General features: G+C 39.4%; 1 protein-coding gene and 2 long non-coding RNA genes across 7 annotated transcripts; 2 read left to right on the top strand and 1 right to left on the bottom strand.

Annotated features, from left to right (window-relative positions):
* Positions 1 to 2,086: 2,086 nt before the first annotated feature.
* Positions 2,087 to 71,997, bottom strand: GPRIN3 (GPRIN family member 3). 5 transcript variants are annotated; one of them, XM_025424881.3, is made up of 2 exons: positions 71,786 to 71,997; positions 2,087 to 13,704 (listed from the first exon to the last, which is right to left on the bottom strand). In XM_025424881.3, exon 2 carries the CDS (start codon positions 13,587 to 13,589, stop codon positions 11,259 to 11,261), a length of 2,331 nt encoding a protein of 776 aa, XP_025280666.3. In that variant the 5' UTR covers positions 13,590 to 13,704; positions 71,786 to 71,997; the 3' UTR covers positions 2,087 to 11,258. The 5 variants fall into 5 exon arrangements, 4 of the variants coding, with proteins under 4 accessions (XP_025280666.3, XP_025280670.3, XP_035565485.2 ...); XM_025424885.3 differs by lacking the exon at positions 71,786 to 71,997 and adding an exon at positions 71,558 to 71,698; XM_035709592.2 differs by lacking the exon at positions 71,786 to 71,997 and adding an exon at positions 71,507 to 71,693.
* LOC112645429 (uncharacterized) lies at positions 11,061 to 18,005 on the top strand. The gene is made up of 3 exons (XR_007407715.1): positions 11,061 to 11,193; positions 11,454 to 13,576; positions 16,149 to 18,005. It is a non-coding gene; the product is annotated as an uncharacterized LOC112645429 (long non-coding RNA).
* A 541-nt stretch (positions 71,998 to 72,538) lies between the features above and the next one.
* On the top strand, positions 72,539 to 77,631 carry LOC112645407 (uncharacterized). The gene is made up of 4 exons (XR_007407801.1): positions 72,539 to 72,771; positions 74,440 to 74,972; positions 75,816 to 75,914; positions 76,626 to 77,631. It is a non-coding gene; the product is annotated as an uncharacterized LOC112645407 (long non-coding RNA).
* The last annotated feature ends 66,548 nt before the right edge of the window (positions 77,632 to 144,179 follow it).

A 144,179-nucleotide genomic window follows, 5' to 3' on the forward strand; every position in this document is an offset into this window, starting at 1 on the left:
ATGCTTGAATGTATTATCCTCATGCTTTAAACAAAAGGGAAATACATTTAAAGTCACAATGTAGGTATTTCATGTAATATTTAAAAACATTCTTAGTAGTTATCTAGATCTATTTTAAAAACTTAGTAAATAGAAGAAAATGGCAAAATGCCAGCCTTTTTACAATTGAGTGATAAAGTTCAAGCAAAGAAGAAAGGAGAAGGAACTCACATTTGTTTTGCCTATGTTATTTGATCCATACAATTTCGCAAAGTATGTACTGCTATCCTCAATTTACAGATGGGTGCACTGAGCCTCAAAAAAGACTAAATGATTTGGCCAAGGAATTTAGGTTTAAAGCTGAAATTTGAAACCAGGTTTCCCTGGTTCTAAGCCTGGGTATTTACCACTATATCCCTTTGAATATCCAATTTATATGTCTCAAGTATCTACTCTGAAAAAAATTTGACTGTAAAACAGTGTGCATTTATATACAATGCCTCCCAAGAGTGAAAACATATGTGGAAATGCCCAGCAGAATGTTTGGCACATAGCTATTATTCTTTGTATTGACTTCGGGCAAAAAGAACGTAGATAACAGGCAAATACTTTCCAGCCCTTTAAGAAATCTTATCTTGCTTCTAAACACCTGTAATATCTTTGACAATGACATTCTGCTTAGATTTTTTTTTTTTTTTTTTTTAATGGCAGGCCAAGGTTCCTGTTTGGTTTGATTGAGAGGTGTCAAGTGGCTCTACAAAAAAGATGTAGGGAAATAATCATCCCCGAGATGCCAGTACTCCCACCAGAAATCTTTCAGGCACTTTCAGCTTCCATCCTGACAATTTGAATTTCAACTATGTTAGTCCTCTATGATATATTTAGAAAAACTGGCTGTGGAACATTAAAATAGTTTTAAGGTCTAAAGATTTTAGAACCCTGTACATTAGCTGACTAACAGTGCAGGATGGCATTGAGGAAAATTAAACAATGTTGGTAATCATTAAGAATGTAGTAAACTGAATGTGATCCTATGTGGTTTACAAAGCAGATTCTTCCCAGGAAACAAGAGGTATCTTAAGTTCACAATCAGTCCAACGAAGCCAGATTATGCTAAGAAGGCTGCTCTTGTGTTCACTACTCAGCATTAAAGATGTGGATGGGTGAGAACATTTGGCTGGAAATGGCATCTAATGAGACAAAACACCCGGTCGGTAGGACAGAAACAACTACAGGCATAAGACAAACTCTGGGGCCCCCCGGAGGACCTTTGTGTGGTCTAACTTTCCCACAGCGCTATTTACATCTTTGGAAATGCAAGAGGTTTAATTTTGCCAAGAATGAATGTCTATGTATATGAGAGTTAGATAATGGCAGCTCTATTTTAGGCCCAAATAGTGTGTATTTATACGCACAGAGTAGTTGGAGGTTTTGAAACAATCATTGTTTAAAGTTCATAGAAAATTCACTAAAGCATTTTCTGAGAGTTGGAGTTCATAAATCCTACACCTCTTCCTCTCTACAGTTCCTTGATGAAGACAGATCCAAGGAGGCACAGAGAGATTACTTAGTTTTATAATGATTAAGCTAGATTGGAGGACATGGCTGGGCTATCTTCTTCTAGGAACTTGGACTTCAGGACCCTAACCTAATTACCCAGGAATAAGCAGACGGGCTGCACCTACACAGCACATACCTGGGTGGCTCTGGGCAAGAGGCCGCTAAGCCTAGATGTGAAATAATATCAGCTTGGATATAGGTGTTCCATGCTGCCAAAAGTGCAGATGTGCTCTGTACCCCCACCCACTCTTGTATTTCCATCAATGTCGAGCTCTCATCACTTTCACCTACAAAAGTATCTATACACACACACTCACATGTGTGCTATGTCAACAGCAGGAAAAATCAGATTCTGATGACTTGCATGTGTTTGTTGATTCTATTTTAATTAAAGAAAAAAAAAGCCTTTCATTGTTAAATACTTTCAGTTCCACCGCAGATTTTTAGCAGAAGTGTGTCACGTTGAAAATCAATTATTCTAAACATCTAAAGCTAAAAGAATATTTTCAACAGCAGTGGCAACAACAATAAAAAACCCCAAAGTCAGTAAATTTTAATCTATATAAGGTTTATTATGGAAAACGAAATGCAAAAAATCATACTTAAAATTTTTTGAGGGTAAAATAAGTCATCCATTGAATTTCCTTCCTTCCTTCATTAAAAAATAAAGTCCAAAAATGAGAGTGGAACTGTACATAATTCCAAAATCTTGATCTAATATAAATTGTAACATTCCATCTTTTTTCTAGAAAATGAAAAAATTGGTAGGTCAATTTCTGGAGGATGCGGCTTTCTTGAATAAACCATTTTATGACTTTCATATATAGACATCATGAAAAGACATTTAGATTCTAATATTGGTACATTCATAAATAGAATCATTTTGAATATTACTGTTTCTTCAGAGATTTAACATTACACTTTTGGTCTTTCTCAGCTGAGCATTTACACACATAAATAAATGATTTTCACATTGACAGCTATAGTTTTTCTGGCTGGCATTTAAATTAATAAACATCTTCCAAAGTAATTACGTGAACTTATCTTTTAAGCAACTTAAGTAAATATTGACAAACATCATAATTCCAGGTATCCTGCTCTTAGAAACAATTATGTTTTTATTAAATAAACACAGCCAGCTATAGTTATAATTGTAGTGTTCTTATGATTGGTTAACCTTTTATTTTTATCTAAGACATAAAGATGGCACATTCATTCTCTAAAACATAAATATGTATTAAATATTATTAACTTTTTACTGACAAGTGGTTATATTTGCACTTTGCCACACCAAATTCTCTATTAATGGACACTCTCGCATTTCCATTTATATCTTCAACCTGATACTTAGCCAATATACTTTGTAGTGTCAGGGAGCCAGGGTCAAATTATAGTAGATTTTAGGAACCAGATCAGCCTTTCTGATCACTAATAAAACATGAGAGAACCTCAAGCAACATCAGTTAAATGATTGGAATTGGGTTAAATTGATAAATGTTGTCCAGTGTCAACATTTGCTGGCTAATGTCTTTCATCTTGTTATCTAGTTATCCACACAGCATTACCTCGTTATCAATAATAGTAATTACATGGGCCCATTTTAAGGAGCTCCCGAATACTCATATCCCATTATCCTACCAAAATCAGTTGTTAATTTTTTTTTTTAATTTACTCTTTGACTTCTTTGGTGTTGCTAAACACTGTTTTGCCCATCTCAAGAGAATGCCTACAATCATTTTCCACTTTGATTATACACTATTTTGAAATCTAGAGATACATCTCTTAAAAAAAGTAGAGCTTTTATCAGCCCGTGCAAATAAATACACTAATAAATGTACAAGTGAAGCCTACAAAACATAATTGATTTTCCCCAGTGTTTGTCATTACCAGATATAAAATTAGGTGCTTAAACAACAGCATGAAACCTTTGAAGCTGCTCAGGTACCAGTCTATGCCTGAGTAAGACACTAACTAGATTTTCATAGTGAGGCTGGGCTTTCCTAAGCACCAAATCTGCTACCAAGGAGAATAACATCATTTAATGGGGAGCATTTGATTCAATATCAATGTATGTGAAACAGAACAGTCATGGAAAGATGCAGTTTTCAGTTAGTTGTTTTAATTTGTGACTTATTTAAATATTAACATGAATAAAATGCATTTGTGAGTGTGTATATATATACGTGAGTAAGCTATTTACAGTTATGCCATGTATACATTTTTATGTGTAGAAAATGAAAATACTCATTGATTAGCCCTTTTGAGGCTTTTGAACACCTGTTTCTTCTTCCTGCTTTCCTACAACTCTGAGGATTTAGATAATTCATACAAGGTATGTACACAATCACACCCATAGTATGTACATCCTAGTCACACACTTAACATGGAGAGGATGTGTGAGGAATGTAAATCATCCTGGTGGTCAAAGAACTGACCTTACCTGTGACTAATGGCATGGTTAATTAACCTGGCATATTTAGTAAGATGCCAATGTACTGCCAATGTATCCAGCCTTTGTGATAATTAGTTATCTACTCTCATAGATGACTAAAAAAAACAAAAACAAAAACAAAAAAACCCAGCCCTTTCTGACTTTCAAAAATTAAAAGGACAAATTGTGTTACTGAATACATATGCACACTTCTGTTAGCTTTATTCATTTTGTACATGTGCCTACCTGATGACGGAACTTGGTTTTGAAATGGGACACAGCATGTTATTTTTTTTCTACACATAAAAATAGAAAACCAACCACTCACAGACTGTACACACTTACAAAATGTATTGACATACCACAACCAGCTACAGTATTATGCACAACATATTGTTCACACATTAGTACAGCAGAGATAAATACATCTAGAAATTTAGTAATTATTATTTTATATTTCTTTCTTGAGCTTCAGGCCCTGTTAACCTTTCTCAGCCTCAGGAAAAGCTATCTCCAGATGTCCTTAAACAAAAATTAGTCTCTCCTCTAGGGATTGAGGAGCGTGACTCTAATCCTGCAATCTTCTGATTTACTGACATTGTTTTAAGATGTGATGGAAAACATGAAAAAAAATTTACTCAAAGGTGTGGCCTAAAATAAATGCTAAAAAATCTCAAATCATTAAGAGAGTCTGATAAACATGGGTTAGCCCCTTCTACCTATTTAACAGATTGCTCTATACATAGTCTTCACATATTAAAGCAATGATATGAATCAGAAAAAGTTGTTTATCTGCTTAAAAGTTTTGTTAAAGAATAGACAATTTAATTTTCTAAACAAAGAGTAATGCTAGCCGCAATGTCAAAAAGCAAGCTATAATTTTTGCCCTGCAAATAAATGGGTGACATCTCCACATCATAAGACATTAGGAAAGAAGCTAGCATTTCTCTCCCAATTATTACTCCTAAACACAAATCACTAGGGTATTTCTCATCATAATTATCACCATGCTGGTTGATTATCAGTATCTTTTTTGAAGTGTAAAGTATGTGACTTATTCCTACCGTTTTGCAGCCGATTCTGAACTTGAACTGAAAAAGGACTCGATGAAGGATCAGTGTTTAGAAACACCCATCTGGAATATAATTTTCTGTAAGGCATTATTTGAGGCCCCTTTTGAAATGAGTACTCATGTTTTAGTTATTTTATATTTGGAACTCATTTTTCATAGCTAAGGCTGGTAATCCTCTAGGCAGAGTTAACTGAATTGCTTTTCCACATGCAAGTGTCCGGGAAGAGTAATTACTGTAACCCCTCCATTTCAACAAAGTTTCTGGTTGTAGCCATCTTGAATTCTAAGCTAGCAAGACTTTTTGACTCCTTTTTTTTTGTCTTGGCTATAATTAAGACAGAGATGTCAACCATATCCCTAACAACACTCACCAATGCTATACCTCTTTATAGAACGCCTAAACAAGTTTTTCTATCTAGAAAAATTTGCCTTTGCTTATTTTATCCTGTGGGTTACAGTCTTCATGGAGCAAACCATATTATATAATGGTGTACCCATATAGATGCACTTGCTGGTATAACTGCCTCTTTTGGGCACATTATTGCTTGGCTTTAATTTCATTTTCAACAGTCTTTATTCTCATGATGAGTAGCTGAGATATCTGGGTCTTAAAAAAAACAAACAAAAAACCAAACTTGTGAATAACATCTTGTTGCACCATTCTGGCCTCCACGGTCATTTCACCAAGGCCCACGGTTATTTAAATGTTCTTTATAATTATCATCACCTTGATTTAACTAATAGTCAACAGTAATTTTTCAGGATTTTTTCTCGTTTCTATCTACATATATATATACAGATGTATTGGATCTACTTTGAGAGAGGTTATTTGGTTGTGGCAAGTGAGTAGTTTAGCTGGTGAGTGTTCACAGTTAAAAGTAGCTGTAATGACCTCTGACAGATGTCACTGATTACTTGTGAGACAGAATTTTTCCACCTCAATCCATCTTCATTATTGTCCTTGGTCATTGCAAATCAAGTTTATCTGATTTCTGTAGCCAAGGAGATTTTTTTTCCCCTAAGAGTAGGATAAAGTTCATGGAAATGTTTCAGTATTTACAAGACTATTTTTCCCCTTTTGCAAAAATGTCTAAAATTTTGTAGACCTCCTTAAGCCCATGTGTCTGCACAGATGACACTTCTAATTACTCAGCCAGTTGCAGAATTTCATGAAGAAGGATATTGTTACAAGAATGGACAGGAGATTTAGCATATCACCTGTTACTTGCCAGGTGGCAGCAGCTGACCCACATTTGGAGAGATTCAACCAAAAGGGCCACACACGGCATCAAAGAACATCGCTAACAGAAAACAAAATGCTCAGATATCAATATAAAATAGCAAACACTGAAGCAGACATGGATAAGCCTTCTGATTCACTGTGTAGACAAAACAGGGGCGGGGACAAGATGGTCAGCTCATTTATCCAAGATACTGCTGAGTTCACCACGTTATTATCACAAAGGGAAATTCACAGGCCTCATTTCTCAAATACCATTTAGGACAAAGCAGGAGAGAGTAAACAGCGTCATCTCCATGGCAGCATTGTAGACAACGAGTAAATCAGACAGGTAGAGGCCTACACAAGGCTACAAGGGCCCAGTTTTCAGTAAAAACACATATACATATATGCAAACCTTACCCTAAGGTATTGTTTTTCTTTATAATGATTCTTAAAAGTAGACAGGGGATGTAGTGAATTATATGGTACTAGAAATGAACAAATTTTTTTAACACTTGCACAATATGTAGGAAGAATAGAAGATATTTTCTCACATTTTGGCAGCAAAACAGTAACAGCAGATACAGCAAAGGCCAAACAATTTACATTAACAGCATACTCATATATATCCTCTGTAAACAAATTTTAAAGTCACATTATATTATATTCTTCATGTGGTATATATAAGTACTCCCAGAATGATAGGAACTCCCAGAAATGAGAGGAATAATATTAGAATAAGCTAGGAACAATAAAACCACAATACTCTGGGATGCAACCAAAAGTCATTTTCTTCTTCTGTTTTCTACTTTAAAATGGCAAGCTCCTATTGAGGATTTGGTTCTAAAATTCAACCTCTAGGGTATATGTTATACATGCTTATTTACTTCAGTCTATTTAAAATTTGATATGTAAGCTATAGCATGAAGAATACTGGTATCCAAAATAACAATTATCAGACAATTCTAAAGATTAAGGAATCATCAAAAATCAAACTATATTCAATATAGCTGAACTTGTCAAGGTAGGAAAACATACCAATATATTTTATAAATACTTCATTTTGGATGCAAACAAAAAGGTTTCTTTGATCTAATGCCTTTGACTTATGCCTTTGGTCCAAAACACAAATGTAAATAAGAATTTTACTGTATGTAAAGCAGTTGGTCTGTGGCATCAAAGCCAAAAATCTAGAAAGAGATAATTAGGAAAGCACTGAAGATAAACATATGACAGCTGAAGCAATGACATTTTTCTTGTGGTCATTAAAATAGAAAAATCAATATTTAAATTCTAGTATTCACTTAGTAAGCTGTATAGCATCTGAACATTTTAAATGTCTCATTATCTTCCGACACTGTGTTCTAATTCATCTCTCTCACACTACTGGGTTAAGAAACATTTTATGTGTATTTACTCAATAAAATATTTCCTCCATATATTTCAATGACTAAACAGCATTTAAAAGGAACAAAACATCTAAAAGAAATTAAGGACAAAACCAACTTTCAACCTGGTATCTGTCATGCAGGGTAGCTAAGGAATTGCCAAACAAGTTCAAAGAGTCTGCCGCCCACTTTTATGTGTTGAATGAACCTCAGGAGTCATGAATCATGTATTGAATGTCAATGCTGTGTCACAGATTGAAGGGAAGGAGGGACGCCTGAGTGGCTCAGTGGTTGAGCATCTCTGCCTTTGGCTCAGGTCATGATCCCGGGGTCCTGGGATTGAGTCCCACATCGGGCTCCCCACAGGGAGCCTGCTTCTCCCTCTGCCTATGTCTCTGCCTCTCTGTCTCCCATGAGTAAATAAATAAAATCTTAAAAAAAGAAATGGTGGGGGAGGAAGGAAAATTTCAAATCAAGGTTTTATGGTGGGAGTACTTAGGGTATCATAAAGCAAATGCATGGCTGGTCTTTAATGGGCTCTTTCTTTATCTGTTTGAAGATCTATTTCATACCTGTTCTGAAAAGCTGTCCCTTCTTTAAGATTCAATAAACAACCAAACAAGAAAGGTTTTGTACTATTTTCTGACAATTTCTGGAGTGTGGTAGGAGTAAAGATGAAGTACAAAACAATTAAAGATTAAGAAGGAAAGGCCAGTTCCAGTACCAAAGAAAACGAGTTAAAGTTCCTTCATCAAACATGAAGTCTTACATTGAAGGGCACAACCACAGCACTAAATTTAGTTTTAAGTAATTCAATGTAATTTTCTTAATTTGTTTATTTAATGTGCAACAAATGACAGCAACTCTCTTAGGCCTCTGCTTCATTTTTAACTTGAACTACTTATAATTTATGAATTTTATAACTTACAAATTTATAGCTACAAATTTGTAATTTAACTTTAGCTCTTTATCATTCACGTGGTTACTCCAGACTCATGAAGATAAATATTATTACCAGATGCTAAATTATTCTTTCTTCCCCTCTTTTAATGTAGTAACAGCCTATTCCAGTAACTTCACAGCAGAGGATTACCTGGGGCCCACCCATCTGGAGCGGATACTGTTGCCAGCTGCTACTGTGTACACAGGGTGTTCTCTGTGTATACACAGCGTGTGTGCCAATGTGTGAGGGAGTCAGGCAGTGAGGCAAGGGTAGGAGTGAGATTACATCCTGGCAAAGACATCTCCAACAAAAGCTACATGAACACTCCTACGAATGGGTATTCAAGGCCAAAAGAGAATTTTAGACAAAATTTCTAACCATTAATAGTAATTTGATTGCTAATTTCATGGCAATTTCTACTTCAGGTAGTATTCTTTTTTTTAAATTTTTTTTTTTTTTATTTATTTGTGATAGTCACAGAGAGAGAGAGAGAATGAGGCAGAGACACAGGCAGAGGGAGAAGCAGGCTCCATGCACCGGGAGCCCGACGTGGGATTCGATCCCGGGTCTCCAGGATCGTGCCCTGGGCCAAAGGCAGGCGCCAAACCGCTGCGCCACCCAGGGATCCCTTCAGGTAGTATTCTTAATAGAGGCCAATTGGTAAGAAACCGGAAAACGCACCTCATTACAAAATTCATTACAAATTCCAAGTCTAACAACTGCAATTTTACCATTCTCAGGCTCTGAGAGTACTATGACTGGAGTCTATTTATGAGGTCTTCATATATAGTCCAATTGCTTTGAAAGAAACCAGTGGCTATATACTAATTTAGGCTGTGCCTTGTTTAGCATCTGGTATTAAAGTTTAGGTATGATTTCCCCCTATATGTTCAGAATCTGCAAAAGAGAATTCAAAAAAAAAAAAAAAAAAGCCAAAACGGAAATTGTCAACTTAATGCACAAATGACATTTATGAGTCTCCAGAGAGAGAGAGAGAGAGAATAATAGCCAGACACCCTTTTCTGGCTCATCAAGGAGAACAATCTCAGAGAAGGCAAACAGCGAGCACCCCACCCACCATGTTTAACAATCTGATTTTCTAAATGCAAAGTGGAAACAGTGATCTCCCTACAATGAATCTAGCGAGGGGACGCTTTTCTAGTGTCCTATCTCATTTCCATCTTCCAGACTCCCCCCAAATCTCAAACCAATGCTCATCTTCCCAGCTCAGTGCCCTGCAATACACTCACGGGTACGAAGGACACACTCCTTTTCCGGAGATAGGTGAGTGCTGAGCTCAAACAGGTGTCTATGTTCTCAAAAACTATAGCCCACCCGAAGCTCAAACCATGTTTTAGTAAAGGCCTCTTTTATTGGGTTTGAAGTATGAGATATGATGGTATTTCTCTTAAAGTCAGTAAGTCTGCACAGGCTACCTTTTTACTACAGATTAGAAACTTAAGCAATTAGATGATATTAGTGTACATACAAAAACTGAGGAAGCTTCTGCTCTATTTGGTGCTGACTACATTTTCTATCGGAAGCTACTGGACAAGCAAGTCAAAAGAAAAATATAAACTATCTCATTTACAGGAATCAAAATTAAATATATTGCTTTTGTTACTTCTTTTTCTTCAACACAGCAAAGAGGGTGTTTGGTAGACTGGCTATTTATAATTCCTTACCAAAATCTTAACACTCTCAGTTGAATGTTTTTGGAGAACACCTGTACAACACAAACTTTAGTATTATTAATAATTCGATGACTCCTTCTAAGAATTCAGTTGCACTGTAGGGAGATCACTGTTTCCACTTCTGCACTTTCTCCAGAGTAAAGAAATACGAATTTAGTCAGAAGCATAGTGTTGTTCCTCCCTTCTAGTGCAGGGAAATCCGTCTACATAAATTCATGTTTTATGTGGGCATTATTCATATTCAATAGCTTGGTTAACTTTCCTAACAGAACTTTCTTAATATTTGATAACGGTGTAACAAGGTTTACAGAAACAATGGCCTGCTGATGTTTACAAATATTAATTCATGTTTGGTATTTTATGCATTTAAATGCTTTTACTTAATGTCACCTGCCCTAAGAGTGAGTCAAATCTGTTTTCACATTTTAACTATAGTTCTTATCATCTGTTTAAATTTTGTGTGGTCATAGCATTCTCATTGCAATACGACTAGAACGACCTAACAGTGTTTTCGCTAGTAGTGGTTTTGCTATGCGGGGATTTTTAATATTAATATTTAATATTAAGCGGGGATTTGATTGGCAATACCACAGGGTGATAAATTGAGGCAGTCATACGGAACGACCTACGTGGAACAATAATGCTAGTTCCAGAAGCAACATAATAATAATAATAATAATAATAATAATAATAAACCCAGTGAATATGATCTCCTCTTAATTACGGTCGTTAACCTTCATTGAAGCTTCCTCCTTTTCTCCCGTTCTTTCTGTCGACTTGAACTATTTCTATTTACGGAGCCCCCAATCGAAGGACCCAACAGTCCTTAAGCGCAACTTCCGGTCGTTAATACTCGCTTCCTCTTCCTGGTCTCTCGGGAAAAGAAAGCGAAAGAGAAACCCAGGTAAGCCTGGGCCCCCGAGACCCCCGGGAGTGCCGCGGCCGCAGACAAGGCCGGACGCGCTCGCCTCAGTCCAGCACGGAGGAGGGGGCCGGGCGGACGCAGCAGTTGGGGCGGCGGAAGGTCTGCAGCACCGACTGCAACACGCTGTGCTGCCTGCCTTTGAGCTTCTTATTTGAGGAAGTATCTGAGGAAATGGATCTCCGGGCCTGGCTGCTTTGCGCCTTGATTAATTTCTCGTGTTCCCTGATCTGTCTCTGCAGGTGGTTCTGGATGGCGATTCCCAGGGACTCCGGGTCCAGGGAGGCCCCGTACACTTCCCAGGTCATGCCCTGCTCATCCCACACCACGTCCCTGACGCGCTTGGACTGCTTCAGCTGCAGCTTGGAGTCGGGGCCGAGCTGCTTCTTCTTCTCTCCCGGGGTGAGCCCCACCTGCGCGGCGGCCGCCGTCACGTTGAGCTTTTGCTCCCTGAGGAACTCGCTGACGCGGCTGGCGCGGCGCGGGCTGGCTTTGGCCAAGCGAGAAGGGGTCCTCTTGCCGGAACCCGGACTGGAGTCGCCCACGGCGGCGTCACACGGCAGGCTCAGGCTGGCGGCCGCCTTGGGCGCTCGGCTTTCTTCCGACGCCGCCTCCTGGCTGCGCCTCACGGGGGACGGCGTAGCACCGGCGGCGGGCGCGGGGCCTCCACCTTCCCGAGACTTCGGGGTGAGCAGCAGCGTCTCGGCGTCCGCCCGGGCCCCGCCGTCCAGGCTCTCGGTGCCCCGACGCGCCGGCCGCTTTCCTGCCTGAGGAGAGGCGCGCTGCCCGTCCCCCGCGGCGCCCCAGCTCTCGGCCCTGGCAGGGCCGCCGGACGCCCGGAGCTGGCGGTGTGCGTCTGTTCTGTGGCCATCCGCGCTGTTCACCGCCAGCTCGGCCGGCTCGGATTCAGAGCCCCCCAGTCGGTGGCCTGTCGCCGTGTGACTTCCTGCGCTGACAGAAATCTGGTCGCTGGCGCTGGCTTTTGGGGAGCCAGACTTCACACTCGAGAGCCGTGTGGAGGTGGGCGCCTCCCTGCTTGGGGTCATTCCTGCTGACCTCCCCGCTTCCTTACACGTACTCTGAGCATCGCCCGCTGCCGCCGCGGTCGGTGACACGGTAAGGACCTCCCCCGGTAGCCTCACCGAGTTACCTTCTCCTTGGAAAGCCGTGGAAACGGCAGTAGGCGCCTGGCCGTGCGCCTCCGGTGTGATGCCTGGACACTGACCTGGCTCCTGGGGGCCCAGGAGGTCGTCAGACACCTCCACGGTGCGGCTCCCACTGCCACCCCCATGGCAGACGACACGAAGCTGCTCCTGTGGTTCCAAACGCTCAGGAACGGGCATTTCCTTTAAGAATGCTGTGAGGATGCTGGGGCTGGTGGACACGGACCTGCTCTCGACACTTGCCACCGCCTGCACCTCGGCGTCTTGCTGAGCCCTGCTGGGAACTTCCCTGACCTCACCTGCAGCTTGGTTGGTCATTGTACTCGCTTCTTTGAACCGTAACACCTGGTGCTGCGCTGGCAGCGGCACCTTTCCCAGGTCCAGAGGAAATGTGGAGCCTTGACTAGTGAGGTGGGATAGTTGAGTTGTCACGGGAGTCACACTCTGGCTGTCCGAGGTGGTGGCAGGGGGCTGTTTGTTCCCAGAGCATCCATCTTCTCTTGCTGGAGGTTCACAGGACCTTGTCCGGGGGTCACACATAGCTCCTGGCCTTTCCCCTTCAGGTCCGCCTACGGGAGAGGAGGTGTGAATGAACGCCCTGGCTGCCATATTTGCAGTTTGTACCGTTTCCTGGATTGTTTCTGGAGAAGGAGAATCACAGGGCACTTGAGCTTCGCTGTTGCCCCGGGTGCTGCCCGCCGGACAGCTTGACGTTTCAGCTTGCTCTCCTTCTGAGGAAGTTCTCAGTGTTTTCAGCAGTGTATCTTCAGGTCCTGATGAGGGGCTGGCCTTGAGCTGGGCACCTGGGATGGCCTGGTAGGCATGCTGACTGGCTGGCATGGTCAATGCTTCATCTAGATCCTTTCCTGCTGTAGAACACGGGGCTGGCGCTGTGGGCTCGCAGCTTCCTGGCAGCTGGGTATGGCCAGGAGAGTTGCACGCGGAAGACACTTTTTCCACCTCATTGAAGATACCAGGAGAAGACATGTCCGGCTGGGTGGTCTCATGCTCACAGGCCTGCATCAGGGCCTCAGCAGCTGCCCTGGGGCTGAGGACTGGCTCTTCAGGAGGCCCAGAGAGGCCATTGGTGTTCTTACACAGGAGGGCTGGTGGAGCCCGAGGTGAGGCAGGCTGCACTTCTAGATCCTCCTCTTTTCCAGAAGCTGTGATCAAGGAAGTTTTAGCCGATCTCAAAGGGTCAGGTACAGTCCCCATGGAATTTTTCTTCAGAAAAATCTCGGAGCTCTCTGGTGCAGTGCTCCCTCAGGGAAGCAGTCTTAGCTCAGTGTGAAGACTCAGTCAGGGATGATGACCTTTCTGAAGGGTCAATCTGCGAATAAAGGAGACGGTATCATTAATACACTACAGCATTTAAGGACTGAAAATACACCAAACTGTCACTGTCATTTGTAGATCTTATGAGCAGGGCGCCTGGGTGGCTCAGTTAATTAAGCATCTGCCTTCAGCTCAGGTCGTGACCCCACGATCCCGAGATCCAGCCCCACATTGGGCTCCCTGCTCAGTGAGGAGCCTGCTTCTCTCTCTCCTGGGGCCCTTCCCCCTTGGGCTCTCTTTTGCTCTCTGTCTCTCAAATAAATAAATGGATAAATAAATAAAATCTTAAAAAAAAACCTTATAAGCACATTAAACCTTTTTCTCCTACATCTGTTGCTATAAAAATAGATCTTGGGAAGAAAGATTTTGAAGAAAATAGTTTAATTATACAAGTATTATTTTGGTATAGTAGCCTCTGCTTGCATCCCACTGCTGTCTAGTAAATACGTTTTAAATGTATTTTACCTGAGCAGATGATAAGTACCCAAAAGTCATTTGTGTAGTCTGATTTACCAGATATCAGAAAATCCTATAAAGCTACTATAATCAAATCAGTAAGTTGAAATAGGCCTAAACAAATATGTGAAATAGAATATCTAAAAATAGATCCAGATATAAATGAAGGTTTAATATATGACAAGGGAGGCATTTCAATTTAGGGGCAAAATGATGGATTACTTAATATATGGGGCTGGCAAACTGTTAATACATCTGGAAGAAAATTAGATCTTTATCTTACACCAACTCCAAAAATAAATCCTAGATGGATTTAGATGGATTAAAGGTTAAAATATAAAATAAATAAATAAATAAAAATCCTGTAAGAAAACCTAGGAAACATAAATATAATCCAGGGGCAGAAAGAATAGGCTTCTTTTGGCAAGGGAGAAAATACAGAAACTATAAGAAAAACTAAATATAAGTGATCAAATAAAACCCAAAAGTTTTGTATAGCCAAAGATACTATAAAAATACAACAGATTTGAAAAACAAATGTTTAAAACTGTAGGGAACAGGTAAAAGTATCTATACTATAGCAGATCTTTTTTTTTTTTTTTAAGATTTTATTTATTTATCTATCAGAGAGAGAGAGAGGCAGAGACACAGGCAGAGGGAGAAGCAGGCTCCATGTAGGGAGCCTGATGTGGGACTCGATCCTGGATCTCCAGGATCAGGCTCTGGGTTGAAGGCAGCGCTAAACTGCTGAGCCACCCGGGCTGCCCCTATGGCAGAAGATCTTAAAAGTTTATAGGAGTTGAGGCACCTGGGTGGCTCAGTTAGTTAAGCATCTGTGTCTTGATTTTAACTCAGGTCATGATCTCCAGGTCATGAGACTGAACCCCATGTGGGCTCACACCTAGTGTGGAGCCTGCTTAAGATTCTCTCAGTCTCCCTCTGTCCCTTCCCCCGCCCCTGCTTGTTGCATGGGCTCTCTCTCTCTCTCTTTCTCTCCCAAAAAAATAAATTTATAGGGAGACAAAGTTCATTGGAAAAATGGACACAGAACACAAAAATGCAACTTATAGGAAACCCAACAAGCTCGTGGAAAGAAGATCAAATTCATTTTTAGTCAAAGAAGTGCAAGTAAAGTAACTGAGATTTTACGTCAATAGCACTTGCAAAATCTTAAAAAAGAAAAAAAAAGCATTATGACCTGGGGAGACCTACTGAAAGGCAGTTTTTTCATTAATTGTAGGTGCAAACTGTGTACTCTTACAGTTTTCTTTAGGAAGCAGTTTAGTGTTTTGTTTTGTTTTGTTTTTAGATTTTATTTATTTATTCATGAGAGACACAGAGAGAGAGAGAGAGAGAGAGAGAGAGAGAGAGAGAGCACGCGGCAGAGACACAGGCAGAGGGAGAAGCAGGCTCCATGCAGGGAGCCCGACGTGGGCCTCAATCCCAGGTCTCTGGGATCACACCCTGGGCTGTAGGCAGCGCTAAACTGCTGAGCCACCCAGGCTGCCCAGCAGTTTAGTTTTTAAAAGGAAAAACACACATGTCCTTGACCCGGCGACCCCAACTCTATCAACAGAAATAAAATACCAGCATATCTAGATAGAGATACCAGTATGCTTATTGAGGTACTATTTGTAGGAGCAAAAAAACGAAGCCAACTGATCTCCATGAATAGGAGGAATACGGGAACAGATAACAAAATATATCTGTACTGTGGAGTGTTATGCAACCATTAAAAGAACCAGCTAATTGGGCTGTAAGTGTTCACTTGGGAGGGATTTCCCCAAGGTATGGCTGAGAGAGAAAAGCAAGGTAAGGAAAAGAATATATACATTTTCATTTTTTGTAAAACAATGACCTCAAACACTACACGAAAACACACACTGACCTAAATCACGCCCTGTGGGTGTGTGTGCAGACATGGTTGTATGTGATTACATAAATTCTAAAGATATTTATTTATTTATCTTTTTTTTTCTAAAGATACTTAGAATGAGACATGTTACGTCTTAATGGAGGGAGTGTGATGAGTTGAAGACAGAAAATGAGACATGGAGAGACTGAAAGGTGGGAAAAGACTAGATTCTGAAAAGTATATCTGAATTTTAATGTATATTCAGCTTATTTTCTCCTCCAAACCAGCTCTTACAAGTAACTTCATCACTCATATTGATGGGTTGAATATTTTCCCATCCTTGGTCTGTCTTGACTACTCTCTGCTCACTCAAATCCTTTCCATGTCTTCCTTATTGGAGATTTCTGTTGCAGTGGCTGGGCCCCAACCCCCTCTTACCTTCTCTCCTCTTCTCACCTGCCTTTATTGTGCCTTTCCTCCCACTCTCTGCTATCCTCCTTAGAAAGCCTACCTGTTCTTCAAGGCTCCACTTAAATCTCATTTTCTTTCTGAAGGCCTCTGATGCTTTCAAGTCATAAAGTCTCCTTTTAAAATCATACAGCTATAGTTATCTGGGTCCTTCTTATGCACTGTTTTTGTACCGTTGTACTTGTATAAATGTTGTATTTCTCCAAAGGTACTTCAAGTTCCAGGAGGGAAGAAGACAAGCTTATTGATTCTTTTCTGTTCACTCCACAGGAGACAGTGCCAAGTCTTGTGCATAAAAAGGTGTTAATTGATCCCATTTCCCTCCAAAATGGCCATTATTAAAGCCCTGCCAAACTTCAAAATAATAGGAAATTTCAACCCATGATGTATTAATCAAAACGTAATTTAAAAAAAGAGTGCTATTTTTGAAAGAAAATGGTTGTATCTTATTTATGAAACTTTATCTGTAATTCCATGTTAGACAATTAAAAACAAGTCCAGTGGACATCTGCTACAAAAGCTGGAAGGTTTCATAAAGCCAGAAGGACAGAACATCGCCTATGTTATATAGCGGGAGCAAAGAAACCTGGTTTGCCAAAGATAACTGAAATATAAACAGCTCAAGGTTCAGCAACTGAAGTTCGAAGACTCAGAAAAACATGATGGATTTCAGAAAAACTCTCAGAATTCACTACATTAACTTCCATTTTTTACAGATAGCTAGCTGCTGATACTAGCTTAACTGTGAAAGGGTGTTTTGTTTATTTATTAATAGAGGTATAAAACTATTCATCAACTTAAGAATCAAAAAGAAATACCAGATTGCTCGGCTAATACCTGTAATTCGAAATCTCTTGATTCATGGGGAGATAAGACATCAACACTTCTCTCAAACATGTCTGCTAAAGTAATTGTCACAGCATCTTCATGCACCCAGAAAAAAACCATCTCCCCTTTCCAACCAAAAGCAGAAATCTATAGTCTCTAATAGGTTAGACAAATAGGACATTTTAAAAGTGTAATTACTTGGTGGCTTAGAGTGAGGAGTACATATCTTTTAAACCAAGCTGAGTCCATTAAGGTAAGATTTAATAACCTCTAAAAATGAAATTACAAACAGGTAGCCTGCGGCTGAATGAATCTCTGCTGCAGGTGTGTATGTGTGTGTGTGAGAGAGCGAGAGAACGCAAATGCACATGGTACAAGGGCAGGAGGCAGGGTGTATATACTGCATGGTTTCCCCTTTTCTTCCCTTTCTTCCCACCTCCGGTCTCTTTTCCCCTCTCTCCTTCCCTTCCCTCCCCCCCCCCCCCCCCCCCCCATTGAAGAGATCTTTCATAAAAGACATAAAAGATTTCTTGAGGCACCTGGGTGGCTCAGTGGTTGAGTGTCTGCTTTTGGCTCAGGTTATGATCCCGGGGTCCTGGGATGGAGTCCCACATCGGGCTCCTTGCAGGGAATCTGCTTCTCCCTCTGCCTATGTCTCTGCCTCTCTCTCTGTGTCTCTCATGAATAAATAAAATCTTTTTTAAAAAAGTCAGATTTCTCTTTTCGCTAGTCTTTAAAAACTCAGAAGGTATGCATTTCTAGACAGCAACCACTAGGTGGTGACAATGAGGACTGGTCACCTTGAGGAGCATGGACCTTCCAGGTGGTGTATTCCCCACAGGCCTTGCTTTCCTAGTTGATAGTACTTACCCTGGACTTGTGAGGGCAGCTAAATTTGAGAACTTTGTTCTAAGAACACTGACAGAGTCGACTTCCCAACCTAAGTTTTAGTCCTTGGGGGGCAGTTTGGTATTGTGTTTAAGAATATGAACCCTGGGGCCAGAACTCCTGGATTAGAGTATTCGTTCCACTAGCTAGCTCCAGCTCTGAGTGTTTGGGCAAGTAAATTAACCTCTGGAGGAACCCCTTTAATCTGTAAATTAAGGATAATAATAATAGTACTGACTCACTGGGATGTTGTGAGGAATAGATTTTGGCATTTAGAGCAAACAGCATCTTGGCACATATTAAACACCTATTGAGCATCAGCTTCTTTGGAAAACCACGATATTTAGGCTTTGATCTGTGTTAAAGAAAAAATTATTCTGACACTTGTGAAGATGGTAAGGAGGACTTTATTCAGGACTACTGGGCTAGGTGTCAAGATCATTGCATAAGGAGAGACAGATCAAGTTCAACTCCAAATACGATGGCAAAGCTAAGTAGGATTTATAACTAAGAAGCAGATAAGGAGGGTGGCAGCGGATGCAAAATTACTAAAAGACATTAAAGGTAGGGAGATTCTTACTGAATGCAGACCAGGTGATCAGCTCAGAGATGGTAGGAGGATGAGAAATTTGATCTGTTATTGAGGATATCAGATATCTTCAATAGATTCTCTCTAAAGAGAATCTCTAGAGATCCCTAGAAGGATTCTCTCTAAACTGGCTTAGCAGGATTCTTGCTAAAACTGGATGCTATAAGGACAAGCATGGAAGCCCAAGATGGAGGCCTAGTCAAGAAGAGGGCTCAGAGGAGGCTGACTACAGTTTATTCAAGTGGGAGTCCTTGTCATCTTTGTCATCTGCACTGGTGAATATGGATTTTCTTATGAGACACTTTGCAGCAAAATGAATTCCTTCCGAATTGGCCACACATCACACAGGAGCTAATGGACCCTCTGAGTTTGTCTTTAAGTTTGATGGGTACTAAACTATTAATAGCATGTCCCTTTGGTCCTTCTGCCCTTAAAATCATGAGCAAGGATTTAAGGCCTCATTGCAACAATGCAGTAAGCCTGCAAGGCACTACTCACCTTATACAGGGAGGGAAACTGAGATCCAGAGGTTAAGTAACTTACTCAAAGCTGAATACCTGTAATTTCTATTGAACTGAATTTTACCGATGCAAATGCCTGAGCTCCTGTACTGCTGCCGTATTATCTGTAACTCTGGAAAGAAAATGGAAAGAAAGGAAAAAAATATATATGTATATATAATCTCCAGAGGAGAGAGAGACTTCTGTTTTTGCAAGTGGCTTGCAACTCAGGGGCAGCCTGGATGGCATTAACACAGACTACAATGACATTCCTAACTGGTCACTTTATGAAATACCCACTCTGTTGAAGGCTGCCACTGCCACCATTCATCCTGAAAATAGTGGGTTCCACTACTATGCCACGCTGCCTATTTTCATAACAGACACCCACGCTTAATAAGACAAACAGCAGGGAAACTCAGTCCTTTGTGATTTGCTCCAAAATTGCTCTGGTGGAAAGAGCATTAGAGAGCCAGAGGGAGGGTTGGCAGTCTCAGACCAGCAGGATGCTGATATGCTGCAGGTCACGGTGATAATCCTGTGGGCGGCAGTTACCCTTGCCCACTTCAGAACTGCCGCATTGCTAGAACAAGGGCTTCAGGATGTCATCGCATCTCTTTAGCGACATTTTTAGGCAAGTGTTACAGGGATCTTGGTGATCCCTCTATCCCCAGATACCTGACAGCAGCTTTTGGCCTTCATGTGGATATGCAAAGACCTTTGAAGAACAAGTGAGGTTAAGAGGTAAGGGACTATTAATCCTTAAGAAAAGGATAAAGAAAAAAAATGTCATCTGGCATCCTATTCAACCTGATTTTTTTTTTTTTTTGCTCCCTTTTATTGAGAACCTTTGCCTACATATTTGCATTCTGAGCCTAGCAGATCCTGCTGGTGCGCAGTTTGAAGGAGACGTGATTCAATCCCAAGAAACACCCACAAGCTAGGAAAAGCAGCTAGTTTTTTCTTTAAAAATTCATACCTTCACACTAACAGCTGCCTCAAATGCACTTCAAAGATCTAGCTGAAAAACTGGTTCTTCCCTTGGAACCGCGTCTAAAGCAAATCAGAACGGCTGAAGAGACAAGAAGGTCGCTTTGCTGAGTGCCTCTCACAGTGCCAGGCAGACCCTCAGCCCTACTGGTTACTTTAATAAAGGCACAGGAGAAACAAGTTACATCCCCCCTCTCCTTGTTTGGCTCTTTTGTTTAACCCTCCTCTAGGAAAACAAACGCATAGCTTATTATTATCTCATTGAATTCCACTGTAAGCAGGGCCAGATGAAGACTAAGAAGGAAAAAAAGGGCTTTAAGAAGCATGAAGACCCCACGTATATCCCCGCTGTTTTGTCAAACACAAAACCTGAACAGGAGGCTTCTAAATTCACAACAGAATCACAGAGCCTGGCAGGTGCTTCCTTATTTGCTCTCTTATTTGTGTTCCTGACACTGTTCTCTAGAAGAAGGTGTTTCATCCTCAGAATAACTCTCCGAGGATGGACCTACTCCGAGTTCCACTTTGCAAGTGAGTAAGGGATAGGCAGGGCTACGGAGGGAGAGATAGGTAGGGGACTTTGTGATCAGACTCACAGAAATCCCCAAAATGCTGAGGTATAAGGAAACCAGAGAGAAGGGAACAAACCTGATCACCTTGCCCTAGATGTGTGTGTGTGGGGGGGGGGGGGGGGGGATAGGGGGGATGGGAGTGGTGGTGGTGGTATCTTTTTTATGACAGTCACCTGTGACCAACAAAGAATAACCAGACCTAAGAAAGAAGCCCTTAAAGATGTTATCACCACCAGTCCTTACTCAAGCCAAAACATCACAAGAGTGATAAGGCCACAAGCTCCCTAGTCAGTTCTAAATTAAAGACTGTCAGTGGAAGCCCAGGTTGGCAACCCTGACCAGACTCTTCACTCCTGAGACCTCTCTCTGTATCCTCAGTTAATAAAACTCTATCACTGTGCTTGCTCTCCTGTGTGTCCGGGAGATTCCTTCTTCCACTCTGTGAGACAGAACCTAGCTCTTCCACTTCACAGATCTGGAAACTGAGGCAGGACAACACAAGCGATAAATGTTGGAGACCAGATTTAAATCCAGACCCTCTGCCTCCAAAGTCTGTGTTGTTAACCAGTTTCACACAGCAGGGAATAGGGCACTTTTCATGGAGGCAAGCTCTAGGAGCCAGGAAGGAAGCATCATCAGACAATAAAGGGAGCAACAGAAAATTCAGAAGACATAGCCTTGAAACTGATGAGGGAGCAGAAGACAAGCTGAAGACAAGTACAAACCGACGCCCTGTAATCCCCCCTTCCAGGTGGGATGTGTGTGACATTCCTCAGGCATCCCTGGCTGCCCTAAAGCTAAGGGGAGGAAAAACAAATGGCCACTTGACAGAGATCACAATCCTGCACGACAAGAGTCTCCCTCAGTCTACAAATGTCTTAGTGATTTACAAGAAAAAAAGGTTATTGATAAGAATGACCTAACTTCCAGAAGGAAATGTAGATAAAATTAAAGGTCCTTATAATCTGCAGCCAATTGACAAATACTTGAGGCAGCAGAGTATAATGTTCCTCCAGGAAGCTCCCACTGTCTTCATGTTAATATGCTTTGCTAGAGGGAAAAACAACCTTAACTTGACATTGGCAAGGCCTCCAGTATCTTGTATGTCCTATTTAGCAAAAGAAAGTTCTTTGACACCTGGGTGGTTCAGCGGTTGGGCATCTGCCTTCGGCTCAGCGTGTGATCCCATGGTCCCCGGATCGAGTCCCACATCAGGCTCCCTGCATGGAACCTGCTTCTCCCTCTGCCTATGTCTCTGCCTGCCTCTCTCTCTCTGTCTCTCATGAATAAATAAATAAAATCTTAAAAAAAAAAAAAAGAAAGTTCTTTGAAAACCTCCTTTTTTCCTTACCTTCCCCAACTCCCAAGTATATCATCAGCCACCCCTTATAACCCTGGGGCAGCAGCTCTTCCTGCCCCCGGGTCCTGTCCCCAGGTTTTAATAAAACCACCATTTTGCACCAAAGATATCTCAAGAATTCCTTCTTGGCCTTAGGCTCTGGACCTCACCTACATTCAAAACTACATCACTCTCACTCCTGAGAGCTTTTTCTGTATTCTCACTTAATAAAACTCTACTGCGTACTCACTTTGCTTTGTCGGAGAGGTTCATTCTTCTATTCTGTGAGACAAGAACCTTGCTCTCCTGCTTCAAAACCCTCCTACTAATTCAAACAAATAGAAGTAAACTGGACAACACAAAAATTCCTGCTCTTTGTAATGATTAATCCAACTTGGACATTTTAAGGGCCACAGGCTTTTCTGAGAAGCTGATGAAAATAGGACCCCTCTAGAAAAAAAGATGTGCACACACACACATTTGCAGATAATTTTAAAGGGTTCATCCCTGGAAACCTTCCCCTGACTATCCATTAATATCCTTTTATTTAAGGAAAAATTTGATGAAATTAGTTTACCTGCCTCACCTTGCTGTTGTGGCATTTAAAGGAAATAAATACTAAGCATAGTTTTGGGAAGATAACAGATGCATAATCACGAATTTTTATTATTTTTAAAAGTTATTATCTTGGCATCATTTACCTAAGAAGGCAGGAACTGTGCAATATATTTTATAGAGTCTGTTTTAAATGGTCCAGTGGAAATGTTTACTTTTTATATTCTCCCAAACCCCTGTCTAAAGACTATCATTTGAAGAGGGCACTTTTAGCTAATTCAAAAATAAACACAATAACGAGGTCTATTATTTTTAGATCATGTGTGAGACATGAACTTTTGGGTTCTTTCTCAACAAAATCAAGACTCAGGTTTTAATAACCCGAGTTATTAAAAAATTAGCTCAATAGCTCCATTTTCCTACCTGTGGAGATAAGTCAGAGCTAAGTATCAAAGCTGCTGTTTAAAAATGCCTAAATAAGTTTTTTTTTTTCCCATTGGAAAAATGATTAGAATATTTGTGTTGTTATTGTCTCCCTTCTCTAATCAAGCTGGCTCTTCTCATTTACTTGGTCTGCCTGATAGATATTCAAATCTGTTTCCCTCTTCTTTTGCAGCTCCAGCTTTGAAGGACTTCAATTGCGAACCTATTTTAATTGCAAAGAGAATGCCATAGGATCTCGGGGCTAACGGTTAAACAACACGCTATTAGCAATAAACTAAGCAGCTCTGCATTTGCATTTTAAAATCCTGCGTGAGATATGATCAAAGCTGCCCTGCATCCCAATTTTCCCAGGATATATTTAGCACCACACAGCCTTACAAACAAGTATTGTCCTCCTTGCTTCGTTCCTCCCTGACCTTGCCTTTTTCCTTGGCTGCTGCACACCCCCCCAACACACACACCCCGTGGCCATCTCACCGGACCGGGCCTCGGTCCCCCTGCTCCCCCCTGGCAAAGGCAGCTCCGGTGCGCGGAGTGGGAGCCTGGGCGGGGGCCTCGTTATCCAGCTGCGGCCGAAAGCTTATTAGTGATTTCTGCTTTTAGCTCAGGTCAGACCACGGCCAGGAGTCTCTCCTCCCACCCTCGGGTCTTTAATCATGTTGAACGATGGGAACATGCCTGGTGGCCCTACTTGGGGTGAAGGAAATAGATGTGAAAAAAGGCTGGGCACGGGGCTGGTCAGCTGGGGTTCCTGTGCTCCTGTAGACAGAGAAACCAGGGAGAGGGCAACGTGTGAAGCAGGCAGATTCCTCGGGGCTTCAAGTCTGGTGGACCTTCTGCGGTGGGTGCTGCCTTTTTGGTGTTTGCAAGGACCTGAGTTGTGGAGTGAGAGTGCTCTGCTCTTGAGAATGAGCAGTTTCTTTGCTGAGGTCAGAATCTTCTTTGGGTTTGGTCTGTGAGATGTGATTAAAAAGAATAGGAAGAAGAGGAAGAGGGAAGAAGAGGAGGAAGAGGAAGAAGAATCATCAAACAACCTGTCACTCTCCTGCTTTCCAGTCTATGAAAGGTTGTGTTCGGCACCCTGAGGTCCGTACAAGTTTTGAGTTTTGCCCTTAAGGACATCTCAATCCACTGAGGAGATAAGACAAATTCAGTCGGAAGTTATAAATGAACAAGATGGGATATAATTAAGTGACTAACGCTGTGGTAATAAACTCGACAGTAGTTCAAATCAGGGGAAAGGCCACTACTTTTGATTCAATTGACATTTCCTGGTACAGTGTTTTCGTAGGCTAGAAAAAATTGCCTCTGTAGTCTACAGAAAAATGGGTGGGTGAAATTAAAAGAAAGGTGAAGCAAGTGATAGTAACAAAGAACAGTCTTTGATTAATAAGAAAATAATCCCTTAAATCACAGGGGGACAAACAGGAAGTACTGTTAAATCCAGTCATTCTCTTAATAAGCCAAGTGCCTTCTTTGTGCCAGATATTCAGGATACAAATATAAATAAGATATATTCACAGTTTTGAGGAGCCTAAAGTTCCTACACATCATTAATTTCAATACAATATAAATGTTGTAACAGAAACAAAAAAAATTTTAAAAAGGTACCATGGAAGCACTTCATTTTATTTGGCATATATCTTAGATTAGAGAGAGAGTGAAGAATCCTAAGGTTGAAAAGATGTATTTAATGTGATGGAGAGGAGGCAGATGTTTATCTAGCTCAGAGTTTCTCATGTCTGCACCACTGACATTTTGGACCAGGTACCTTTGTGAGGAGGGAAAGAGGGGTAGACTGTCTAGTGCGCTGTAAGTGTTTCACAGCATCTCTGGCCTCTACCCACAAGATGCCAGCAGCACCACCACCCTCCCATTTGTGACAATCAAACATGTCTCTAGACATTGCCAAATGGCTACTGGGAGGCAAAACTGTTGGCAGGTGAGAACCACTGATTTAGAATGTGAGTGTATTCACCTTTGATAATAAGGAACATCCTTAGAATAAAGACCTGTGAGTTGATGTAAGAGACTCTGAACTTACTCCAGCTAGGTAGGAATTAATGATACAGCTTTCTGCTCTCCCGTTAAAGATAGTGTTCTTTGTAGTCCACCAGTGAGAATGCAAATTAGCACAACTTCTAGAGAGAACAATTTGCTAATACTTGTCAAAAAGACAAGGTCACATACACATTGACTCAGCGATTCCACATTAGGCGCTAACCTTAGGAGTAAAATAAATAAATTTACTTATTGATATATGTACAAGGTTATTCATTGCATGAAATAAAAGATTAGAAGCAGTCTAAAAGTCCATTAATAGGGAGAGGGTCAGTTATAAAAATTATGGTGCTTCCATATAATGGTATACTAAGCACCTATATTTAATAAGGAAAAACTCTTTGGGTACTGATACAAAACAATCTCCAAGATATATTAGGTAAAACAACAATTAAACAACAAAAACTTAGTGATTACTAAAAAAAAAACCTTAAGATATAGAGCAGTATGTTTAATATGCATTTGTATAAAAGGGGAAAAAGAATATCTTTTACTTGTATACACATCAAATATCTCTGTAAGGGTAAATAAGAAATTGCTGTCAGAGGAGGGAAACTGGGTACCTGGGGGACAGGATGCATGGAAGACTTTTCACTCTATAGCCTTTTGTACTTTTTGAATTTTAAACTATATACATGTATTGCCTATTCAAAAATAATAAAAAAAATTAAAAGTTGGTCCTCCTCAACTAGGCAACACTGAACATTCACATGTGCTAAAGCTTTTCTATCAGTGATGATGGATTTATACTGGTCTGTCCTTCCCCGCTCTTTCCATCTGCTCTTTGCTATGCAAGCAGGTTAGCCTGGCCATGAAACTGGTTAAAGGAAACAATAATTTCCTTATCTATCCTGGTTATCTACAAGCTCCAAGCTAGGCAATGTAATTATTTTTCAAAGTAAACAGCTGAAAAATGCTTTTTTAAAGTGATGCCTGTCCGGCCACTGAAAAAAAAAAGTTTACTTAAGTTTCTTTTCCCAGACTCTCTGACTCCTGTTTATCAGTTGATTTCTTTTTCCCCCTCTTTCCTATTGCTAGTAGCTCTAGCAGCTGGTTCTCAAATTATACATATCCTTCAAACAATAAATCCAAGAATGGCCTAAAGCCAAATTCTATGAAATTGGGTAAAAAGATCGATGAAAATGATTAATTTACTTATTTTGTCTCTCTCTCTATATATATTTTTAAAATATTTTGTCTATATAATGAGATCTGACTAGATAGAAAGATAAAAAATTTAGAATACACACTTTAATTGCCACTTATCAAGTCCACCTCTTTAAACACTACCAGGTTTTCCTGAATGGATTGTATCTCAGCATAATGCAGTAACATGCTACTTTACCTGCTCTTGATTCATCAGTTCCAAAAACTTACCCTCCACTTGATGCTAATGTTATCTTTCTAAAACAAACAGATATGACACTTATCAGTGCAAAAACAATTTAATGGTTCCCCATTACCTATAAATAAGATACAGTCTCCTTAGCACAGTTTAAAAAACTGTCCTTCATTATCTGATTCATTTCCCTTTCAAGACTGGTGTCCCCTCTCATTATTGCTTGCCAGACCTCATATGTTACTCTGCTTACGACAAACTTCAAAGAGGTTTATCTTCATTTTTACAGAGGAGGAAACTGAGGCTCAGAAAAATCCAGCTCACCCAAGTTGTATGTTTAAGAAATGGAAGAGTCAGAATTTAAAACCAAGTGAGTCGGATTCCCAAATTCTACTGCCTCCAAGAGAATGGGAACAAGAGGTCAAAATGAACTCATGATATATGCAGATGAAAGAAAAGATAGCAAGTGAGTACATCTGAAAAGCATTTTTGAAAGATAGTTCCCCCCCAAGACCTTCCCTGCCAACATCAACCAAAAGCAACTGTCCAGTCTCTCATCTCCTGTAGCAGCTTATTGTTTTACCAACCTCACGGCCTCATTCTTGGTTCTCTAGGTAGAAGGCACAGCCCATGCAAAGATAGAAGCTGTGGGGAAGCGTGAAGAGTGTAACCTGACAGCTGGAGCTGTGTAGGAGGGGAGGTTAGAGAACTAAGCTGGAGGGATCACACAGGGCTTCCTTACGTCTTTCCACACGTGTCACTCTCTCACGAAAGTCCTCCTAGCTGAGGCTACTGTTGAAATCTCAAGTCTTCTTCTTCTTCTTTTTTTAAAAAAGATTTTATTTATTTATTTATGAGAGACACAGAGAGAGAGGGAGAGACATAGAGGAGAAGCAGGCTCCCCTTGGGAGCCTGATGTGGGACTCCCATCCCAGGATCCCGGGATAATGACCTGAGCCGAAGGCAGACGCTCAACACTGGAGCCACTCAGGTGCCCCAATCACAAGTCTTCTGACTTCCACTCTCTCTCACTTTGAAAGTTCTACTATGTTTACTTACTGCTTTTTTTTTCCTCCATAGCACTAATCACTTTTTAAAACACTGAAACATTTACCCACTTATTGTATCATATATTGACTGTCTTCCCCTGCTAGAACGCAAGCTCTAAGAGGATAGCACTTTTATCTACTGTTGCTTATTTATATACCCCAAGTGCTTTGTGAAATGAATGGCCCATAATAAGCTCTCAAACATGTGTTGAATGAGTTGAATATTGCCTTTTGCATTTTAGCCTAACTTCATCGTATGCCATAGTTTCTATGATTTTCATTTAGTTTCTACTAGCATTTGAAGATAGATTTTAACTGGAAGACATACATATACAGCCAAGGTAACCATATATTCTTGATGTTTTGGGGCAGGAGTGTAGTTAAAAATACTGAGTTCTATTGCCACCATTACATACTTTACAAGTATGTACATAATTTACGTACTTTTAAAGTACATACTTTACCATATTTAAGATGTGGTCTTAACAAAAAGGGACGCACACACACAATATGTATATATATACATATCTTCTGTTCTTTTTTCCTGTTGGCTAATTTAGACAACAAATTCTATTCCTCCAAAGACATCTACTGTGTATGGAGATGGGCATCTTCTTATTTCATCTCTAGATGGGGTATGTCTTATTTGGGAGATTGTAAGTAACTGATTACAATGTCTCTTTTTGCTTAAAATATCAAGGAGAGCATTGTATAAATAAATTCATAGAAAAATACTAAGCATTAAACATAATTGTTTCCAACCTAGGGAATACTTATATTTGTTCTTCAGATCTTTTTTGGAACATTTAAAACATTTTAAAACTTTGTGATGAATTCACTAAGGTCATAGTGGCTAGAAACATATGCTAACACTAGAATCCCAGATTACTATGATTTGGTACAAATTTAAATGTTAAAATGTTTGATTTCCAGTAACATTTCAGCTGATGCTTATTTTCTATACTCTCGTTGGAACAACCTTCCTTCTTTCCCTTTTTCCCTCCTCTTCTCCCCCTCCCACTTTTTTTTTAAGTTGGTATAAGTCTAATATAATTTATTTGCCAATACTTTATAGTACATTATAAAGCAATAAAATAAATTAATATGCTGCTTTTTATTAAAATAAATTAATAAGATGCTTTTATAACCATCTTATATACTCTGTAGCCAAAATTATAAGACAGGAAATTTTTTTTAAGATTTTGTTTATTTATTCATGAGAGACACACAGAGAGAGGCAGAGACACAGGCAGAGAGAGAAGCAGGCTCCTCCATGCAGGAGACCTATGTGGGACTTGATCCCAGTATTCTAGGATCATGCCCTGGGCTGAAGGCAGATGTGCAATGGCTGAGCCACCCAGGCATCCCAAGATAGGAAAATTTTTAAGAAGGTGAAGTTGACAAGTCTACAGAGTCAAGAACTACCTACCATATTATATCATAACATCTTCAGGTATATCAACACAAAACACCGTATTTGCTTAATTGGCAAAGATTAAAAATAATGTTCAATATTTGCAAGCGTGGGGTGAGAATGACATTTTCGGACATGTTTAGGTGCACAAATTGATGGAGAACATTGCAAATACCTATACTCTTTGAACCAATAAGTCTACCAGGAATTGAGCCTAAGAAAAGCTAACAAAATAACTGGTAAGGGTTTATGACCAGTGGGTTTCATTGTAGGGTAGTACATAGAAGCTCTCTAAATAACCTCCACCTAGTTGATGAGCTTTCTACAACCAGTGTAAGATTTATGGATGGAGCCCATGACTCATGGAACCTTGGCAGCTAGTGAACCTGCCTCGTTCTGCTCCTATTACTCATGCTGTATGAAAACCAAGAGTTAGTGGCTCTTCTTGAACTGTTCATACCAGTTGTTTTTGTTGTCACCATATAATTTGAATATATTATATATAAAAAGATGAAACTAGAGTGCAAAAGTGTTTTTGTTTCTTTGAAACTAAGTTGAATACTTGGATAAAAACCTGACAAAGGTAGGTTCTTAAAAAAATGTAGTTATTGAATTAGGACTGAGACAGCTGTAAGAGAGGAAAATAAGTATAAACACTTAATATTCTTATTCTTAATTAAGAATATTTTGCTTCAAAAAATAAAAAATAAAATAAAAAAAGAATATTTTGCTTCACTGTAACAAAACTGAACAGAGAAATATTGAGGAGCCAGCATGTATTTAATTATGAAAGAGGATACAAAACTCCAACCAGTGGTTCCATTCTCAAAGAAAACATCTGCCCTGTGTCCAAAGGCTAGTGAATAATGCAAATTCAAATGTTGTAAATTGGAATAAAAATCTTAAGAATATATGTATTATTTTTATAATTCCACATTTTCTCTAATTGTTGATCACTTGCATCAACAAAGTATGATGCTCTAGGCTGCAAGAAGTATACATCTAATATAATATGTAGAAAATACATATGTAGAAAAAATATTAGAAGGAAATATACTAAAATATATGGGGTCAATTATGGTGGGATTATGGGTGCTCTTAAAACTTTATTCTTTAATTAGGTGTATTTTTAAAACCTTGTAAACATAGCCTTATTTCAAGTGTAAAATGTAGCAAAAAATGTAAAGAGTAAGAATGGAGAAACAAGATTCCTGGCCAAAATGGTTTCCCATTTTATAATCCTATTAAATCTCTGAGCTTCCCCTTGCTAAGAATATTCACAGTGCAAAAAGTGGGAAGATTGTTCCTCCTTGAAGCTGCACTTCTAGATCTTGTTTTATCTCAATGCTCTCTTTCTCAGTTTTCAGATACTACACCAGCTCTCTGCTTAAACCAAGTGAGTCCCAAGCACATAATCAGACTCCACTAGGTATGTGGGAAGAAATCTGGAGTTAAGCTTGCTCGATTGAGGTAGTCCTACATGTTGCTGCTTTAGAGTACTCACTCACCCAGTGAGTGTTAGAAGGTCAACAATCACCCTGACCTAGAGGCACGTGATGGCTCTGATTCAAGAGCATTAACAAGCCTTTGCTGGGAGTTGCTTATCACTGCTTCTCATTGGTCCTTGACATTCTTTTCTATCAGGCCCCAGTCAGTCTCTGGCATCTGGTTTAAGGCATTTAGATGCCACAGTTATTTCTTTTCTACTTCTGGCTTTAAGAAGTATTATCTTCTTTTTCTGCTCTTAATGTCTATAAGTGCTACATGCTTTGACCTTGAATGGGAATATTTGAGCTTCACAGGAGGAAGGAAAACTCACAAGGAGAAAGTTGCAGATATGGGAGAATATACCACTCATTCAGGGAAGGGTGGGTTGTCCTGGAAGTTTAAACACTGTACTCATAAGCAGGGGTATCACTGAAAATATTTATCAGCTAGTACACACCTGGATGAGCCTGACTTATCAGTTTGGATGCTATTCATAAAACAACTGATACTGGTACGTAGTTACATAACAGTGGCTACTCAGAACTAAAAGTTGCGATGTTAGACTGGCTGAGACCAGAAAGCCTTGATGGCATTGTTAACAAATTTGGGTTTTTCAGTAGGCAGTAGGAAACTACTACGTGATTTCCAACAGGCCAGTGAAGCAATTAGGAAGTTTATAAAGGGAGCACGTTTTAATTTGTATCGACTAGCAGGGAAGAGTCCACAGGTAGGGAGATCAATTATGAGGCTATTGCTACATAAGAGGTCAGGAGGAATCCATTGACATTGCTACAATAAAGTATTAAAGAAAAAAGGTATATGAAAACTATGGCTGAGGTGGCACTGGAGTGTCTAATGACTGGTGGCACGTAAGAAGCAAGGCTGGGGAAAAAAAAATCAAGGATGATTCCAAGATTTCAAATCAGAGTGATTAGGAGAATGTCGAGGGAGGCTGCCAAGATGACTTAAAATAGGAAAGAAAGCTGGACTACATTCCTAATAGGTAGCTGTGGCCACAGTGGATGAATGGCATGCAAGGGGAGCTTCAGCCATTCTCTATCTCCAACTCACTCCTAATAAACATATAATCCAATAACGATAGTTCACTTAATATGCAGCCTCCATTTCCTGTTATGTTGGTCCTGCAATTCCCTTTTATGTAAAAATTCTGGAGCCATTACTAAGATGCATGAGCAGTGAATGATGGATATTGTAGGCTTATAGCCAAAGTGTGCTGGAGCTGGCTCACACAACTAGTTGTATTCATCTCTTCCCTACTTTGTCATCAGGAACATCATATAGGTAGCCTGAAATTGGCCATGGCGGGAATATTTATACCACAGCAGTTGGCCAACTCTGCAAATCTGGATATTTTTCTCCCAGAGGGCCTGATGTTGAATATTTATACCTCTCTTGAGCAATCAGCTATGAAAAAAATTTTTTAAAGATTTTATTTATTCATGAAACACAGAGAGAGAGAGAGAGAGAGAGAGAGGCAGAGACATAGGCAGAGGGAGAAGCAGGCTCCACGCGGAGAGCCCGATGTGGGACTTGATCCCGGATCCCAGGATCACGCCCTGAGCCGAAGGCAGACACTCAACCGCTGAGCCACCCAGGTGTCCCTGAAAATTTTTTAAAAAGTGAAATTTTATAAAAGTTCTTGAATGATCATAAGGCAATCCTTAAAATACCAGTTGGAAGGAGAAGAAGGAGCAGCACATATGATTTTGAGGTCAGGTATAGCCATCTTGCTATACATGGCTATCAAGGTTCATGAAAGGTGGGATGGTGGGATTTACTGTCACCCAGAGGGATCTCTGAACATTTCCAAGTTAGAAATGGTTCCCTGAGGAAAAAAATTCTTCTGACTTTTCAAACCATATTTAATACTTTGGCATAAATTATGTTTTTCAAGGATGACCACTGTGGGTGGTTCCTGCTCTCATGTTCCCTACTGCAATGATCTTACTGGATTTCCTCTACAAATTTGGTTAACAATTCAACTGAGCAATAATGAATTTTTTCAGCAGGCAAGCATGCTGTATATGTGAAACAGTTATTAAAGAGCAAATCACCTCAATACTGTATACCACTAAACTTTTTCAGGGCGCCTTTCTGGAACTAGGTCTATGTTAAAATGTCTACCCCACCCCAACACAACCTCATTTGCTTGATCTTCTCCTCCCACCTCCAAAAGGTTATTGTAGGTCGTATTCACTCTTATTACAACAAATCGTTTCTAAGGCCTAAACCCTCAGCTGTGAAATTTATTACAGAAATTGTTAACTAGAGCAGGAGGGATACAAGAGGTGATTATGCCTGGATGACCTTTTGGTTGGATTAAGGTTAAGATATGCATTATTTAGAACTATATTCTCCTACACAGGGCTAAATGCAGTTCTTCAAGCATACTGAAGTATTTGAAAAAACAATAGATTGTGCAAGGGATTCCCATTTATTCTCAAGGAAATTATTAGGTGCTACAAAAGAATCCAATATCTTGCTATGCGACTTCATACAAAACTGGGGCTCAAAAATGTTTCTGAAAATAAAGGAATATTTTTCTGTAGCAGTAGGGTTCCACTGCACTAAGCTTTAAACAAATATTTAAGGAACCAAGGGAATAAACATCCCTTTCACCTGAAATAGTATTTTAGAACTGTCAGACAAATTTAATCAATAGCATGGAAATCTTGAGCATTTGTTCATTCTCTTAGTCATCCTGAGTATCTTTATTTCTCATTTGAGGAGAAAGTATTTCACAAGATTGGCTGATTAATTATCATTTTAAAATTACCAAAATAGAACAGATAGTGACATTAAAAAGTATAAAGGAAGTGAAGAAGGGTAGGTCGTAAATTTATTCACCATAAAAAGGACAAAGGAGTGGGAGAAAAGGGATAAAAGGGCTTCTCTTTATCTGGTGGTGATAGTATAGCCTGCTTCCCAGGGATGAAGAAGGTGTATTAACACTGATGACTTCTGAGATCTATATAAAATCTGGTAACTAGATAAGCCTCCCTGTGATTTGCTTTTATACTAAGGAAACAAGGGTGAGTTAACTAAAATCAAATAACTTACCAAAATTACCAGACAAATGTGGTAACTCACTGACTTTAGAAATACAAATGGGGATCCCTGGGTGGCGCAGCGGTTTGGCGCCTGCCTTTGGCCCAGGGCGCGATCCTGGAGACCCGGGATCGAATCCCACGTCGGGCTCCCGGTGCATGGAGCCTGCTTCTCCCTCTGCCTGTGTCTTTGTCTCTCTCCCTCTGTGTGACTATCATAAATAAATAAATAAATAAATGAATGAAAGAAAGAAAGAAAGAAAGAAAGAAAGAAAGAAAGAAAGAAATACAAATGGTTGGGCAGCCCAGGTGGCTCCATGGTTTAGTGCCTGCCTTCGGCCCAGGGCCTGGTCCTGGAGACCTGGGATCGAGTCCCACATCGGGCTCCCTGCCTGGAGCCTGCTTCTCCCTCTGCCTGTGTCTCTGCCTCTCTCTCTCTCTCTGTCTCTCATGAATGAATAAATAAAATCTTAAAAAAAAAAAAAGAAATACAAACGGTTTATTCCTATTCTTGTAAACACTTTGTTTTTCCTGTATGTTTCTCATCATATTTGGCATTTTAAATGTTTGCTTACCATGGCAATCCCCCTACAAATCTCATGCACAATGATACACATAGGAGAAATAATAACTAGTCACATATATTACTAATGGCCAAATGAATGGAACAAAACATGAAGTATGATGCAGAAGGTGGAGGTAGGTGCAGCTGAGAAAGATGTGTGCATTGGCAATGGAGGGAGAAACATTTCAGAGGTGCAATGCTCAGGGTTAGGTATTGTGGTCAGTCTGTGAATAAGAGGATTTTATTAATATGTATTGTATACTTATACAATATTGTATATTTATACAATATATCAGAGTAAGGCAAGTTGAAATATTGTCTTGAAGAGTGTATACTCCATCACATAGATTAGTGTTGTGTTATGATGTGGAAACATATTTTATTGAGCACTTACTATGCTCCAGGTTTTCTCATGTCCTAAAGACTTCATAAGCATTATCTCATTTAAAACTTACAATAATCTTATGAGGTAGTACTCATTTAATGCACATTTTATAGTTGATGAAGCTCAGGAAATTTAATTAACTTACCCAAGGTCAATAGCTAGTAAGCAATACCACCAACTTCAGAGTTCAAATTCTCTCAGCTTATGGAAATGAATAAGAACAATAAGAAATGAAACACACAGGATAAGAATGGCAGCATGAAGGCTAAGAAATGAAACGCACAGATTAAGAATGGCAGCATGAAGACCAGTTGGCAGTACAGGGGAAATACGGGATATTTTAGGGGGTACGAGTAAAGACAACGGACAAGTGGTTAAAACAATGTTCTGGGCCAACAGTGAGAACAGAAGTGGAAAGAGAAAAACATGGATGCAGCATATCTTCTGAAGGAAGAATTACTAGGACTTGAACTCTTACTGGCTAGGGAGGATCATGGAGAAAACAAGGACCTGGAGTCTGGACCTAGATATTGTTGGGAAGGCTGTGGAAATAGTTTTTAAATAGAAGACTGCAGGAAGTGGATGGAAAGGGGAAGGCAGTAGAGTCACAAAATAGCAATTGCTGGTGTTGGGTGTTGAGATTGGTCATGCTGTACCACACCACATACATCTCTACTAGCCCCATAAGGAATTTTATTTTTTCAGTTTTTATGGTCAGCCATACCATTATGGTCATGATAATGATAGCATTAAAATTTTAAGAGTTACAAACATGAAATGTTCTTTTCACATTCTCAATTGTTTCTGGGGTACTTAAACTTCCATTTCTCCTATTTTGTTTGGTACTTTTCTGATGGCATGTTTCTAATTATTTAAAAATGATTGTAGTTAACGGGAATTTTGCTTCAATGGAATACTTAGGATATCACAAACTTTTTTGTTTTTTTCTGTAAATATATCAGCTATACCAGTGGATTTCAAACTTTTTGGACACAATCCAATATATAAAAAATTATATCACAACCCAGTACACACATTAATATCCAAATGATTAGTCTACTAAAATAAAATGTTACTAAAAACAGTACTTACGTTCTGATATTTTCTATTCAATTTCATTCCATTTAACAATGCTGACTAAAACCTACCAAACTGATATCCATAGTGAGCCACAGACAGAAAAGCAGGGAGCTTAACTCAGAGCTCCATATAAGAGATAGCCATGTGTTTCATTTGGGCCTCTGGTGCCTAGCACAGAATCTAACACATAGAGCTTTTGAAATGATGAAAACAAGAAAGAGGGAGGGAATCACAATTTTGGGGGGTAGGTCATTTATTTTTCTTAATTTAAAAAAGATTTGGTAAATCCATTATATGGCAGTTTTACTCAGTTTACTTCATCTGCAAATTTAGTAAGTTTGTTCCCAAGTCCTACACTCAAGTTAATGGATAATCCCAATTATAGCATCAGTCTGAAAGTTACCACAAATTGAGATTTAAATCTTGAGAAGGTCATGGACAGGCATGGGAGCTACGGATGTGGCTATAGGAGCTATAGCCTCTTGGGTAAGCACTATGTCCTGGTGACTTCTACATTTCCCAATTGTGTGTGTGTGTGTGTATGTGTGTGTGTACACGCCCGTGCATGTGTGTGTGTGCATGCCCACACATGGAGCTATAGGGGGGTAGAAGGCAACTAATCTAAGAGCCATTGTCTAAGAAGAGAGCTTGAATACAAGATAGGGTTGGTCCTCCGATTTAAGTAATAGAACAGAAGCTGAATATCTAATTTTACATTTTTACCAATGATGTCTACATTTTACTGTTCAAGATATTATAATTAATGACAAAATAATAACATCCTGCCTAAAGCCAGCAGCTGCTTAACGCTAGAGGGAATTAGCACATTCTTTGACCTTTGGTTGTATTTAAGTATCTTGGAATCAGTAGAAAAAAGGACTCAAAACAGAGATAAAAGGCTAAAGGATAACTTTCCTCTTCCTTCTTCAGAACAGGTTCCCTGACAGTTGGATATGATTTGCTCTAGCAGTTTTCTGCCTCAGCCAACATGATAAGAATTGCATCCATTTTTGGAGGCGGAGCAGAAGGCAGCCCTCCTTCCGCCTCACTCCTTTTGGTATCAGCTCTGCAAGCAGAAGAAATGACTATGCAACCCCTTCATTGCTTGTTATTTATATCTTGCTTAATTAAATAGACCTTTGTTTGCCTCCTTGTCCACGTCACCAGTAATGACGAACTGTAACACCATCACTGTAATGCAATCTGGGATCCTAATCAGACTGGTTAATATTTGCAGATACATTTCGCCAATAAACAAGAAAAACAACCCCAATCTATCTAACTGATCTTAACAGTGGGCCAGTTCTATGTAGAGCTCAGTTCCATAATGAATAATGTCTACAATTAACCTAGGCCAGGCAGACAATTTCAAGGGAAAGTTCTGTGAGTCTTACCTGCCTCAGGAGAATTGAATTCCAGGAAATTCTTGCTTAAATTAGTAGAACAGGGATAAACAGTGTGACCTGTCTTGATGCCTAGAACTATCATCTTCCTGGGCCACACAGAAAATAACATAGAGTATTTTTTGATACTTGAAAATACATAGAGTATTTTTTGAACACACCAATCATTCTTTCACAGATATTTACTGGTCACCTAATTATGAACCAGGTATGATCATGTATAGTTATATGTTATACAACTTTGACTCTTATTTATTCTATGCATTGTCTATACCCTGATCTTTAGATCTCTTTTGAAATATTTATTTTAATTCCATTATTATAGTTTTTGCTAATGGTAATCTGATTCATATTTTAATGCAATCTTTCATAATTGTAGATCTCCTTCATTAATTACTATTGCACTAGGGATGCCTGGGTGGCTCAGTGGTTAAGCATCTGCCTTTGGCTCAGGTCATATTCCCGGGGTCCTGGAATTGAGTCCCACATCAGGCTCCTTGCAGGGAGCCTGCTTCTCGTTCTGCCTATGTCTCTGCCTCTCTCTCTCTCTCTGTGTGTGTGTCCCTCATGAATAAATAATAAAATATTTAAAAAAACAAAAACAAAATCTTAAAAAAATTACTATTGCACCAGCCACTTGTATTATTACCTAGAATTTGGATTTTCCTTCTCCCTATTATTTATGTTTGGAAAGAGACTAGATAAAAAAGATGCCATCAGCAGTTAGTTCCTTTTTAAACATATCTTACAATAGAAGTAAATATATTTGATATGATATCCATTTTCCAAAAATGGAAAGATGGGCCATAGGGACCCATGAGGAAAGGGACAGAAGTGAGATAGAAGGATAAGGAGAAATTATTTAATTAACTAAACAAAGAGGGATCTTTATAAGGCAGAGCTTATAAACTGAGTTTAAAAATATGATTATTTACAACCATCAGCAATTTGAGGGGAAGGTATAGAGATTTCCCATATACGCCTGCCCTACATATGCACTGCCTCCCCCACTATCAACATTCCCCACCAGAGTGGTACATTTGTTACAACTGATGAACCTAAATTGACACATCATAATTACTCAATGAGAATAGTTAACATTAGGGTTCATTCTTGGTATTGTACATTTTATGGGTTTGGACAAATATATAATGACATATATCCATCATCGTGGCACATACAGGGTATCTTTACTGCCCTAAAAATCTTCCATGCTATACCTATTCATCCCTTTCTTCACCTCTCCCCTGCCTACCAACTCCTGGAGAATAATCGATCTTTTTACTGCCTTCCATTATTTTATTTTTCCCAAAATGTCAGATAACCAGCATCCTGTAATATGTAGCCTTTTCAAACTGGCTTCTTTCACTTAGTAATATGTATTTAAAATTCCTCTGACTTTTCATGGGATTTCATTTCTTCTTAGCTCCAAATAATACTCTATTGTCGGATGTACTATAGTTTATTCATCTACCTATTGAAAGACATCTTGGCTTCTTCCAAGTTTTGGTAATTATGAATAAAACTTCTATAAACATCCATGTGCAGGTTTTTGTGTGAATATATATTTTCAGCTCCTTTGGGTAAATACTGAACAGTGCAACTGCTGGATTGTATGGTAAAAATCTGCCAAATGGTCTTTCAAAGCAGCTGTATCACTTTGCATTCCCAGCAGCAATGAATAAGTTCCCATCCCTCCATATTCTTGTCAGTATTTAGTGTTGTCATTGTTTTGGATTTTAGCCATTCTAATTAGTGTATGGTGGAATCTCATTTTTGTTTAAACTTGCATTTTCCTGATGGCATACAATGTGAAGCATCTTCTCATAAGCTGGACCTATCTGTAGGTCTTCTTTGTCCATTAAGCTCTTTGGCCCATTTTTCTGGTTGTTTGTTTTCTTATTGTTGAGTTTTAAGAGTTCTTGGTATATTTTGAATAACTATTTTATCAGATGTATCTTTGCAAATGTTTGCAATAATGTCTCTTAACAAATGTCAGTCTGTGTCTTGTCTTCTAGTTTCTTTGACATTATCTTTTGCATAGCAGAAGTTTTTTATTTTAATGAGTTTCAGCTTATCAATTCTTTCATGGATGATGCCTTTGGTATTGTATCTAAAATGTCATTGTTATACCCAAGATCATCTAGGTTTTCTTCTAGGAATATTGTAGTTTTGCATTTAGCATTTAGGTCTATGACTTATTTTGAGTTAATTTTTGTAAAGGGTGTAGGGTCTGTGTATGGGTTCATTTTCCCTTTTTTTCTTCTTTTTTTAAATTTTTGCACATGGACATCCAGTTGTTCCAGCACCATTTGTTGAAAGGATTATTTTTGCTCCATTGTATTGCCTTTGTTCTTTTGTCAAAGATCAGCTGACTACATTTATGTGAGCCTATTGCTAGACTCTGACAACATAACAATATTTCATTGGTCTATTTGTCTATTTTTTTTTTCACCGATATCAGACTATCTTACTGTAGCTTTATAGTAAGTCTTGAATTTGAGTAGAGTTAGTCCTCCAATTTTGTTCTCCTGCCTCTCCATATAAACTCTGGAATCAGTTTATCAATATACATAAAATAACTTGCTGGGATTTTGACTGGGATAGCATTGAATCTATCGATCAAATTGAGAACTGTATCTTGACAATGTTGAGTCTCCCTATCCATGAGTACGGAACATCTTTCCATTTATTTGGTTCTTTGATTTTGTTCACCAAGTTGTTAGTTTTCCACATATACATCTGGTACATATTTTGTTAGATTTACAGCTAAATATTTCACTTATTTGGGGTGCTAATACAAATGGCAGTTAATTTCTTTTAAAAAGCTAGATATCGGGATCCCTGGGTGGCGCAGCGGTTTGGCGCCTGCCTTTGGCCCAGGGCGTGATCCTGGAGACCCGGGATCGAATCCCACGTCGGGCTCCTGGTGCATGGAGCCTGCTTCTCCCTCTGCCTATGTTTCTGCCTCTCTCTCTCTCTCTGTGTGACTATCATAAATAAATAAATAAATAAATAAATAAATAAATAAATAAATTTAAAAAAAGCTAGATATCTCTCTCACGTTCCTCTATAGAAATCACAGTAATCTATTAACACGAGAAATATATCCTCCCTTCACCCGTCCTAAAGCCTTTCAGGATAAAAGTAAAGAAACATAAATGCATTAAAAGATAATGTGAAATGCACTGCCAAGTGTAAAGACATGAAGAAACAAGGTATAGATTATTATTGTCAAGCATATTGACATAGTGCAGTGTTTTCCAGCCTCTTCCCTATTGCTCTCATGATGGGAGTTCAAAAATGAAGGTATCATTTTTCCTACCCTCATTTGTGGAGTGGGTATGTTGTTTGGATAGAGCTCCACTTGCTGAAAATCCAGCAGAGAAGATGGGCTCCTGCAGCTCTAGATGGAACCCATAACTAATATTCCCATGGTGGAAGTGTTTGGGTGGCTTAGTTGGTTAAGCATCTAACTCTTGACTTTGGCTCAGGTCAGTCTTGGGGTCATGGGATCGAGCCCTGTGTTGGGCTCCATAATGAGTGTGGAGCTTGCTTAGAATTCTCTCTCTCCCTCTCTCTCTGCCCCTTCTTCATCCCACCCCCACTGTGTGCCTACGCACATGTGCATTCTCTCTCTCAAATAAAGAGAACCTCCCATGGTGAGGGGTGGGAGAATATGTTTATGAAATGATAGCTCATAAGGATATGTGTCAAGTATTCTTGTTTAGATGAACCAAAATATAAAATTTTTTCATTGTTACATTTTTAATGTCTTTTTGTTGTTCAACAATTCATTCTGATACATAAGCTTCTCACATATCTGGAGAGGGGACTTCAGCTCAAAGAAAGAAAAATTTTTCTCCTAGAACCATTAAACTTAGTGTGGTTTTGCAGTCTCAGAAGAGTCCCTTCTCCTTTACAGTGGCTTTTCAGGCCAAAGCTGGGTTCTCAGAATGGGTCAGGAATTTTAGATCCCAGCCCAGATGGTGACTAAGGTGGCCAGTGTTCCCTTTGTGTGTGTGTGTGTGTGTGTGTGTGTGTGTGTGTGTGTCTGTGAGCTAACCCCCTAGGAGAAGCGGCAGATTCTGTGCTTATGGGGCCTATGTCTGGGTGAGGGATCGTCTCTTAGGATGATCCTAAGGGAAGGCAGGTGAGACATGCAAGAGCAGAACACCCATCACCATGGGTAAGTCTACAGTCTACAAACTGAAAAGGCCAGGGGAGAGAACAGGACTCACAGAAAAAGCAGTACTGGACTCTTTCCTGCCTCAGAACCTTTTATGCTTTCCTTATGCTGACCCGGATGTCACTCTATGTGGCTGCCTACCTAATATCACTCCCACAATCAGATCTATAGTTTAGCTTTGCCCCCTTATCATGAAACCTTGTAGAGTTGGTCAACAATCTCTTGTCTGCAAAAAAATTGCCATGTCTGCTCAGTCCACCGACTCCCGGGCCACCTAACATAGACATCTTGGTCATTCCAAATTCCTTTTATCCACTGTCTGCCCTTGAGTATATCATTTTGTCACCAGTTACCCATTATTTGAGTCACCCAATCTTCATACTGGATTCCTCCCAGCATTGCACACTGTGATCATTGGTAATCTTGATGTGAATGGATCCAAAAGACATTCTGCTTTTATCTTAGTTGACTTCTTAGCCATATTCAACATATGCCTCCTTTCTTCTTTGAAATACATGCCTTTCATGATTTCCATAACCCACAGCCTATTTGTTTTTTTTTTCTGTCTTTCTGTGTTGTCTATCTTGGGTAGCTTTTTGTCTTCACTCCGAATGCCCGAGTTTGGCACATTTATTCCTTGGACTTTTTCACTACCCTCTTTCCTCCCTGGATGATCATACCTAATCCCATAGCTTTATAATCCATCTCATCAGTTACCTGTTGCTGCAATATTGCTATGTAACAAACTACCCTGAAACTCAGCATGAGACAGCAGTGAGTATTTTCAGAGTGAGAAAATTGAGGCTTGATTAGCTTCGGGACAGAAGTGACACAGGCCTCTAAACCTGATTCCCAGGTTACTGAATTTTCTACTGTCTTAAGAGAACTTAGAAGGGACCCATCATAGTCACCTCATCTCTCTCAACAGCCATTGTGGAGCAATCACATTTCAAAATAATTTCTCAAAACTCTCCTATATTTTAGTTCTCCAAAATTCCGTACAAGCATGCCTTTAGTGTCTCTTGTTAATCTTCTTTATTTGATTCTTAAATGAGAACTTTCATCTATTTGTCACAACTATAATATATTCAAATTTTCCTTCTCTCTTCAAACTGATAAATGGCCAATCTCTATGGAATTATTTATTAGATATACATTTTCAAGTTTGGTATAATAAAATATCCTTTATATATATACTCATTTGGAATAAAGGAGGTATCCATTAGGATTCTTTAGTGGCACATAGCAGCAAATGATCCTGGCTAACTCTAGAGAAGAGAACTTTGTTGTAATAGTAATAACAAACACCTGTCTCATTTACTCTGCTTATCCCCTGTTCTAAGCACTGGGCTCGTTAATTCCTAGAAAACCACTATACATAGCCACTACTCCACTTTACAGATGTGGATACTAAGACACAGAGAAATTAAGTAACTTGTTCTAGATCACGCAGTTAGGATGTGGCCAAACCTGGATGTGAATCCAAGCTGTGTGGCTCCAGACTCTTAAGATACTATAGTCTATCCAAGACTATGAGGAAGTCATAGAACTGAAGGAAAGGCTACAAAAGCAGGTTCAGAAGAGGCTAGAAACCAGGGTATATCCCTCATCAGGGATAAATGAACTCTAATTCCCCCCAAACACCTGTGTCAGTTAAAGGCTCCAGATTCAAAAGTCCTGGGAGAGAGGCCTGATTCATCCTTACATAGGAGAGAGCAGGGCACCTTAGATGTCAGTTCTGCTAAGGCTGTATGAAAAGGAGAAGAATCAATTCTCCAAGAGGAAATGGGAGTGTTGTTATAAATAGAAGGGGATTTGGGAGGAGTGGCAGCAAAAAATGCCCATTACATGGGCATGAATGAAAGAAGATTTTTATTCATATCAACAAAAAGTTCACAGTGGCATCTGTGTGAGAGATCACTCAATTCCTTTAAGAACATGTCCTCAGTAGACAACTTTATTTGGAAGAGCTATCCTTTGCTGCTACTACCCCTGCTCCAAGCCCACTCTGTAGATCCATGTTTTCCCACTTGAGCTGGATCACAACATGCTTGAGTATCTATCATCACTGAAACACTCTTCCCTAACTGCAGGCAGTTATTGATTCCTATACAATTCCTATATAGCTCTGCTTCTCTCACAGTTCAACTTCTTGAAAAGATAGTCTACAGCCCCTATATTCCCCTTCCTGGACAGTTCCTCCTCAATCTACCATCATCATGATTCATTCTCGATGGCAGAACAAATAAACAAACACCTTCTCTTCTTATCTTGACTTCTCTGCACACAGCATTTGACATTCTGAGCACTCTGTTCTTGTAGAAGCTCTCTTATCTGTGATATGCTCACTTGCTTTTCCTCAGGAGTCCTTCTTCATGCTGCTCTTTGGTTCTTTTATTCCTCAGTTCATTTCCTAGATCTTCTGTTCTTCTCACTTTATACAGTCAGCCTGGGGGACACAGCTACTTATATATTCATCAATCTTAAATTCATCTCCAGCCAGAACTAGAGACCTCACCAAATTTCCACAAAAGCAGCTCTCCACTTAGAAGTGTTATTGATACCTCAAATTAGGTATGTCCAAAAACTCATCCACTCTCCTCTCTAAGCATATTCCTTCTTAATTATCTCAGCCAATGTTACCTCCATCTTCTCACTTGAGCCAGGAACTTCAAAACCATTCTTGCCTTTCTCTTCTCCTTTCTCACATCTCACTCATCACCAAGTATTATAGATCCTTCTTTTTAAATATCTCCTCTATCTACCATCTCTTCTCTAGTTTCCTTACTGCTGGTATAATGCAGGCACTTATCATTTCTTGCCAGAATTGTTTCAAGGACTTCCTATATAATCTCTCTGCCTCCAATCTCTACCTTCTTCAGTTTTCCACACTGCTGCCAGAGATTTTCCTAAAATGCAAATATGATTATGGAGCTTCCAGTATTAAAGTCATTCAATGATAGCCATATATTCCATGAGGATGTTCAAATACCTGAGTTTAGCATATAGGTTCTTTGTGATGAGGCTCCTAATACCTCTTAAGATTCATAACTTGGTAGGATCCAGAGTGTTTCAATCCAGCCATTAAGAAGAATCTATGGTTGCCCAAACATGTCAAAGTCTCCCCACTTTCATCCATATGGCTTCCTTTTTCTTGACTACCTTCTCTACTGGGTTGAATACTGTCTCCTAAAGCTTAGGTCCACCTGGAACCTGTGAATGTGATCTGACCTATAAATAGAGTCTTTGTCTGTATCAGCCAGTGAAGAGGAAGTCCTCCTTGGTTAGGGTCGGTGACTGCTGTCACAAGAAAGAGGAAATGTGGACACAGACACATAGGGGATAAGGTCCTATGAATACGCAAGCAGAGGCTGGAGTGATAGATCTACAAATCAAGGAACGCTGAGGATTTTTAAAAACCATCAGAAGGAAAGAGAGGGACGTGGAGCAGTTTCTCCCTCAGAGCCATTAGGAAAAGCCAACCTTGCTGACATCTTGATCTCAGCCGTCTAGCTTACAAAGCAGTGAGAGAACAAATTCCTGTTGTTTTAGGCCACATTGTTTGTGGTATTTCACAATGGTGGCCTTGGGAGACTAACACACCTGCCCTACTCTTTCTCCTTTGCTGACCTCAACTCAGCTTAGCATCTCTCTGGCAAGCCTTCCTTGTGCTTTCTCACCCGCGAGCCTTGGATGCGTTTCTTCGGTTTTCCCATTGCATCTGTGAGTATCTCTGTTACAATGCACTGCAATGCTGTCATCGTTAGGTTTTTGTGTTTTGTGGGTTTTTTTTTTTTGGGTGATAAGCTCCAAGAGAGGTGAAAGGCTGCCCACCTGGCGGCCCCAGGATCCTGCAGGGTACTGGCAAGAAAAAAAAGAGGTGTGCTGCTAACATCTAGTGAATGTTAACATGCCTTAAAAGAAGTAGGATTTTATTTCCTTCCAATGGAATATTACAAATCATCAAGGAGAGAGGATATAAGTAAATGGGAAAAATAAGATCTCACATTAGGCCAACAAAGTGCAATGCATTGATGATGAAATTACTTTAACCTGACAGAAGAACTGTTTGTATTGCTGAAGTTAATTTTCTTCACTAGTATTGATGAGAATTGTGTCCTTGCTATCTCAAAATATGTTTTGCTTTGCATTTTTTTTCTAGAAGTTTTGACTAGCAGTAAATAAATAGCATATGAGTGTCTAAGTAGAACTATCCTTCATGAACAATAAAATAACTGGAAGTCAGGAAACCTTACATTATGCCTGACGATAGGGCAGCTGTGAGATCTCTCACTTGCTTCAGTGGTGTACAGTCTTTATTGGGTAAACCCATAGGGGTACAGGAGCTCTTTAGGGAAGGATTCATCCAAAATGTGTAGGATGTTAGGTTTAGACTCACTTATCAGAAGTGTCGGCACTTTATTCACTACAAATGACCTCTTCATGGCCTGAAATGGCTTAGTGGGCTTTTTTGCCTGTTCATTATTACAGGAATTATAATTCAGTCTCAGCATTTATGTTAAAGACCTCACAAATAAGTGGAAATTTGCCTAATAAAGATATGAAAAGCTGGAATCGTTTACTTTTAAGAATTCATTAATCTATTATTTGCCATACATACAATTATATTTCCCTCAGGCGGTAATGCAAGTCATTTTTTTCTAAAAGCGATAAGAACATCAGCCACATCTATTCTGGTCTCAGAAGACCACCTGTTATTAAAATTAACAAAGGTTGCCAAGAGATTTAGTATTTTGATTGCAGAAGATCTTGCCTAACTGAGGGCTATCCGGTGAGATTAAAAGCAGGGCCTTCACCATAATTATTTTTCTTATTCACTCAACTGTTATGCAACTAAACAGAGAGCCCAAAGTACCATGAAACACGTTATGTATTTTGATTCTATCAAATTGTTTAACATAGGCGACTGCTGGGCCTGCTGGTGTGGTAGGCACCTGAGAGCCACAAAGATGAGCAAGACCCAATCCCCTGCCCTCAGGGGTGGGCATCTGCTGGGGGAAAAGGCAATTTCAGTGCCAGAGATCTCAACAGTAACGTAAGAAGAGAATGACTCCTTCCACCTTGTGCAGTCAGGGAACACTTTCAGGGGAGCCTGGGGAGATCTGCGCCAATACTGAGAAGGAAAAACAGTGCAAATAATCCCGTCACAGGACACGCAAGATGGACTTTGAGAGCAGCTGCAAGCTTAATGAAGAGTGAGGAGGGAGAAATAGTAAGGCTCGGGCCTGAAAGGTGGAAATAATGTTATTTAGATGTATTTATACATGTGATACTTAAACACATATACTAACTCACTAATTCACTCATCAAACAGTTATTGAGTAGTTGCAGTGTCCCAGGCCCTGAGGATATAATGCCAACTATACCAGTTTTCCCTTTCAGGAAGTTCTCATCTAGTGGGGGAGGCAGAAATATAAAGAACTGATTGGAAACAAGGTAGTGAGCCCCTTGAAGGGGGTGGGGGAAGGGTGTTATGAGAGCACAGCGTTAGTGCATCTGACGAAGGAGCCACCCAGGGCCTCGGAGTGTAAACGACAGCAAAGCTGCCTTGCAAGTCCAGCAGGCGTCTGCCAAGCAGGAAGGACAAGGCATTTCAGGTGCACATGAACAGCAATGCGTGAGCAGATGTACAGAAGCAAGAGACAGCCTGTCGGGAGGAGTGGCAGAGGGTGAGGTGGGGTTGGACCAATAAGTAAGTGAACATTGCTAGAGCTCCAGATGCAAGGCTGATGGCATAAAGCAGCCATCTGGCAAGAGATGGGGCCAAGGGCAGCAACCACGTGAGGCTATGCTGGGCGGGTATGTCTTTACCCAGGTCACAGGCAGCCACTAAGGGCTTGATGGGGCAGGTACATAAGGACCAGAGGGAGAGGGACGTGTGGGAAGGCTACTGCATGGAGGTACTGGGAGGATGAGGGCAGTGATCACAGGAATAGAGAGGAAGGGATGGATCTAGAAATACCGAGAAGGTCAAATCACCTGTGCACTGTGAGTTACTGAACGTGAAGTGCACATATCCAAGTGACAGTGCAAATATCCAAGGCTTCAAGATGAGGCAAGAAGGTAACAGGATGCTATCTATGGTCAGTTGCAATAGATGTACTCACAGAGTACCCCTCATAAGTCTGTGAGGGAAGGGACCCAGCCTACCTTGAGGAGAGTTCTGGAAAGCTTTACTGAGCAAAATGATCTGAGATCTGAAGGATGTAGAGTAATCCATGAGAAGGAGGGTTGATGAAAGGAGGCTGCCCAAGGCAAAGGAAACAGCCAAGAGCAGAGGGAGTTGATGGAATAAAACAATTCATTAGAGGATGGTCAGCAGTTCTGAAGTCCTATGTCCCTTGCCTTCTGGAAACATTCTCTGTGTGAGAGGCTGTATTGACAGGGTGGTTAAGAGTGTGCTTCTAGGATCAGATGGTTTGGATTCGCACTTCGCTTGCCACTTACCAGCTGTGTGGCCTTGGGGAAACTCCTTAACTCCCCAGTGACTAAGGCTTGGAACACTTGCAACACAGAAAACAGCATCTACTTCCTAGGCTTGTCGTATGCTCTCAGAAGAAAGCTTGTGCTCAGTGTCTTCTGGCAGGCAGCAGCAGTGTTGGTGAGAGTGGCAGCAGAATTACTTGGGTTTTCTTACCAATACAAATTTACTACCAGGTCTACCTTGCAAGTCTACTGTCCCTGCTTTACCCTTTTCATCCAAACCACTCCAGAGCCATGGAATAACCAAAGGATCACGGCCCGTAACTTGAAATTTTAACTTTAAAAAAAAAAATGGGTTGGAAACCTCGGGCTGCATGGCAAAAACTCTCAATTCTCTACTCTCATACAATTCCCTTTTTATTTTTCTCAGATCTTACTACTCCTTTCTCCATAGATGTTCCTAAAGCAAATCACTCGATTGTCCTGTGTGCAAACCGAAATTGACACTGATGGGAAAGAGGCAGCTTAAGTGCGTCGGTGTACCCAAGAGGAGCAATGCAGGACTGGGTGTTCGGGCGGGTGTCGTTACAGACAAGCAGCTTGTCAGCATGTCCACTCCTTGCCTATGCCTGCAACTCTGCTGTCCCCACTGCTTAGTTTATCTTCAGTGGAAAAAGAAGCAGTAGACTAGTTTTTCATTTACTCATTTTCTAACTTGATTTCATCAGTTGCTCATTCTCCCTCTCTCCCTTTTTCTTTTGCAGAACATATTTTTTCCCCTTTTTTACATTTTCCTTTTCCTAGAGGTTGCTCAACCCCACTAATCTTTTCTCAGATATAAGGGGTAGGTTTTCCTTGTGCACATAGACATAAAAATCGAGAGAACACGATGCTTGAGGAGTTGTATTCTCTGAAGCTTTTCACAAGAGCAGTAAGAGGAAGGAGAAGTTAGGCAGAACTCTAATTTGCAAAATATAAAAATGTTCACTTTGCAAACCCAACCTGCTGCAACCAAACTATGGTCTTTGCTAATCTTGTTGGAGTTGTACAGATGATAGTGTCAGGTGCGTTATGCTCATTATTATCATTATTATTTTTAAAGATTTATTTATTTATTTTAGAGACAGAAAGAGAGCGCAGTCAAGGGGGGAGCGGGGCTTGGGCAGAGGGAGAGAGAGAATCCTGAAGCAGACTCCTTGCTGAGCCTCGGGGCTTGATCCCAGGACACTGAAATCAGGAGTCAGATGCTCAACAGACTAAGCCACCCAGGCGCCTCAGGTGATGCTCATTATAACCACTGTATAATAATAATCCCCCAAATCATGTACTCAACTTCATTTCTTATTCTCTGTCTGCAGCTTGCTTCAGAACAGCTTTGCTATTTCCTTTTCAGCCAAATTCACCTTTCAGAGATGCTTTCCTATATTCTGTTTTTATCACATCAGATATGCTTTGTTTTCATCTGAGAATCGACCTCATATTCAGAAAGCTTACTTTAAAAATACTATAGTTCTTTTGTCTTTTTTTTGTGTTTTTAAAGTGTGACTCCAATTTCAATTTATTTCCATCTCCTATGTACATCTTCTCTTATACATTAATTTCCTGTCTTTCTTGTATTTTTTTGTCATTGGTTCCAGAAGCTTCTTAACTTTCAGGATGATTTGAAAATAAAAATCTCAAAGAAGAAAAGTCACCAAGAAGTGACAGGAAAACTATGTGCTTTCTCTCATTATATTACATCTAATAAATACCTTAGATACAGTAAAGACAGTAAAAAAATCCAACTGTTAACTTTACAAGGATTTGGAAGGTGGTAGCATACAAATACATTTAAAGCAAATTATTTAAGAAATCTCTTACTTCAGCCTCAAATTCTTAAAGAATTCAATACTGAACCCAATGGACAATTGAACTGAATTCAATAAACATTTATTGAGAATTCTCATGTACAGGGCATTGTGCTAATTTTTGTGGGGGCTATGCAAATATATATAAAAGTGTATAAAAGCTGCTCGATATGTTTCAAATTTGAATATTTTTAGGGACACCCCTTAAAAATAACTTGTATTAAATATAAAGTGCTGTGGGGATGCTGGATTCAATTAACACCAGAGTGAACATAAAAGGATTTTTGGAGGTGTTGGTAAAGGCTTTTTAAGATATATACATATACTTTTATTTCCTTAAGCCATTGAAATTTGCGGTTTATATGTCATTAGAAATTATGTTACTGTGGTTACTACAGTAAAGTCCAACCAAATTGGACCGTGTACGGTTTCCTAGCCCAGGGTAAAGATTTGAGTTAGGTCTTAAAAACCGAGCATTTGGGATCCCTGGGTGGCTCAGTGGTTTAGCGCCTGCCTTCCGCCCAGGGTGTGATCCTGGAGTCCTGGGGCCGAGTCCCACATTGGGCTCCCCGCATGAAGCTGCTTCTTCCTCTGCCTGTGTATCTGCCCCCCCCCAATATGTCCCTAATAAATAAATATATTAAAAAAAAACAAAACAAAAACGAGCATTCAGGGTAGAGGGGAGGAGCCCAAGCAAAGATTCAGAGACAGGAAATCATAGGCTTACTGTGGTCCATCGTGGTGGGCCACGATCACTATGCCTGGAGCTTATGGGCACATGGAGGAGGAAAGCTGAGAAGGGGTGTAAGTGAGGTTTGGATTGAGATACTCTTCGGGAAACATAGCTCTAGGCCCAAGTCTATGATGTACAGACTTCAATACCAGGTTAGGAAATTTAATTTTATTTGAGAAATTGTTTCAAAGTTCTATTCAAAGTTCTAAATGAGTGAAAAATGAATGATTCAATTAATTAGAATGTAGAATCAAAGAGGAAAAAGAAATGTGTGTTTAGAAGTGTTTTGGAATATTAGGAAAATCATAATAAAGCCTGAAGTTAAGGAAGATTTGATAGGTTGATTCCTGCTACTTTTCCTTCTTAGTAATTACTGCAAATATAGAAGAAAATCTGCTCTGGTTGCAGTGTTGGACCAGCAAACATGCCAACTGATGGGGGGAAAAGTTTTATCAATTTCCTTGGGAATTCACACACTTTTGATTAATGATTTGAACATGTGGAATGACATGCCATCGAATTGCAGAGCCATACTGGTCCTTAAGACAGAATCCTGCTCGTTGCCTTGGATAGGTTTCCCCAGAGTAACAGCCATGGTGCCTGGCCTTTCCGGCTTTCTCACTTGTGTGTCCCTAACTGCATACATTTTCAAGGGAGCTGATTTGAGGTGAGACACATGGTGTGATTCTGGAAGGGTTTTTTTTTCCTCTCTTTTTTTTTTTATAAAGCAAACTGGTTCTTACATGAATCAAAGCACAGAAGCTCAGCCTCTTAAATAAAAAAAAAATTAAAAATAACACAAACAGAGTTGATAACTGTTCTATGCTGTCTTGGTCTCTTATTCCTAAGATAATGTAAAAGTGTGTCTATCAAACCAATACTTTTTCCCCCTTCCTTAAAGATTTTCTGGGCCAACAAGGTTTTCAGTGCCACGTTCATGACTGAAATTTAGCATTAATTCCATACAAAAGATACATTCCTCATTAGGAAAGAAAGAAGCAGGTGAACAAGTTCTTCTTACCCTGTGTAACTTGCTATTATTCAACATTGGCCTGGATCAGAGAATTTTGTTTTTCCATGCAGGGCACCCTAATGAGAGTTCCTGAGAAACAATATGCTCTTGTCAGAACGGTATGGAGCTCTTCTAAAACTGGGATGGAGCTACGTTTTACCCTTTAAAGGTCAAGAGATGTTATTATGCAGCAAATTTAGCCTATGATTTATCTTTTAGAAAGGCAACATCCCACACATACAAAACCCACAAGGTTTGGGTTACATTTTTAAAAATTCCTAAAGGATATTGAAAATGAGAATGAATTTCCATAAGAGTACTAATAATAGCTCCAATTTTTAAGCCTACTATTGATAAGATATTAGACGAAGTAATGCCCCTTTTTTACTCTCCACAATGCACCACCAGCACAGAGGGTATTATTTTCTCCATTTTAAGATGAGGAAGCTCAATTTTATTTCTCATCCCCCTTGAACTCTGGCTTTGTTTCCACCACTGATCCCCTTTTCCTGACACTCTCCTTTCTTTTCCTGCCCTTGGGAATCTTTTTCACACTTGGGATATCTAATGGTGCTGATCTAATAGCTGTAATTCCTGGCATTACCGTCTCCACCATGCTCCCATCCTCCTCCATTTTAATACCTGCAGGCCTGATATCTGACATGCATGTTGTGCCAGGTTCCCAAACAAGGTCCCACCCAGGATTTGAGATCACTCTGCCAAAATGAAATTTTCCTCCTGACATCTCTATTTCTGTTAATGGCACCAACGTTCTCCCAGTCAGGTCTGGCTTAGAATCCTGGAGTCATTTTGACAGCTCTGACTCCCTCACCCCTGATGTTTATGCAGTCCCAATTCCTATTACATCTCTGCTAGAAATATTTACAACTTTCTTTCCAATAACTGGGGCTCAAAGAACATACTTCTCACATTATAGAGCTTTTGAAAATATCCAGAAACTTCTGTGATTTGCCCCACAGTTTAGAAGCGGAGTCAGGACGTGGTCCCAGGGCTTCTGACTCCTGTTTTCCAGGTGGATATTGCAACAACTGCCTTCTCCAAGTCCTGCTTGAGCTGGTACCAGTGCCTCAGGCACGGTCTCTCTCCTTGGCTCCGATACAGCTTATACAATCACTAATAGTCACTGTCTCATAATCACTGACAAATGACCCCATTTAAAAACAGAGATCTGATCACCTCCTGCTCAGCTCAAAATCCTTCAGTGCCTTCCTCTGCTGAAAAATGTTCCAATTGCTTAACCTGGCACCACAGAGGGCTCCGGTCTGATTTCAGCACGGTTCTGGAACACAGCTTCCCACAACCCCCTACACCCTGCCCAGTGGAACTCCTCTCAGGGTCTTGCCTGCATCCCTCTGCTCAGGCTATGGTCTTGGAATGGGTTCTTGGCCTTTGAAAATGCTGCCTCTTCTTTCTTTCATGAATTCTGAAAACACTGAGGGATCAACAGTGTACCAGGGATGCTGCTAGGCATGGGGGTAACTGGTGAATAAGACAAAGGATCCATTTCTCAGGGATCTTAGAATCTACTGGGTTCTATATATTTCTTTAGAAAAGATTTTTATTTATTTATTGGACAGAAAGAGAACACAAGCAGGGGGGAACATGAGAGAGAGAGAGAGGGAAAAGCAGATTCCCCTGTGAACAGAGGGCCGGATGTAGAGCTTGACCCCAGGACCCTGAAATCATGACCTGAGCCAAAAAGACGCTTAAACTACAGAGCCATCCAGGTGCCCCATACCAGGTTCTGAAAGTTCAGGACAAATGCCACACTTTTTGCAAACTAAGTCCTTCCTGGTAACCTGTGGCAGGAAGTGATGACTTCTCCCCCCAACAGCCCTAGTACAGTGAGAAAACCCAATGCAGGATTTATCATAATCTGATTGAATCAAGTTACTGAGTCTTATCTGTCAACCTAGGTTATAAACTCCATTTTTAATAGAGACTCTAAGTAGCTTGATATTTAGCCCTCATAGCACTCTGAATAGAATAAAACTTCAATAAATGATATTGGGATAAATAATTTCTTTCAAGAGTCTGTGAATATGAGATTGGGGGAGAGAGCAGCACACTGCATTCATGCCCGGTCAGTAGGGGACACAGAAAACTCACACTCCTGTCGCACACCCTCACCAGATGGTTAACATAACATTATTTTAGGCAACAGAACTGTCAGCTGATATCCAGGGTCCCATGATACTTGCCGTCCTCCATTTAAAGAGAGATTTGAGACCGAAACTAACCCAAGATCTCTGGACATCAGAGCACAGATCTGTTCAGTCTGCACATTTTTCTGTGTCAATAAGCAGGAAATAGGATTAGCATCTTCTCCATATGGTCTGTTTTTCTGACTCCAGAATAAGGAGGATGCTAAACTCTGGGCCACGATTCTAGGCTGAATTCGATTTGTAAGAATTAAAAATAATCACGTGCACTTATATTTACTCCTCTTGGTTTACAGTTCTATAAGTTTTACAAATGCATGGTTGTATGACCACCACCAGGATCAAGATACAGAACAGTCCCATCACCCCCTTGAGAAACGCCCCTTGACTATTCCTTTGTAGTCAACGCTCCTCCTCTCTTAACCACTCATCTGTTCTCCACTCTTACAGTTTTGCCTTCTACAGAATGTCATATAAATATAAAAGTACATAATTGTTTCAGTCCAGCTTCCTTGATTAGCATAACATATTAGCAATTCATCCGTGTTGTTGTCAGTATCAATAGTCTGTTCTTTTTATTGTTGAGTAGTATTCCATTGCACAAATCTGCCACCGTTTGCCTATTCATTCCCTAACTGAGGGACATTTGGGTGATCTTCTGATTTTGGTGATTATGAATAATCACCAAGAAGTTACCATAGGTTTTTTTGAGTTATGATAGGTTTTCACATCACTTAGGTGAGTAGGAGTGAAATTGCCAGGTCGCATGGTTAAGTGAATGTTTACTTTTATAAGAAACTGACAAAATACTGTATGAGTGAGAGTTCTAGTCACTTCACATCCTTGCCAGTGCGCGGTATTGCCAAGGCTTTGTTGTTGTTGTTTTGTTCTGTTTTTGTTTTTGCCTTTCTGGTTCTGTAATGTGAGACAGAATTTTAAGACTTCATCTTTTTGGAACCATGATATTTCCACTTCCACATTGAGGCCACACTCAATACTTCTCCTCCCTTTACTTGGACTTTGTATTGTCCCTCTCATTAGATTACGGATTCCTTCGTGGATAAAGAACAAGTTTTAGCCACCTTTGTACGTAGGATGTGCTGCAATACCACCCCAAGTGTATAGATTGGCAATAGTAGGAAATAACACATGCTACTTAAATAAATGCTTCTATATGATCAGATTAGAGCAACACATAATGACATGATTAATGTACCCAAAACATAATCTCATTTGCTCAATTTTATCACTTGTTTTATAACCCAGAAATTTTTATAAAACTAAGCACTTTTCTCCCTTTTCAGGGATATTAGATATTTTCATTTGTTTTTGTGAATACTTATCTAAATGATAGATTTCTGTTTTCGTGCTTTATTAAGGGGTAAATTAGAAAAAACAAGATTTTTTTTTACTAGTTCTTAAGAGATTATGATCATTTATTTTACAAATTATATTACTTGCTTGTATTTTTCAAAAAATGGGCTATAATGTGCCATTATAATCATTTCAGATGTACAACATGATTTGATATCTGTATGTATTGCTGAATGATCACAACAGTGTCTAGTTAATATCCATCGCCATAATGTTATAATTTTTTGTCTTGTGAAAAAAAGAACTTGTAAGGTCTACTCTCTTAGCAAATCACCACACTGTACAGTATATCCCTAGGACCAATTTATTTCATAACTGGAAGTTTGTGCCTTTTGGCCCCTTTCACTCATTTTCCTCCTCCCCCCACCTATGGCAACTACAGTCTGTTCTCTGTACCTATGGGCTCATTTTTGCTGTTGTTATTCTTTTGTTTTGTTTTATTAGATTCCACATATAAGTGAGATCTTGTGGCATTTGTCTTTGTCAGACTTATTTCACTTAACATAACGCCCTCAAGGTCTATCCATGTTGTTGCAAATGACAAGATTTCTTTTTTAATGGCTGAATAATATCCCTCTGTGTGTGTTTGTGTGTGTGTGTGTAATCACATTTTCTTTATCCCATCCATCAATGACACTTAAGTTGCTTGACTACTGCAAATAATGCTGTAGTGAAGACAGCAGCACAGATACCTTTTCTAGTTAAGTGTTTTCATTTCCTTCAGATAAATACCCAGAAGTAGAATTGTTGGATCATATGATACTTCTATTTTTAATTTAATTTTTTGAGGAACCTCCATACTGTTTCCCACAGAGGCTGCACCAGTTTGCATTCACACCAATGCTGCATGAAGGGTTTCCTTTTCTCTATATCCTCTCCAATGTTTGTTATTTCTTGTCTTTCTTGAGAATAGCCATTCTAACAGGTGTGAGGTGATCTCGTTGTGGTTTTGAATTTGTATTTCCTTGATGATCAGTGATGTTGAGTAACTGTTAGTCATCTGTATGCCTTCTTTGGAAAAATGCCTATTCAGATCCTCTGCTCATTTTTTAAAAATTGGGTTGATTGTTTTTTTTTTTTTTTTTTTTTTTTGTGAGAGAGAAAAAGTTAGAATTAGAGGGGGAATCCTGTCTGTAAATATCATTTATCTAGCGAGTTGGAGCAAAAAAAGAGGTCGAGAGTCACTGATAGAGACTCAAAGAATCTCAAAAATGGATGTGTCTTGGTAGTGCCATAGGCTAATCTTGGTAGTGCCTGACTACAGCATCTGATTGAACAGTTCCATCATTGGTAAGCTCACCTCTTCATATGGCACCACTGCATACATCCTTACAGCCAAGAGTTTCAAAACAAAACAAAAAAATAAGCACTGGGAAGGCAGCTTCTGTTTTTCTGTAACATTATATTACATTAACCTTCTGTAGCACCGATGGAAATCTAAAAATGGAGTTTGGAGTCTATTGTGGCAGAAAAGATGTTCATCCTTGAATCATCCAGCCACGAGCAGAGCTAATTTCATTAACTTTAACATTGTAAAATGATACATATTTTGAGGAGAGGAGCTCAGTTGCTTAAATGACATGAATCTTGGAACTTTTTATAGATAACTCTTTCTGAAACTTTAGTTTTTGAATGGGAGTAAACTAACAACTTAGAGTTGTATCCAGAAGAAAATTTGTATAAGTTTTTAGAAGAAAATGTCTTAAATATAATCTACAAGCAGACCGGACTCTGAGTCCTTTTGTGGAAAGGATTCTTGCAGAACTTGAAAACAAGGGACTTTCTAACCTTAGACAATTCTCTTTTTTTGTTGTTGTTGAAAAATATTTTATTTATCTATTCATGAGAGACACAGAGAGAAGGCAGAGACACAGGCAGAGGAAGAAGTAGGCTGCCCGCAGGGAGCCCAATGTGGGATTCGATCCCAGGATTTGGGATCATGCCTTGAACCGAAGGCAGACACTTAACCACTGAGCCACCTCAGCGTCCCAACATTTCTCTTTCTACTGGCTAGTTTCTGGGGTGGTTTTGTACTCAGTGTCCACTTAGCTGGGATGGAAATCCATTCCCAGGATTCTCTTCCCTAAATAGTTCTTTAAGATAGTTGGCTACAAGGGAAAATTATGTGTGATTTGGAGGCGGAAGTAGGGCAGCAGCATTATTATGCTTGGAAGGACGGTGTGGTGCAACAGGCGGCTGCACCCTCATCTTCCAGCTCACCTTGGTGACATCAGGCAACAGCCAGGCTGCAGGTCCTAGCGTTCCACCACATGCTCCTTCTTAGCCTTTGCCCCGGGGGTCCATGAACAGCCTTGCAGTGAAAAGGGCCGGCTCCTTCTATGGTTCCCCCAGGCCACTGAGGTTGGAAGAGATAGGAGTCCAACACTGATTCTGTTTTGTCTTTATGTGTCCCAGTCCCAGCGCTTTGTAGGTTCCAGTTTGTCCTTGCTGGGCTCCACTTCATATCCAGCTTTTTTTTTTTTTTTTTACCACTCCCAGCACTGCTAACCTATGATAACTTCAGAACCAATACCAGATGCTTCCCACAGATTAAAAAAACTTTTTTTTAAAGAATTTATTTATTTGACAGAGAGAGCAAGAGAGCACAAGCAGGGGAAGTAGCAGAAGGAGAGGGAGAAGCAGGCTCCCCGCTGAGCAAAAGCCCAAAGTGGGGCTCTATCCCACTAGGATCATGACCTGAGCCAAGGCAGATGCTTAACCAACTAAGCCATCCGGGTGCCCCCCACAGACTTTTTTTTATAAGCTCCCATGATTGTGTAAGATCTAAAATTCATAATAAATCCATGATTCCACATCCACTATACTGGTCCTGCTTTCCTACTGATATGGCTTCCATTAAGTTGTTTCTATTTCGAATAGGTACTTGGTTACAAATATATTTATTTTTTTTAAAGATTTTATTTATTTATTCATGAGGCATCCTGACATCCTGGTTACAAATATTCTTTTTGTGTATGGCTTTCTTTTTAAGAAAAAAATATGGTAGTATCAAATGCAATAGTACTGATTTATTTAGCCTAAACATGTCATTTGATTTTACTTTGTTTTTAAGAAAGAGACTGTGAATATGCTCTTTGCTCAATTCTCCTCAAAACTACTGGGCTGGGGAACTGGGAGTCTTGTGCATGAGCAGAGAACAGAGGAAAACTAACAAACTAATTTGAGTTGCAGTTACTAGAGTTAAAAGCCACCTGGCTAACTAACTGTTTCTTCAAAACTAACTTGTTTTACTCACGATAAAACATAAACACTAAAAATTTGAAAACAGGGATGCCTGGGTGGCTCAGTGGTTGAGGATCTGTCTTCAGCTCAGGCGTGATCCTGTGGTCCTGGGATCCAGTTCTGCACTGGGCTCCCTGTGGGGAGTCTGCTTCTTTCTCCCTTTGCCTATGTCTCTGCCTCTCTCTCTGTGTCTCTCATGAATAAATAAAATCTTTAAAAAAAATTGAAAACAATTCCAAGTAACCAATTTTTATCACAATGTATGTACATTGAGAGTACATATGTACCATCACGGGTACTTTAATCTCTTTAATATTTCTTAATATTAAGATTTTATGGTCTGTAAAGGTAGAGAAGCATCTCGTCATCCTTACATCCTTACATATTAGCACATAGACAAGACCGTATTAAACATCGATTGATCTAAGTAAAGAGCAAATTTCAGCTTCCTGTTTTTTACCAAAAAGAAAAGAGCAGCAGTGCATGAGCAAACAACCACAACCAACTGCATCCTCTGATGCTTTTCTCACTATTATGTAGAAACTCCAGCAGGAAACCACAGCTATATCCTTTTCACCAGTATAGAAAAATCTTATGAATTGCTGGGAAGCATAAAACAGCTCTATTGATATTACATAGATAGTTGTGACAATTTATATTCACCACATCCAGGTGCTTTACAACATTTTCACAATGTTTCTCAAGGACAAATTCCTCAGAAAAAGTCATAGTAATACTTCTGCCATAACCACTTGTTTGGGGGTAAACTACATAGAAAAATAATGCCACTGAAACTCAACTCCTCTCTCAATAGTAGCTTATTTTTTTTAAAAAACTGATAAATGCTAAACTTTTGCATTTCACTCCAACTTGTAAAAATTTCTAATAGACCGAAGACACATTATTTTGTACTCAAAAATCATGACAGTACTAATTGTCACCTTTGTATTCAAAATAGCCCAAGAATTAGACCTTTTTATGTATGAGATGTACAAACCCCTTTCTTTTCTCATGCATAATCTCATTCAGGATTTGCACTGCACATGTTTTTAAACTTGTAATATGAGCCTTGACAATGTGTTTTATCAATGAAGGGTCTTTCCAATGAAGATCTCTTAGTCGTTTAGGAAGTACAAAGAAAAGATTATGGCAGAAGTCCAGGGCTTCAACAACTTTAACTTTAATGGGAATCACAGACATGTAGACTCATTTCACACAGAAGTCAAAGAGTACAGACCTTGAGCTCTCTAGCATGTCTACAACACCAACTACAGAAATTCTCCACAGGCTGTTTGTTCCATGAATGTGCATGAAAATAAATGAATGCATAAATTCTTGACGGTGATGGAGTGGGAGGATAACAAGGGCACCTCCAAGTTCCAGAAAAGGCAAAGGAGACCTCAAATTCAGAAAACAGGCCCAAGATAGAAGAAAAAAAAAAAAAAAAAGAAAGATCATTTCTTTTTTTGGACATAAAAACTCAAATTTTTCTTAACAATTTCTGGACCAAACTGTTCATTTCTAGGAAGAACCTGATGTGCCTTGGGCAATGACATGACTTCAAGTACCACTTTCACAGATTGTGACATTTGTGTGCCACTTTCAAGGTTTTTGCCTATGGTGCTTTTTATTGAAGCTATTTTTTACTTAAATTTTGTATTCAAGGGCAGCCCTGGTGGCTCAGTGGTTTAGCGCCGCCTTCAGGCCAGGGCCTGATCCTGGAGACCCAGGATCGAGTCCCACATCAGGCTCCCTACATAGGGCCTGCTTCTCCCTCTGCCTGTGTCTCTGCCTCTCTCTCTCTCTCTCTCTCTCTCTCTCTGTCTCTCATGAATAAATAAAATCTTTAAAAAAATATTTGTATTCAATTGACTTTAACTGGTCCACTGGTTGAAAATATTTGCCTAGTCTTAAGAAGTGGTAAAACCACGTTTCATGTGCTAGTAATATATTTTTAAAATAGCACATAGTATATTTATATAAGACATATTTTAAAAATATAGCATATTTTTAAAATATACTTCTAAATTTATTCTTAATATACTTACATTAAAACAAATTCATAACTATTAAAATAAAAAGTAAATCTGTATATCATCTAAGATCATCTTACAGGACACTGGTCAAAATCTCTTGCGTTTTGAAATTAGTGCCCTTTACCATGCCATCCCCCTGGAACAAAGCATTCATATTTTGAAACCACACAAAGTGGTAAAGACATTCCAGACTGATGACAAGAATCCAGTAATAAGAGCAATGCCTGTAGGTGACTTCTGCCTGGTTTTTTTTTTTTAACTAGAAAAAAATCAACTGCCTATTAAGGAACTAAAAATAAATCAAGGCAGAAGTCATGGCTTTAAAAACAATTAGTGGATTTTCATCTTCAAAATGACAGAGATAACATATATTCATCCTCCCACCAACTCTCATTAATTATTAGAAATATAGTTCTAAGAAGGACCTTGTCTCAAATGAGCCTTCTGTACATAAACTGCCTTTTTCTCAGCCTTTAATTTGCAACTGGAACACTTAGTGCAAGCTATAATGAGGAATTGCTCAACTTTCATAAGTAAATGAGTATCTGTGATTAAAACATCAATCACGGAAACACTAGTTCTATAAATAGTGTCTGAGTCCAAAGTCCATAGGTAGGGCTAAACACAGGCACATGCTTTGCTTTTCTTGTTAGATGTGTGTATGCGCACGTGTGTATGCACGTGACTATCTGATGTGTACTTGATTCTTCTTTTGAGAAGCAAAGAAGCACTGTTTGCTGAACATATGTGTCACCTGGATATTTTGATAAAAATTTTTGTTTTCCAATTTAAACCACCTATATGATGATTTGTAAAGTTTTAACCTAAAGTGTTTGTCCTTGAACTCACTCTGCTTAAAACCCGACTTATCTCTGATTTAGAGGCTTTCAATTTGGCTTTTCAGCAACACAAAATGAAACCTGACATAGGAGAAATCAGTCTATAAAATACAACCTATTCTTTTTATTTTGACCCAGTGGTAATAATAATTAATAATGTTGACACACTGCAGTGTGGCGCAGTTGCAAAGCCTGTGACCTTTGAAGTTAGTTGGATGACTGAATGTGCACACAGCTCAGTTATTATCTGAGGGACCATGGGCTAGTTTAAGTTTTTAATCTGTTTCCTCATCTCTAAAATGGGGGAAGTAATAGTACAAACCTCATAGATTGGTCTAAATGAGAATTGGGTTTCGCGTGTCACTAACAGAAAAGCCTAAAGAATGCAGTTCTATACAGATCTGTAGTCTCTCCATCTCCTGTTTCCTTATAGTGGGAAGTAGGTGGATGAAGAGAAATGAATTAGGATTCTCTTATGTCCTAGGACCAAGATGGCAAAAGTGCCCTGAGTGGTTCCCTTAGGCTCTTGCTCCCCCTTTACCCTGCTTTATTTCTTTTTCCTTATGTGTTTGGCTGGGCTTTCATTCTCGTCTACTTATCATCATTGGTTCTAAAGTCTAGGTACTGTCCTCTTCTCTTATTTCCCCTGTGTCATTACCTTCTAGGGGAAGGCAAGAAAGGTCTCTTCTCAGCAGGGGTGAATACACGAGATGGAATCACTCACCAGGCATTCCAGAGACATAAAATTACCACTTGAACTTCCAGGGTCTTCACCCTGGAGAAGACGACTAGGGAAGAGGGGAAAAAAGCATAGCAAAGGACATGGGGTTTTTCATGGAGCAACTATGAAAACACCCAAGTGTTTCCAGTACCTCAAAAGGGGCACATTACCCAATAATGGTCTGATTCCAGATCATCTTCCAAAGTGATGGATTAAGGAGGCGATCCTTGAGAGTCTAGGCAATAATCCAGAACAGTGGCCTTTAACTTGTCTTCAAATACACTAGTGTATTACAAATCGTTTATGGTAAAGTACCACTGAAAGCAAGTGATTTATTAAAAGACTAATTTAGAGCAGTTTTCTCTAATGTCATTTATACTAATCTCAATGATAAAATAATTTCTGTAATAATGTTACTCTCATTTATCTCACTTGCATTTGTAGATGTTTTCTTGAATAGAAGGAAAAGGGAAGGAATGAAGTTATATTGAGGTTCTGGTATACTCATGGAGATTTCCTATAGCATATAAACTAGCTGCCAGTAGAAACTTAGATGATTTCTTAATCTGACACCTGCCCCATATTGGTCACATCTGCTACCCTCTGTTTCTTAGTTGTTTTTAGCAGAATGAAGTTGAAAATACACATGTCGACATTTTTATTTTTGCTGACATTAAGGAAGTAGAGTGTGGGAAAGGCTTCCCTCTCGTTTTCACATTGGCCTGGCTGGGAAGAAAGGAACCCAGGTGTGGTGAGCAGGTGGTGGAGCTGAGAGGGGGAATGGAAAGTTAGTGAACTGCCAGGGCCTAAAGGAAGAAAGAGAGAGGTTCAGGGGTGTCTGTTTGGGACAGAAAAAGAATCCTGGTTGTTAGGCTGCCAAGGGAATTCCCAAGGATCCTCACCAGGAAAAGAGCCCACTCTAACTCTGCTGAGCCATATTTATTAAAATGTTTCTGTAGGCCAGAAGTCTGGGAATTATTTGACAGTTCAGAGTATGTTTTATTCATTTTTAAAGGCCGAGCACATACTGCAGGGCCTAACATATACATCAAGTACTTGATACAAATGTATTAAGTGATCCAAGCAACCATCTTCCTTAAATCAGAGCTTCGGCCAGCCCCTATACTTTATCACCTTTCTTTAAAAAAAAAAAAAAAGATTTTACTTATTTATTTGAGAGAGAGAGAAAGCACACACTCACAAGTGGTGAGCCAGGGAGGGGTGCCAGAGGGGCAGAGGGAGAGGGAGAAGCAGACTCCCCGCTGAGCAGGGAGCCTGATGCAGAGCTGCATCCCAAGACCCTAGGATCATGACCTGAGCCCAAGGCAGCTGCTTAACTGACTGAGCCACCCAGATGCTCCTATACTTCATCTCCTAAATTAATTCCTATTTCCAGTTTGAGAATGCTTTTATTTCATTTGCAAAGCAGAAGTAACTGAAACATCCCCAATCCATCAAGTTCACATTATTAACTTTTATCATCCCTCCCCGAGAGTTAGACTCACTCCTCAAAAGCCACAAACCCCAGAGGGATGATCTTTTAAAACTCATCATTACAATTTTAAACATTGACATAACCACCAGGGGAAATAGGAGGAGAGTTCTTCCTAAGAGCATGGACGTTCCGGTGTGACTAAATTTACGTTATTTAAAAATCGCTAAGAAAAATGATCTTTAACCCTAAAGGATTGTAACACCTGTGGTATTTTATATAGTATCAATAGATGTGAGGTGATATGAGGCCTAATACTTACAGACTTGGACATCAGCCTACAAGGCCACGCACTGTGCCCGAGGCAAGCATAGAGTCGAGGTAGGCTGTGTCCTCTGTTGGCTTCTACTGCTGCTATTCCCAGCACTGTCTCCTTGGAGCGAAGCTGCCAAAGTGCCGGCGCTCTGGGATTAATAATTTGAAGTGAGGATGTTTTTAGAAGCGAGGTAGGAGGCACGACGTGGGGGTGGTATGCACCGAAGTGTGCCCGAGGTAGGAAAGGAGCAGCAGTAGTTGAGGAAGAAGGAGATTTCAGAGAGCTAGTAGTGAAGAGCTTTCTCTCCTTTTGAGATCTGCCCGAGTGTTTCCTCTTAGTATCTCCAAAGGGCATCTGTCTTTATTTCCAAAATGAACAGATCAACTCCGCCCGTCAGCTCACTGCTGGCCACAGGAATGGACCAGTCCCCCAGGAGCCAGTGGCCAGACTGGGCCGGGATCTGAGCGATGGGTGGACAGCACGGCCACTGCCATGGTCAGATGAGCATTTCTCGGCTGTACAGGCAGAGCCACAATCTGGGATAGGAGTTCACACTCCTGACAGTTTGTTCTCAACACAGTGCACCATGACTCGAAAGACTGAGATAGGCGTTGGGCTTCCGGGAGGCTATGTGAATTTGGTACATATCTAAAGACTTGTACATAACATAAAGATATGGGGCGGGGGATCCCTGGGTGGCTCAGCGGTTTAGCGCCTGCCTTCGGCCCAGGGCGTCATCCTGGGGTCCTGGGATCAAGTCCCACATCAGGCTCCCTGCATGGAGCCTGCTTCTCCCTCTGCCTGTGTCTCTGCCTCTCTCTCTCTCTCTCTCTCTGTCTTTCATGAATAAATAAATAAAATCTTTAAAAAAATAAAAAATAAAAAAAATAAAGATATGGGGCATTTGGAAATACCTAAAGCCATCTGATGTAAAACTGTAGTTATTGGTTAAGTTAAAGAGTAAATACATTGCTGTTTAGATGGTTGATTTTGTCTGCTTGTTGCCAAATGTGGAATAGTGAAAAACAAGCAAGCAAGCAAACAATTCACTATTCTCTTACTAAGAGACAAAGTCAACTCAGTTTGTACTCAATAACTTTTCACAGAATCTACGTATTTTCATGATGGAAACTTTTTAGACTCTCATTAGGGTTTACTGGGAGTTCGCTACCTTCACAGGATGATCTCTCTACTTTGTGGAGTCATGTCAAGTTCATGAGGACTCGATGATACTTAGAAAACACCTAGTCCAAACTTCCCAGACTCGATTCCTATTAAATACAGTTGTTGAGTACAAGCGACGTACATGAAGCCTCAGTGTCAGAGAGACAGTAGGGCGTAGTGGGGGCTAGCGTGAAATAAAGAGATAGCACATACTGTTATTTAGCTCCTACCCAGAGAATAACCATCAGTGTTTCATTTTGAATAATAGATCTCTTGATTTTTAAATACTGGCTTACTTAAAAAAGAAATACCTGCAAGCCAAATAAAACATGATCTTCCTGCTGGACCCAGAAACTGCCAGTTTTTAATTTTTAATCTGGTGCATACATCTTCGAACCTGAGGTCGGGACAGGTCAAGTGAAGAGCACCAGGTCTCTCAGATGCTTGCCGCCAAGGATTCTTCTGCTCTGAGAATCTATATGTATAGACGTGAAATCATCCCCACATGAAAGGAGATTGCATAGGCATTTCCATTCACTTAATGAGAGCTCAGCCCCTGACCCTGACATAGACAGATTTCTGTTCTCGGACAGCTTTCAGAACATGTTCAACATGAAAACAAGACCAAATCTCCACACCCATTTGTCATAAGCAATTTTTACTCATTCGAGGATGCAAGGGGAAATGTACATCCATTTATTAACCTTCGAGCTGATTAAAATTCTTATTAGCATTAAAATTCTAGTTGCTTCATTTTTACCTGAATTTTTTAAGGAGAAATAATTTGTAGGATTCAAAGAAAGCCATGCTTAGGAAACAAAGTAACTAAGTATAAATTAAAAATTCATGCTATGTAGAAGAAAATAGTTAGGGACAGGGCATAAGAATCATGGAGGGTTTTCTGAAATAACTGATCTTTAAATCATTGTTTTGAGGGGCTTGAGAAGCTAATTTAGGATGAAGGACGGAGCCTTCCAAAATGATGTAATGGCAAAGGCAATGCCAAAGTCCAATGAAGTGGAATCCACGATGAATCAAATATCTTTTGCATTTTTGAACAACAGATTTTAAAAAGTGTATCAGGAGAAAGCAAATTCATATCAGAGTAAAAAAGAAGAAAAACAATTAAAAATTTCTAGCTTGTATTCAGCGGCCCTGTCCTACACAGCCATAATTCAGAATAAAAATCTGGAGCTGATGCAAAATTCTGAATCCTGATGATATCTGCCATATTGTACTTATTAAGGCAGATGCATAGGCACAGACTATCACATTTTAGATAAACTGTCAACAGGAATTGAAGCAAAAAAGATGCTCTGATGACTGAGAATATAGGGAACACAAATGCTTAACTCCCTCAAGCGTTTAATTTACCCAAAGTTGTACATTATAGAGAAAGAGAAGAGTCTCCCATAGACATAATATGGTTGTTTTAATTTTAGGTTATTTAGGAATCAAGATCCTAAAAAAACCACCAAGAGTCTATTCCCATAAAACATCTTGATTATCCCCCCTAAACCAGATCTCCTACTTTGCTGGACCATTTGCAATTCAGGCTTAAAAAAGGATCCTCTGCAACTCCTTTTCTCCAGAAAATTAGTAGATGCAAATATGATTTTTTTTAAGGAGCTCTGGAGCTCTCTGTCCAGCTGTTACTGAATTAGCCAGAGCTCCAAGGTCCCTGGAGGTGCCTGTGACTTTGGGACTTTTTACTCTCTAGCCTTGAGTTTTTTCAGGGTTTGCTTGGTTCTTCGGCAAGTATCACAAGCTGTGACTATTGACTAAAGCAATCTTCCCAGGGCTGGCTTGGGTATCCATTGGGTTTAAGACACAAGAATTAACATTTTTAAATTGAATCTGGTGTGTAAGGCCAAGAAAGCGCCGTGCCTCAGATCACACAGCTGGTGCCCACAATTTTTCTGCCACATCAGTCCCCTGGGACAGAGATCACTGCACTGTCACTTAGAAAGGCTCACTGCATTGACACTCAATTTGGGAGGAAGGGCTGCAGGAATAATTAAATTCCCTTCCCCCCACCACTCTGGAGCCATTCAAATCCTCTCTTCAGACCCTATTCCTTCTCCCCCTAGCAGAGAATCAGTAAAGAATTAGAAAGCAGAGATCTAGATTTTAGCCCCAGCTCCAACAATGATTAGGACAAGCTACTCACTCGTTTGGGACTCACCTGGAATCTTTTTATTTCCTGGTATGTATTAAATGCAGGACCAAGCAGTGGTGTTCAAACCTGACTACTGAAATCACTTTAGGACCATCACAAAATAATAGGTTTCTAAGCCCTGCCTCCAGATGCAGATTCAGATTCAATGGGTCATATTTAACCTTCCAGTTAAGGGTAAGTTATTACTGCCTAGTAATAATAATTCAGCCCCCCAATTATGCTGCTAGCTTTAAAATATAACCGACAAGCTAATTACAGACATGAAAAATTAGAAATCTGTTATTGTGTTGCCAACTCCAATAAGCCCAGATAAAAAGCTGTGAACATTTTTCTTACTGGCATTCAAGACAGTAAGTAATCTAAATTGTAAGTGCATTTACATCCACCCCCCTATGAAATTCAATAATGTCTTTTCAATTCAAATGCAGCCTCTAAATGTTTTTACTATTCCAGACTTGAGTCTCAGGCAAAAAAAAAAAAACAAAAAAAAACACAGGTACAGAGGTGATCACTAATCTGAACATTCTGATGTGGCAAGAAGGAGATGAAAAGAATCAAAGACATCTTTCTAAAAAAAGTGGATCTCCATATTTGACCGAACTCCAAATCATCTCAAGGCACCTGAGTATTTCAACTGATGCTGTTCTTCTGGTTAAAGGTATAATTTTATTCAAATAAAACAGAACAGATCACTGTTTCATTCCGTGGGAAAGAGCAAGAGCTGAAAGAAGCTCACCAAACATTTTAAAAAATACGAGTGAAGGCTTTCTCATCGGATTTTATCTCCTCAAGATAGCCATCAGGATGCAGCAAAACACACAGAGGTTAATGTCTCAAAATGAATACAAACCTATTTAAATATTTAACCAAAATGATGAACAAGTCATAGAGCAACTGAAGAATAAAATCTGGCAGGTTCTGGCCTTCCTTTTGGGGTTGTGAGCACCAAGTGGTCTGTTTCATCTTCATGAAGCTGTGGGTTTCCAGAAAGCATGGGACTTTCTACCCAAGAGGCACACAGGAAAGAGACTTAGAGAAGAGAAAGGTTTGCTGGACTTGTGACAGTCACTTGATCACCCCTGTCCCTCTGTGCCAGTGATTGTCCTTGTGTTCTGAGAAATCAAATGCTCATACTACAATGTGGTGTATCATGTGATTTCAATTGTTTATTAAATTCGATCGAAACAAGGCCTAGCCAGTAAATTGTTGCAAAAGAGACTTTCGTAAAGGCAGGAAATGACAGATTTATGATGTTATGGCTATTTTGTCTAGAGTTTAAGAAACCAGTAGTATTAGGAAAAGAAATCTTAGGTATAAAATAAATAGCAACTTGCGAGTGGGATTTTAGTCTAAACAGAAATTCTGCTACAATTCTCTCCCCCGACTCAATGTTCATTCTTTTCTTTCCTAAATGATTCTTTAAAAAAATCTCACATTACCCACCTCATTCTTTGCTTCCTCCCTCTATAACATTGTCCCTTCCTCACTGCCCATCCAGATCCATTCATCTTTCTTAGACTAGCTCACCTTCCACCTCCTCCTTGAAGCCTTTCCAGATTAATGCAGTCTGCAAGGTCTCCTCACATGACTATACTGCTGTGAATCAATGGCAAGTCATGATGTCTTGCCGTTCTCAGGGCAGCTTGGCTATTCAGAATACTGTGTAAATGCTTAGGTATCAGATCTCCCCAACTGCCTCTTGGGATCTTGCAAACTGGAAGCATCTCTTCTTTGTCACTTAAAACAGTAGCTTCTGGACTTTTTGGAACATGATGCATAGTAAGATATACATTCTACATCATAGTCCTATGTGTATATATACCTACGAATATATATTTGATTAAAAAGTTCCATGAACTATACTTACTTATCCTTTTATTCTGTTTTACTCTATTTTATTTTTTAAAAAAATAAAAATAAAAATGCCATCGGACCCAGTAAACTGACTTCACAATGGGTTGTGACCATTCTAGAGGGGCATTTACTGATTACTATGGGACTACTGTATATATTTCCCTCACTTAAAACATAATGTAAAAATTGTATGAGACCTTTTGGTTCTCTTTAGCACGTGTTTCTGAGTTACTTTTTTTTTTTTTTCTCATTCTGTTTTTCAGACCATCATACTTGCGCCTCTTGGAGTCATCTGGGACAGTTAAATCCTTGCATAGACAGTCTTTTCTGTCTTTTTGCCCTGAGCACTGTTATCATACATATAAGATTCTCTGCATTTCTATAAAACTCCATTTTCTCATTCCCTTTTATTTTCACCATACGCAAAGTAGGTAGTAGACATTTCGTGGATGAAGAAATTGAGGCACAGAGAATTGTGACTTTCTCAAGGGCATGTCTCCCTTTTAATCAGGTTATTACAGGTTCATAAGTAGAGTTTCTAGACATTTGAAGATTATAAAGTTGGGTGACACGAACAACATAGTGCCTCCATATAAATGACATCCCTAATTTACCCAGGGAACCAGTTTCCGGACCAGAGGAGTTAGCGGCTCTATGGGATTTCAGTTTGAGGCTCGATTTGCTTCCTTTCAACCTCCTCTTTCCATCTTTGTCTACTCACAGTGTTTCACCCACCTAGAGCTACTTGTTATTCCTGGGCCTCTTCATTCTTTGGTCCTTGTACCAGGACGGCTCCTCTCTCTTCTCTTTACCAGACCAGTTCCTCTGGTCCTCCAGGTCTCTGGGCACCTCCTTGTCCTCTCTACCTCCACAACCTGGATTCCCAGCTCCCTGTGCAGGCCCTGTCAGAGCACTTAACCAGCTGGTACTTCCTGCCTCCCAAGTTTGGCCGGCAGAGGCTGTGTCTCACTCACTCTTCTATTCCACAGTCTAGGGCCATGGTGAGTTCTGGGTAGACAAATGTTGAATGCATGAATGAATCAATGAATGAGTACATCGAGGGCAGAAACTGTTACCACTGAAGAAACTCAGGTGTGAGCTAGGGCTGGAATTGTGTGTCTTGAATCTCTGAGGCCAGTCTTTTAGGATTTTGGATTCCGTGACTGTTATCTTAATGCTTCCCCATAAGCTGTAGAGTTTCTGACTGGAAATTCTTCTAGTGAAGGAGAGCTGTACCTAATATATTCCTTTACATATATTTGAGGCACAATCAAGAAAATTTCGCAGGGTCAAATAATTAAGGCGAGTGTACTGAGGCGATTAAAAAAATTTCACTCAAATTTCAAAACACCTTGTTGGACCCCACCCCGACCTCCAACTGAGACTGATCTGATTCAGGTCATGCTTCAGGACTCGACCTCCCATACCAAGCTCAGCGCTTTTGATTTTGTCCTCATCATTTCCATAAAAGTCCAGTTAGTGACGAGGTGAAGCATCACTACCACACAACATACTCTGCACGGATCTCCATGAGTTCCTCTGCTCTGTTTCCAAAATAAATCCCAGTGATATAACATCTAGACTCGCAGGGGCTATTACTACTTTTTTTTTCTGTTTATGAATCAACAACCGATTTCCTCCCCTGCCCCTCACCAACACATAAAAACTTGGAAAGTGCCCTTTGTGATTCCATTTAAAAAACATTCTCTAATACAAACTTCTGTCATTCACAGATAGCGAGACAGAGCAGATTTTCTTCTTTATGCTGTGACTCATGTGTCTTTATACCCAGACTTAGGGCAGGCCAATGGTGAACACAATGGAAAAAAAAGAATAGTTTATAACTAGAAAATAAGCACATTCGAGAGAAGTACACTCAAAGCATTATCGAAGTAAAATATGCAGCAGTGCCAACAAGAGCAAACAAAAGCCCACGCAAGAGATGTGTAAATATTTCATGAAGCTAAGCCTTAATCAACTCTCTCTCCAAATCTTGCTGGTGTTGTAAACACTTCAGTTTCTTTCAGTCCCATCATGACCCAGATTCCTCGCAAAAATAAAATGAAAACATGGTTCTTTAACAAACGGGTCGTGAAAAATATTCAGGTGGGTCATACCCAGGTATTGCTTTAACAGGAAGGAGATACCTTAATGAAAGGCAGTTGCTCCTTGGTGACTCTGAGCTTCCCTTGCCTCCTTGCCTTTTCCCCCAGGGCCTCTGCTGCTTTCTGGGCATTCACATCATCTTAACCTTGAACTGCCTACCCCCTAAGCAGAGATCTCTCCCAGTGCTTTTTCTGGAGGCCCTTTAAATCCGACAGTGGTTTGCCGCCTTCCCACCCCCCAAAATCCACTTCCCAGTGTCCAAGTACCTCCCTTCCCCTGCACCGCCCCCCCTTTCATTGTCCATTGTTGCGTCTGAAATTTTGCGTATACCCTTTAGATCTGCCTGGATAGGATGAAAATCTGTTGTGTGTATTGGCCGGCACTGTTCTTCAGATGTTTTCTAAAATCCATCTCCCAAGGACCATTTATAGCCCTTAGTCTCTACCTTGATTTAATGTGGTTCCAAAGTTCACCTCTAGATACTGAACAGGTCTCTACAATGCTTTCCCTTTATCAACCTCTGCCGGCCCTCCTTCTCTCTCCACCTATTTCAAGAAAAAAAAAAAATATATATATATATATATGTACATGTGTGCGTGTATTAATGCATATACACACACAACCATAGTGTTTCGACTCTAAAGAGAATAAGCACGGGAAAACGAGGAAAATGCAAGTACAGTATTGCCACACGCGCGCACACACACCTATCTGGATTGCACAGTGTGCAGACCCGACTGATTCCCCCCCACCCGAGAGCGGGGACAGCAGGCATCTTCTTCCCTTTACCTTCGAAGCCAGAGTCTAAGGGAGCAATGACCTTGCAGAGAAATTCATCACCTGCGAGAAAGACTGGCCCCTCCTGGGGCGCAGGATGGGATGGGGACGAGAGCAACAGGCAAGGAAGGGGTCACCGGGCACAAGGTGGGGCCCAATCCCTCGGCGGCGGTCCCGGGCACCCCGCAGAGCTGCGGCGGCGCGGGCGGGACGCGGGGCGGGACGCGGGGCAGGGGCGCGGGGGGCGGGGCGCGGGGGGCGGTCCCCCCTCCGCGGCCGCCGCTCGCCTACCTGCTCTGCCCGGCTCTGCCCGGCTCCTCTCCCCGGCGCCGCGGGGCCCCTGCCTGCGCTGCGGCGGGGTTTCCCCGTCGCATGTCCCAAGCACGGCTCTCGGCGCCTCGCGGGTGGCCCCGGCGGGCTCCGGGGCGGCGGTCCCGTTGAGACCCGCGCCGGGAGCGAGCCGGGCGCTCGCAGGAGCTGGAATTACTATGCAAAGAGCGCAGGCGGCGCGCAGGAGGCGGGCGGGACCGCGGGGCCGCCCCCGCCGCCGGGCGCCGAGCCAGCGGGGGGCGCCAGTGCACGCGCCCGGCCGCGCCTCCTTCAGGCCCGGGGCGCCCACCCGGCCGCGCGGCGGAGGGGGCTGCGGCTTCGCGGGCGGCGGCGGCGGCGGCGAAGGCGAAGGCGAAGGCGAAGGCGGCGGGACGCCGAGCTCCGCCCCCGCCGCGCCCCGGCGCAGCCGGCCAGGTCCCGGGGGAAGGGTTCGCCGCGGGGCTGGCTGCGCCCCCGGGCCCGGGCGGGAGGGAGGCGTAGGGCTCCGCTGCGAGGCGACCGGAAAGTTAGGAAGGAGCCGGAGGTGGAGGCCGGGGGCGGGGGGCCGAGGGCGGCTCGGCAGGAATTCTGGCCCCTGCTCCTTGCCGCAGGGCACCGGCCTCCATGTCTGTGTCTAGACTCCGGCTGGCGGGTTCTGATGAAGCCACGCGCGGTGAAGATCGGAAAGCAGGGACCCCCCCCAGGGAACCCCCCCCGCCACCGCCGCCGCCGCCACCGCCACCGCCGCCGACGTTTCGTGTGTGTTGCAAAACGTACAGTATCCTGCGTATTTGGAGCTGGCGTTGCGGACAGTCTTCTGGTCTTTCCCCACTCCCCCGCCCCCATCCGTGGGCGTGGATGGCTTTGAAAGGGTCCCTGCTGAGTGGCTCCAGCAATGCTAAGTGATATGCAGTACGGTCAGCGGCTGCGGATGGTGCAAACGGCACCATGCAAAGAACCATTATTGAGTGAGTATTGTTGGCAGGCACTGTGCAAAAAAAATGCTTTCTGTGTGCCTTCTCTAATTCCCACAACTCGGTGAGGTGGGTATTATTCTCCACTGTACTGGCAAGAAAACAGGTTTCCATGATTCAGACACGTTGCTTGAGGTCACACCGGAGTGAGCTGCACCAGCGGGAGGCAGACCACTCCAGAATATGTCCTCTCGACCAGTGCACAAGGACTCACCCAAGGATCTTGTTGAAATGATTGGTTCTGATTCAGTAGGTCTGGTGTGGGCCTGGGGATCTGCATTCCTAAAGGGCTCATGGTTTTTGTCCATGCTGCTGGCCAAAGGACCAGACTTTCTAAACTAGTAGGCCAGGGTTTTGAAGTAAATTATTTCATGCCAGCTCTAGTTGATTGAGGCAACTTTCTGAAGTTGGGTTAAGAAGGACCCTAAGGCTGTGTCTTAGCTCTGGGTCAAAATGCAGTAATCAATTCATCATGTTCAATTTGGCTGATGGAGAGAAGGTTATCACACATGTGCTGGGTGGCCCTCCCTGTGGTCAGCCCCTTTCAAAACAACAAGGGCAGTTACCTTTTTATGGTGGTTATATTTTTTTTGTTTTGTTGGGTTTTTTTTTTTTTTTTTTCATTTAAGGCATTGGTGCACCAACGTCAGATGTCTTTCTTCTAGTTCTCACCTTCATTAAGAAAAGCTCGGGCAAAGTTTTACGCCCAAAGTTTGTGTAGAATGAAACACTTTACAAAGCGCTCACATAAATGATTTTCTCTGTCTTCATAACAACACTGTAAGGCAGCAATAATTTCATGTTACAGGAAAGAAGAACTGAGGTGGAGTGATTTTTCTTGAGACTAACAATTAATACGCAGGCAGTAGGGGCTAGACTGTGACAGGTTTCTATTTTGGGGGTTGTTTTTACTAAACTACTGTATTAGTTCCTGCTGCCACTGTAACAAATTACTACAAATGTAGTGGCTTAATACAACACGAATGTATTATCTTACAGTTCTGGAGGTCTAAAGCCTGAAAATGGGTCTTATAGGGCTAAAATCAAAGGATCAGCAGGGCTATGCATTCATTTTGGAGGCTCTGAGGGGATAATCTTTTCCTTCCTTATTGTTCCTACCTAGCTTCTAGTGACAGGCTCCATTCCTTGGCTTGTGACTACATCACTCAGAGCAGATTTCTATTGTCTTATCTCCTTTTATTCTGATATTCCTGCACCCCTTTAAAGATTTTACTTATTCATGAGAGAAGCAGAAAGAGAGGCAGAGACATAGGTAGATAGAGAAGCAGGCTCCCTGTGGGGAGCCCAATGGGGGAATCGGTCCAGGGACCCCGGTTACACCCAGAGTCCAAGGCAGACGCTCAGCCACTGAGCCACCCAGGTGTCCCCCCTGCAGCCCTTTAATAAACATCATTGTGATTACTTTGGGTCAACCCAGATAATTCAGAATAATCTCTCCCATCTCAAGATCCTTAATTTACACATCTACAAAGACCCTTTTGTCATGTCTGGTAACATATTCATAGGTCCCAGGGATTAGGATGTAGAGATATTTTTGGAGGATCATTATTATGCCTCCCTAAACCTCACTTAGTACCTATCCTATAGTACTTATACTATACCTTACTCATCCCTCTCTTCTGCTTGATTTCTGACTGCTAGGACGTTCTTTCAATGGAAAAATTCACTTGAAAGTCATGCAAGAGACTATAACAAATGTGCAGCGGCAAGAAATACCCCAAGAACATCAAAAGGCCATGAAGATCTGTAAGAATATGGTCGTGAAAGGGACATAAGGGATTAGAGGCTGCCTATTGGTCTGAATGACACTAAGATAAACCTTAGGGGAAGTCCTAACCACCATTAAAGGCCGCCTTTAGCTATCAGAATGTTTCAAAATTCTGCTTCTCAAAGAGTACACTGTTCCAGGATAAATAATGCAAGTCAAAACTCATGCAAAAAGAATATAACATCAAATTCCAAACCGAGTGATGGTTTTCAAAGTGATGAGAAACATTCAACCAGCATGTCAAACGAAATCAATAAAAATTATTGAACACCTTTTATGCTCAGGGCATTTATAGAAACATTCTGCTGTAGAGAAGTTTATCATTTCATTGGCACACAGAATTTATGAAAAATGGAATAATAAAGGATTTCAACAGAAGAAATGATTGGAGAAGCAACAGGAGATGGTACGTGATTCATCATTAAGTGAATTAGATAAATTGGGGAGTTAGGTTTATACAGGAGAGTGGATATAAAACTGGAAAGGTAGGTTGGAAGGTTACGATGCTCACGATCTTAAATGTCAAACTAAGGAGTTCAGACTTCCCTGCAATAAGAACAACCATAATAACATCTTATGCTTTATATCGCCCTGATTATTTACCAAGCACTTCTTACATATTTTCAGTCATTTGACTTCCACCCCTAAGCCCCCAGAAAAGCAGGCCTGAGCATGCGTGTGCCTCCCTCCCCCTACACAGATGCACGCGTGCAAACACACACAGAGAAGGAAATGAAAGCCTCTCATCAAAGAGGTGTGTTCTAGACCGTTCTATGTAAAAATTCAGCTCCCACCCCGCTTATCTGCCTTTCTTTTTTCCTTCTCACCCTGCCAGCTTTATGTTTTTCCACGGGGCTTGCTACTGCATCTTGATAGAGTTTATTGATATCTATTACCTATGAGGGCAGGGACTTTGTCTCTAGTTTGTTTCTATATCCTTATCACCTAAAATAGTTTCCAACACTTGGTAAGTGCTCAGGAGATATCTGTTGAATGGATCATCATCTCCAGTTTACAAACCAGGAATCCAAATCATCATGAAGTCACCTTCATGATGTCTGACAGCTAAAAGTACCTTTCCCAAGACGGAGTCCCGATGTCTAGCCCCTGCTTGTCTGATAGTATATTTTCTATCTGAGTGAAAGCTGTTAGTAGTGCTTAACCAGGGGCCGCAATGTATTTGAAAAAGATAAGAATTTGAGACTGGAATCTTCTCTAAATGTCACATCTTTCCTAAAAACTTCTTCAGCTTAGCTGGATTGGCAAGAAGCATTGGCAGGAGGAGTTACCAACAGTAGATCCTGGAGGGCTGCCATCACTCCTACGCTAGTTGGCACTGAGGAATACTGTAAGTTGCTTTGTAATTGTTCCCTGGTAATGCACGTGGGCATGTCTTGACACTCGGGGTTATAGGCTTTTTGGTCTCAGGGACCATAACTACTATGTCCTTTATATCCCCACATTCAGCCCAGTACTGGCCTCTAAACAGACTTATCACTGCGTGGCTACAAGAAGGCTGCTGCCATCACTACAAAAATTCTATCATTACAAACTACATTCAAAGCAATATAGGGGATCCGAATGTGCCACCGCAAAATATGCCGCTTTGGCAATAAGCATTATTTTGAGCTGGAGGCAAATGGGAACCAACAGATGCAGAACAAAGCCTTCTTGGAGCTTTCCTTATCTGACAAAAAAACAAACTTTTGAGAAATGAGGATGGCCATAAACCCCCTTTCCTGGGGAAGTTTTATGGCCATGAAGAAGACAGAGCCCATCCCAAGATGGGTCTGTAAACAGATCTTACTAAAATAGCCCTTGTCTTTCATTCATTAGGTTCCCCTCATATATTTACCTTCCCACAGTTTGCTGTCCCTAAAAGCCTGTACCCCTTTTTCCTTTGTCTTGTCACCTTTCTACAAACATTCTTTGTTAAGATCAGCCCACTGGTTTGAGTTATGCACCACTGAGTTTCCACTGCATCTAGGCAGGGTGCATGTGTAAATCAACTCTGTTTCCTTTTCCCTCCTTAATTTATCTTTGTCTGTCTAATTTGTAGGGCCTCAGCTGGAGAAGCTAGGAGGATAGAGGGAAAAGATTTCTGTGCTCCTCTCCAACAGGAAGAAAAGAATTCCTGTGGAAAAAGAAACCTCTAATTTTTTTTCATGCAAGAAAAATTATTTTCCAGAACCCACTCTCCTAGTCCCAAGTATTTGGTCAGAATTCAGTCACCACCACATCACCCAGGGAGCCTCTGAAAATGAGCACCTAGCAAGGAGGAATGGGCTTGCCTAGATTTTTTTTTTTAGGCTAGACATCCTGGTGCCCCAATCAAAACTGAGGTTCTGTCAGTAAGGGAGAAGGAAGGTCAGCTTCTTCTGGGATCTTAGCTGCATCTTTCACAGAGAATCAGTATAGAAACACCGAAGATTCACATTTGGCCCGTTTTGATGTTACCTGAGTGCATTTGGTTTTCTGGAAGACCATAGCAAGCCATATAGGTCAGGTTCCTACTTATTTTCCTCCTCCCCTCCCTCTTTCCTCTCTTCCTGCATCCCTCCCTCCCTTCCTGCCCAACCACCTCTTCCTGTCCCTTCTCTTCTGATACAAAATAGCCTTCTGCAGCGTCATTTTTTGTATACTTACTTTTCCATTGTATAATCAATTTCCTATTTAATGTTTAGATTATCTCTGTCTGGAATATTCTTAAACTAGTCTTATTCAATTGATCAGATAAGAGAAACTCAAATCACTGGCATCATCTCTTGCTGCTCCCTAACTCACATTTTCTATTCCTGTGATAGTTTTTAGAACATGTTAGTATATTGTTCTACAACACGAGGACTTTGCTTTTATTTGTACCCGCCCCCCCCTGAAATGCCCTTTCTTCATAGCCACTTACCAAATTCCTAGTTGCCTTTCAAAATTCGATTTAGCTTTCACCTCCTCCAGGAACACTTGCCAAAACCACCCATTCTCATATTTAATTACTTCCTCCTCTGGGATATGCCTGAATCAAGTATCAATCTTTGTTGTAGTTATTAAAATACTGTACTTAATTTGTATTTTTGTCTGTCTCCTTAATGAACTCAGTGTTCCATGAGGACCAAGCCCTTGAATTATACTATTTTCTTTTTTTTTTTAATGTTTGTTTATTTATTTTTAGCAATCTCTGCCCTCAGTGTGGAGCTCAAACTCACTACCCTGAGATCGAGGTAGTATTACACTTTCCTCTGACTGAGCCAGCCAGGCGCCCCTGCGTTATGCCATTTTCTATTATCAAACTTAGCCTATTGATTGTTCACATTTGTGGAATTCAAGACAAACCATTTTTTATTTTTATTTTTTTAAAGACTTTATTTATTTACTCATGAGAGAGAGAAGGAGAGAGAGAGAGAGGCAGAGACACACACAGGCAGAGGGAGAGGCAGGTTCCATGCAGGGAGCCGGATGCAGGACCCGATCCTGCGACCCCAGGATCACGTCCTGGGCCGAAGGCAGGTACTCAACCGCTGAGCCACCCAGGCATCCCAGGCAAACAATTTTTTAAAGAACTGATTCTGCTCCAGCTGTTGTGCTAGGCATTTTTAAATCAATTACTCTAATTACAGTGAGAGAAGACAGTAATCATTTCATAACAAAAGGTTTCTAGCTAAACTCTAAGACAAAGGAGTCCTACATGGCTTTAGGTTCTGAAAACTGGGGTTGTGTCTACACTGTTGTCATGAGTATGCAATGTGGAAGCATTTGGTTTTTACCTTTGGGCATTTTAGCCATTTATACTTGCAGATAACCATCACTTTCTACTTAAAAACTTCATGTCATACATGTGAACCTATATTTCATACAGGACCATTTTTCAAATGATGATTTTTGCTAGGTACTTTTAGGCTACAAGGAGCAGAAATCATGCTCAGTTCCCCTAAGCTGCTGAACACTTGTTTAAAGGGAAATAAGGGTGTCCTGGGAACTGTCTAGGGAAGACACCTGCTGCTTCCATCCTCTCAGCTTCCATTCTCCCCTTGCCAACCACTGCATCTCAGTTTTCCATTGAAGGACCCACATACCTCAGTCCATGTGATTAGGTGGAGCTGACCCTGACTCAGGGGGAAAAATATAATGTAGGATAGAGCAAGAGGAGAACCACCTGTCCCTGGCCTCAGTGATTGGTTCATGGATGGGTGCAAGACCCAAACCGTGGCTGGAACTCTTGGGGAAGATGGGGTCCCCTGGCTAGTAAAGTGTAAAACTGGAGCTGCTAATAGGGACCATTTGCAGACAGGCTGTGTAAAGGAAGCAGGAAGACGAAGGAAAGAAAAGCAGGGCTGGGAGATGGAGTGAAAGTGAAACAGTTCTTTTTCTGGTGATACGATTTTAAACCATTACATTCAGTCATCCTTGAATTTATGGTCTGCCACTGAATTTTACACTGGTTAATCATTTTCAAATTGGACTTGTCTCCCACAACTGAAGAGTTCTTATAGGCTCTTATAATAGCTGCATGGAAAAACTTAATGTATTTCTCAGGATACAGTAGCAGACCCATGATGGACTGTGATACTTATGGTCCAGTGAGAAATTCTCTGGTAACTTGATCACACTGTTCCTTTAGAAGCAGCCATCAGCTGTTGCTTCTTCTTTTCTGAACAATCTTCTAGATACTTTTTTTTCTGCTTCTCTCCTTACACTACTACCTAAACCTTTCTTTTTTTTCTGTGCAGATTGCATTCAAACTTTCCAGGAAAGAGAATCTGATTGACTGCTTGATACATTCTATTGAGTGCTTCATATACCTTAAATGTATTGAGTGCTTTCTTGTAAGTTGTTCCCTCTGGCATGATTTACCACTCCATATCTACCCCCTCATCACTTCATTTGGCTCATACCTGTTTAACTTTCAAGTCTCAGGTAAAGCCATTTCCTCTGCAAAGGCTATTTGAGTCTGTGGGATTGAGTTAAGTATTTCTACTTTGTGTTCATAAAGCACCTATCTGTTCATCACTGGGTATTTCATTGCTTATTTACTCATTTGCCTCTTTACTATCACCCTTAGACTGTAATTTCTTTGTGGATAGGAATTTTTTCTCTGGTTTATGTTTAGCACCTGGCACAGTGCCTAACACACAGTAGATACAAAAAAACAATATTAGTTAAGTGCTTAATAAAATATTTGCCAATATCCTAAGTCTCTGTTAAAAATTTCTTTGACCAGGGGCTCCTGGGTGACTCAGTTGGTTAAGTATCTACTTTCTGCTCAGGTCATGATCCCAGGGTCCTGGGATGGAGCCCCGCATCAGGCTCCCTGCTTATGGGGAGCCTGCTTCTTCTTCTCCTCCCTGTTTGTGTTTTCTCTCTCTCTCTCTCATAAACAAAATCTTAAAAAAATAAAAATAAAAATTTCATTGGCCAAAATATCAATGGGTCTCCAGAGTCAATTCTCTTAATCTAACTGGAGTGTAGCATCAGGAAAAGAGATTAGAGTATAACTGATGCAATGAAAGCCCTAGAGTGCCAAAAGTTCATACACACATTTAGCTAATGTCAATATAAATGCATAGTATTGGGGAGAGGTAGTGGGAGAAATACAGAAATAACAATGCATAGAGTATGCATCTGGCATGACATTTCACCATTTTGCATTGCATTTGGCTCCCAGGTCAATTGCTTCCCTGCTATTCCCCGGGGGTGGGGGTGGGGGCTCTCATAATGGGGTCTTTTTAGCAGGCTGGGGATGATTCTGGTATTTAAAGGAATTTTTTTTTTCATACAATATGACCCCTAATCACAAAAGAACCGTTTCATTTGGTATTAGATCAAAGGCTCACAAATCTGTTCTAATGCTGGAAGAAAGGGTCCAAGAGGAGTTAGAACTTTCTTCTAATGAAAAAAAAACAAAACAAAACAAAAACCAAAAAAACCCAGATGTTAGATAGACGGACAGATAAGCTAGTATCGGATATATATTTTGCTGGAGAGCTTTGGATGTCCTTGCCTTTCTCTTGCTCCATGTTACCTCAGGATTTTCCCTACCTGTCCTCAAGCTTTTGAGTCCCAAACCCAGCTCTGACCAAGGCAGGCAGTAGACTTACAGCATGCAGCTGGTGGCCTATGGAAATCATCTCACTGAATTTCCATATTTGACATGGAACGACTGAGATGGGCCACAAGCCACCATATCTGCGATGATGATCCATCTTCCTCCCTGTTCTCCACTGTATTCTCTTGGCTCATATGGTCCTAATTCTGCTTGCTACCTCAGTAAAGCTTCATTTGCTGGTACTCCAACATGTTTGTCTGAGACCCTAACCCTTCTTAGCTCTTGCCAGCCCCTTTTTCTCCAATGGCAAGTGGGCTAATGGTACCTAGGTGCAACCTTTTCTGGTAATTTGGTGGAGTTCAGCTATAAATTGGATGAACCTCCTGAAAAGAGAATGCAACTAGCATGTGACTTCAAATATAACCACTATCTGGAGACTGACTTCCCTGCCTCATTCACTTTGAACTCTACTCTACCCTTTTCCTATCTTAAAGATGTTAGCTCTATGTAATAAAATTTGCCCATTCTTTCAAACACTATTACTTTTTTTTCTGAGTCAGGCTCATAAATTGAGTTAGTTTCCCTAGTCCAATTTTTTCCCCCTTCTCCATCTGCTGAGATCACCAACATTCTCTATAAAAACATAATTATTTAATAGTACTCATCAGCTGATGAATGGATCTATATAGTGTGGTATATTCATACCATGTAATATTACTTGTCAATAAAAATCTTATATGTGTTCCATTCAAAAAACAGGCAAAAGATCTGAATAGACATTTCTCCAAAGAAATACAAATGGTCAATAGGCACATGAAAAGACGTTCAAGGGATGCCTGGGTGGCTCAGTGGTTGAGCATCTGGCTTCCACTCAGGATGCCATCCCAGGGTCCTGGAGATCAAGTCCCACATTGGGCTCCCCAAAGGGAGCCTGTTTCTCCCTCTGCCTATGTCTCTGTCTTTCTTTGTGTGTCTCTCTGATAAATAAATAAACAAAATCTTTTAAAAAGAGAAAAGACATTCAGTATCATTAGCCATAAGGGAAATGCAAATTAAAACCACAATGAGATACTACCTCATATCCATTAAGAGGTCTACTGTCATACAACAGAATATAACAAATCCTGGCAAGTATGTGGAGAGATCAGAATGTTCATAGTTGTGAAAGGGAATTAAAAATGGTGCAGCTCTGTTGGAAAGTAGTTTGGCATGTCCCCAAAAGGTTAAACATAGAGTTACCATATGACCTGGCAATTACATCCTCAGTATATATCCAAGAGAAATTAAAGTACATGTTCACACAAAGACTTGTATTAAGATGTTCATAATAGCATTATTCATATCAGCTTAAAAGGAGAAACAACCCAAATACCCATCAACTATAGTACCTATATCCATAAAATAGAATATTATTTGGAAATAAAAAAGGATTAATACAGGCTACAGCATGGATAAGCTCTGAAAACATGCAAAATGAAAGAAGTCAGCCACAAAAATCTGTATTAAAAGATCCCACTGATAGCCAATCTATCCAGAATACACAAATCTACAAGAGTTGGAGAGTAGATTAGTGGTTTCCTAGGGATGTACAGCAGGAGAAAGGAGAAAATGGAGAGTGACTGCTAATGGGTATGGGTTTTCTTTTTGGGGTGATGAAAATGTTCTAAAATTAGATAGGAGTGATGATTGCATAACACTGTGAATATACCAAAACTATTGTACAATTTAAAAGGGTGAATTGTATACTATGTGAATTATATCTTTAAAAAGCTATTTAAAATATCATTCTAATAGCTAGTTTAGCCCAATAGAATACTTTTTAAAATTTCTTAACTTCTGTTATCCTAGGTTGAGCTCACAACCTTTTCATCTCTAACTCAGTTTCCTTAGTGCATCATCCTGATCATTGATACATATCCTGCCATATATATCAACCTACACAAATAAATTCATACTTTGGCTTGCCTATCCATGTCTTGTTGAGTTTTTTTAGTCTAAATAATTTCTCCAGAGTTTGATCACACTTGGGGTGAACAGAGAGAATTGATTTTAGCAAACTGCAAAGCTAAACTCCTGGCCTGTATTAGCCTCATACAGGTACTAGAGCCCCAGGAGATCCTGCCTAAAATAGCCAATCAGTCAGCCAGCTGGTCTCTTGCTCTTTCTTTTTGACAGCTCTAACCTACAATATATTGGATGGAATATTATTTTTCAATATAGAACCACAAGGATTCCTGCTGGAAATGCGCAGTATTGCATCACAAAAGAAAAATAAAACAAATAAATTCAAAATAAGATATAGTCCCTGATTTTGTTTTCTATATTGGATATGAAGCCCTTGCAAGAATAAAGTCACTTGGCATTTAGCATCACCACTACATCAGTCGTTAACAAGGACTGAATTAACGAATGAATAAATTCGAGTTATAATCACATTGTTTGTGGATGTTAAGTTGATCTAGTAATGAAATTGCACAACTCAAGGAATATATCTTGTATTCTATATAAATGATGCCTTCTGGATTTGTGCAGAATGGAAAATCTGATGTACCTAACAGCTCTTCTAGAATGGCAGTGGAACCTGGAAACTCGAAGGAAAAATGGATCTTCATATCCTGTCTTTCCTCATACCTTAACTAAAGGTAGAATTGTAACAGGTATCTCACTTTATTTCCTGAAACCTGAAGTCACTACAATACTCATTAGTGACAATGCAAATGGGTTGATACCTATTCAAGATCCCAGAGAAATTTAGGCTATACTTGGCTCTTATGGATTTATAGACTCATATTCATTGATTAATGAGGTTAACATTGTAATACCCAGTTGCCTTAATTTTCTATGGCTGGTATTCATCATGATGTAGTAGCTTAGACATTACTAATTTTTTGGTGAGGATCTAAATAGAATCCATTTTATAGATTCACATCCAGTTCGGTTGCTATGTCTTTAACCTGCTTTTTTGGCATGGATGAATGTAGAACCAATACCTAATCAGTCTGTAAGTGCAAATAATATGGTGGAACAGAACTCTAAAAGTCATGATTCCCTTTCCTAGGAGACATGGTTATTGACCATGGTAAATATGAAGAGATTTTATACACATATCCAGAGTTATTTTATATATATATATATATATATATATATATATATATATATATATATATACAGTGTTATATATACTGTATGTGTGTAGATATGAATATATGTATATATCACAGAAAATATATACATATATATGTATGTTCCATAAAGCCTAGATATATAGTTTTATTTTTTATAGATTGAAAATATGTCTGATAAGATTACATCCTTCTAAATGTTACCAGAAATTTTGGAATCTTTTTATACACATGAAAGACAAATGCAGGGGATCCCTGGGTGGCTCAGCGGTTTAGCACCTGCCTTCAGCCCAGGACGTGACCCTGGAGCCCTGATCGAGTCCCACATCCGGCTTCATGCATGGAGCCTGCATCTCCCCTGCCTGTGTCTCTGCCTCTCTCTCTCTCTCTGTGTCTCTCATGAATAAACAAAATCTTAAAAAAAAAAAAAAAGACAAATGTAAAAAGGACTTCTCTATTTTAGAAAAATATTTGATTTTCTAATCACTGAATGGTTTATTGTTTCTTTATGTAATTTCCAGGATGGCTTATCTCCCTAATTATTCATTTACTATAAGGAATCTCTCTGTATCTCTCTATATAAGACAGTTCGAGAAATTATATCAGATAGTATATTAGTATGAAATGGATCTTTTTTCCTTATAGCAATGATGCTACTATTAGGCCTGATTTCTCTGATCATGAATTGAACAACAAAATGGTTCAAAGTAAAAAACTAATAAATACTAAAATCTCTATAATCATTTAAAATAAGATTATGTTCTAAATTCTATAAATGACATAAATAGGATGTGGGGTACATGAACCCTGATGTTTATAGCCACATTGTCAACAATAGCCAAAATACAGAAAATAAATAATCCAGCTCTAATAACCATTGCACTAATTATACACGATTCAAGGAATAATTTCGTTTGTGTTCTTACAGTTCTGAAGGAGTTGGGAGGAATAATGTTTTGGCAAATTCTTACTAAAACTGCTTAGAGAAGTTTGAGTGGATATTCTCTTTTTCTCTAGGTAAGTTTTCCTGAAGCAAGAAGTCTTCCAAATCATTGGACAGTCTTGACAAGCAGATATTCGCTGATTCTACCATATGCCAGACACTATACTAAGCAATGAGGACACACAGTTGAATAATACACAGCCCAGGCCAGGAGAAATTCACAGTCCTGCGGGGGAGACAGATGCATAAACAGTTGATTTCCATACAGGCATGAGCTACACAGGAGGCACTATGGAACACGGGACAGCTGGCGTTTTGCGAAAAGAGAAGATCCTTGAAATGAGTCTTAAATTCAAGATGGAGAGCAGGTAGTGGGATGAGAAAGTGGAATGTATGAGAGATATTTAAGAGACAGGGTATCCTGGCCTGTGCTCAAAAAGGGCCAGTAGAAGATAGAGCCCCTGCAGTGTTTACGTATTTGAAGTCCTTTTTAAGAAACAGTTCATTCAATAAAATGCATACTTGGTGTTTTATTATGCATTGGACAATGTTCTAGATGCTCCAAATACAGCAATGAACAAAACAGACAAAGTCTCTGACTTTTTAGGAGCTTACACGCTCATGGAGGAAACAGATAAAAATTGAATAAACAAATATATGTTATAATGTCAGATAGTGATGATAATGATGCATGTCCTCGAGGGGAAAAACCCAGTAAGAGACTGGAGTGACAGGGTGCGAGTTTAGATGGGTGGAGGTGGTCAGGGAAATCCTCTTGAGACGTGGTTTTGAGCAGAGTGAAGTTAGGGAGCACACTGTGTGCATATCTAGTGAATAGTTAGATGGCTTTTCAGATACAAAGGCTCTGAGGCAGGACTTTGGCTGGGTATATTTGAAGATCAGCAAGAAGGCCAAAATGGTTGGAACACACTAAACGAAGGAAAGAAAAATAGGAAATGAGTTGGGGGCAGTAGCCAGAGGCCAGCCTATATAGAGCCTCTATCTTTATCAAATCTGTTTTGTCCACCTCCCAGTTACATAGCTGTCCTGTGTACCCCAGAATTCCTTGCAGTTAGAAGCATGTAGCCATATGAAAGAACTCTGACTCCTGGCTTATGGTGGAAGTGCTATCTACTGCTTCCAGACTTACGAAAATGTTCTGCATGCTTTTCTCTCTTCTATTGATCTCATGGAAGACTACAAGGCCCTGGGAAGTCCTGGGTCTCTGATTAACCACACAGAAGACTGACCACTGATTAGGAACATTTATTTTGGATTTTTTTTATATGTTAACACAAAATTCAGTTAACTATGCTAAGTCACCAAGATTTGGGAGTTTGTTACAGCAGCCATTGACTCTCACTAACAATGCTTTGTGGCTGGTGGGGTTTGAGAAAAAGGCAACTATTGAATTTGATATTTGAGTTCATTTTCTTTTCTTCATTCTTTATCTTATATCCACTACCTCTCAAATTAGGAAAAGTTTAAAGAAGCAAAGTGGCCATACAAGATCAGTCTGATGGGGCTTTAAAAAAAAAAAGATTTTATGATCTATGAGAGAAAGTGACAGAGAGCACAAGCCAGGTGGTGGGAGTAGGGGAGATGCAGAGGGAGAGGGAGAAGCAAACTCTCCACTGAGCAGGGAGCCTCCCCACACCAAGGGGCTCCATCCAAGGACCCTGAGATCATGACCTGATCCAAAGGCAGACACTTAACCAAGTGAGCCACCAGGTGCCCCCAAAGGCTTTTGTTTTTAGGAGAGGGGAGATAGGCCCCCTTCTTTGCCATAGTAATGCTGAGGGATGTGGACATGAACTTGAAGGCTTGTAGGAATCATCAGGTTCAGACTTCTTCTCACATCAACCCCTAAATGATTCCTGAATTTTTTCCCTGTTCAGTTACAAGAGGAATAGCAGGAGTGATCAGAAGTGTAGACAAAGAAAAACATAGTTATTTATTAAAAAAACTGAAGTTTAGACCCCCTCACTTGTAACTAACAAAAGAATATATGAGAAAAGGACTGCGTATTGGAGAATTTGACTCAATAATTAATTTACCTTTAAATTTATATAATAATTCTTCTGCATCTTCACCTATCAGGTGTAAACATGTGGCTAAGACATCGCTATTTTTATAGTTCCCAACAGCATTTAAGTTTTTTTTTTTTTTTCTCGCTGTAGGAACATTCCTCTAGTTTTAAAACTCTCCTATCTTTCTGAAGTATCATGGTACTACTATGACATTTATTGTTTCTCTGTTTTTGAATTGAGCATATACTCTGCTTCTGGCACTATTCCAGGGGCTAGGAATATAAATTTTCTCTTCTGGAGTTTGGGGGAAAAAATAAAATTTGATCACAGTATAACTTAGGTTGGTTTTACTTCTTGTATTAATTAGTTTCTATAGTTTTTATGTTAAGAAATTCTCACAAATTTAACTTAAAACAACACAAATTTAATCTTATAGTTTAGGAGCTTAGAACTCTAAAATGAGACTTAGAGTGCTAAAATCAAGGCACTGGCAAAGCTAGTTCCTTCAGGGGCCCTGGGAGAGAATCTGTTCCTTGTCTTTTTCAGCTTCTGGAGGTTGCTAGCATTCCTAGTTTGGCTGCCAAATCACCCCAACTTCTGTTTCTGTCATCACAGCAGCTTATTCTAGTTATGACCTACCCAGGTCCCTCTTAGAAGGACCCTTGTTATTTTATTGGGCCTACCAGGATTATCTCACCATCATAAGGTGATTAATTTAATCACATCAGAAAGTTCCATTGCCATGCAAGGAACCTATATCCATAGGTTCTAGGGATTAGGGTGTGGATATCTTTGGGAGGGGGCATACTTTTCAGACTACAACACTTTCTCAGTATTTAAAACCAAAGAACTTATTTCCTTTGTCATTGTGCACTAGCAACTTTTCCAGCTTGTCCTTCTCAACCCAGCTCACTGAACCATGAGTGTGTTTTGTGAACTGTGATTTGAATGAGGCACTTTATTGAGCCCACATATATGGCTTGCTTATTTCAGGACACAATACTTCCCTAAAGCTGTGATTCCATGTCATGATTATCCATTGTATGATAGACGGTGAGTTCCTTGAGAGCAGAGCTCATATTTTATCCATTTCCTTATACCTTATGCCTAATATTACACAGTAAGTGTTCGGGAAATATTTGTCATATTAAATCAAATATTTATTAATGCCAAAGTCTTTTTTTTTCATGAAACCCAAATTTCCTTCTATTTCCTTCTCTATTAATTATATCACTCTCTAAACACATATCCAAGTTTGAAACTGTGATAATTTATATCAGGGGTCAACAAACTATGGCCCTTAGGCCAAGTCTAGCTGATGCCTGTTCCTGAAGTTTAATTGGAACATTGCTGAGTTGAATAGTTGTGACAAAGACTATTGGATGGCAAAGCCTAAAATATTTACTAGTGTGCCCTCCACAAAAAATGTTTGCTAACTGTTGAGTTTCATGATAATTAATGCACAACAAGTTATCACCCGGGTTGGGAAAAAATTTTATCCACATCACTTTCTTAAGTATGACCTCTTCTCACTGATTCTTCCCCAACTCATCCTCAATCCTCACTTATACTAACTGCCACCTTGTTGTTGACCTGCTCATAAGTCAAGAGTAATAGCTGTGATCTTGGGAGGGCAGGAATCATAGTTGTCTTTCTTCCTTAGCTGTACTCAGTAACTGTTGGTTATGTGCAGTGTGTTCTTCTCCAAGTATCTGACTTATTGTTTATGATCTTCTTTGGCTTTCTTTTTTTTTTATAAGATTTTATTTATTTATTCATGAGAGACACATAGAGAGAGGCAGACACACAGGCAGAGGGAGAAGCAGGCTCCTTGGGGGGAGCCCAATGCGAGACCTGATCCCAGGACCCCAGGACCATGATCTGAGCTGAAGGCAGAAGCTAAACCACTGAGCCACCCAGGCATCTCTTCTCTAGGCTTTCTTATAGATATTTCATGTAGAGACTGAAGTTCTTTGGACAATACTTACCTGCATCTTACTGCAGCTTACTGCAAATAGATGTTTCAGGGCTCATTAAAGGAGAGCCTCCAAATGGGCAAAAAGCCCCAATATGGCATTGTGGAAAAACAGAGAAAATTATGCAAAGGGGTAAGAATAAAATGTTTACTGATTTTCTATTGTGCTTTTAGTGATTTTAAAGTGTATTGCCTAACAACAAAATAATCAATGATAAGAAAAAGAAAGCTGGGACATCAAAATGGCTCAGTCAGTTAAGCTCTGCTTTCAGCTCAGGTCATGATCTCAGGGTCCTGGGAATTGGGCTTTCCTGCCCAGTGAGAACTCTGTTTCTCCCTCTACCTCTGCCCCTCCCCGCCCGCCCCCCATGCTCTTGGCCATGTGCACGGGCTTTCTCTCTTTCTCCCCTCAAACAAGTAAAATCTTAAAAAAGAAAAAAAAAAAAAAGGAAAGGAAAATCTATGTAGCATAAAGTGGATAAAGTGGTACCTTATGTTTCATCTTGTATCTAAAATATAAAAAATATGTATAAACCGCAAATATAACAATGAGAACAGCAAACCTTGCTTGGTAATGGTAAGAAAGACATGTCTTATTCTGGACTCATTGAGTGTATTACTAACCACAGAGGTCAAGATGAGTGAGATTAAAGTGTTTAACATGTTTCTCTTTTTGAAGCCTCCCCAGATTCTAACTGGAAGGGTAAGTCTTCTCATCTTCTATATTGTCATTGGATGAAGACAGAAAACCGATGAACCTATTTCCTCAGATATTCTACTGACCTGATGACAAAACAATCTAAGCTTTCACAGGACTTCCTGAAGTGGAAAGATAACTCTTGATGTTTAATTTTAGAACTTTATGTGGGCAAAAAACCTTGGCACACATTTCTGTCACCCACTGGCAAAACAAAACAAAACAAAACAAAACAAAACAAAACAAAACAAAAACCAGCATTAAAAACTATCAGATGCATCTAGAAAAATGAGCTGCTCCCAAACCTGAGCTAATAACCACACGAATGGGTGAGAAGACAAAAAAAGTTACCTCAAGGTGGGAATGGTCTGTTGGGGAGACAGGGGGCAAAGGTAATAGTTTTCGTGGGGCTTTTGGGGGTTATTTTTTCTCCGATTGTAGCAACGCAGATTAATTTTGTACTTATAAGATGTTTTAATACCACCTGCCCCAAAGATCACAAATAGTCATATATGAGCCTGGGAATAGGTATTTAAAAATTCTGAAGTCTAGAAATATTTCAGTTAGCCAAAATTTGAAAAAAATGATAGAGTATACATGCATCACACTGAGATACTTAAAGACACATGCATATGTTTGCCCACATCTATCGATATTCTCTATCTAGATATTGATCATCTACTTACCTACCTATGTATTGTTCTATAGCAAATGGCCAGAGCAGTTGTTGCCAAAAATGCATAGTTTTTAACATACAATTACAATAATAATGATGTCTGTAAAAGATAGGGTGAATAGTAATGATATTTTCTCTTAAATGTTGCTTCATAGCTGAGTCCTAGAAAACAGAAATACTGCATTTTTTACTTACAGATTACAATTTATAGACTCCTCATCTTCTTTTTTTTTTTTTCCCATCATGACCCACTACAGCCTTTGAGTATAAATGTGCCACTCTGACTAAGGTTAAGATGAGTGTTTAATTTGTCACTATAATAGGAAAAACATACTGGATTCGGAAGACTATTTTTACACAAATTTCATATACACGCCAACTCAATCAATAGTCTTACCCAAAACATAAAGCCTAATTCCTTTTGGGTGATATTTCAATGTTACAAGATTGTCGAACAATCATGGACAAGATTTAACTTCCATGTTAATATGAAGGATAGGTCACTTTTTATTGCTGAAAGAGTCAACATAATTACGTAATATTTTATAGAAGTTAAGAAACAGTGACAAATCTCTGATCTTTTAAGTCTCTGTCTATACCTTGTTTTAACCTAGAAACTATTCCTCTGACAGCTCATGTTTAAATCTTATTAGGTATACACTTAAAATTATGCCAAAACTCCACCCCTGCCAACCACACTATCACCCTCATCACCTCCTACATTCCTTCTATCTTACTTAGTATTTCTAAAATCTTTTTAATCTTATTGTTTCCTTCTCCCACTCTATCCCATAGTTAGTACTTATTTTTGCTCCACTTTTTGGATTTGAATATTATTCTGATTAAGAAGTGTCAAGATTCAATCTCCAAATTTTCCTTTGCTCAAACATCTCCTTAAACCCACTCAAATGCTTATCTCACCAGGGTCCCCAAATGCCCTATTGAGTTTGAGAGTCTAGTAATGTGGATTTCACTATTTTTCTTATTGAAAATGTAGACTATAGGTTAAGTAAAAAGCAAAACTAAAAACAAGTCTCATCTTGACCTTCTCCAATTCTTCTTTATTATTGAGGCTCTAACAATGGGAAGTGAGCAAACCATCTCCACTGTCAGAGCAGGGGCAGTACAGCCTCTTTGAGGTTGGGCATTATTTCCAAACCTCATTTAGATGTAGTATAGTAAGATAGATGGGGTTGCAAAGTGGAGTAGGATCAGAATAGAAGAGGAATCTGTGGAGATCACCTGGCTCTGTTGAAAGGCAAGGGGAAGCAATCTCTGTCCTTAACTTACCTGTTAAGTTACCTGTTCTTGACTTACTTATTTAACTGACCTGTTAGGCAATTTCTGAGCTTCTCAGACTCATCATCTGTAAAGGGAGCTCATGAGATCCATCTTGTATGACACTGGGCATAATGTATTTAAGGCACATAGCACAGTACTTAACACAAGTGAAACTTATATAATGGCAGTTTGTGTTAATTTGTTTTTACTTCAAAGAAATCAGATCCCAGGTTATAAATGAATTAAGAAAGAGTTAAATTTTTCAGAGATGCTGTGGCAAACACATCTTTATCCTGGAGTATCAAGTGAATGTGAGAGGGAGTTTTAAGGGTTTGGCTGTGACAAGATTTGTTTTCAGCACACAGTTGGAAAGCCATCACCATCACACCCACTCAATGCTTTTCTCACCAACGTCTCCAAATGCCCTCACATCTGAGAGTCTACTAATACAGATTTCACAGTTCTTTCTATTGAAAATGTAGAGTTCATGTACCTTAGTTTGGGTTGCTACAATAAATACCAGAGACTAGGTGCCTTAAACAACAAACATTTGTTTCTTACAGTTCTGGAGGCTGGGAAATCCAAGATCAAGATGCCAGGTGATTCAATGTCTGATGAGGGCTTGTTTCCTGGTTCCCAGACAGCTATCTTCCTGCTGTATCCTGACACGGTGGAGAAGGCAAGAAAATTCTTAGGGGTCCCTTGTATAAGGGCGTTAATCCCATTTGCAAGATGCCCGCGTGACCCAATTGTCTTCCAAGGGTACCATCTCTTAATACCATTATATTGGGGGTGTGATTTCAGTATTTGAATTTTAGGGGAAACATTCAGTCCATTCCAAATAGGTTAAATAAAAAGTACAACTAAAAGCAATGGTTCATTTCTCTTGATCCATTAAGCACTGCTTGCTTCTCCCCTAGGACATATTTTCTTTTTTAGCTAAAAAATGACATATTAGAGCTATGTGCCAATGGCACCTGATAACCTCTATTTTCAGTAGGAGTATCTAGAATGTAATTATGACATTCAACCACAAATTATGGCAGAATATGGCTCTGTTCCTTATGTACCACAAGAAGGGAGAAGTGAGAGTTAGGTTAGTGTGTTTTCTCTAAAAGGCCAATTAATTATTTGGCTATTATTTACTCAAGGAATTTAGGAATGTCTTGAGGATCTTCATTTTGAAATAGTTATACACACTACATTTGGAGAAAGTTATTTACATAGAACTCATCTGTGAGAAACAAAGAGATAAAAGAGCCATCGAGCTCCTGGTAGTTGGCCTTACTTCCCCACGTCCTATTACAGACAGCCTGTTGACTTCTGATGACAGTGGGGGTGAGGGAGCAACACCACTGGGTTCTGCTTTTCCTCTGACAATGCATATGACCCCAGACAATTCAAAAATCTATCTGGGTCTCATATTTTTCATCTAGAAAATATGGGAGTTGGACTAGATGACTACATTCCTTCTAGCCCTAACATTAGATCTACATCATTATTTGAATTTTTGTTTTGACCCTTCACATCCTCCAGGGACTCTGGGTGCAGGAAATGAAAACTGGACAGGAAGTTAGGAGTCCTGCTTGCTTACCCGATAGTGAAGTGATAATGGTCACCACTCTCTGGGCCTCAACTTTCTTTTCTGAAATGGGGTCCAGTGGAGAGCAAAGCAGGCATCTTTCTTGCCCACAGAACAGGGCTGAAGGGTGTGGGGAAGGGAGTATAGAGCAGATGATGTCAAGATTCTTTACATCTCTTAAATTCTTTGAGGTATCTTAGACATTTTGTCTATCATTACTTAAGCAAAGCTAACATGAGAGGATTTTATGGAATCTCCTGTTTTTTGTTTTGCTAGGTTTTTTTTTTTTTTTTTTTTAAAGATTGACTAGTAAGAAGAACACAATTCCTAAAAATATTTTAAAAATCCAGTATCCTGATAATATGGATTTCTTATAAATCCAGGAATCAAAGTGGATTATAGGAAAACAGGATTTAGCCACAAAATTATTTTCTTTTTCAACTGTATTGAGTGTGTGAGTTTAATGAGCAACACTTAGTTAATATTACTTCAAATCCTTGCCCTTACTTATTAAGAACAATAAAGGAAAGAAAAATGCACATTGTGTTACTGTATATTATTAATCTTACAGATTGCTATTTCTGAGAATTGCAAAGAAAAATTAATCTTAATGATTCAGGAAAAGCAGTGCATTGCTCTTTACCATGGAGTAATTTGTATGCGTGCAATTAACTGTCCTTCCCGACACAGAAAATCCTAGAGGTTAGAAAGGACATGCCATTGTTTGCTGTTTAGTAGATGTAGATTGGTAAATTAAGCAGCAAGGAAGATAAACAAATAAAACTAAATATAGCTTTATACAAAAAAAAAAAAAAAAAAAAACAACCACTTTCCAGTTGCCTTCTTTAAAATTTCCCAAGCTCAAACTACTGTAAGAAATATGAACTGGAATGCTTTCTTTCAAATTGCGTATCAAGAGGTCACTAGCCCTCATTTTATAGATTATCTGGGATCAGCTCAACTGAGTCATTAATGGACAAAGACATATCTATACATGAGTAAATAAACAAAAGAATACATGCATAAAATCTCTAGGTTATGACCTTTTAAAATATGGTATTTATTCATTATGAGTTCCTTACGATTCATCAGCATATAGCAAGCACTGGCCTAACGAATTCTTGTTGCTATTACCATTGTTAATTTCTCTGTCGTTTTGTTCTTGGCCCATTAACATCAAAGTCCAAATAGCTAGAAGTGTCTTTAAGTAGGGCCTAATATTTTTAAAAAATTAAATGAATTATTCAAAATTCTTAGGATTTTTCAAATACAGCATAAGTTTTCATATAACATAACCATTCATTTTAGGAGTACAATCCTAGCACATTACAAAAAGGGGACAAAATAAAATCGTGATTTACCTAAGAGAGGAAGCTGACTCGGATGCTTTAGCAATAAAAGCTATTTTTCTTGAATGAAGAAAATATTGCTTAAGATCTCCACTTTAAAAACTTTTTTTTTTTTGCCAGTACTTTCTTCAGAGATTTATAACTAAATAACACCCTGAAAAATTCTCTACAGAAGACATCTGAAGCCAGGTAAACGAAGAGCAGAGAAACATTCTGTCAGAAGTAGCTAGGCCTTCTCATTGTGTCAACTCAGCACAAATGTGTCATAAGCTGGAAAGCTGCCTGTCTTGACCTTGTAGCATAAAACCATTATTAACAGAGCCTTGAATGATGGACCTTGAGAGGTCCTCCAAGACGTCATCCTGAAGGCAAGGGTATCATTGAAAAACAAAAAGGGCATGAGCTCATTTAGATTATGAGATTCTGAGAAGATTCTGTAAATATAAACTAGTGTGTGTGTAAACCCATATACAGCTGGGCTGGGGGGTTTGGAGGACACTGAGGACTAATATAATATAATATAATATAATATAATATAATATAAATTTATATAATTATTATTATATTATATAAATATAATAATTTCAGTTATTATTCCTTGATTTCACTGCTCCTCAGAATTCTCAGTGGAACTCTGACTCTCTCCTTTCTTTCCACCCCCACTTAAGGATTCTGAGGATTTCATGTTCTTCCCTAGTGGCTGCTATAACTTTGCTGCTATAGAAGCCCAGATTATTCTAGAGCCTGTCAGTGTTACTGCTCCTGTGGTTCTCATTCAGCATTCCTATTGCTTTCCCTTCCTGTCACCACTCTCCCTTGCTGTCAGAACCTCCGCCATGTGTACTAACAATGATGGAGAGAAGTTTCTCCATCATGGATTACTGCTTTCTAGGTCTCCAAGGCTCAACCTTGTTGCTTTTTCCTTACTAATGCTGAATTAGGAATTTTGAACATGATTACCAGAGCCCAAGGGTAGCACAGCAAATGTGCTCCATGTCAATGATGGCTCAGTGACACAAAATGAGGCACATGTTTTATCAGCCTGGTATCTCTGCCTTCTCTTATGCTGTATTTCTCTCCTCCTATCCTGTGGGTGTGCTAATATAATTACCCTGAAGATGAGGCCCACAGTTTCCTCTCCTAATGTCCAGGGGATCCTGCTAATAGAACTTTTGGTGGTATGGTCTGATTCCCAGATTCTCCAAGGCAAATAGAGTGATCAGAATCTGTATTAGTTCTATTGCTGCTGTAACAAATTACCACAAATGTAGTGACTTAAGACAACACAAATTTATTACCTTATAGCTCATAGGTCAGGAGTCTGGAATGGATATTTATCAAGGTGCCAGCAGGTTAAATTTCTTTTCGGAGGCTCTCAGGGAGAACACGTTTTCTATTCAGACTGTCGGCAGAACACAGTTCCTTGTAGTGGTAAGGATGAGTTTCATCTTTTCTTGCTTCCTGCTGTGGATCATTTCTAGCTTCTAGATGGCACCACATTTTTCAGATCAAAGCCTATTACATCCATGTTCCAAGCTAATAACAGATGTGACTCTTCTTCATGCTTAGAATCTTTCCTCATTCTTCTTCCATTCCATTTCATGACCTCTTTGCCTCCCTTTTCTACTTTTAAGGACTTATGTGATTAGATTGGGCCTTCTAATCTGAAGGTCTTTATCCTTAATCACATCTGCAAAAATCTTTCTTTCACGTAAAATAACATATTCTCAGGTTTTAGGGATTAAAATGTGCACATCTTTGGGGGAGGTCATTATTCTGACCACCACAGAATCTTCTCAGTGATTCTCATTGTCTTGTTGCTTCCAAAACCTTGACTAGTGTCTCATAGAAAGTTATAGACTCATATTATGCTCTGTACGAGAAGCCTTTTTGATTGAATTAAAAAACTGAGATAAATGGAAAGGAAGATACTCATTAGATTATTAAATGGAGTAGGCCAAATGGCTTCAGATACAGATAGATCCAGCAATTGGCCTTTCTTCATCATGTGATACATCATTCCTCTGCTAGTTACAAATTCAGGCAAGTTGTTTCTTTGTCTCTAAGCTTTTGCTCTATCATTCTACCAATGTAGTAGAAAGGAAAGTTCTCAAGAGTTCCAACAAAATTTTGGGAGATAATTTTCATTCACTCTATTTGGTCATATGACCAGTCCAAGATTGGAACCAGTTACACTGTAGTCAGGATGATGCAGTGCTTTATTGGCTAAGTATGGGGTCAGGCCCACTGTAATCCATTCCCATGGACTGAGAATGGATGAAGGTACTAACGCTCAAAGGGCATGTGAATTCTGGGCAGGCAAAAACAACAGATGTCTACTATTTTTTTCTAGGAATTTTGGGGAAATACTACATAGAGATTTAAAATCTAAAGATTAAAATAGAAGTTGCAGGAGAAAGAAACAACAGAGTAGGTGGTCTTTATACAACGTACATTATAGAATATTATAGAATATTCATGTGAATAAATCAGAAGCTTAACTTTCATGTAAATATTGCATATTTATGTGCACCCTTCCATATATCATCTGTGTAATTTTATACAAATTACTCAATCTCCTTTCTCATATGTAAAATAAAGAAATAGTTCCCCCCTTTCAGCATGCGAAAGACCCACCACAGAGTCCGCATCTTGTTGATGTTCAATGAATGGCAGATATCCCTATTGTCATCATCATTTTAATAAACCTCAGCCTTTTTCACTGTCAGAAGAACAGTTTAAGTTACAGCACTTCTACATTTAAGTCTTCCTTGAGGGCAAGTCAGCTACTTGCAATGCTCTGCTTTAAATGTCAGACTTTAAATGAAATTTTGTTCAATTTGTTCTGAAGCCATTAGACCTTCTTATTGATTCAGCTCTGAGGAAAACCCCAATAGTTTTAAATATATTGATGCTAGTTGAAGTAAATTTTAATTTAACATAAACCAAAGGCAAAGTTAGGCCAGACTAGCGATTTTGCCAACATGAAGTTTGCACCCTTCTAAGATTCCTTTCACTGCTTCTCTACATTAAATCACGTTTCATTTTATTAGCCAGGATGGATAGGATCCTGAACCTGCATGACTCTCTTCTCAAACCCTTTTTTTCTTACAGAGGGACATTTCCTACTGATAAATAGGATTGTCTGTAAGTTTTTTAACGGCATGAGGTATTTCTCATTCTCTGTTTTGACACTGTTTTGCAGTCCGGTGCTGAGTCTACAATTATCTGCTAAGAATTTTTGGATACTGGTTTAGAAGTAAGGTTGTGGAATATACACATATGTGTTTGTATGTGGTTTGATTACAAAGTTGGGGTAAGTATAACTGAATTGGAGTGGGAGAAAAATGAAGGAAAAAGTAGAGAATGATAATAAAAAGGAAAACAATTTTAAATTAACAATTAGAAATCAACTTGGAGTCCAAAGCCAGATTCAGGGGTGCTGTTGAACCTTCTGACATCCTCTGCAAAATTTCAAGGATATGTTTGCATGCGTGTCTTCTGGCAGAGGATTTTCATAAGCAGATAAGCTATCCAGGACGGCTTTTCTTCTTCTTTTTTTTTTTTTTTTTTTTTAATTTATCCAGTGTTATTGGGCAGGGTGCAAGGATCTTATGTCATAGAATCATCTTAGCAAATGCACTTCAAATGATTTATATTGTTTTTCAGATTTTTTTTTTAAAGGCTTGAAGGACAGAGGAAATTCTCCTGCACACCAACAACCCTCCTCCTCCTAGAGGATTCCTAAAGTGATAGATAAATCCATTGTTCCCTAAGGCTTGTTGAGATGTCCTAGCACATGCTATAATAAAAAAATGTGATGAGGTCAAGAGTTTGCACTTCGCCAGTCAAATCCTTAGCTCAAAGGTTTTAAATTTGGGAATTCATATCACTTCTGTTGTCTGGAGCTAGCCTTGTTAATGAGGAGCTGGAGGAGCATGCTACCTAAATAAATGTGATGTGTGGGTGGCCGGTGTGAACACAGGTGTTGAAAAGATGGAAACTGGGCCTGGCCTCGCTGAGTCAGAATCTAATGAGGGTAGAGAGTGAGAGAACTACTAACCTGATCCTATATGCTGCATCCTAGGAGGCGGAGTTTGCTGGTGAGAGATACTCCACATGGACATAAGGAGGGGTGGGTAAGTAAGAGGAAACATTTTAAGGGGCGGGTAATAATAACAGCTAACATTTGGTGCAAGCTTATCACGTGTTGTATACAGTTGTAAACATTTTATATGTATTTTCTCATTTAATCCTTCCAAATATTTGTCAGGTAGATTCTATAATACCCCTATATTTTGCAGTCAGGAAGCTGAGGCCAGAGAGATTGAGTACCTTGCTCAAAGTCTCACAGTGAGTAAGCAGCATAGTAGAGTTTGAAGCCAGGCAGAGGGGCTCCATTGCCCGCCCTCCTCACCACTACACAATATACCAGTCCTCTTCTAGCCCTTTCCTTTGGCCAGCACGAACTGGCCAAGCACTAAAATCTTCAGCCCCTCTTGAGCTCCATGTCAATGAAAACAGCACTGAAAGTTTAAGGGGAACTTCTTTCTTTCATGTACTTGAAATCTTACCAAGTTTCCTGCCCACTCAATCCCCCTCCCCCTGGGTCACATTGGAAGAACTGAGTTTACCTGGGTTCCCAGGTAAGCATAGGGCTGCAGCCTCACCTTGCTCCAGGTCCTATTGTAGATGGTGTCCCTGCTGCTTCCTCTTTTGCCTTTGTTCTTTGCTGTCCTGGACTCTTTCCCCATTAGCTGGAGCCCTAAAACTCTCAACTTCTCTTCATTTAGCTTTTTAAAGCTTCCTTACCCTAGGAAGTGATAACTGCTGACGGTGTTAACTTGTGTAGAATTGAAACAAAACTGCCCAAGACCTCACCGCACTGCTGGATAGAAGTCTCTGCCAATGTTCTGGGTTAGATTGAGCTGGCTCAAGTCCCAGCTGTGTAATGTTAGGCAAAGTAATTATGTTCCTGAATCCTCAGTTTCCTCATTTGTAAAATGAGGCTAAGAAAATACCCCTCATTGACATTGCCATGAAATTTAAATAAGGTGATGCGGGTAAAGTTCCTTGCTCAAATTGAGCACTCAAAGAAATGTTAGCTATTAATTATGTCCTTCCTCCAGACCAAACCGTGAGAAGTTCAACTTTGTGGCTTGTGATGCTGATTCTTTCCTAAAAGGGTTTAGCTTCTTGGTGCATCTTCATTCAGAGCCTACTTTACGCCGTTACGGGGCCCTCCTTTGCAGTGTGCTTTGTGGCTAGGTTTACACAACTTATGGTGGTCGTGGTTCTGGAAGCTGGGGGCCTTGGTCAAGGTAGGACCAATGAAGGTCAAGATAGCTCAGTGTTTACAAGAGGGCCATGTGGCTTAGGGGAGGAAGAAGGAGTGGATGGGCAGTGCTGTGGATCTAAAGACTATAAAATCACAGGGTTTCTCTCCAGTGAGCCTTTTAATGAGTCACAGTGGGGGCACGATTTAATTCATGTTCCAGCAGAGAGTGGAACTGAGAGTCTTCGTACTTTTCCTGGCCTTTATATGTCATTTTCAGGACCAGGAAAGGGGTTAGGCTTGCAGGGGGATCTTGCGGCATACGAGTATTAGTTTTCTATTACTGCTGTAACAAATTGCCACAAATTTATAGCTGAAAACAGGATAAATTTATTAGTTTACAGTTCAGGAGGTCAGAAGTCTAAAATAAGTCTGCAGGGCTGTGTTCCTTTCAAGGGCTTTATGTGAAAATCCATCTCTGCCATTTCCAACTGTGTTCTTGGGCTTGTAGCTTCTCCCTCCATTTTCAAAGTTCATGATGTAGTATTTTCAAATCTCTGTCTCTCTCTCTGACCTCTGTTTTCCTGGTCATATCTCTTAGTCTCCTGCCTCCCTCTTTCACTTGTGATCACATCATACTACCTGATAATCCAGGCTAATTTCCCTCTCTCAAGATTCTTAATCACCTCTGCAAAGTTCCTTTTACCATGTTCAATAACATATTCACAGGTCCTGGGGATGAGGATGTGGGATCCTTTGGGAGGGCATTCCTCTGTGCTTTGTGGAGCAGGACAAGCTCATGCAAGGGAAATACAGCAGGCTCTGACAGACAGCCTGGCCGTGTAGTTTCTTTTTTCCAGTGACAATCTTCATTGTTGCCATGTAGCACCACGGTCCTACTAACTGTGTTTAAGTTATAACTCTCTACTAGATAAGGAGATGTTGTGTTATGCAAAAGCTTGCAAAATATGGGATTTAGGATGTTTAAAATATGTGCCCATTCTCAAATGCTGACAACTCTTTTTGCCTATAAAATGAAGTGTTGATATTTTATATAAAACACACAATACCATACATTTTTTTAACAAATTGAAGAAAACCCACACCAAATATAGGTTCAGAAATTTACTTCAAAGATAAAGATATTAAATTCCCAGAAAGGAAAAAGGATGATACTTTCATAGAAATAGTCACTAGTCCCTGGGATCCACAGTGTGTGTTTAAGATACCTAATAGCAGCAGACACCCAATATAGGTCCTATTGCAACATCAGTTTTTAGGACATTTTCTTCCCTTAAAATGGCTCACCAGTGCCCAGAGGGATTGGTAGATATGCGAAAAATATTTGGTAGAGATGGTAGGTAGAGGTGTGAAACTATTTTTAAAAATTTTCGTGAATATCATGGTCATCTATAAGCATAAAGGGTGCCCTCTAGTCTATCCAGACCCCAGTGGGGTGTTGTGTTAGTTTGCTGGTGCTGCCATACTGGGTGGCTTAAGCAACAAAAATTTATTTTCTTACAGGTAGGGTTAATTTTTTCTTTTTCTTTTTTTAAAATTGTATTTATTTATTCATGAGAGACACGGAGAGAGAGGCAGAGACATAGGCAGAGGAGAAGCAGGCTCCCTGCAGGGTGCCTGATATGGGACTCGATCCCAGGACCTTGGGATCATGACCTGAGCCTAAGCCTGATCCAGCTGGAGGCTCAACCACTGAGCCACCCAGGCATCCCAGGGTTAGTTTTTTCTGAGGCCTCTCTCCTTGGCTCACAGACAGCTGACTTATCACTGTGTCCTCACATGATCTTCCCTCTATGGTTTCCTGTCAATCTCCTCTTTTTATAAGAACACCAGCCATATTGAATTAGGACCTACTCCTATGTCCTCATTTTAACCTAATTACCTGTTTAAAAGCTCCATCTCCAAATACAGTGACCTTCTGATATACTGGTGGTTACGACTTCAAACTATAAATTTTGGAGGAATACAAGTAGGCCCATAATAGGGACTGACTGAATTTATTCTTTTACATTATTTTTTGGTGGTGTAATTTGTTCCAGCTGTGTCCATCACCCTTCCGGGTGAAAGAAGGGTAAATTTAGAAATAACAGTCCTTGCCAGTCACTAAGTGGTATTTTCAACCAGGATCAACCTACCAGTTAGCATCACACTGAAACCAAGACAAGATAAACCCATTCTGGGTCCATGTCTCTGTCAGAATTATACAAAACCATGGGGACTTAGAGGTTACCACAGAAAGTTATTTAAAGCTATCCAAGCTATTATGTGTTGCTTATTTTAGCATTTCATATTAACTCACAATCCTTTTAGGACAGAGGGTTAAATTCTTTGGCTTTTCTCTATTTCAGTCATTTTCTTCTCTTACATCCTAGGGTTTATATTTAAAGTCACTGCTTAGAAATGCAGAAATGTAATTTCATTTTCTGTGATGGAACTCTCCTTGCCCATGAGCTTCCCAGTCTGGTCGGGAAATGAGACTTTAAGTTGTCCCTTCTTGTTTTCTTAGCCTCTTTCACTTCAAATTTTCCTCTTTCCTAGGGTAAGTCAGTGTCACTTCTCCCTTTTCTGCCCCTAGATGGGATCTAGATCCCCAGGGAAGGCCACTGGTTCCTGCTTTGATATCCTGTATCCCTTGGTGTTGCTTGAGGCATTGGATTTATCATACAGTGTTCATGAAGCTTGAACTTTAGGGTTTCTCATTTGCAGAGCTTCTTCTGAGCCCTTGGAAGAGGATACAGGGATAGATTTGCATGGTCATCGATTTTGTAACATTTGCAGAAGTAAAATGTTTTAATAGCACTTAAGTCCACTGTTGCTTGCCACTTGATTTCCACTCCACCAAACTTTCCCTCTGATAAAGTAGCTTTGGAGTGGCTATAGGAACTTTGTGAATCTGACCAAGGGAAAGTTGAGATGAGGGTACATTTGGTTTGTATTTCGTGTAATTTATTTATGTGGTTTACAGTCACTTCCATGAATAGTTAAATTATATGCTGGTTAATCTTGGGTAGAAACGGCTTCTAGAAATATTCCTATCATCTGCTGTACCAGCTCAAAATCACTCAGGGCTGAGGTGGTATCACGCAGTACCCGGCACTAGAATTGTATGGGGAGTGGAGGAAAAAAAGACTTGGGAAAAAGCCTATGGAAGATTCTTCTGGTGACTGAAGGGGTAAAATTGTAAGCGGAGGATTTAATTCTCATTGACAACTCGACATAGAAATTTTCCAGTTCAGAAATACACTCAGTAATGCAGCATATACAATGATAAATATGACTTATATATATTTTGTTTTATTATGAAAATAATGCAGACTAGAACTTAGAATTCCTGTGTTTGTAAGGTACAGGCACAAACAGGAGGCACAACTGTGTGTGAGGCCACAGGATTTATGCTTTCCCACTATCACTTATTAAAAAAATTCAATTGACTATCCTTGATGAAAGCCTGAATTGTCTCCCTTTTCATTTTCTCTATAGAAAATATTGTAAAATAATTATCATATGCAGAAGTGACCAAAGAGTATGCACCCATAATTTATGTGAAATGTCTTGCTGAGGTATTAACAAATAATTTTTAAAAAATTGTTATATCAAGATTTTATGATACTTGTATTTGTTTGCTTTCATACACTTGTTTTGTTTCCCAAATACTTAAAAAAATCTTTGCTTTCATTCTTAGCATTGTATTTATTGTCTTGGATTGTTTTCCCTCATGGGCCCCCCAAATCCGACAAGCTTCAAGGTTCCCTGTAAATCTCATCTGACTGTCCTTATGTTCCTTGAGTGGTAAACATTGAATGCTGTATGCCCACATGATGGGGACCCAGGACTGCAACTCTGTATTCTGCTTGCCCAGACCCCAGCTCTCTCCAGAACAGTGTTCCTTGAGTATGTACATTTCAATGCATCTCCTCCCGTTTCTGAATTCCAGGAACACCTGACATGCATGGGAATTTAGGATGTGGAAAGCAGAGGTGCCCTGCATGCTACTACAATCCATCCTTCCTTCCTTTCTCCCTTCCCTTCCCTTCCCTTCCCTTCCCTTCCCTTCCCTTCCCTTCCCTTCCCTTCCCTTCCCTTCCCTTCCCTTCCCTTCCCTTCCCTTCCCTTCCCTTCCCTTCCCTTCCCTTCCCTTCCCTTCCCTTCCCTTCCCTCCCTTCCCTTCCCTTCCCTTCCCTTCCCTTCCCTTCCCTTCCCTTCCCTTCCCTTCCCTTCCCTTCTTCCCTTTCCTTTCCTTCCCTTCCCAAAAGTTTTATTTCTGAGGTTTGTAGAATTTCAAGTTACTTACCCAAACTATTAAGTATAATAAGGGGTAGACCATGATTCTAGCTGACATTTTGCTTCCAAAGACGTACTCTTTCCACTCATTGCTCTTGACGCTCCATACCCGTTCCCTAAAATTTAATTCTCTGAAATGAAAACATATGACTAGAAAAGAACATTTTTATGTAAAGAATAGGTCTCTATCATCAGCAGATGCTTGTCAATTGTGGGTAACATCTTCAAGAAATCTATCTATCTGGGATCCCTGAGTGGCTCAGCGGTTTGGCGCCTGCCTTTGGCCCAGGGCGCGATCCTGGAGACCCAGGATCGAATCCCACGTCGGGCTCCCTGCATGGAGCCTGCTTCTCCCTCTGCCTGTGTCTCTGCCTCTCTCTCTCTCTCTGTGTGACTATCATAAATAAAAATTAAAAAAAAAAAGAAATCTATCTATCTGCAAACTTGACATCTATTATGAAAGTATATCTCAGTGTGATTGTGCATTCAATTCTAATTGACTCACCTCTCCCAGTAAATTCTGCCAATACATTGATTCTATTTTAAAAATTCAAGCTGTCCTTGTGGGAAAACCTCATTCCATCTCCCTCAATTATTTGTCACTTGGACTCTAAGCATCATCTTTATTCTTGTGACAAATTCCTCAGAAAAGCTCTCCATCCCATTCCCAGAATGAATTGTACCGATCATGTCTAAGATGGTGACAACAAAATTTTGCTCTTACTTCAAAGTAGGAATAGAGAGATCAAATATGTGAACTCATCACTCTGGCTAACATTTAAAATTAGCACCAAACAATATGCCTTTTGTGTTTCAATCTTGATCTCAAGTGAAATCATGAGGAAGACAAAATTTGTTTTATATAATCTCTCTCCTTTCTCAGCACCTGCCGCCTTGCCTTTGTATCTCATTCACAGCACTATATCTAATGTTCCCATTCATTTTTTGCTTCTGTCTCTCAGGATCTGGTTTCATACTCATTTCATACGAACATTACCAGACCATACTTCCCCCCTGTACCTTCCTTCTCAGTTTCCCATATGTAGATTCATGAAAATGCTTGTTTCCTTCCTACCTTCCATTCTTTCCTTAGGGTTATTTGTCTTCTGGTTTTCAATTTAAGTTATAAGTGAGTTAGGAACTGTTTAAATTATTTCCATTTTGCCACATGGAAGGGCTTAAAAATAGATAATTCTGCCCACAATCACATTATCATCTAACAATGTTCTGTAAGTTCTGGTTATTGTAATAAGATTGAACTAGAAATGAATTGGACATACATCTTGGAAAAGTGAAGGGAACAGAATTGTTTGCATATGTGAAGATATACCTAGAAAATGTATGTGGCTAGACTCAAAAAAGTATTGCAATATTAAAAAGTTCAGTAAAGGTAATCCAGCAAGATGGCGGAGGAGTAGGGTCTCCAAATCACCTGTCTCCACCAAACTACCTAGAAAACCTTCAAATTATCCTGAAAATCTATGAATTCGGCCTGAGATTCAAAGAGAGACCAGCTGGAATGCTACAGTGAGAAGAGTTCGCGCATCTATCAAGGTAGGAAGACGGGGAAAAAGAAATAAAGGAACAAAGGCCTCCAAGGGGGAGGGGCCCCGCGAGGAGCCGGGCTGAGGCCGGGGCGAGTGTCCCCAGGACAGGAGAGCCCCGTCCCGGAGGAGCAGGAGCTGCACGACCTTCCCGGGCGGAAAGGGGCTCGCGGGGAGTTGGAGCAGGACCCAGGAGGGCGGGGATGCCCTCGGGCTCCCGGGGGCAGTAACAGCAACTGCGCGCCCAGGAGAGTGCGCCGAGCTCCCTAAGGGCTGCAGCGCGCACGGCGGGACCCGGCGGGACCCGGAGCAGCTGAAGGGGCTCGGGCGGCGGCTCCGCGGAGGGGGCTGCGCGGCCCCGGGAGCAGCTCGGAGGGGCTCGGGCAGAGGAAGAGGCTCCGTGCGGAGGGGGCTGCGCGGTTCCAGGAGCAGCTCGGAGGGGCTCGGGCGGCGGCCCCGCGGACGGGGTTGCGCGGCCCGGGAGCGCGAATCCACCAGCGCAGGCTCCGGAGCACAGGGCGCCGGGACACAGCCCAGGATCCCGCCTCCCCCGGGACAGGCAGAGGCCGGGAGGGCCCAGGACAGCGAGGACGCTCCTGCCCCAGCTGAGCAGATCAGCGGCCCCGCCCGGAGCCTCCAGGCCCTGCAGACGGAGTTCCTGCCGGAGCTGACTCCAGGTTTCCAGAGCTGCCCCGCCACTGGGGCTGTTCCTCCTGCGGCCTCACGGGGTAAACAACCCCCACCGAGCCCTGCACCAGGCAGGGGCACAGCAGCTCCCCCAACTGCTAACACCTGAAAATCAGCACAACAGGCCCCTCCCCCAGAACACCAGCTAGACTGACAACTTCCAGGAGAAGCCAAGGGACTTAAAGAACACAGAATCAGAAGATACTCCCCGGTGGTTCTTTTTTTGTTTGTTTGTTTTTGTTTTTGTTTTTGTTTTGTTTTGCTTTTTGATTTGTTTCCTTCCCCCACCCCCTTTTTTTCTCCTTTCTTTTTCTTTCTCTTTTTCTTCTTTTTTTTTTTTTTTTTTTTTTTTTTCGTTTTTTTTTTTTCTTTTTCTTCCCTTTTTTTTCTCTTTCTCTTTTCTTTCCTTCTTTCTCTCCTCTCTTTTTCTCTTTTTCCCAATACAACTTGCTTTTGGCCACTCTGCACTGAGCAAAATGACTAGAAGGAAAACCTCACCTCAAAAGAAAGAATCAGAAACAGTCCTCTCTCCCACAGAGTTACAAAATCTGGATTACAATTCAATGTCAGAAAGCCAATTCAGAAGCACTATTATACAGCTACTGGTGGCTCTAGAAAAAAGTATAAAGGACTCAAGAGACTTCATGACTGCAGAATTTAGAGCTAATCAGGCAGAAATTAAAAACCAATTGAATGAGATGCAATCCAAACTAGAAGTCCTAACGACGAGGGTTAACGAGGTGGAAGAACGAGTGAGTGACCTAGAAGACAAGTTGACAGCAAAGAGGGAAACTGAGGAAAAAAGAGACAAACAATTAAAAGACCATGAAGATAGATTAAGGGAAATAAACGACAGCCTGAGGAAGAAAAACCTACGTTTAATTGGGGTTCCCGAGGGCGCCGAAAGGGACAGAGGGCCAGAATATGTATTTGAACAAATTCTAGCTGAAAACTTTCCTAATCTGGGAAGGGAAACAGGCATTCAGATCCAGGAAATAGAGAGATCCCCCCCTAAAATCAATAAAAACCGTTCAACACCTCGACATTTAATTGTGAAGCTTGCAAATTCCAAAGATAAGGAGAAGATCCTTAAAGCAGCAAGAGACAAGAAATCCCTGACTTTTATGGGGAGGAGTATTAGGGTAACAGCAGACCTCTCCACAGAGACCTGGCAGGCCAGAAAGGGCTGGCAGGATATATTCAGGGTCCTAAATGAAAAGAACATGCAACCAAGAATACTTTATCCAGCAAGGCTCTCATTCAAAATGGAAGGAGAGATAAAGAGCTTCCAAGACAGGCAGCAACTAAAAGAATATGTGACCTCCAAACCAGCTCTGCAAGAAATTTTAAGGGGGCCTCTTAAAATTCCCCTTTAAGAAGAAGTTCAGTGGAACAGTCCACAAAAACAAAGACTGAATAGATATCATGATGACACTAAACTCATATCTCTCAATAGTAACTCTGAATGTGAACGGGCTTAATGACCCCATCAAAAGGCGCAGGGTTTCAGACTGGATAAAAAAGCAGGACCCATCTATTTGCTGTCTACAAGAGACTCATTTTAGACAGAAGGACACCTACAGCCTGAAAATAAAAGGTTGGAGAACCATTTACCATTCGAATGGTCCTCAAAAGAAAGCAGGGGTAGCCATCCTTATATCAGATAAACTAAAATTTACCCCAAAGACTGTAGTGAGAGATGAAGAGGGACACTATATCATACTTAAAGGATCTATTCAACAAGAGGACTTAACAATCCTCAATATATATGCCCCAAATGTGGGAGCTGCCAAATATATAAATCAATTATTAACCAAAGTGAAGAAATACTTAGATAATAATACACTTATACTTGGTGACTTCAATCTAGCTCTTTCTATACTTGATAGGTCTTCTAAGCAAAACATCTCCAAAGAAACGAGAGCTTTAAATGATACACTGGACCAGATGGATTTCACAGATATCTACAGAACTTTACATCCAAACTCAACTGAATACACATTCTTCTCAAGCGCACATGGAACTTTCTCCAGAATAGACCACATATTGGGTCACAAATCGGGTCTGAACCGATACCAAAAGATTGGGATTGTCCCCTGCATATTCTCGGACCATAATGCCTTGAAATTAGAACTAAATCACAACAAGAAGTTTGGAAGGACCTCAAACACATGGAGGTTAAGGACCATCCTGCTAAAAGATAAAAGGGTCAACCAGGAAATTAAGGAAGAATTAAAAAGATTCATGGAAACTAATGAGAATGAAGATACAACCGTTCAAAATCTTTGGGATGCAGCAAAAGCAGTCCTAAGGGGGAAATACATCGCAATACAAGCATCCATTCAAAAACTGGAAAGAACTCAAATACAAAAGCTAACCTTACACATAAAGGAGCTAGAGAAAAAACAGCAAATAGATCCTACACCCAAGAGAAGAAGGGAGCTAATAAAGATTCGAGCAGAACTCAACGAAATCGAGACCAGAAGAACTGTGGAACAGATCAACAGAACCAGGAGTTGGTTCTTTGAAAGAATTAATAAGATAGATAAACCATTAGCCAGCCTTATTAAAAAGAAGAGAGAGAAGACTCAAATTAATAAAATCATGAATGAGAAAGGAGAGATCACTACCAACACCAAGGAAATACAAACGATTTTAAAAACATATTATGAACAGCTATACGCCAATAAATTAGGCAATCTAGAAGAAATGGACGCATTCCTGGAAAGCCACAAACTACCAAAACTGGAACAGGAAGAAATAGAAAACCTGAACAGGCCAATAACCAGGGAGGAAATTGAAGCAGTCATCAAAAACCTCCCAAGACACAAGAGTCCAGGGCCAGATGGCTTCCCAGGAGAATTTTATCAAACGTTTAAAGAAGAAATCATACCTATTCTCCTAAAGCTGTTTGGAAAGATAGAAAGAGATGGAGTACTTCCAAATTCGTTCTATGAAGCCAGCATCACCTTAATTCCAAAGCCAGACAAAGACCCCGCCAAAAAGGAGAATTACAGACCAATATCCCTGATGAACATGGATGCAAAAATTCTCAACAAGATACTGGCCAATAGGATCCAACAGTACATTAAGAAAATTATTCACCATGACCAAGTAGGATTTATCCCTGGGACACAAGGCTGGTTCAACACCCGTAAAACAATCAATGTGATTCATCATATCAGCAAGAGAAAAACCAAGAACCATATGATCCTCTCATTGGATGCAGAGAAAGCATTTGACAAAATACAGCATCCATTCCTGATCAAAACTCTTCAGAGTGTAGGGATAGAGGGAACATTCCTCGACATCTTAAAAGCCATCTATGAAAAGCCCACAGCAAATATCATTCTCAATGGGGAAGCACTGGGAGCCTTTCCCCTAAGATCAGGAACAAGACAGGGATGTCCACTCTCACCACTGCTATTCAACATAGTACTGGAAGTCCTAGCCTCAGCAATCAGACAACAAAAAGACATTAAAGGCATTCAAATTGGCAAAGAAGAAGTCAAACTCTCCCTCTTCGCCGATGACATGATACTCTACATAGAAAACCCAAAAGTCTCCACCCCAAGATTGCTAGAACTCATACAGCAATTCGGTAGCGTGGCAGGATACAAGATCAATGCCCAGAAGTCAGTGGCATTTCTATACACTAACAATGAGACTGAAGAAAGAGAAATTAAGGAGTCAATCCCATTTACAATTGCACCCAAAAGCATAAGATACCTAGGAATAAACCTCACCAAAGATGTAAAGGATCTATACCCTCAAAACTATAGAACACTTCTGAAAGAAATTGAGGAAGACACAAAGAGATGGAAAAATATTCCATGCTCATGGATTGGCAGAATTAATATTGTGAAAATGTCAATGTTACCCAGGGCAATATACACGTTTAATGCAATCCCTATCAAAATACCATGGACTTTCTTCAGAGAGTTAGAACAAATTATTTTAAGATTTGTGTGGAATCAGAAAAGACCCCGAATAGCCAGGGGAATTTTAAAAAAGGAAACCATATCTGGGGGCATCACAATGCCAGATTTCAGGTTGTACTACAAAGCTGTGGTCATCAAGACAGTGTGGTACTGGCACAAAAACAGACGCATAGATCAGTGGAACAGAATAGAGAATCCAGAAGTGGACCCTGAACTTTATGGGCAACTAATATTCGATAAAGGAGGAAAGACTATCCATTGGAAGAAAGACAGTCTCTTCAATAAATGGTGCTGGGAAAATTGGACATCCACATGCAGAAGAATGAAACTAGACCACTCTCTTTCACCATACACAAAGATAAACTCAAAATGGATGAAAGATCTAAATGTGAGACAAGATTCCATCAAAATCCTAGAGAAGAACACAGGCAACACCCTTTTTGAACTCGGCCATAGTAACTTCTTGCAAGATACATCCACGAAGGCAAAAGAAACAAAAGCAAAAATGAACTATTGGGACTTCATCAAGATAAGAAGCTTTTGCACAGCAAAGGATACAGTCAACAAAACTCAAAGACAACCTACAGAATGGGAGAAGATATTTGCAAATGACATATCAGATAAAGGGCTAGTTTCCAAGATCTATAAAGAACTTATTAAACTCAACACCAAAGAAACAAACAATCCAATCATGAAATGGGCAAAAGACATGAACAGAAATCTCACAGAAGAAGACATAGACATGGCCAACATGCACATGAGAAAATGCTCTGCATCACTTGCCATCAGGGAAATACAAATCAAAACCACAATGAGATACCACCTCACACCAGTGAGAATGGGAAAAATTAACAAGGCAGGAAACAACAAATGTTGGAGAGGATGTGGAGAAAAGGGAACCCTCTTACACTGTTGGTGGGAATGTGAACTGGTGCAGCCACTGTGGAAAACTGTGTGGAGGTTCCTCAAACAGTTAAAAATATATCTGCCCTACGACCCAGCAATTGCACTGTTGGGGATTTACCCCAAAGATACAAATGCAATGAAACGCTGGGACACCTGCACCCCGATGTTTCTAGCAGCAATGGCCACGATAGCCAAACTGTGGAAGGAGCCTCGGTGTCCAACGAAAGATGAATGGATAAAGAAGATGTGGTTTATGTATACAATGGAATATTACTCAGCTATTAGAAATGACAAATACCCACCATTTGCTTCAACGTGGATGGAACTGGAGGGTATTATGCTGAGTGAAGTAAGTCAGTCGGAGAAGGACAAACATTATATGTTCTCATTCATTTGGGGAATATAAATAATAGTGAAAGGGAAAATAAGGGAAGGGAGAAGAAATGTGTGGGAAATATCAGAAAGGGAGACAGAACATAAAGACTGCTAACTCTGGGAAACGAACTAGGGGTGGTAGAAGGGGAGGAGGGCGGGGGGTGGGAGTGAATGGGTGACGGGCACTGGGTGTTATTCTGTATGTTAGTAAATTGAACACCAATAAAAAATAAAAAATAATAAAAAAAAAAAAAAATAAAAAAAAAAATAAAAAGTTCAGTAAAAAGGCACATATGAAAAACATTTAACAATAACTGTGATGTTCAGCAATTCTCATTTTGGAAATATAATGAAAGAAAATTTCATTAATGGTATTAGCAAAATATACAAGCTAAGTTAGAAATACCCTTATCAAGAACTGCAGGGATTATGTGAAGTAAACTATTTTTTTTAATAAACAGATAGATAATATGCCTTTGGAATATTTGGAGACACACACCTTACTCTAATTATAAGGGGATTGAGTATCATAATGATATTTTCTTTCAATTACAAATGCAAAAATAATTCTAATGAAAATTCAAATGAGATTGAAAAATCAACAACTTTACAAATGTTTTCAAGGTTTTTGTTTTATTTTGTTTTGACTGAGGTATAGTTAACACATATATTTTCAAGGTTTTTGTGGAAAAATTGACAAAATGAACTACACTTATTGCTAATGAAACTTAGTTGGATTATTAAAACTTTAAATAAAATATTGTATACAAAGATTTTGGGATTTATTAGAATTTCAATAAATTACAGTTTTATACATGAGCATTTATTGCTTATGTGTTCTAGAATTCCCACAGATCTCACCAGCGTGTGAAAATGAAGTCTTAATTTTCAAATTACAATGACTTAGGCTCTATCTTTGATACTGAAGGATGTCTTCAGGTCCCTGTCAAAGTCACCCCTATTTATTTTTGGAATGTCAGGGTATATTGTATCCAGGAGAAAGTGGCTCATGTTCTTCATGAAACACATTACCACAATCTCTACTGCCTATGTTTTCTGTGAGAAAGTCCCAAGGTTGTTCCTCTGAGCCCTCAGGCTGCCTGCTCCTCAGTGGTCCATGGCAAAGTTGGGGAGAAATGTTAACCTAGACCTAGAGTGGTAACATTTGTGCCCATGACCTCAAGTGGCCTTTATATACACATCTTCTAAACTGTCTGTCCTTAATCCCTCTCATCAGCAGGACTAAAATCCTGAGCTCAATTCAGAAAGAGGTAGATATAAGTCATCCCTTGTCATACCCAGCCCTGTTCTCCTCATCTTTCTTCTCAGGCCTTCAAACTTCTCTATTCTATCTCAACCCCAAAGAAGAGCCCTGTGCATTATCAAATTATATGAATAGACTAGACAATCAGGTTGTCAAACAGCCAGATTCTGAGTACAAGTCCATGCTCAGCAGAGACATTCTGCTGTATAGGAATCCCTCTAACTCTATTATAAGTCATTCATTAACAGTGATTTATTATGGTGTGTTAGGTACCAAGCATAGCACATAGTTAAAAAGTCATGGTTTCTGTCCTCAGAGAAACTTGCTGTCTGGAAGTCACAGCTCCTATTCATTGGGGTATCATGAGAGAGCTTACCAAATGCATTTCTAAAATATATAAACTACATTTTCCTACTTACCAAAGCTAAGTAGGCTACAAAAGAGCAATTGAATTTAGTGTCATGACTTGCTCTCAGTTAATTGATACTCTTAGGATTCTTTATCCTATTTTTAAAGTGTTTTTAAAATCCATTTGATGATATTTCTGGGAATCCAATAAAATTCACCAGAATGTAGGGAAAAATCAAAAGAACATTAACCTACTACCAGTATTTCAGCAGCTTTCTGTAGATCTGCAATAAGATTCACTATCCTTCACATTCAGTTAGTTCCTCTCCATTCTAAAACAGAATGTCTGAACTCTGTAAATAATCATGTGGTTTCTCACAGTAACTCTACCCACATTATAGATTGACATGACATAATTATTAAGTTAACATTTATTGAACGTAAACTCTTAACTGGCAGCTGTGTTAGGTATAGAGAAAAAAATGGCAAACAAAACATGATCTTATTCAAAGACGCTCCTTGTTCAGTGAAGAAGACAAGTTTATAAAGAAATGGTAATGGTAATAATGCTGATGATAATGAGGAGAAGGATTTTTTTTTTAAAAGTAGTGCTGGGTTAGTGGTTATCTAATTGACCATGTCACAACATACTAAAAAGAAAAATCAATTCATCAATTCCAGATAGATTGTAGTTTTAAATGTGAAAATTAAAGCAGTGACTTCTAGAAAACAACATAGGAGAATATTTTCATTAACTTGGGTAGAAAAGAATTTTATAAACCAGATGACAAAAGCATTAGCCAAAAAGGAAAAGATTGATATATTGGATTTCACTAAAATTAAGAACATCTGTTCACTAAAAGATACCAGAAAAGGAGCAAACCACAGAGCGGGAGAATATATTTATAATACATATATCTGGCAAAGAATTATTTTTTTCTGGCAAAGAATTATATTCACAGTATTTATATCAATAAGAAAAATACTCCAGAAAACATGATTATAAATGGGCAAAACACATGAATAGGCATTTCACAAAAAAGGTAACATTGATAAATGTAATCACCATTTCTATGGTGACTACCATGGAAATGCATATTCAAATAACAGTAAGATACCTACACAAGAAAACTAAAGCAAAAAACTGAAATACCAAGTGTTAGTGAAGACATAGTTTGGAAAATTGGCAGTTGCTAAAGCTGATCATACAATACCCAATGACCCTGCAATTCTAGACAAGAGAAATATATATATATATATATGTTTACCAAAAAACTTGTACAAGTATGTTAATATTAATACTCTTTATAATCACCACTATCAAAAAAACAAAAAACAAACAAACAAAAAACCCAAACAGCCAAAAAACAAACAAACAAACAACAAAAAAAACAAAACCAGAAACAACAGCTAGATATGAGCCAACTGTCAACTAACATTAGTAGAATGAAGAACTCATCAGGGGCAAAGGATGTTCTCTTCAACAAATGGTGCTTGGAAAACTGGATGTCCACATAGAAAAGAATGAAATTGGGCCATATCCAAAAGCAACTCAAAATGAATTAAAGACTTAAATGTAAGACCTGTAAAAGTAAGAAATTGTAAACTTACCAGAAGAAAATATAGGAGAAAAAGTTCATAAAACTGGATTTGGCAATGATTTCCTGGATATGACTCCAAAAGTATAAGCAACAAAAGTAAAAATGAACTAAAAAGTTTTGCACAGAAAAAAAAGAAACAACCAAAAATGAGAAGGTGACATACAGAATAAAAGAAAATAGTTGCAAATTACCTACCTAATGATAAGGGGTTGATACAATATATAAGGAAAACAAACAAATAACCCAATTAAAAACTGAACAAAAGAACCCAAATAGATGTCTTTCCATAGAAGACTTACAAATAGACAGCAAGTATATGAAGAGGTGCTTAGTGTCACTAATCATTAGGAAATGCAAATCAAAACTACAATGAGATATCACCTCATGCTTGTTAGGATGACCATTATTAAAAACAAACAAAAAGTTGTTAGTGTTGGCAAAGATTTAGAGAAATTAAAACTCTTGTGCATTGTTGTTGAGAATAGAAAATGGCCACTGTGAAAAACAGTAGGAAGTTTCCTCACAAAAATTAAGAAATAGAACACAATCCGTGTGCTCCAGAAGTCCCACTTCTGGGTATTTCTCCAATGCTTATTGCACTGCCATGTTTATTGCAGCACTATTTACACATAATAGGCTAGATGTGAAAGCAACCTAAGAGTCCATCAATAGATGAATGGATAAAGAAAATGTGGTATATACACATAGGGGAATATTGCTATTCTTAAAAAAAGAAGGAAATCCTGTCATATGTGACAACATGGATGAATCTTGAGGACATTAGGCTAAAAGAAATCGGTCACAGAAAGACAATACTGCATGATTCCATTTATAGGAGATATCTGAAGTAGTCAAGCTCATAGAAACAAAAAGTAAATGGTGGTTGCCAGGGACTGAGGTTTGAGGGAAGGGGAAATTGCTGTCCAATGTGTACAGATTTAAGTTGTACGAGATAAAAAGTTCTAGAGATCTGCTATACAATAGTGTGCTTAAGTCAACAATAATATATACTTAAAAATCTGTTAAGATGGTAGATCTCATGTTATGTGTTTTGCTTTGTTACTGCACACACACACACACAACTCTATTGAATAAATGATAAGGTTGATGGTGTATTCAGATAACAGAATATCACACATTGGTCTACAGTAATGAAAATGAATGGACCTGGTATGTATCAAGATCATACAAGTACACAATGTTGAGTGAATGAAGCCAGACACAGAATTACATATTATATCATACTGTTTGTATGGGGAAAATGAAACAAAATGAACCCATGCTGGTTGAAGTCAGAATTGTGGTGACCTTGAAGGGATGGGTAATGACCGAGGGGCCACAAAGGAGGTTTTTATTTTTAATATTTTAAAGATTTTATTTATTTATTCATACGAGACACGCACAGAGAGGCAGAGACATAGGCAGAGGGAGAAGCAGGCTCCCTCTGGGGAGCCTGATGTGGGACTCGATCCGAGGATCCTGGAATCACACCCTGAGCCAAAGGCAGACCCTCAACCACTGAGCGACCCAGATGCTCCCACAAAGGAGGTTTTTATTTTTTTATTTTATTTTATTTTTCAAAGGAGGTTTTTAGAGTGCTGGTGAAGTTCTGTTTCTTACTTTTTATCTGAGTGGATATGCAGGTGTGTTTAACTGTGAGAAAATTTATCAAGTTGTACACTTAAGAATTGTATACTTCATGCCTATTATGTCTCAATATAAAGTATGCTTAGTAATTATAATAGACATCATTTATTGAACATATTAGGTATCAGACACTTTCCATGTATTGGCTCATTTAACCTTCCCAACTATTTTCTGCAATAGGTATTGTATTATCCTTGTTTCCTAAGTGAAGAAACTGGGACACAAAGCAGTTAGGTAACTTGCCCAGGGTCGTCCAGCTTACACAGTGAGTGGTAACTAGGAATTCTATTGCAAGCAGTTTGGTTTTCCAGCTGGCTTCTGAACTACTGTGCACAATGTAGTACATCAGGAGTGAGCCAAGACCTATGCTTTCAGTGATTAAATTTTTCCAGGCAGACAAATTCATAGACATCTTCCAGGGATAGCTAATGCCTAACCAACCTTGAAAGGGAGACGAGGTGTCTCCCAGGTACAAAAGGAGAAGAAATATCTCAGGTAAGACGAATAGCATGTGCAGAAGTAGGAAGCACTGAACTTTCAAATTCCCATAGTTTGGTGTGGCTTGTAAAAAGTGTGAGTGAAGGATCCTCAAGAGCCTGTGCATCGACAGATCTGACTTTTATTCCTGATGAGGATGAAACTATTTTAGGAAGGATAATTATATGATTAAATTTACATTTTAGAAATAGCATCCTGTTGGCAATCTGGAAGATAGACCTGAGGGGAGAAATCAGAGTCAGTATGACCAATTGGGAGATGAGGCACCAGTAACCATGAAGATAAAAGACACTGGGACAATGGATATTTCAAACAGTACATTCTTGGATATCACCACTAAATCCCTGTTTGGAAGGAAAAATATTCCTCTCTCCTTAGGATTATAAAGGAAAAAAATTCTTCCTTCAAATCTATTCAATCACTATTTACTTAAGTACCTTCTCTGTGTGAGGCACTGTGTAGAACATTCTTACAGGTGGGCCACCCTCAGGCCTACTTGCCTGCCTGCAAGTGGAGTAGGACAGAAAATTGTGTAATTTTGGTCACTAAAATTCTGCAAGAGGCATAGACACTTGTTTTTAAAGAGAGAATTAAGGGGCACCTGGGTGGCTCAGTGGTTGAGCATCTGTCTTTGACTCAGGAAGTCATCCCGGTGTCCTGGGATTGAGTCCCACATCAGGGTCCCTGACAGGAGCCTGCTTCTCCCTCTCCCTCTGCCTGTTTCTCTAGCTCTCTCTCTGTGTCTCTCATGAATAAATAAAGTCTTAAACAAACAAACAAACAAACAACAAATAAAAAGAGAATTAGCTTTCAAATGGTGAAACTGGAGTAAACATGCAGATAATTTTACTCAAATTCCTATTAAAAACATGTATGACTATTACAGTAACAATAATTTAAATGATTTTAATAGTTATGGCTAAAAAAAAAAATAGTTATGGCTCACCTAGTTCTATCCCATCTCTTTGTACCCTCAGGACAAAGAGGTTGGATGGCCTGGGAATATAAAGAAAACTATTCTATTTATACCTAGAAAGTGAAGCAGCCAGGTTGGAAAGTATGTATAAAAAAATGGGTCTATGAATCATTCTCAGTGCTACCATTGAATCAGTACCCTGGGTTTATTCTTCAAGTATGGCAATTCCAGACCATCAGCACTGGCTATTCTAACTTCCTTTCTCTGATGAAAGTATCAAGTTTAAGGATGAAGAAGTGAAGCGATGGGCAAGGACAGTTCCTTCTCTTCAGGCAAGGCTGCGCTGTCAACTCAGATATGTAGAGGCCCCCAGTAGATACAGTAGGGATGGTAGCTTCTCTGAGCCCCATCCTACCCCACTTCTCAGGTCCTATGCTTTTTTGGCTGTGGGCAACAAATTTTCTGTTTGTACCAGCTCCTTTTTTAAATTTGGTGGGGGGTGCTTGGATCCTTGACCAGACTGCTATTAAGATATGCTCTTGCCTTGTCTGCCCCACAGGTAAGGATAATATGCCACAGTTTGGCCTGGCTATCTGCCATGGGTATCCAGGAAACTTGCCAACTTCTCTTGATGCCATATGCTCAGGCAATATTCTTTTAGATCATATCTCATGAGAGAGTGTGGAATTCTGCAGTGAATATGTTCAGCCCTCTATTTTTAGGAGGAGAGCAGAAAGCCAGGTTGAATTTCTTGCAACCACAGTTGTGGAATGAAATGGGTACAGTTTTAGAGGCAAGTAGTCTGTTACTGTATGTGCAAATTTTTGGATCTCCCCTCATTTATAGAAAGATCAGAGAAGTCAGCTTAAGTATTATCTGAGGATGAACCAGGGGGAATTGGGATACTCATTATCCACTGTAGCTTTTTTCATATGTTGCTGAAAGAAAGATGCAAATACCAGAATCAAAGACTTGCAACCATGAGAAACAGGACTTGCGATGATTCAAGGAAGAGAAGCAAGAGCTTAATGGGCAATGAAGACTATAATTGCAGCTGTGAAGAGAATCAGGACAAGGATTGAAGTATGGAAGGCATGGGGGCAGGTTAGGAAACTGAGTCATTGACTAAATGTGGTGCTTTAATGTGATGCCCTGCTAAAGCTTTGGGTCAAGCTGCACCCAAGCACTGATCATATATCCTTTATGTTCATACATTCTGTCTCTTTCTTTTAAAGGAGCATCAGAAAATTTTCATCAGAGATGCAATTGTAGTCAAGGGTCCAGTTGTTTTCTGTACCTTCACCTGATTCCTGCTATTTTTCTCTAATGATGAGCTGGGTTGGTCACCCTAAAGAATCATTAACTCTTTTCTTTTTTACTCAAAATGATTAGTGAATCAAAGTGATCTGTAGGCCACTTGAATCTGAATCATCACAGGTAATTTTTATACAGCAAGCTCCTGGTTCCACTCAAATCCCCTGAATCAGTATTTCTTAGGAAGAAGTTCTAGGAATCTGTATCTTAAACAAGCACTCTTGGTGATCCTTAAGAATTATAAACTAGTAGAGAACTCTAAGTGTCCTTTCTCAGTACTTCTTTTCTTCTGGGCCTGGACCTTGTTTCTTTGTGCCTCTAGAGCTAAAGATACAGCACCAATAGGAAAAACAAAACAAAACAAAACAACTAATATGATCTTCTTCAAAATGTCACACAGTGTTGCTTTCCTGCTTTCAAATGTTCAGTGGCTTTCCAATGAACTGGGAATACAATAGTTCCATGGCTGTGTGCCCTTCCTTTCTGATCTCATCCCCTACTACTCATTTCTCCTGGCTTGCTATCTTCTGGTGGTGTTGGCATAAGATCTGGTCTCTGAACCTGCCAAGATTATTTCTGTCTGGGAGACTTTGAAATTACTCTCTCTCTTTCTCTGCCTGCAAAGCATTTTCCATATCTTTGCACCCCTGAGTTCATCTTATCATTCAGATAGATCTCCGCTCTTACCTTTCCCTCCTCAAGAAGCTCTCTCAACTTCCCTTTCTAATACATGCATGCTCTCTACCTGTCATTCTTTAGCAAATGAGCCTATTCCACTCAAAACTCACTTTCTGGCACTTTTCTCCATTTGAAATCAGCCAATTAACCAATCTTTCTATTCTTCCTTATTTTGACTTATCTGTATTCCTCCCCTCTATCCCAATAGAGTGGAAGAAGAATCTTCATTTGTGTTATTCATTGCTATATTTTCAGTGTCTAAAACTTGGTTGGCACACAGTGACTATTCAATAAGTTTTTAGTGAATGTTGGATTAAAAACATCAAAAATCCAAGCTATGAAGAATTTTAAAGCCCTCAGATCAACCCTTCAAATCCACAGTGTCCCCAATTTTTTTGATTTTATAATTGTTCCTTCTACCCAAGGAATATCTCTGGCATTGTGATATTTGTCCTAATTGTGTGTAAGAAGAATAAAGAATAACAGAGACCTAGATGATGTAATTTGTGATTCTTACAGCTAAATGGCAAATCATTTCAGTTTCAATCTCTACATATAAATTTAAAATATTGACCATTAATTAAATCATTTAACAAGAATTTATTGCTAACCAATTCAGGCCTACACTAGACACTTGGGAGTGCATCAGTAAGCGAAAGAGTGATTCCCTCCCTTATGGAGCTTACTTACATTCCTATCTGCTCTTAGGTCATTTGGTTCAATCAGGAGAATCTTCAAGTTCTGGAGAGTTTGCCTTCATCCTGAATTATCTTCTTTAAAAATATTAGTGGTAGGCTTAAAAACTCAGTTCTTCTTAAATATGCAAATAAGCTGTTGTGAAACACACATTCCTAATCATCTCCAAAAATATACATTATAAATTGATATATAGCAATTAAAAAAACAGGAAGTTCCCTGTTTAATAATGAAGCTAAAAATGTAGACAAATTCAGAGGGAAGAGCAGACAACAGAGATTATTCAAATAGGAAACCACAAACATCTCTTTCTGTAAAAAGTGATGCGATTCACTTACTAGTTCATCATTCTATTTTCTTTGATGATATCAACATGCTCAACAGTAACGTAAGGAAAGAAATTACTTGAGCAAAACTCATAATTTCACTTGTACTCCAAAGAGAGGTATTTGTGTATATAAGTGAGCTTTTGAAAATTTGTCTTAATTCTATATTATTCATATAACTGAGGAATTGGTAAAAAATGAAATAATTCAAGATTAAAAATTCATTAAACAATTCTATCAATATATCCAAATAGAAATAAAATCAGTCATTTAAAACAAACCAAAGCACATATCTTTATATACCAGAAAGACAGGATAAAGTTATCTTTATCTCTCTATTTAGAAGAAAGGCCCACCCTCCTCTTGTCAACCTGGGTGCTCTCAGGAGACTAATAAATATTAAGTCTTCATTCCATTACAAAGAATAGTATGAAAATGTGAACAGGCCTAAGGTATAGAACAGTGGGAAATATCAGTGCTGCTTTTCCTAGGCACCAGTGGCTTAATGGTTTTGCAGTTGTGCTATTTTCTAAACAACCCAAAAGCTGAGAAGAGGGGTGGACAGGACTGGTATCATTCTTTTAAGTAGTATAAATCATGGCCTGACTTTTATTGTGTGAGCAGCCTGTGCAGATCATGTTGTATTTAGGAAACTGCTTTTCTTTCTAAATACTGACCTAGACTTCACTCTCTATAGGAATGAATGCTTGTCTTTGAAAGAGCTGTGTCTCATTAAACTGATGCTCCTACAAGTCCAGGGAGAACCCTGATTCCTCACATTACACTCAAGTGCACCAAAGCCCTCTGGCCTGTCTGAGAACCTCCTCTTCTCAGCCCAGAGGTTAGTCCGGACTAAATAATCACAGTGTTGGGAAATGTATTGTTGGGGGACACCTATTTTCCCCATGAATCATCTGATGATAGGAGCATATTTTAAAACAAAACCAACCTTGGGATAGGGACTGAATTTCATGACCATGGATGGGAGACTTGCATGTTATCTGACATTCTTTCTAATGTTGTGAACTTGAGGATAGTGGAGCGTGACTAGGTATTCTAATGACCAAATGCAGAAGGCCAACTTTCTTTGATGCCTATCTTTGGTCTACTAAAGAAAAAATAAATTCACATGTATTGTTAAACATTTTTTCCTTTTCTATATTCAAATTAGTAAATTCTGATATACCATAAATTTCTGATGGTGATGTGGAGAACAAAGAGGTGTGTCAGTAACTAAAAAAAGAGGCACATCTCATATTACCTCTTTACTGATGTCCAGCCAGAAAATCCAAATGATACCTCAGAATTCAAAGTAGGCCAATCAGTGAATGATCTATGGCCCCAAAGACCTAAAAGAGGTAAACAGAGCATATGAAATGCATGAGAAGCTGGTTGGCAGAAAGATGGCTCAGGAGCAAATGGTTCAGAACACAACTCTTCTTTCTTCAATTGAAGTAGAACAAGGTAACAATGGAGAGAAAGAGACTGCTCATAGTCCAATTGAGGGAAAGAAATAATCCTCAAAATAATATCTTTTAAATCTAATACATTTTTTAGCTTTTCCAAAATCTGTGACTTTTTAGGATTTGCTATCTTATCACCATTTATACTTTAGTCAAGACTAGAAGTATTCCATCACATTAAGAGTGTTGAGTTAGGAAAAGGATCAATATTGATGCTCTGTAACAAAAGAGGCAAGTAAGGTAGTACTTACTGTCACTCTGAATGAAGTATGGCTGTGGAGTAGTCAATAAAAGAAAAGAATACCAAAATAACAATTGACAGGGTGTCTTAACTCAATAACATGTAGTCTATTCAAAGGAATATTTATTACAAGTACAGTGAGCAAATTAGTAACAATCGTGCATGGCCAGTTCATTCTGAATTTTGTTAGAACCTATTAAATGACAGGGTTTAAGTGATTTGATAACACACTGATTTAATCTGGAATATATCTCCCTGCTCCCAAAACAGCAGACATAATACAGAAGAGATGGGGAAAAAAATGTGATTTGGAATCTGGGAACCACAGAGGACGATAGTTAAAAAAGCACACCCTGGAGCCAGACTGCTGGATTTGAATTCCAATTTCACCTAATCTCTCTACACTTCATGTTCATGTCTATAAACTGGGAATACAACTACAAGAGGTTATCATGATGAATATGTGAGATAATTTATGTACTGCACTTGGCATACTGCAAGGAAAGTTTAGCGCTTATGGATATTGCCATGGAAGACATTTATTTGCCCAGGTAACTATATCCAAGGAAAGAAAAGTAAAAAGTGAGGTCCCAGGGCCAAATCAAACTGAACCTCACTGCTTCATTATAATTCTTCCACATACTGTTCTTCCGCTAATCTGCTAAACTCATGTCTGCACAGGCAAAGCCGAATGAAATCCTAAGTGCGTATATTAGCTTGATACTTTGCTAGGGCTGCCATAACAAAATACCACAGACTGGATGATTTAAACAATAGAAATTAATTTTATCACAGCTCTGGAGGCTAGAGGTCCAAGGTCAAGGTGTCAGCAGAGCTGGTTTCTTCTAAGGCTTCTCTCCTGGGCTTGTTGGTGGCTGCCTTCTTACTGTGACCTTAGATGGTCTTTCCTCTGTGCATGCTCCTCCTTCCTGTCTCTTTGTCTAGTGATAAAACCACCAGTCCCATTGGATTAGAACCCCACCCTAATGAACTTATTTTAACTTGATCACTCCTTATAGACCTTATCACCAAATAAGGTTACATTTCCTGAGGTACTGAGGGTTGGGACTTTGAAACATAAATTTAGGAGGACACAGTTCAGTCCATAATCCAGGCATTTGTTTATTACATATAAACAACACATGACATTTATATTTTGAACATTTCATAATTTTTATTTAGAAAGTATTTCAAAGTCATACATTTATTAATCTAGTTTATTTTAAAGATTTTATTTATTTATTCATGAGACACGCAGAGAGAGGCAGAGACATAGGCAGAGGGAGAAGTAGGGTCCCTGCAGGGAGCCCCATGTGAGACTCCATCTCAGGACCCTGGACCCTGGGATCACGCCCTGAGCGAAAGCAGGCACTCAACGACAGAGCCACCCAGGTGCCCCAGCAAAATCATACATTTGTATTTTAAAAAAAAATAGAAGCACAGAGAGTAAAATGTTCAAGATCCTTTTACTATTTGCCCTTTCACTCCTCTCAATCAGGCACCTTTGGTGGCTGTAGTTTAGTATGTTTCTCTAAAGAACTTTCATAGTTTTACATGTGTGTGTAAAATATTATAAGATGTATATTAAAAAAGTAGCAGATGTATATATGTCACTATGTCATGACTATACTATATACAATTATATCACTTTTATAATTGAATTTTGTTTTTTTTAAGTTAATAGAATTAACCTAAATAAATTGTTCTTTGATGTGCTGTTTTCACTACTTGATTTTTCTTGACAACCTTTCCATTTCAGTACACATGTACATGGCTTATTATTTTTATATATAATATGTAGTTTTATAGGTAATTTAATACATATATAATGTATTTGCACTATCTAATTTGTCTCACCATTTCCCTATCGATGGGTATTTTGTTTCTTATTTTTTATTTTTTTCTTATTTTTATTTTTCTTATTTTTATTTTTTCGATGGGTATTTTGGAGACTTACTTCAATTTTTCTTTATTTCAAACAGTAATGTATATATAGCTTTGCATTTATGTGGGAAAACTGTTCTTGAACTACGCAAGATACGTACAGTTTTAGTTTGAAAGACTGCTAAATTGATACCCAGTTTTCGGGTCCCACAATTGATATAGGGGAGTATTTCTCCACACTCTGGCCAGCAGTGCTTGTGATGAGCAGTTTAAATCCTTTTAATCTAATGGTGTTTTATTTTGGAGCATTTTCTCATATTGTTTTAGGCCTTCTCTATGTTTTTTTCCATGAATTACTCCTTCATAAGCTTCATTGTTCTTATTATGCCATCTTTTTCTTTCAGAGTTGAAACCCTTTGTATTCTGAATATTAATCCTTTTTAAAGGATCAATGTAAAAGATACACGCTGCAAATATTTTCTCCCAGTGCTTATTTGTTTTTTAATTGTGTTGGTGGTACCATTTGCTTTTATGACTTGAGGATATTATGTTTTATTTAGGAAATCCTAGCCAACTCAATATTCTAAATCAGCTCTTATATTCTATTCTGGTATTATAAGCAGAGGAGTGAGGTGCTCAATAAAAGGTTCAGTTTAAATCTTGGCTCTGCCATTTATTAGCTGTGTGACTTTGGAAAAAACCACTCAAACTGTTCAGATTATTAATAGTTTTATAATATATCACACCTACCATTATTTAGATTTATTTACAAGTTTCATTGATTCATCTGTTCACCATTTGTATTTATTTATTTATTTATTTATTTATTTATTTATTTTTAAAAGATTTTATTTATTTATTCATAAGAGACAGAGAGAGAGAGAGAGAGAGGCAGAGAAATAGGCAGAGCGAGAAGTAGGCTCCCCACGAGGAGCCTGATGTGGGACTTGATCCTGGACCCAGGGATCATGCCCTGGGCCAGAGACAGACACTCAACCACTGAGCCACTCAGGTGTCCCTCACCATTTGTTTTTTATTTATTTTTATTTATTATTTATTTATTTAATTTATTTATTTTTATTTTTTTCACCATTTGTTTTAAAAATACATTTATTATTTGTTGAATTAATTGTAAAATATTTGACTTATGAATCATGTTAAACATATGAAAATATGGACAAATATTAAAAATAAACTTGGATGACTGAACACCAGTTTTATCAAATGTTATTTTATTATATTTTCTACCCATATGAACAAAAAAGTTGCAGAATTGAAGCCTTCTGTGTGCCTCACCCTTTACCTTCTTTACTACTGCCATTTCCATATTATGACATGCATTATTTCCATGCAATTTCAAATATTTTGAATATACACACTCATACAGGTAAATATGTTTTGTGTCTTTTTACACTCAAAGCATGCCATACATACAACTTTGTAGCTTGCTTTTGTTTGAGATTTGTTAATCTTGATACAAGTAGCTCTGATTTATTTTTATACTTATTATATAGCATTTCATTGATTATACCAAAATTTATGAATACACCACAGTTTATTTATTTTCCTATTTTTTTTTAAAAGATTTTATTTATTTATTCACAAGAGACACAGAGAGAGAGGGGGCAGAGACACAGGCAGAGGGCAAAGGAGGCTCCATGCAGGGAGCCCGATGTGGGACCTGATCCTGGGACTCCAGGATCACTCCCTGGGCTGAAGGCAGCGCTAAACCGCTGAGCCACCCAGGGATCCCCTATTTATTATCCTATTATTATTATTTTTTTAAAGATTATTTATTTATTCATAGAGACACAGAGAGAGAGAGAGAGAGAGAGAGGCAAAGACACAGGCAGAGGGAGAAGCAGGCTCCACGCAGAGAGCCCAACATGGGACTCGATCCAGCGTCATCAGGATCACGCCCTGGGCTGCAGGCGATGCTAAACCGCTGCGCCACCGGGGCTGCCCTATTTTCCTATTAATTGATGTTTTATTTTCAAGTTTCATTTCATTTCATTTTTATTTTTTTATTTTTTGCTGCTTCAATCATCCTATGATATCTTTTGAGAATATGTATTGTTTTTTTCTAAAGTAAATACCTATTTCTGGGTTTTAGACTCTGCACACTTTCAACTTCAATAGTTATTAATGACTATAAATAGATATAGCCAGATTGTTCTCCAAAGTGGTAAAGCCAGTTCCACTCAAATTATGAGTGAATGGATCTTCCATTTCTTAAATATCCTCACTAACACATATTTTCCAAATTATTTTTACAAGTTTTAAGTTTTGATTTTCACATGAGTCTTTAATTTTCATGGGAATGATTTCATCTTTGAAAGAAGTAAGACAGGGATCCTATTCCCATATTGCTAATCAGTACTCCCAGAACTGATAAGTCCATTTTGGCTCCTTTGACTGTTACTACTTTAGATGTATACTAACTTTTCCTAAAGGCATCTCCCCGTTTCTGGGCTTTCTGCTAGGTTGCATAGCACTGTCTTTCCCTGACCTAGACCTTTCCCTGACCTAGACCTAGAGTGTCTATTCACTCTGGCTTGTTATGTCCTGCTTTCTGAGAAGGCAAACCCTCTGATTTTATCTACCTAATTGGCCTACCCTTTACTTTTTTTAATCCACATTTTGCGATCAGCCTGACTTTTTAACCAGATTTGTTGGGGCCACTCAAACTATAAACGAGTATTTTTTGAAGAATAGGGTATTTTAACATGTTTTTAAAATTTCTCCCTATTTCCTCTTCTCTCTGTACTTTCTGTGCTTCTGCACAGAAGCACTTGGTTGGTGGATGCTGGAATTCGTAGATCTACACTCCATGCCTTTTCCCCTACTCTTCTTTCATACTTTTGATCATTTAGCTTTTATTTCTTTCCTTATTTGCATGGCATTCTGAGGCCATGCGTAGAATTGATTTTTCAGCTGCGTTTCATCTTCTATTCATCCTGCTTATTGATTGTTTTAGTAATTTCTTTCTCCTCGTAGCCTCATTCTTAATGGATGAGTTATCTTTTTGAATCTTTTAGAAGTTACTAGTTGTGCTTATTTTCAAATGCTCCTTGGTTGCTTGGGGCATTTGTTTCTTTTGTTTATAGATTTTATTGGCTTTTCTTTGTGTTGTTGATTTTCCTCAAATGGTTGCTTAAAATTCATTGTCTATTGTATCTATAGTTGTTATTTTAGATTGCTGTTGACAGCAGGAGAATATTTCAGCGTTCAAATGAAAGTTTATGTTGTCTTGGCAGTGAATATAGATTCAGATGATGCAAACTCACTCCTGTGTATATGCGTGTGCAAGTAGCAAAAATGTGGCTAGGTTGGGATTCTTTTAGGGAATGTTTATTGTATATCTTTTTAAAAAAATGTTATTTATTTATTTGAGAGAGAGAGAGAAAGTGTGAGTATATAAGTGAGCTGGGGAGGGGCAGAGAGAGAGGGAGAGAGAGAATCTCAAGCTCAGTGCAGAGCCCAATGCAGGGCTCCAATCTCACCACACTCAGATAAAGATTTGAGCAGAAACCAAGAATCAGATGCTTAACTGACTGAGCCACTCAGGGCCTCCACTTCTGTATCTTCTGTATGCAGAGTTTTGTGTCCTTTATGGCTGTAATAGGTCACCTAGAGCTCTGTCCTGCTTCTGTATGCTCTGGATCCCGTTTTTGAAGGGCTTCATCCGTGGAAGGCGGATGCTCAGAGTTAGTTTCTTACACAGGAGACTGGTATAGCCAACAAGGCATAGCTCACTTTTTCTAGGCCCCATTCCCTCTGAACTTAGTATTACTCCATGATTCAGCTCTGTTGCACTTTTCCATCAGTTTACTCTCATCCGAAACACTTTTCTGTTTTGGTGTGCTGATGACATTTCCTGGCTTGACAGGATTGCTGAGGATTTTGTTTTTATGTTATTTCAATGGGATTTTTTGAAGTAAGAAAGATAAAGCCAGGCATCTTGAACCAGAAGTGTTGAGTCAAGAATTTGGAATGGAGCAATACATATTTTACATTGTGTTATGTGCTATGATTAGAAGCAAAGGAGATAATAAGGTCTCTGCACTGAAAAACCATGTTATGTACTTGACTATATTTTCCATAGGACTCAGAACAGTAAGTATTTTTACAATTGAATGACTAAAAACACCTTTTCTCAAAATCAGGTTTATTCCTCTGAAGTATGTAGGTAAATGTTCCAAAAATGTCCACATACTGTTGTAAGTTTACTGATAGTGCAATTTTTTTTTTTGCTTCACCTTCCAGATATCCTCTTTATTTCCCAGACTAAACTGAGAAAATATTTTCAGCTTTTAATTTTAATGAAGTATTTTTGCTACCCTCTTTCTAACTTCTAATGTCCATGTGTTAGACCAAATATTTTGGACTGAATGTATCTCAACCAAATTCATATGATGAAACCCTAATCCCCAATATGATAGTATTAGGAGGTAGAATCTTGGGGAAGTAATTAGTTTAGATAAGGTCATGAGCCTAGAGGCCCCATAATGGGATTAGTGTCTTTATAAGAGGAGGAAAAGATAACAGAACTTCCTCTTTCCACTTGAGCACACAGCAAGAAGGCAGCTGCCTATAAGCCAAGAAAAGAACCCTCAGAATGAAACCAACATTGCTAGCACCTTGCCCTTGGACTTCACCAGCCTTGGGAACTGTGAGAAATATATTTCTGTTGTTTAAACCACACAGTTTATGGTATTTTGTTATGGCAACCTGAGTTGACTATGACACCGATAACACTGAGAATCTCTGGAATAGGATACACAGAGAAGCACCTCAAGTAGAGGGCTTCGAATGGAGACTTGAGTGTGATTAATTCCATTTTCAGCCTATCTTCAACACATTCTCTTCTGTTTCATTTATAGTTTTGTGCTCCTATAGGACAACATAGATGTCTTGATTCTAGAATTTCTCATTTCTCTTAAATTTAGACTTTTGAGTACCTTAAGGATGCCTATATTTTTATCCTTAAAACTGTTAAGTAGAACAATTTCTGAGAAATAGCCATCATTCAATAATGTTCTCTAAACAAACGAAACATATTTCTCTGCTGCATCAAGTATAAATGGCTCACACAAAAATAAATTTTGATTTAAAAAAATCATTTTTATTCCAAACAAAAATGTAAACAGATCTAGTAGCTTAGTATTCACACAAAAAGAATGTCTATTATTGAAAATTAAAGGTCTTGCCTCTAAGCTTGTGGTTAGCTAATTAACTTGACCTAATCACATTATTGAATTGTGTTTTCAGAACAGAGATCTGCCTCAGAGACTATTTTAACATGTTACTTTAGAGTTTGATGTGTGTACTGAACTTTGAGAAAATACATAGATTCTTTCATTGCATTTTGAATCAAAATAATAAAAAGCAATTAAAATTTATGGTTGTGGGGGATAGAGCACTGAGTCTCTTTATTACATATTTTCTTCCTAATTATAAATCACTATAATTGCTTTTGAAATAAACACAAATATGACTCAACAGTCTTATCAGTTATCGTTCCAGATTTACTGTGTGGCCCTATGAGAATCACAAGTAGCTAAGGAACTCACTTAGGAAATGACGACAACAAAATAACCTTTTGTGTCCCAGTCACCTGGGCCTGGCTATGTATTTATTACTAGAAAGCTGTGATGACTACTGCAGCCTGCACTGCTGTCGGATAATAAGAGTGCTTCACTTATGTTCAGCATGGTTTCTGTGGGATAAATCACCTTGAATTACTAAGATTTAATTTTGTTTCAAATGTACTAATCAAATAATTGATTACAGTGGCTTAGCTGATTTGGGTAGGAGTGACATCACAATTATTTCATGGTGGCTATTAAAAGCAGTATTGAGAGGGGTGTCTCTAGTAGGGAAATGATCTCTCCTGAAAGCACTTAAAAATATCAGAATCAGTAAATAACCAGTGGTACTTTTGTTTGAAACGAAAAGATCCCTAGGATATGATTCATGAATCAACGTTGTTGTAAGTGTAAACTTTGTGGATGGCTTTTTACATGTTTTATTTCTATCCCCCATCCATAAGGCACTGTGCACTTTTTGCACCACACGATTGTTTATATGTTCAATTGCAAGTGCATTGTAGTGAAGCAGATTTGAGTCCCTGTACTGAAACATGTAGAGAAAACTCACTGATGATTTGCGTTTTCTTTTTTTAAAAAGGATTTTATTTATTTATTTGAAAGAGAGAGAGCAAGAGCACAAGCAGGAGGAGGCAGAGGGAGAAGCAGGCTTCCCACCAAGCAGGGAGCCAGACTTGGGGCTCCATCCCAGAACCCTGGGATCATGAGTTGAGCCAAAGGCAGACGCTTAACTAAGTGAGCCACCTAGGCACCTGATTTGTATTTATAATGTAATGGAGCAAAATGTGCTACCCCAAAATGTGTCTCTTTGGCATATGAATTATTTTAGGTGGATTATTTTTAAGAAACAGAAGGTTCAGGAGGTTTTCCTTTTTGTCTTCTTACTGACTGACTAAAAGAATTTAGATAGAGAACTTGCTTCAGGAAGGGAGCTATCACCATAGATAATTATTGTATAATATGAACTAGGTAGACAAGGAGGAATCTACAAGGCCTGTTCGATCAAAGTCCTCTATGTCCTATTGTTTCTGAATGGTCTAGTAAACATTTGTTTACCAAACATTTACTCTTTTTCATCTTCCTGTGAGTTGCTTTTGAAGTCCTAGGCCTCAACCCTCTTCTTCTTGGTTTAGGAAAGCATAGATACCTGTCTTTGGAATCTCTTCTGATTATGTGGATTCTTCACATGTCCATAATTAAATTCGGTTTTCTCTTGTTAATCTGTCTCATGCCAATTTAATTCTTAGATCAGTCAGAAGAATCATGAAGCATAGAGGACACAATTTTCTCCCAACATAGCTAGTCTTACATGTTAAAACTTCCTAGTAACATAATACTTATTTCTATAGTTTACCTTCCAGCAAGCACCACATGGTTACGTAAGCTGTACTTCATCCATGAGTTAAAATGTGAATGTAGACTAAGAATGTATCCTAGATTCATTATATTCCTACAATGCACAATTTACTCCATTTCAAGATAATTAGGACATTCATAATTTTTATTCTGTTATTCTGGTTTGTGTTAGAGGAAATCTCATCATTTCTCAGAACATCTTGATTTTATTTTTTTGCCAAGTGACAGGTTTACTTTCAAGATCCTCCAAATATGCCCTCTTAAAATTGGTAAATTAAAATTTCTTATCATTCTTTCCTGAGACTTTATCTTTTGGTGAGCCCTTGAAATTAGGAAGTCAGTAACCAAGCTCTATTGTTTTCCAGGCAAAGAATTCTTATGATGTATAGTAGATCTGCAGACACAGATTCTAATTCCAGCCCCACTTAGTACTTGTGAAGCCGTGCTTGTAAGTCATTAAACTACAGGGTAGCTTCATTTATTAAATGGATTACTTCCTGACCTCAGTGTGTCCTCTCTAAAATAAACCTGGAGTACTTTGTGCTTTGTTAAGTACCTCATAACATGTTTAGCAATAAAACAGCACAGTGCAAGAGAACTCCATTAAAATTGTATTACTAGAGGCTAATAATCAAACTTTTATAACTGTAGGAGTAGAAAAGTACTAAAAAAAATGGTATTATTTATACTAAATGCTAATGGTTTAAAAACAAATGTGATGAACATCAAAACAAAAAAGCACCAGAGGTTCCATTTGTACTTTTTAATAACATAGCCCAGGTATACTCAGAGATGTTATCTGTATATCTAGTTTTACAGAAGCATAAATTCATAAGATTGGAAGGGAAATCTGAAATTATTTAATCCAATTTCCATCTCACTCTCATTGGATACTTGAATGCTTTCCCTGTTACCATTAACAAGAGATTAATTAGCTTCAACTGAAATACCTCTAATGATACACACATTTCACTAACTACATTTAGCTGCTTGAGAATTCTTCCAATGTCTTAGCATTAACTGCTAACTATTGTCTATTTGTACATGTCCTTCTGGAAGTCTGGTGTCAGATTAACTGAGATTCCAGGAATGACGAGAGCAGTCTGGATTTGAACAGAATTAGCTAATATCTTCCAGCTTCTACTATATTGTGAACTAATAGGACTCCACCTGCCAAGATATAAGACAAAGGTGCTATTCTCTCTTTTGTGTCTCTCAGATCCCCCAAAAGGATAATGTCTTCATTCATTTATTCATTTACTCAAGAAATACCTTTTGAGCACATACTAATTTTTAAACATTTTCCTGTGTGTTGAAGATCAATAATGGATAAGATGGAAGTGACATTTGCTTTATGGAATCTATAGTTTAGAAGAAGAGAGAGAGAGAAAAATGTTATAGTTTGAGACATGCTAAGTAAAAAGTTTGGGGCTAAAGGAAGGAATATAAATTAAGCTTTCATTGTACTTCCAGTGATTTCTTTTTTAGTAATTCCTGCATTTCTCTTGCACTGGTCTCTTTCACCCTGAGTTCATAGACCAAGCATACTGTTCTATATCTATTCTTTAGTAGTGGAGGGGGTTGAATTTTTATTGCATAGGCCTCCTGAATCCCACACAAATTTTGAATTCTTTAGAAATTAAAGAAGTTGGGGAGTCTGAGTGGCTGAATTGGTTAAATGTCTGACTCTTGGTTTCAGCTCAGGTCATGATCTCAGGGTTGTGAGATGGAGTCCCATGTTGGGCTCCATGCTAGGCCTGCTTGGGATTCTCTCTCTTTCTCTATCTCCCCCATCAAAAACAAACAAATACATAAATAAAAAATAAATTAAGGAGGTTTGTTTTCCAAGAGAAGTTAGTGGAGATCTGAGCAAAGTGGTGTCAGTTCTGGCCCAGTAAAGATACTTTGTTATACCAATAACACCAAGAATCTCTCCTCTCCCCACAAGGATGAAGACTTGAGAGTGATCCAAAAGATGGGACACATCAAGATTCTGCACTGGAGCCATCTGTCCTCTCTGCTGAATTTGGTAACAGACTGGAGAACTTAGCTGGTAAGGCTGCACAACTTTCAGAAGGACATATACAAAGAGAAATGGCAGAGTGAAATATTGAGTTAGGGGCTCAACTAGATATCGAATTAAGTGAAGTAGAAGGAAAACTGATTTCTTAATCAAAACCACATTTTTAGAACCCTTTAAGTTATGATACGAATTTATGTGTTTATGGGCATACATATACGTTTCTGTGTGTGTGTGTGCATATGTGAAATTTGTGGTAGAGGCAAGTTTTTTGATTAATGGAAAGATAAATTACAGAGTTGACCAGCAATAAATCAAGAGGTTCAACTCTAGCCCTATTTATACTTTTGCTTACTAAGCAAATTTCCTATTCTGTTTTACATCATTAGCTATAAGATGCACATTTTAGTGTCTCTAAAATCAGGGTGTGTCTTAATGTGATGGCGTCTTCCAATTATGGTTGATTGTTAGCCTGGGAGCAGTTAGGACAACATTGTCATTACCTTACCTACAAGAATCTGGAAATAGCTTTATATATTCTCATGGCCGCTTCATTTGAGTTATATACATTATTGGGATCACACATAATGCTTTTAATTGCTGTTTAACATCTTTTCAAAAATAATACAATACGCTTTAGTATTTCAATGAAAATTTATTGCATATACAGAAAAGTAAAAACACCTTGAAAACATTTATGTCTAAATATTGCTGAAAGGACCCTTTCAAAAAATTGCAAAACAAAATTTCTATATGGTAAGAAACCTAGTTTACTTGGGAACATTTTTTGTTAGTGGTACACAACATAATGGTGCATCTTCAATAAATGACATATTCGAGTCAAAGAAATGCAGTAATTTATTCTCTCAAGTAGAGTGAAACATGAGCTATTCAAAATCCAGTCTTCTATAACTTCCTGACTTCCAGACTAATTCTGTACTTTCTGTAACTAAGAAATAAATCTCTCCTGTAGTTACTAAACAGCAACAGAGGACCCAGGAAAGTGACACTATTTGAGAAAATCTTTATGAATCCCATTACTAGTCCTTTGGTCCAAGCCACCATTGTCTCCCACTGGAACCATTGCCATAGCATCCTTCCTCGGTGGCCTCCCTGCAAACCCTCCAGCAGCTTACCATTATGTTTAGAAGAAAATCTAGATTCTCTAGCAGTGCCTGCAAGGCTCCACCTTCTTCAACTGTACTGGCCTTGCCAACTTGCCTTTGTGTTACTCTGCCTTGCCAGGTGTCTTCCCAATTTATTGCTGGCAGAATGGATCTTCTCATATCCTGCAATACCCTCCTCCCAGTTCTTCTGACTTACTGCTTCTTCTTCTTCCTTTTTTTTTTTTTTAAGATTTATTTATTTCAGAGAGAGTGTACAAGAACATGCACACAAGCTAGAGGGGGAGAGGGAGAGGGAGAGAGAATCTCAAGCAGACTCCTCATTGCTCATGCTGTCTGATGTGGGGCTCAGTCCCACAACCATGAGATCTCAACCTGAGCAGAAACCAAGAGTCGGTCACTTATCCAACTGCACCACCCAGATACCTCTGACTTACTCTTGTCTTCAGTTCAAAAGTAACTATCTCAGAGACCTTCCTTATCTAGTCAATATAAAATAGCCCGTTAGTTGTTAGCATATCACAATTTATTTTGTTTTTATAGCATGTATCACTCTCTGAAGTGATCTTATTTGTTCACTTCTTAGCCATCTGCCTTTCTCTCTCTAACATACAACTGCACCAGAGGTAGGGACAGTGGGGCTTATATGTCTGATCCTGACTGTTTCCTAACACTATCACATTACTATTTATGGAATAAGGGAATAAATAAACTGTAATTGGACAGTCTTGTATGAAAGAAAAAATACTTTAATGGGCTGGGATGTCTAGAAAAGCCTGTTTACATAAATACATATAAATATAAAAATATAAGTATATAAAAGTCTGTTGATGTTAAAATTGAAAACCACTTCAGGAGAAATCAGAAGCTTAAGAAATAGAGAATGAAGAACATAGAGAGAAGACAGAAGTCTGACATGATGGTAGTGATTTAGGCACAGATTAGAATGGGCCTTGCTGATGGTGTGTAACCAACGCAGATTAAGTAGAGGAGAGACAGACGGCAGAGCAGCTTGGAGGTGTTGAGATGGGGAAAGCGCACCTGTTCCACCACAGAGCCCTTGCGGGCACTAATGTGTTCCGCTCCAGGCTGCCAGACAGCGGAGCCCAGTGGTCTCTGGTGAGGCGGTGGCATTCACTATGTAGAGTAATGTGGTATTAATAAAGTTTTACATTTCTAAAGTACTCCGAGCAAGGGCAAATGCTTATCAGGATCAGGGCAAGTGATGTGAATGGGAGAAGCAGGCTGGGTGAGGCAAGCTCATGCCTCACCTAAAAAAACCAGCTGCTGCTTACCTCCAACTCTTGCTGCTTTATGGGAATGCGGGTTCAGAATTATGAGATATTCTGACTTTCCTAGTAGGCCAGATGTCTGGATTTTTACATAAAATTTCCCTACATTTCAATGCTGGCAACAAAATAATGTGCAAAAATACATAATGGACCAAACAAAAACAGATCTGTGGTTCAAATCTAACTCACGGGTAGCAGTTGGGAACTCCCAGTTGATAAGCACTTTCTCAGTATTATCCTTTTAGAAATGTGTAAGAACCTTATGAAAGAAAGCAATGGAAATTTAAGATTTTTGATTATGGAATGAGCACATTCTTCTTTTAAAATAGTTTGAAAGTACAGAAAAGCATAAAAGTTCGGAAACAAGAAAGACTATTGTATCCCTACACTTAGATAATATTCTGGTGGATTTTTTCTATAGTTAAGACCAATGATCTTGGTAAAATGCACATATATATTCATATACAGACCTACCTATGATAGGTAGCTAAGTAGCTTTATGTCCTGCTTTATGTCCTGCTGTCTCTTTTAACATCCGATTATAATATTAAAGCATTTCCTGTGTGCTCGCTTCGGCAGCACATATACTAAAGCATCTCCTTGTTATATAAATTTCTCATGAATATTATTTTAAAGGCTATACACTACTCCATTGTAACTATAAGTGATTATTTACTTAAAGTTTTCTTTATTTTGGACGTTGAGATTGCTAAATTTTTTTATTACAAATAATAAGAACATCTTTATGCCTAAATATTGGCTAGTATTTCACATTATTTCATTGGATGTGATTGCTAGAAGTAGAATTATTAAGTGAAATGTTGATGAATTAAATAAAATTATTTTAAAAATTTGGTGCAAAATCCATTTCCAAGAAGAGTTTTGAGAATACATAACATATTCCTTTCCATCATTAAAAATTACAGAAAGAAACATGATTTCCACTTGATATAGGTTTATTTGTTTATTTAATAACTAGTAAGAGTAATTATATTTTATGTGACAGTTGGCTAGCTACTACATGTATTTTTTTTAAGTTACCTCATTTTCTACTTTGGTCATTCTTTTAAATTTGAGAGTCTACTAAATATATTACTCTTATTTTTCTTGTGTAGGAAATGGGAGATGATTTTTCTGTTGATGTTTTACTTCTGGTATATTTGGGTGACAGAAGTAGTGGGCTGAGAGTGACCTTTGGTGAAAACAGAACTGCTCAGGGGGCTGCAGGTCATATGATGCCCTGGGGATGTGGAGGGGTCTCCTAGTGGGGCAATTATGGTAAGAACCCCAGGGAGTGCTGCAGATTAGGGGGCTCCAAAAGGTTTTGGTTAGTGGTCTGAGAATGGGAAATTGGAGCGTTACACTCACTTGAATATGACCAGCAAGCTAGAGACGGAAGAAAGCAACTGAGAAAGACAATGCAGAATGACAGAAAGAGTATGAGTATTTCTTCATCATACTCAATGTTTCAAATAAGTAGGCTGAGGTCAGCCTGATTTTTGTGTCTTGGTAGGTACACATTTTTCCACCTTGGTTAGATGGTTAACTTTTTTTCTTTATCCTTGTAATTATAAATGCCACAATATATCTATTTTAAAATTACTTTTTCATGAACTACAGTGATACTTTTCATAGTACCTTCTCACAATTTTGTTTGATTCAGCAAAATTTCTATTTATTATTGTTAACATTTCCATTTGTTCAAATTTGTTCTTCAGTGACGCCCAGACTTTGTAGATTGGCTCTTCATATCTCTAGTTTTCCCTCTTATCATCTTATTTTCTCTATTAAGTTGGTTTTTAGCCTCATTCATTCAATTAGCCACACGTGTCATTATTTTCTGATTGCCACCGGTGCAGATTTTAAATTTCCTGTTGTATTTGGCGATTTAAAAAAATTAGTTTCTCATTTTAATTTAGTTCCTTTTCACCATTGTCTTCATGTTGTGTCGTTTTCTCACTATGGATTCCTTCTTCCTTCCATAAGAGCTCCTGCCTTCTCACATGGCCCTAAATGCATCAAACTTCTGTTATCTAAAAGCTATTGGATGTCATTGTACCTCTGGTTTTGTGCTTCTGTCCTGTTAGTGTGTGTAATTATGACAAGGAGGATGGAATACTGGTGTTGAAGACAGGGCATGTGGGCTTTTCACCACGAGGCCACATTTCTGCTCAGGGAAACATGATTTTCTTTCTTTTCCACTTTTTTATTTCCTGCTTTTAGAAGAACCTCATCAGTTTCTGTGCCAGTTCAACTCCTTTGGGAAGCAGATGCCAAGATAGAGGTAGGAATACAAAGATTTGTCAGAGGTAAGAGGAGAGAGGGCAGGAGTGATTGTTTTGGATGGCAAGACAAGTCCAAATGCTGTGACAGGAGAGGACTGGGCAGAAAGAGGTTCAGAAGCAGGTGCCAGTCCAAGCGTGTCTCTGCCAGCCCAGTGGAGGTTGCTGTGAGAGAACTTGCACACGGGGTAGAAACTTCCAAGCCCAAGTGCTCCCAGTGTGCATGGCATTGACAGTGACCTGGGTAGAGGAGATCTCTGCAGCGGACCCCGAAGGCATGGAAGCAGGGGAGAAACTCGCAGCAGGCTCTCTTGAAAGTAGATTCAAGAAAACATCACCATGACTGCTGCAGAGGGGGAACAAGAAAATCAATACTTTTCACTTAGACATTCCAGTCGGAACCCAAGCTATCAATCATAATTACTAAAGATATTTTTCTAAGTCTCTTCTGGAGGTGTCATTTTTCCCCACATAAAGTAGCAAGAGTAACGGTCTGTAGGCTTGACAGGGCTCAGCAGGCCCTATCGTGTTGCTAATCCATCATCTTTCCCGAGGGCTACAAGTTCTTGCATACACATGTCTGTTCTCTAGTACTGTTCTTTCACTTGACCTGTTTCAGATAATCCTTGAATCCTTTCTACTCTTATTCCATACACCTGCCTGCTCCCCATTTTAATTTCCTCTCCTTCCAAAGCCTAGGTCAACCTGAAACAGAGCTGACTATTGATTTTGTCTTCCTTTTGCGTTGTCTTCCTCTGGAAAGTTTAATAATTTTGAATCATATCAGCTTACTCGTGGTTTGATGCCCTCCAATGACGTTCCACTGCATTTAAGGTAACCCTCTAACTTTTTACAAGAGCCTATGAGATCTGCTTCTGCCAACCTTCTGACCTCATCTCCTTGACCGATTGCCCTTGCAGTTCCAAGATGTCAAGAGCTTTGTTAGATTCATAAATTACTGTATGGCTTACCCTAGAATAGTGCCTGGCACATAGTAAGCATTTAAATAAATATGTGTTCAGTAAAGGAGTGAGTGAATAAATGAATGGAATTCCTTCTGTGAAGGTTCTATGTTTTATATTCACAGTATAACTTCTCAAATCTTAACTATGTGCATGATGACTGTATTAGTCAGAGTTCTCCAGAGCAGCAGAACCACTAGGATATATATAGATAAATAGGTATAAGAGATTTATTATAAGAATTGACTCATGTGGTTACAGAGACCAACTTCCATATTCTTCTGTCTGCAAGCTGGACAAGTAGGAAAGCCAGTGGTGTGATTCAGTCCAAGTCCAAAGGCCTGAGAACTGGGGTTGGGGATAGGGGATAAAGGGGACTGGTGATAGAAGTAAGCCCTGTTCTTATACTGGAAGCAAGAGAACCAGGAGCACAGGAGTCCAGGGGCAGAAGTGGATGAATACCCTGGCTTTTTATTCTATTTAGGACCTCAATGGATTAAATGCTGCCCACAGACATTGGTGAGGGCAATCTTGACTCTGTATGGATTCAAATGTTGATATGTTCTGATGACAGCCTCATAAACACAGCCAGAAATAACGTTTTATCAGCTATTGGGCATACCTTTGCCCAATCGGTTGACATAAAATTAACCATCTCAGTGACCATAATAACTGACAGATAGAGCCAAGGAAAAATATTATAGAAGGCCTTTTGAGGTGAGAAATATCAGAATACAAACGACCAAGTGAGGACTATCACCAACATCATTTTGTATTAGGGAATATAGATTGGGCAGTCTGTCAAATAGCCAATTATAGCTAGTCACTCTGCAGCCAAAGTTGCTGCAGATTTAAAGGCTGATCCTCCAGAGCTACTTATTTTCATTTCCCTTCTTGACTCTGCTAGTCCCTCCTTCCTTTTCATCTTCACTATCTGACCTTTGGAGGAACAAACTTCTTCCTCTTATTGGGACTCTGTTCTACTTTCTGTCTTCTGACAAAAGTGTCAGTTGAACTGCAGGTCATATTATACCATCTATTTTGCTACCCAATACAAATCCAAAATTTTAAGACAACTTCCATAGGGTTTATTCTTTAGTTTGATACTGAGAACTTCTCAGAATCAAAAGAATCAAAATGCAATTGACATTGGATAAATTCTTTTCCTCAGCACCACCACTTCAGATGCACCTCACATCTGCATTGAGAGAGAAGCCACCCCAGCCATTTGTTTCTTATGAATTTTCCTCAATGTTACAACCCTTTTGGGGAAGATGGGGGCATTTTCTCTCATCATGCTAGAGTATTTTAAAGCCTCATGAAATATGTGGTTCAGCTATAGTTACTCTGGGATGATATATGATGCACCTGTGTGGTTTATTTCTTGAGAATTCCACGTTCAGAGTCTAAAGAATAAAAAAAGGTCAGAGACAATAGGTGGATTAGAAAAAAAATGCTCATTATCTCTTCTTTAAAAGCCCTGTCACTGTAGGCATATGTGATGTAGGGAGCACATTTACTGATCTATAGTGGCCTGCATTGCAGAAGTCTGGCTTCTGATGCCCTCATCATGTGTTGACATGTCCAGATTACTTCTCTGTAAGTGTGTGGGCAAAGCACTGCAAGCCGAGGGGATATCATAGGCGACATTGGCTGTAATCAGAGTCTGGCTTTAAGAATACCGAAAACATAATTTGCAATTTGCACTGTGACACTGAGGGCTCTTCAGCTTTCACAGAATCAAAATAAGCTTTATTATTCTACAACTGCTCTGACTGATTATCCTTCTCTTGTCTCCATTTTTGGTTCATTAGCAAATTACCTCTGATTAATCTTGCAGATTTTTATATGAGCAGAATTTAGGCAGAAAAAATAAATTGTTTGCATGAATCAGTCATGAGTTGTTCTTACTAATTGATTAAGCCACCCTAAGTTCTTTACGGGGTCATAAGAAGGTAAATATTATGAATGGATTATTACATTGCTATTCAATAGATGTCATGCAGTATTTTTTGCAGTGTAAGTTGGTGTAAAAATGCAATAATGTTTGCCTCACATATAAGAAAAAATAGCAAAATTTCTTTCACATAATAGGAAAATGAGGGGAGCCATGTGGTTTCACAGGATAACAATGCCTTTTTGATGCTGCTCTCCGTAATAGTGCCAAACTTCTCAGATTGTCAGTAACAATAGCAAGATGAGTGATGCTTCATGCTCCAAAGCCTCACCGGCAGTGCCATCAGCCTTCCCAGGGAGTCTCTGGCAAGTTATAAGGATAGCTGATAGACAGGCTCTTGGGGAACAATGTGCTTAATCACTCAGGCATGTAATAACTATATTAATTGACATTACCTGGGTCTTAAAAAGGTAAAACATATGCTATATTTAGCCAAAACTGAAATGCTTTTGGAACCATGCGATCTCTATCATAGTCAAACATCTTAACAAAAGGGCGGTTGTATGAATTAAGTGATTAAAGTATGTAAACTTATTGGTACAGTGTTTGGGATATAGAAAGCAATGAATTAATGAATTAATTCAACCTTATTTATTGGGAACTTACTATGTGCCAGTCATTGTTCTAGACCTGAGCTGTCTAATATAGTAGCTACTGGCAACATGTAGCTATCGAGCTCTTGAAATATGGCTAGTTAAACTTGACGTATGCTCTAAGTATAATATAAAATATTAATATAAATAAAATATATAAAATATAAATATTTAAAATATAAATATTATGAATATAAAATAATGTAAAATAAATATATATAAAATAAAATAAAAATATATATAATATTAAATATATGTTGGATTCCAAAGATTGGGAACAAATAAGCAAAATAATGTGAAACATCACATTAATATTCTTATATTGATTAGATGTTAACAGTAATATTTTAGGTATATTATTAATAAATTAATACATTATAAAATTAATTGTATATGTTTCTTTTTTTTAGATTTTATTTACTTATTTGAGAGAGAGAGACAGAGCACAGGTGGAGTGAAGGGGCAGACAGAGAGGGAGAGAGGGAGAAGTAGACTCCCTGCTGGGCAGGGAGTCCAACGGGGGGCTCAATCCTAGGACCCCAAGATCATGACCTGAGCCAAGGGCAGATACTTAATACTGAGCTGACCCAGGTACCCCTATATGTTTCTTTTTTTAATACAGCTACTGAAATGTATAATTACATATGTAGTTCACGTTTGGGCTCACATTACATTTAGATGCTGGTGGACAACTGCTGGTTTAGATGCTGAAGACAAAGTGAAGAAAAAAAAAAAACCCAAAAAGTCTTCTCTGTTTTAGAACTTACATATTAAATAGAAGAGATCGATGAAATAATATGACATGAACAAATACAGTCCATCCTCATTATTTGAAGTTCTACATTTGTGAATTTACCCGCTTGCTAAAATATATTTGTAACTCCCCAAATCAATATTTATGGCCCCTTTGCTGTTGTTCACAGACATGTGCAGAGTGGCAAAATTTTGAGTCACCATATGTACACATGCCCAGCTGAAGTCAAACAAGGTCACGCTCTTCTTGGTTTCCTCTCATACTGTAAACAAATGTCTTTTTGTGGTCTATCTCGTGCTGTGTTCTTTGCATTTTTGCATAGAGTTGTCTTGGTTGATTTTGTTGTTTCTAATGGCCCCCAATGGTAGTGCTGAAGTACTGTCTAGCTTTCCTAAGCTAAAGAGAGCTATGATATATTGTGTAGAGAAAACATGCGTATCCAATAAGCTTTGTTCAGATGTGAGTTATATGGCCATTGGCTGAGAGTTCAATGTTAATGAGCCAACAATATATATTAAGTAAGGTGTCTTTAAACAGAAACACACATAAAACATGGTTATATGCTGATTAGGTGGAGGCTTGGAGCAACATGACTCTGTATTTCCTTTAGGAGCAGTGGTTCAGTATTCCCTAATTCAACATTCATGGTGACTTTATAGGGCATACCTGCCATAAATAGCAAGAATTAGCTGCATATAATATAAAGTCAGGTAGTGATAAATCTAGGTAGAGTGGAAGGATAGAGAGGGATGAATATGACAGGGGTAGAAGAATTGTTAACTTGCAAAAGACAACGGGGAAAATCTCTCCAAGCTTGCAAAATTTGAGAGCAAAACAGAAGGTGAACTTGGAAACATCTGTGACCCAGATCATACATGCCTGCAGGCCATGGTAAATAAAGATTGGGATTTTATTCCAAATGGGATTGGAAGGCTTTGGAGGGAATGATAAATTCACGTTACATTTTATTTTATTTTTCAAGATTTTATTTATTTATGATAGACAGAGAGAGAGAGGGGCAGAGACACAGGCAGAGGGAGAGGCAAGCTCCATGCCGGGAGCCCGATGTGGGACTCGATCCCTGGGCTCCAGGATCGCACCCTGGGCCAAAGGCAGGCGCTAAACTGCTGAGCCACCCAGGGATCCCCAATTCATGTTACATTTTAAAGGGTCACTCAGGCTGCTGTAAGAAAAATACATCATTGGAGGGGAAAAGTAAACACAAAGAAATAATTTAGACAGCAACTGTTAAGAGTTCAAGAGAGGTGGTAGTAGCTTGGAATGTAAATGGCACCACTTACCACATTTCAACCATTTCCCCATTGCTGGTTGCATTAGCCTCGAGTTCAAGGCATATGTTCTCTCTTGGTTGCCCAGTTGGCCTTCTTAGGTTATTTCTTTTTAAAAGATTTTATTTATTTATTCATGAGAGATACAGAGAGTGGCAGAGATAAAGGCAGAGGGAGAAGCAGGCTCCCTGCGAGGAGCCTGATGGGGGACTCAATCCCAGGACCCTGGGACCTGAGCCAAAGGCAGATGCTCAACCACTGAGCCACCCAGGTGCCCCTGTCTTGTTTTGGTTTCCCCCAAATCTGATCCAGTTAAGCACTTTTGTGCCTGTTACTGCCCAGAAGTGATCCTAGGAGGCAGGAATGAGGCATAAGGAAGTGGACAAGCATTGTGTTAGAAAGCACGAGCATTAGAGGATGTACCATTGAGCTTGTTACTGCTATGAGCAGCTGGGGTCAAACTCTCTGGGGCCTCTGAAGAACCTAAGGAATTCATTTCAGGATGGCAGCTCATTACAATAGGAAGCTGGGGCTGCCTCTGTCACAACCTAGCTGAGGACTATCCCTGGAGACAGTAACTCTGTACTTCTGAGCGAACCTGGGAAGGCTGAGTAAGCTCCTGTGGCTTCAGAGAAAGCCCCAAGGCAGCAAGTGGAAAGACAAAGATGTAGTGAGCACAGGAGGCGGGATGCTGGAGGCTGGCACCAGGATTGGTCATCTCAGCTATGGCTAAAATGGTAGCTGGGCCAAAGGGATGAGGCATGGGGCACAAAAACT

The sequence above is a fragment of the Canis lupus genome, chromosome 32 (assembly GCF_003254725.2).
Source record: "Canis lupus dingo isolate Sandy chromosome 32, ASM325472v2, whole genome shotgun sequence".
NCBI classification, from domain to species: Eukaryota; Metazoa; Chordata; class Mammalia; order Carnivora; family Canidae; genus Canis; species Canis lupus.

Coding starts and splice junctions, on each gene's coding strand:
- GPRIN3 (XM_025424881.3), bottom strand. CDS start 13,589: ATGGGGACTGTACCTGACCCTTTGAGATCGGCTAAAACTTCCTTGATC.